The sequence below is a fragment of the Aythya ferina genome, assembly GCF_964211825.1.
Source record: "Aythya ferina genome assembly, chromosome: 5".
In the NCBI taxonomy this organism is placed as follows: Eukaryota; Metazoa; Chordata; class Aves; order Anseriformes; family Anatidae; genus Aythya; species Aythya ferina.
The window spans coordinates 60,071,617-60,215,795 of NC_140301.1; the positions used below are offsets into that span (position 1 = coordinate 60,071,617).

General features: G+C 46.9%; 1 protein-coding gene and 2 long non-coding RNA genes across 7 annotated transcripts in view; 1 reads left to right on the plus strand and 2 right to left on the minus strand.

The window, feature by feature from the left end:
- The first annotated feature begins 6,749 nt into the window (after positions 1-6,749).
- LOC311438254 lies at positions 6,750-9,013 on the plus strand. Its single transcript, XR_014694030.1, has 2 exons — positions 6,750-7,259; positions 7,703-9,013. It is a non-coding gene; the product is annotated as an uncharacterized lncRNA (long non-coding RNA).
- A 20,767-nt stretch (positions 9,014-29,780) lies between these two features.
- LOC311437830 lies at positions 29,781-111,186 on the minus strand. Of its 2 annotated transcripts, XR_014693746.1 has the most exons (4): positions 110,861-111,186; positions 33,793-33,901; positions 32,967-33,484; positions 29,781-32,701 (listed from the first exon to the last, which is right to left on the minus strand). It is a non-coding gene; the product is annotated as an uncharacterized lncRNA (long non-coding RNA). The 2 variants fall into 2 exon arrangements; XR_014693747.1 differs by having other exon boundaries at positions 29,781-33,484.
- A 28,877-nt stretch (positions 111,187-140,063) lies between these two features.
- Positions 140,064-144,179, minus strand: part of DACT1 (dishevelled binding antagonist of beta catenin 1) — a 9,627-nt gene continuing 5,511 nt past the window's right edge. For 2 of the 4 annotated variants that reach the window (XM_084520672.1, XM_084520671.1), the window contains exon 4: positions 140,064-142,837. In XM_084520672.1, the coding sequence (XP_084376798.1) occupies positions 141,093-142,837 (1,745 nt within the window). In that variant the 3' untranslated portion in view covers positions 140,064-141,092. Of the gene's footprint in view, positions 142,952-144,179 lie in introns of all 4 variants that reach the window. The other 2 variants (XM_084520670.1, XM_084520669.1) reach the window with 1 other exon arrangement.

Here is a 144,179-nt window from a genome sequence, read left to right on the forward strand (position 1 = left end):
AATGGCATCAGACATTCACTGGAAATCAAGGATGAAACTTCAGCAGGGACCTGTTTATTCTCAACTTCAGAAGTCCAGGCATTTGTCTCAATATATAATACATGCGGCCTCAGAAAGGGAAAGCTGTGGGAAGCCAAGTACAGGCACCTTCCTCAGTTTCTCCTGCTAGATGGCAATTTCCCCCATTCAAGAAGTTTGCCTCTTCACAAAATAGAGATGCTGTTGTGCAAGTCTGTTGCAACACAAATGCTGGAGTTGGAGCATATATGTTGTCCATATATGTTGTCCAAAAGTAAATAGAAATTGATAAAAGCTGAAATGTCCACCTCTGCTGAACTTGAAAAGTTTCCCAATTGCCAATATAAAATTCTAATAAATTAATTAACTTTTAATAGGTCTATTTCTTTCTCTCTTTTTTTCCTTCTGGCCATCAAGTTGGGGATGGGATGAAGAGTGGATGAAGCAGAGCTCACCACAGTTCCTGAAATGTGTGGGCAGCTCCTAGAGAAGCCTTGCCTAGTAGCTAGGTCTCCTGTGAGAGGTGAGTGCAACAGCAATGGTGGTAGCACGATCTGGTGATGCTAAATGGCTAGAAAAAAAAAAAAAAAAAAAGAAAAAAAAAAAAAAAGAAAAAAAAAAAAAAAAGGAAATGGGAAAACAAAAAGAGATGTTCCCAAAAGTTGTAAAATTGTAAAAGTACATCCTTGCTCACAGTAGGTCTCTGAGCAAAAACTGGAATGAATACAAGCTGCCTGGGCTCTGGGCTCAAACATGGCTCATTTGTAGGGCTGGTGTCTGGCAATGACACCTCCTCGGCATCACCCCATGGCCCTCTGGGGGGCTCAGCCAGCAAAGGTGGAAAACCTCCTCTTGGGAGGCAGCTGCTCACACTAAGGGAGAAACACAATTTCTGGTGCATGGCAGTTTGCATACCGGTATTTGTAGTAATAAGCAGAGATAAACCATACCGAAGTGGGCAGGGCTTTGGTGTCATGGCCAGAGTGCCTTTCAGCTACATTTCTGGGAATTTAAAAACATGACTGGAAATTTCCATATGAAAAGCCTTGCCTTGGCACACAGTTTTCTCAATTAAGTCAGATCATGGGTAAAAGCAGACAAAGGCAACTTCACACTAAAAACCCTCAGAGATACCAAGAACCAGAGAAGTGAGTTGCAGAAATGTTGTCACCCCACCACCAGGCCCATCCATCACACCTGGTGACAGCGTGGCACAGGGAGGTGGCACGGGAGAAGGAAAAGCAGAACACTCTTCCATATGGGATTATGGATATGGGCTCATTTTGGGGGTCAGCACTGTAAGACAGCCTGCACTGTAGGTGAACTTCCCCTGTGGACATCAGCAATGCTCCAAATATCTGTCAGCTGAAACGGTAAATCCATTTTCCATCATCTGCAATCCTGCCTTGGTTTTCCCTGACTCTTTAACTGGGTCAGATCAATATTTCCCTTGCATCCAGACCTGCTCTATTCGAGTCTGGGCTCGTGTTTGCTGTCCAGGTCACGAGCAGATGTTACTAATGCAGGGAACTGGTATAAACATGCTAAACACTACCCAAATCAGCAACGGGACTTCAGCAAGTATATCCAGGTGATTAGGAATGCTCTGGGGTCAAATCACCCTCACACAGCAGGATAGCTAAGTGGTTCTTCTTACATGGCATGACCATGAAAATGAGCAAAATGCTGGGTGGACATAACTGCACACAGCCATAGAGATGTGCAAAAAGCCATAAATATGTGTGCGCACACTGCTGCGACACAGCCTCCAGATGTCAGCATCAACCCAAGCAAGAGAGAGGCACAACGTTAACAGTGCAGAAAACTCACTTGCAGGCTTTGACTTCCAGAAACTCTCCTGCAGTCCCTGCTCTCCTGCCTCGGACAGACAGACACTCAGGAAGGTTTCTGATTTACCTGCAAAAAGTGCTCGATTTACACACACACACACAGACAAAAAAAAAAAAAAAAAAAAAAAAAAAGTTTGTAGCCATGCATGCGAGCATTTTACATGCACTTTATATTGATGTAGAGCATGTTGTGTGCTTGTGTGCATATAGATGCATGCTCATCATATTTATATGTTTATATATTTATATAATTTTTATATATGTATGTGTATGTACATATAAAACATCTGTTGGTCTTGGTCTTTTTCAGCGTATAAGAATAAAACGTTCTTTGCCAACAACTGTACCTGAAGGCAAAAACAAGGCACACCCCCTAGCCCCTTTTCCACCAATATGTATATTCATTTCTGCAGTGCACATCGCTGTGTGCCATATACCTGGGGAGCTGAGGAACACACCAGTCAGCCCTGGGTGAGGGATCTCAGCACATAGGCCCTGACCAGACACCCGAGTTTTCAGTCTGTGTGGTAAGGTCAGTGTTATCTGATGAAAAAATTCATCTTCTCTTCTATTGCCCTTGGTCTGGCAAGTTCATTTTCTGCCATCCTTTTAGCAATCTATATTTACCTAGTAGGAAATAAAAAAGGTTTTAAAAATCCCAACTCTGTCTCTTCTTCCCCTTAACTCTGCCCCCTCCTTACAGCCCACAATATTTAAATGCATCCAGAAGGTATTGGGAAAGAAAAAAGGCCCTAAATTCCATACAAAACAGGCCTTTGCATCATCCCTGTCAGGGAACAAAGACAGAACAAAGTCACCAGCACTGCAGCTCTGTCTCGATGCTGAGCCCTGGCTGGTCACCCCGGGCAGGCTATAGAGGTGCCAGGTTCCTCAGCTCTTGTGGCCACCTCTTTTTCATGGTGTTTCGACACAAAAAGATACTCGAGATCCTCCCTCACCCAAGTGTTCATTCTGACAAGTGCACAGAGAAAAGCTGGAGCAGGGCAGGGGTGCTTGGTGTCCGCAACACAGAAAATAAATGGATCTCTTCCAGTTGAAGGTTGTCAGTCCAGCCAAGCACTGCTAACGCGGGCTGCTGTCCTGAGACCTCTGTTAGCACAATGACGAAGCTTTTTTAAAGTCCTCTGTGTAAAAGGCATAATCCTCATATGCCAATGGATCATATCCTGGAGATCCCTGGAGAGCGGGGCAAATGTGGAAAGAAAGGGAAAGGAAATCCCTTATTTCATAATGGTGCAAACAGACGTGTCAGGAGAATTACATCAACATGCAGCACATGTGAAATTTAATACTCCTCCTAATGCATTTAGATGAGGCAAAATGCAAAGTCTATACTGCCTCTGGGAATAATTCTGGTAGGAAGCTTTCACCACGAGGAACCAAGGACTTTCTACTTACTCTGGAATTTGAGCTTTTGTTTTCAAAGCCTTCCTGAGAGACTCCAAAATCAAGTTTGTTAAGTGTACATTACCCTTTGAAGATCTGTCTTCCAGAATGAAACACCAGCACACTTCCCAGCAAAGCTGGTGTAAGTCAAGAGCTCTATGCTTGAAAATAAGCAAACATTCGCAGACAGTTTGCAATAGAGAGCCTGATCTTTGCATCTCAGAAAGCCAAGACATGCAAACAGATTCATCCCATATCGCCTGCCTAGTGTCAGCTGGCACTGCTGCAGGGGTGCATCAGAGCTCTGTGGATCTCCACCAGGTTTGACTGTGGCCCATGGGGTTGTCAGAGGCTGACAAACCCAAGCACTATTTCCTTCGGAGTCTTTTACAGCCAGGAGGAGCCTGAGATCTTCTGCTTGTTGTTCTCCCCCCCTATGTCGGACCATAGAGAGAAGATTTAGCAAAGGATATAGCTCAGATGTGGCTTGAATTCAGACAAGTGACTTGAAGTGATGATTTTTCCCCCCACCATGCTGCAGATGATCAATGTATTATGCATGAAAATTGTGCCAGGCACAGATGGGGTGGGAGTAGAAGGTGTGAGCTGATAATGACAGCAGCCAAGCTCTGCTAGAAAAGGCTCTACAACACACGAGCATACTAGGCAGAAAAAGGATGCAACACACATGAGAGACCAGCCATGGCTTAAAGGGCCAAACAGTTTAATTATCACCAAAACTGAGGTTTATGCAAGGATTTAGGTGGCATGGTTGCCAGAGGGAGAAGGGGATTGGCCTCAAGGATATGGGGAAGTGTCCTCCCTTCCAGTGTTCTTGAATAACCATAGGGAGATGAGTGAAATACTGGTTTCTGGGTTTTAAAAGCTGAAGACAGGGAATCCAAAGTGGTGACATGGTGCTGCATCAGATATTGCCTCCAGCAGGTTCCTGGCTCATACTCAGCACAGTGCTGAGAACCTGGCACCAGATCCAAAGCTGAAACCATCAGGAATTTCTCCATGGACTTGCCTGGGGTTTAAATCCAAGCCCTTGAAGACCAGCCTAATCCTGAAGAAACATTGGCGGTTTGTATGGGTGGCATGTCGCTGACTTGGGACCAGGGGGGTACGGACTTCATTGGGAGGATGAGCCTGGAGAGCTCCAGCAAAAGGCCCTGGCACTGCGAGAAAAGAGCTTAGCAAGTGTGCCAACCATCAAGGCCCATGCAGAAGCAGTGGTGGTCCAAAGAAAATCCCATGACTTCCCTACTCAGCCTTGTAGCACTCTGGAGATCCTTGGGGTTCACACCTGACAGCAAGGCAAGACAGCCTTGTCTTTTCCAAATCTGACTGCAGCCGCTTCCTGATGCAATAAAATGTTGAATCACCAGGGGCTGAGGATGCCTTGCCTGGAGGATCATTGGCCAAAGGCAGCTTAGATGAGCTGGCAAATTGTGACACTATTGTCTTCCACTACCAGGCTCTGTGGAGGTATGACCTTCCACAAAAAGATCCTTGCATGAGGCCACTCTTTGCTCTGCTCATGGCACCAGTGACTTAAAAGTTACAGGCAATCTTCATCTGAGGGATGTGAGCTGCCCATCCATAGACACACAGCAATCCTTGCAATGCTGGGACAGAGTAATGTCTTGGGAAGTCAGGCCAGGAGATGCATATTTGGCATAGCTTAAGGGGCCAGAATGAGCCCTATGAAATATAGCTGTTTCTCTGTGCAGAAACTCTATGTACACCAGTCGGGGCAAATTTCTTCTGAACAGGGCTCAGGTGCTCAAATTTGTCTGTGGGAATAAGCATTTCTGACAGCACTGCCCAACTTAAGCTCACAAAGAAATGTCCCATAGAAGGAACATTACAGGGAATAAGGTTTCAATTCACATATTTCCCATAGCCCAAAGGGTTGCAACCCACTCAGGGCCGGTAACTCACCTAAAACCAAGAGCAAATGTGTGATAGAAAGGCTGCAGTGGGGTTAGGAGACCGGAGGGTCCAGTTGTCATGATGGCTCATGACAGGATATATTGCATCTGGTGGCATGGGGCTGGGATCCATGTCACTGAAGCTGTCTCTGCTCCTTCTCCACCTCCCACTTCAGTGAACCATCTCCAGAGGTGTTACCTCATATAGATCCTGAGACACCTTGAAACAAACATCCCTGTCCCACAGCCGAGCACAGTCTCCCTAAATAGTAGGAGGACCTCAAGGACTTCAGTAGAGCCACATTCACATGAGCCTTCATTAGCTTCACAACCAGCCAAGACCACCAAAGACCAGCAAAAGCCCCCCTCATTCCCACTCAAGGTAACTTTAAAGTCACATTTTGTGGTTCCAGCACCTTCAAGACCTGTGCCTCCGTCACGATCTGTCCCCATCTATCAAGGTGGCATCAAGGTGGCTGCATCAAGGTGGCTGCCCTTGTCTCATGCATTTTCAAGGAGCTCAGCAGCAATTTATAGATCAAAGCAAATCAACAATACCAGAGCCCTTTCACCATATTGCTTTCACTAAATTACTGCATCCTTTAAAAAAAAAAAAAGGATATCGTAGCAGACCGCAGTACAATGCCAGACAGACTGTCACTACCAAATTATGTTTATTTATTCTCTCTCTGGCTCTTGGCTGGCCCCATTACCAGCATATCTTAGTGTCTCTCAGTCATCAGCATATTTGCCTTCCCTCCCTCCCCCTACCCCGCGGTACACGTCTCCTCTCAAGTACAAAGCGGACTGACACGGCAAGTTTTTGAGCCTATTTAACACCAGCTTTATCTGAGGAGAACTAGATCCAGTGACAGAGCCTCCGAATTAATTACATGAAGGTGAATTGCTGTCACAGAGCCCGGCGCGGTGTCGCAGCAAACACTGTAACAGCCAGGCCCTGGCGTTCGGCTGCTGTTGTGCAGTGTCAAGCAATGTTTTGTGCCTCCTTGGCTTGGAGGTGCTTCAACAGAGCAAGAATGGGCAAGGAGGGCACAGCAAAGGGTCTGTGGTCCATCCCTGTGTACATCTGTGATGTTGTGCTCGCGGCCTTCAGGGCTGTGACTGCAGGTATTGGTGCAAGATGAAGGCAGCAAATGCTCTCTGGCAGATGAGATGCAGCCAGGCTTTGTGATTTGACTAGAAGCAGAAAGGGAACTTGAGACTGAAGAGGTGAAGTTGTAAGTCCAGGTCTCAATCCCCAGAGCATCCTCGCTGAGCCCCACCAGCTGGGAGCAAACTGGAGACCAAAGCCTCTCCCACCTCCCTCTCGTCAAGTTTCTTCTGCCCCTTCTACCTCCCCTGCTTTTCTGCAAATGCTCTTTGTCACATCTGATAACAATAATCTGATAACGTTGCTCAGCTGCAACGTGCAGTGTTCCTTCATCTTCCTCAGCTGCTACCAGCTCCTGGGCAAGGAGAGAGGGATGGAGGTTGGGTGTGGTGGAGAACAAAAGGGGCTGATGTGGCACTAAGGGATAGATAGGACTTAGATGGGGCTCAGTAGGTCACGTTGGTGGTTGGACTTGGTGAACTTGAAGGCCTTTCCCAAGCTAGTTAATTCTGTGATTCTGGGCAGGGAACAAGCCATCATGATGATGTCTCTGCCTTTCCTGGAGGAAAAGAGCTGTCCTTTTAGGAAATATTAGAGGCAGATCAAATTTGCCCAGGGGCTTCGCGGTTTGATCAGAGCTCCTGGACCTCCAAGAGTTGACTGCCAGCTGTGGAGGCTGCCAGGGTCACCTGGAGAAGAAGTGCTGAAGAGACCAAGCTGCCCCCGGGCAGAAAGTCCTGTAGGCTGGCGTGCAGTGGGATGAGCTGTTTGCCAGAGGGGCTCAGGAGATCCCCGAGGGAGGAAGTTTTCCAGCAGATCATCAGGAAAAAAGGGCAATTCTTTGTGAACATTGTCGCGGAGCAAAAACAAAGTCCTTCCTCATCAGGGAAGAATTTGACAGGCCTCACTTGTAGCCAGTGCCGTGGCACGCAAAAGGTCAATTCTCTCTCTGGAAGCTTTTCCTCCTTTTCTGCCAGCAGGAAAAATCATTTTTAAAAAAATCCCCCAAAGAAGTCCTCCTCCCCCTCCCTCCCTCCTAGCTAAATACAAAAAGATCTCAGATGATTTTTGAATACAAAAATCATCTCAGTCTGAGGAAGGGTGCTGTGGTGGGGACGGCCAACGTCCCTGCCCGGCCTGCTGGCCCAAAGATCCCTTTGCATCTGACAGCCTCGTCACTAAAAGGCCACATCTAATTAGGAGGGGGAGAAACGATGGGTTCATCCTATTCCCATGTCAAGTTGCAGAGATCTATACGTCTATGGAGACCCAAGCCAACCTTAACCATCGCTGTGGGGCTGGTTGCACATGCGGCTGGTTGCACATGGGACTTTGTTAGGGGAAGTTCAGCCTCGTTAGTTGTCCCTTTGTTTCTGCAGTTGGCCTGTACCAACCCCAGAGGTCCATTCACCTCCTGCAATGGGCTTCAGGCTCTCATCTTGTGGTGCACGTGGAAGAAACCAACTCTGGCAGGCACGGCCATCTCAGCATGAAGGGTTTGCACCTTCACGACCTGTCACCATCACCTACTTCTACTTTCTGTAGCTTCAGAAGAATCAGGTTCACCCAGACCCACAGAGGACCATCATCATGTCCCATAACACAGCACATCTGAATCTTTCTTGAAACTGTTTTGTGCCCTTGACTCATGGGAAAACTGACTCTTGTCTACTGTAACCTTTCCGTGCCAGCTCCATTTGCCTCTCAAATTGTTTCTGAATATGAATTATCCTTCTGCAATCAGGGCTAACTGTTTGCTTAAGATAATTTATTGTTACCCTGAACTCACAAAGTACTTATATGGATTTTCAGATGGACTTGTAGAGAGTAGCGGTCACACATCGTCCAAAACTTAGGACCCAAACCGAGTTTTGTTTCAGCTATCATCAGCTGCAGAGGTCACAGTTAAGTAAAATCGGCTTAAACTGGGATTGGAAAACTGTCTGCTACATTAGCAGAGAGATCAGATGACAGATTTGGTCTGGCCTCATTATCTAGCCATAAAAATGTAAGGGCCTGAAGTATTTGGGGAATGGGAATGCAGAGAGCAGGAGGGATTTCTGGAGGATCTCCATGCAGTATTTGCTGTCTGAGGAAAGGAGCCCAAAGGACCCTTCCCCCTCAGACTGTCTGATTTGAGCTCTTATCTCCAATGACAAACTGAAACCAGGAGAATCAGTCTCTTCCTTTTGCAAACAGTTGGGGGAACAGGGGCTCCTGTGTGTCTACAACATCTCACATTTATTTTTAGCTTCTTCTATTTGGTTAGTGAGGTCACTGGAGCCCAGGCTTAAACATGTTTTAAGCAAATGTTACCCTGACCTTCCAGAGCTCTGAATTTCCTGTAGCTATACATACCCGAAAGAAACGGAGCTAATGGTGCAAGGGAATGTTATATTAGCATTTTAGGCTACAGTTCAAATTACTATGCATCCTCATTTATTGCAACACTTTTTGGGGATATGAAAAGTGTAAAATACATTTTGAGAGGTTTTGATCCAAAATACATTTGGTGAAGCTGTTTCCTGGCTGAAGTAGCCTCTGTGCTTTTTCCAGTAATTCTGCATTTAGGATTTTATTTACACAGTTCAGGGATTAAATCACAATTTCCACTCCTTAGTGTAAAAACAAACAAACAAACAAACAAAAAAACAACCCAACAAGCCTCCTTCCTGCCGGAGCTGGAACCATTACCCAAATCACTGCAAGGAAACAAATATCAGGGTACCCAGAGCCACCAGCTCCCATCCAGCCACATGCAAACTAGAAAAGGGGTTTTGGGAGAAAACCTTCTCATGGAGCTGCAGAGAGATTAGCAAACAAATGCTTTTTTGTAATGAGAGCTTGTTCTGCAAATGTAATAAGCTCCTGATGGAGTCTGCCAGCCCAGTGCTGGAAGCAGGCCAGCACAGAGGTGCAGGGAGCAGGCAACGTTCATCGCTGTTCCAGATGTGAGACGAGGCTGAGGAGGCTGTGGGAAGCTCGGCGGGTGTTAGGTGAGCTAGCATGGTCCTGGATATTGCAGGGGGAACGCTTGTCCTAACAGGCTTTTGGGCTGCTCAGCTGGGAATCACGAGGGTGCTGGTGGAAACCCAGCTTCTGGTCAGGCTGGAGACACTGCCCAAAGAAAGATGTCCCCCAAGAAGAAAACAAAACAAAACAAAACAACAACAACAACAAAAAACCTTCAGAAGTCTGAATCTATCCTTATTTTTAGTCTTCAAGATGAGTCATTCAGGAAAAAGTCCTGTTCTGAATGCTGATATAGCCTTCTCTTCCCTAGGGATATATTCATGTAGCTGCAGGTGACCAAATTAGGGAAGCTCAGCAAAAGTTACTGCTAACGAAGTAAGTGATGGTGACTGCTCATGTGCAGACTTTTAGCCTCCTGTGAATGCAAAGCAAAATATCCCTGCAGGGTGACTGGAACTAATACGCTTTACTTTACATTTGCAATTGGCTCAGAGATGCACATGGCTCCTCGCCGAGGCTCAAGTGATAATGAATTGAGCTCCTGTAACTCAATTGCTTGCAAGCACTTGCTGTGTCGCTGGTGGAAAAACACTGTAGAAAAATCACATCCCTCGCTTATACATACCAGAAAATGTTACAGCCTTGGTTCAGCTCTCCTGGCCAGTCAGCATGTCTGAAGTTCACACATCGAGACCAAATCCCTGTTTTTCTATTAACAGAATACTGAATATTTTCTGCAAGCAGTGTAGTTGAACTAGGGAAGCCCCGGTTGCTGCAGTAGCAGCCTATACGAGTTCTAGAAATTTATATATTAATGGATTTGCTAGAGAATCTAGACAAGCATTTGTGAGCTAAAAATAAAAAAAAAAAAAATCAGAAAATCCCCTGATAATTCATCTGCGGAGGGTAATTTCCTAGGTCTAATCAGAGCAAACATCTCTATGGCTGGAATGTTGAAATAAATTAAATACAAAGCCTTCAAGGTCATAGTTTCTAATAATGCAGCCCTGCTGCAGTCAGGTGGATATGCTCAGGGCAAACCCCTTGTGCTTCGCTGTGAGAAATCTTTATCACTTGGAAGTAGCGGGAGTATTACAAGCAGCAATTAGGCCTGCCTGAAAGAAAATGGAGTAAGTAGGGGCTACAGAGGATTCTAACTTCAAACAAGGCACCTTGACATTCAAAGCAGGATAGATGCTCAGAGTGGAAAGACAATGTGGGTAAAGAGGCATTTGTACTGGGGGGATGTGGGAGCAAGGAGTGTTTGGAGGGTGTCGCTAGCAAGACACAAGCTGGGAGAAGCAAACCTTGCTGTCCTCAGCCTTTTCTCTGCCTCCTGAAGAAATCTGGCTGCAGAAACAACCATCACCACCTTAACATTGAATACATCCCCTCCAAAGAGCAGCCACACAACCATGGATGAGGCAGGAGTGGAGGCAAACAGGAAATTCTGCAGACCCCGGACACTGCAGAGAGCAGTGTATGTCCCATGCAGGAGATGCCCTAATATTTCATTGCTACGATAGGTTATTTTTGTGCTGCTCTGATGACTTTCCTGACAGCACAGTATCTTTTCATAGCAGGATTAGAAATTTCCCCGTTTATTTAATTTAATTTAATTTAGTTTAGTTTTCCTAAATAAACATTTCACAGTCACCCTCAACTCCTTCGCACTCCTTGCAAGAGATTTTGCTGTGAATCTTGCTATTAAAAATGCCTTCCAGCACCCTAGCTGTTAATTTAAGATTAGATCCTGTACATATACATACACATGTGCCCGCTTTGATTTAGCCTCCTCTGTTTATGCTATAATATGGTCTAGAAAGACATGATCCTAGACCTATCCCCCTGCCCTCCATCAGTCCCTGCGTTGCTCCCTGCATAGCGATCCACATCCCTAGAGGAGGTTGTTGATGCCTATTTCTCTCCCTGCTCATCAAACAGCCTCTTGTTCTCATTCACTTGCATATCTGTGAAGTGCTCTCCCCTGGAGCCTGAAAACCTCGCCAGCACTAATGGATGCGTCTTCTTGAGCCCTGTGCCACAAAATGACACTATTATCCCCATTTTCAGAGACGAGGAACAGAATTGCAGAGATAGGAAGGTCAACGTTGTTAAAAGCATCTGCTAATTTGAGATATCACAAGGCTTGATTTTTCGGAGTACTTATTTCCATAGCACTTTGTGTGGTCACAGCACAAGTCCCCTTTGACTGCTTTTGCAGCCGTGAGAGCTTCGCCCTCGTGTCTGGCAGAAGCGAGCAACAGCCCATAATTAGTGCCCATCGCTGAGGAGTCTGACCTGACCAGAGACACACACGAAAATTCCTGTCTGAAGCAGGCTGGGCTGGAAAAGCTCTAAAAGCCTCAATGCTGGGTCTCTTCGTGGTAAATGTCACCTCTAGCTATCAGCTTTAGCCTAACAGCTTTCAGCTGGTGGCCCGTCCTGCAGGCCTACAGAGAGCTCCTGGTGGCTCCACCAAAAACAAGCAATGTTTTTCTGTGAATTCAGGCCTATAGAAAGATGTTTGGGTTGCTGTAAAGGCATTCATGGCTCCACCAGAAAAACCTGAGTGTGAAAACCAAGGCCGTGGGAAACACCAGATTTGGCACAGATGCTACAACAGGGAGCAGCTCGATGACGAAGAGCGAGCACGGTGCCTGATGTTCAGACAGCAAACAGTGGTCTGCGTTTTCAGCTGGAAAGGAGATATTTAGCCTCCCTCTACAAAAAAATCAACCTCTTTCCCCTGTACATGGATTTTACCTGTGTGCAAGAGATCTTCCTGCCTTGTTCAGAGGGGTGGGAATGTTTTCTTCACCCTGAGTTTTGGCATGGCTTGGGTTGAGGTCCTACGTGGTGGGGACACCATTCCTTCTTCTCCTCCTCTGCTCTTTATACCAGCATCCAGCCAGCAAATCCATCAGCTTAGGCTCAGTTGTGGTTATCCTCAGCATCTGGATGCCCCAACAGAAAAGCCTGAGTTGTCCTTTATGTTCGAGGAAAGTGTTAAGAACAAATTGATTCAAAATCCACGAGCTGGGAGGGCAACTTTTGCCCTCTGCTTCCCATAGTCCCTAAAATCCAAGCATTTTTAGAAAAGGTCCATATTTTTCTGCCAAAATTCCAGTTGTTTCTTTAAGCTGGGGTAAAATTCCAGCCTTGTGTGTGTGTGCATTTCTTTTGTGCCTATACTTGGCAATAATTGCACCCATGCATGTTTCAGCTGGTGTTAGCCCAAACTGCCATCTGATGAGATTTATGATCCAGGGCTGTTAAACAAAACTAGTCTCATCAGGCTCCATGCTTGATAAGGGCACGTGCTCGCACAAATCCGAGACCCTGTTGAAGAATTTCATTTGCAGGCTTTCCAGCTGGTTGCCATTCTGCACAAATCCAGCGGGGACCGAACAGAATCCACAGAAAGCAAACTGGCTTTAGTATTTCCTAAGACCCATGCTTCTCACTTGGAAAATATGGATTTTTCTCCCCCAGCTCGAAACAAGTGGAACAGGTTGCAATTAAACAGCCCACGAATGACACAGAGTCCTGGTTCTGGGCCAGGTGCTTCCTGCACTTGCTCCCTTTGGGGCAGTGGTTTCCCCTGCATGATGCTGAGCCTTTGGGGACACATTCCTGCACTGCAGATATTTTTTGGCAAGGTGTCAGCCACAATTCTTGCCTTCATTTGCTTGGTGTTGCCTGTTTTCAAAGCCCAGCAGAACCAACTGGAGAGCTCTTATTAATCTGAGGTGCTGTACACGTAGATGCCAGTTTATAAAGCCGTGGTGGAGAAGAGAGGTGCTAAAGGAGGTGAGGGGAGAGATCTGGTCTGGTACTCCAATGTGGAGTAAAGTGCAGGAAATTAAGGAAAATGTCTCCAAAAGCACCAACTTAGGTCAAAAAGGATGGGCGATGTAGCTGCACCCACTGGGAGCCACCCCAGCACTACGGGGCTTGGAGATGCAGGTTCTGGTAGCTCCTCTGGGTGGGAAACCAAGCAGATCTCAGTGAGAAGTCTCTCCTACCAGCACAAGGGGGTCTCTACCCATGTTTCACTGACCCTTGACAAGGTCTGGCAAGCACAGCAGGATGACCAGTTCTGCCCAGCCTGCTCATTCCAGCAACCAACGCTAGTCCGGTCCCAAAGAAAGAGATCTGGGGGGGCAGTGAGCTGGAACTGACAACAAAAAATCTGTATTTAAGCAACTGATGAGAAAAACACCTACCTGGCTTTGGCACACGCATTGCTTAAGCCACCAGAAAAGAGTAAGGACTTTGTTCCACCCTCATCATCACTCATATCTAGTAAACTGGCAAGCAGTTAGAGTGCTGCCAGTATTTCCACACATGCAAAGAAAAAAACCACGCCAAACCTCCAAAAAAATAAAAAAATAAAAAACCCACGGTCTATTACTCACATCCCTAGAGAAATCACAATAAGAGACACAGAGTTTACCACCTCCAAGCAGGAAATAGCTGCCTTTCTAATGCTTGCTAATTGCTTCACTTAAAACTGGTTTGATTACTTGGCACCGAGACAGTATTTTAAAGCTGAATTATTGCTTGGAACTTTTCCTTTCACCTACCAAGAGCCCAGGTCATTAAAAATGTGTAGCAAAGGTCTCCCCGAGAGGTGCGGGATTGCGTGTTAACTCTTTTATGAAGCATAAGAGATGTTTGCTTCTGGGACAGCTTCTTGCTGTCTTGCCATTCATGCCATGAAACGCAAGATGTTATTTATTAATACCACAGCAGGCAGACCCACGAGAGCATGTGGAGAAACCCAGATTACCGAAGCAAGTAATGCTGTGGAGCTATCAGAAATATTCCTGGGGCAGGATCATATTTTCACTTTCCGAAACCCATAGGCCAAATCTGTCACTCTAGGGTTCAGGTGAAAACAAATTATTTCTTCACTTGGCTTGACTTCCCAAAGAAGAAATTGCAGGGCTGTTTGGGGGGTGGAGGACATCAGGACAGCAGCAGTGGGAGAGGAGTTGTCCACTGCAGGAGCAGACTGGTTTTGGGCTTGGCTCTGCCAAACATTGGCATTAAAACTGCCTTTGTCACAGCAGTTCTTTAGGATCAGAAATTAGCTTGCATTTTGTACTTGACAGGAAGTTATTAAGAGATCTCCGCAGCTACAGTAAAACTGATGATTAAATTGCAATCTTTCAAAAAGAATTTGAATCTGAATACGAAGCATCAATAAGGTAAGCAGCAGCTATGCAGTTGGCACATCCCTGACGTGTCTGTTCCTGAAGCTCTCGCACCAGACGAGGCTCAGGTCTGGGGACAAGCCATGTTTCATGGCTGAGGATACACAGGACACAGCAATCTGCCTCCCTGAACCCTACAAGAAGAGCCATAGGGGGGATTTTCAGCCATCTCCCACACCAATCATGTTTTCCATCAAATCCACTATGGTCTTTCTTTATCGAGTTTTCACCAGCATGCAGGAGCTGTCCCATGGGATGGAGAACAGTTGGGGGTTTCTCCTTGTCCACAGCACACAGGATCTGTGATGTTGGATATATTCTCTGATGTATCCCCAAGGAGCTTGGCAGTTCACAGCCTCACTTCAGAAAGCCAGCAAAATAAAACAGAGGAGAAAATGCTGGTGTGAAATACAGCCGGAGTCTAGCACAGGATGTTTTGAGGCAATTAGTCAAAACATGTGGAAGAGGGTGGGCTTTGCTATCGTGCCATCACTTTTATTTTTTTAAGCAGCAGGCATCCAGAATAAAATTTACACATGAAGAAGTCTGAAGTGCCGCTCAGACACAGAGAAAAGGCTTCCAGTTTTTGGGGGTTGTCTATACCCAGCAGAGCTTTACAAAAACACCCAGGTCTAACTTCTGCACAGGGACATAGCCTGTGCACCCACACTCCGTGGGGCTAGGACTGTGCTGCCTGTTTGTGCTCTTGCCAGGGCATTTATTGGAGTAAATTAGAGAATTTCTAGTGGCCAGGGAAACATGCTGGAAACAGTCACGATCTAAAATGTCAGTCTATTGATCAGGAGGGAGGGAATCAGGTCAAAAGGAACAAGAGAATGTGGGTCTATGTGCAATGGGAGAAAAATAACACTTATTTTCATCTTAGGAAGCTGCTTGCAAAGCTTCCCATGCTTTTTATTTTTTTTTTCCTTTTCCATGTCAAAGCAGACAGATGGAATACGCAGATTTACACAGAAGAAATGCTTAGTGCTATCAGCTGAGCAATGGCTCAGAAGGTGTCTTTGCAGCTGGTGTTTTTAACCATCTGTGTCAGTCAGGGAAAAATGAAGCCATGGGCCAGTTTTTCAGCGGATGCAGGTGACCAAATATTATTGATATCGGAGACTCCCAGCTAAGCATTTTTGCGTTACTCCCACCAAAACTGAGGGCAGGAATTGAAGATTAGCACCAGATAATCCCCTTTCTGAGATGATGGTCCCACAAACCCCTGGAAAAAGAAGATTTTGTTATGACTGCCCTTGGTTCAGACCACAGGACGGCAGAGAGAGGGACATGAGACACCGGCCGCTGGTGTCCCACCAACCCCTTCCTGCTCCAACCCCAGCAGTGCTCAGCATGCTGCAGGGCATGGAGGTGGAGGAGCTCCCATGCTCTGAATACACCTTTCTGCGTGCCTCAAACCCTGAAAAATGCTATCTGCTGCTGAACAGTGGGGCAGATTTGACAGAAATCGTCCTGTAAAAGGGAAATATCACAGATAAATAAATAAATAAATAAATAAATACACTATGTAATTTAATAAAAGCAAGGCAACATCTAGTAAAATATCAGGACAGGCTTCTAACAAGAAAATCTCTGTCACTGGACATATGGGCTGCAAAATGTCTTATCTGATCTCCAGCACCAACACTGCTTTGGTAAAAAAGGATACCAGTTGGGCAGAAGGTGATACGAGTGCCACTGCTGACACCGACATGCCTGGAAAGCCCATGTTCCAGCTTCCCAAAGATTAGTTTTGGCACCCACCCTGACCATAACATGCAGGATTGGTTGAGTACACCAGGCTGCAAGAGGAGCCATTTGCTTGTCAGTGTAAAAAGCCACCCCATGCCTCTCGGGTAAACATTTGTGGTTTTACGATCTTTTCTCCTCTTCAGTCCACTTCCTGCCTCCTTTACCAGTCCCCCAAACTCCTGATGAAAGACATATAAAGATCATGGCAGGAACTGAAACTTAACATTTTTGTTTTCAAGCTTCAAAAATATTTCCCAACCATCTCTTATTCCTCTACAGGAAATCCCTTTAAAAACATTCTCCAGTGAGCAGTTAAGTAGTTGAACCGACTCACATACCATCTCAGGTTTCTGCTGGTGATTAATAAACCAACTGAATATCTGACAGGATGGTAACTTTTATCATTTCTAGATAAATGTTAATGCGTCTGGTTATTTCCAGACCTTCACTGATGTGATCGGAAAAGCAAATTAGACAGTGTTGTAGCAGTCTGCTTAACATTCCTTCTTTTGTGCTATTACTGCTAATTTATTCCTTTAAGCCAATTTTTGCAATGTCACTACTGTGAAGGTTTTCTCAACATTTTAATTATAAAAAAGAACCCTCCAACATTAAATTGCTACAGGATAAAAATCAATATTTAAAGTGTCAGCTTAAAAGCAGCTCATATCTTTTGTGTGTGTGAGGGAGAACGTGTGCACACACCCATCAAGCCTATCTGAACATATAAATTTATAAACTTTCCTTTCCCCCCCCCCCCTTTTTTTTTTGGTAAGAAAAACATTTGCCTTGATGCTCTATAGTTCTTAGAACTGAATGTTTCTAAGTTAATTGAATAAACATTTCTGCATTGCAGAAAATAAAGAGAAGCTATTATCCCTTAAAAATCCCATACATCTGAGGAGGTCCAAGACTTTCTGAGAACCCAACATTTTATAAAGAATTTTGAGCATGCATAATTTTTTTTACCCATAAATGCCACCCACTCAGAAACAAAGGAACTAAAGTAGGCTGTAATTACTTCCCTACACAATAGATTCCAATTGCTCCTATCAAGAAATATTACATAATTATTATAACTTAGGGCTGTGATTACATATTTGCTCAAAAGAGAATCATACATAATAGAATGCAGTAGGACTCATGGCTCTTCGTCTATTGTGTCAACTCACACATTGAAATTATTTGATTGGAAAACTAAATAAAGACCTTCAGTCCTAAACAACACTTCCACATCAGCTGTCAGGAGTGAAGGAAGTAATAAATGAAGGGGCATGCATGTTTCTATAAAAAAAATACTGGAGAAGAGTGAGAATAGGTGTGAGGGTAAGTTGTATGTCTGCTTGTGTCCATCCATCCATCCACAGGATGCTTGCTCATCCTCCCTGTGTACATCTCACGAAGAGTTTGCAAGTTGATGATAAAAAAGATCTTCTCTCCATAGAAGATGAAGACAAAGGTCAGCCCATGGAAGATGTCAAGAAAAATCAGCTCCTCCTCATTTTCTTCATGTTCCTGGAGGTTCACCCTCTCCCCTCCCTCACTCCGGTTGGATTCCCAACTATTTGAACAATTTTCCATCAGCGCAGGGGCTGCATGCACTGGGATGTGGGAGGACGACGAGGAGGAAAGGCTTCACAAGGGCTTACCACATTTCTTGACAGTTTTGCACGTCTGATTTTAAATCAACAGTTTTTCATGCTCACAACTCATGCCTCAGATAACCTGCTCATCTTTGATGCTGCCAGCACTTAGAATAAGTCATCCTGCTTTGTATCCTTAGATAACCTGCACAAAACAAGGTGCAGATGGCTATCAAAACCAGAACAAACCATTAGCTAGAGGCTCTGAACACCAGATGTAGGACTTTTGCTGGAGAAAATTCTAGAAGATGACTTTCCCCTTGCTTTACCCTCAGAGAAACACAGTCCCCTTAGTTCTTAACAGCAATTCTCTAAACAGGCACCTGGGCTTTGCTCTTACAGTGACATTTTCAGTCTCTGAAAAGCAAGAATTACAATTTAAAAAAGAAAGGATTTTTGGATGGTGGTCTGCAAAATGCCACACCATGTCCCATGGGGGACATTAATTCAATTTTTGGCTTGGGGTCCGGCCATCGTTGTGAGTAGACGGGTTCCAGCGATGCGGAGAGCGGCATGGCGACTGCAGCCGCGCCTGTGACTGCTGGCTGGCGCCGAGCCAGGGCGACTTCAAAGAGAAACGCCACAAGAAGCTGATTTTTCACGTGTGTGCTCTTTTATTAGGAATTTTTATATTTCTGCCTAGTAATAGCAGAAGTAATATCCCGATTTCCCAAAGTGTAACAAATCTAATGTGTCGTACATATTGGATGGAAGTAATTTAACATGAGCGCTCTTTAATTTCACAGATTTCTATTGCAAGCAGTTCCTGTGTAATGATAGGGGTTTTGCTGTTTTGCCTTTTTAAAGTTAAATATTTTTAAGTCCAGATGGAGAGGGTTTTTTACAGCTGTGCAGAACAGAGACACTAATACATGCTGAACTCTGCAGGCGGTATTAAAATTCTGACATCTACTTTAAAAGGATTTTTGAAAGTCATTTTAAAGGGACATCATCAATGTGAAAATCACTTTGGATCTCATAATATTACAAGTAATATTTCAGATTAGCATACAAAGCCAGATGGCAGGGGGAGAAATAAATGTTCCATTCCACCCCACCAATAAGCCTGTTCACTTTGCATTTTGACAACTTTTTACATTGGATCTTTCAAAGCATTCAAAGCTGCAGCCCCATGAGTTGTCCTCATTGCTACCAGCTGGCCAGGGAGCACCAGCACTGGTAAAGGCTCTTGCACCAAGCCCAGTGCCTCCGGCAGCAGCTGAGAACAGGGATTGGGTGCTCCTGTGCTGCTGGGGAACTTTTTGACATCAGCCAGAATGGGCAGAAATGCCACTGCTGATTTTTCTTAAAATTCAACAGATTTTCAGAAAAAACAGCAAATGCAAAAATGTATTTAGGCACGACACATTTGTTATGTGAACCCCCATGCAGAAGCAGTGAAATGAAGTCATTTTTTCAGGAATTCCTGCTTGGGGAAAGAAAGCAACTCTCCTTCTTCAGATCCTCTAGAAATTTCTAGTTTACAGTGACTGAGCATTTCCATTTTACATCTTTTCTCATTGGAAGGCAATTCAAATGTATCCAAAGCCCTTTCTCCTCCCATTTGCAAGAGCACTGATTTCTCCACCTTGTGCATGCACATGCAAGGGTGAACAAGGGGCATTTTCAGGTCTTGCTTTGCAGCAAAACCAAACTTCAGCACCTGCAGAAGAGAAACACTGCATGCCAGGGAGAAATGGACATTTCTGATCCCCCTTCCCTGGGCGTCGGACATGCTGGAGGACCACAGCCCCACACCCACCAACTGCAGCTGTTTCTTCCCTCTGGTTGTGGCACAGGTAGGAGAGCATTGTCCTTTGCAGTGCTCCTCAGTGTTAAGGGAGCATGTAAAGCCTTCTGGTTCCAGCTGCTTTTTCTTCCACTGTGACCTCTTTCAGTTTTTATTAAATCCTGGGTAGGCATGCTCATTGTTCAACCTACAGACCTACAGTTTACACGGGGCTGGGACTGCACTTCATCCTCAGGGAACAAAAACACTTCAGAAAGGGAAAGTTCTTCCCACCAGAGCAACTTCTGGAGTGGAAACAATGACCAAATAGCCTGTAAAGGAAAAACCCAAAGCAGAGAAATGCAAGCCAGGTTGTGGCCTAGAAAAGGGCTGAAGAAACTTTGCGACTGAAGGTGTATTTTAAGGCAGCGAGAGTCAACATAATTTAAGCTCCTTTTCACAATTACTTCACCTGCTGAGTTTCATTTCCAAGCTCAGCAGTTTTATGAGATGAATCCTTCTCATCCATCTCTCCTAATTCTCACATCAGCTTGCAGGAAGAATGAGGCACCTCTGGGCATCAATGGGATGGATGCCGTTCTCCCTTGGCATTCTCCCTGCAACTCAGCCCCTAGAGGTATGAACCTTGCAATATCTTCTCTTCACTATATACACTCTGATATATATATATTTATTTATTATTATTTTTTCTCTGATTATATATATATTCTCAAGGAGGATGGGCTTGAGCTAACTCTGTCTCAGTTCCCTTTTACATTCACTGTGGATATTCCTACAGAAGCATGGAAAGGTCCTAGAGGAGACCAAATTGTGAAGCTGACACTATTTCAATTTGTGGCAATTATTTTTTTTTTTCCCCATTAAGAAATGCCAAACCAGGGTGGCCCTGACAACAAGAAGCACTGGCAGAAGAACTGAAGCATGGTTGCCTACAGATGTGGGGTTGTTGAGGTTTCTCAAATCATCTGCTGCAAACAAATGTCAACAAAATCCCCAAAGTGCCTCATTTTCTTCTAATTCAGATGCACACAGGAATGGCCAATGTGTCCTCCTCAAATATTGGGGTCAGATTTACAGGGATCTAAGCCAGGGAAGGAACTTCAAGCCTACAACCAGCACACTGGGCTGTGCCCTTGGCCCCCTTCATAGCAGCTGGCCCCTCAGGAGATCATGAGGCCAAATTAATTAGGAGACTCAGGAATTAATGTGATGGTGAAAATCCCAAATTATCGTTTACTGCTCTGTTCTGTTATGTCTGGCATGAGGTTTGATATTTACTGATCAGCTGCATCCTAGAGGCTGATAGCCAGTTCTCAGTATCTATTTCTTTAGGATCTCTTTGTAGCATACATTTTAAAAATATTCTTATATGCATTGAAGTCTTTTTACATGAATTTCAATAGGTGGATTTCATGCATTTAGTCAAAATTGTTCTTCAAGACACATCCCATTCAGCGTTAGAGATACATGTGTTAAAAACTTCCATCAACTTCTTACAAAAATCTCTCCCAGTACACCACAAGCACGGAGAGGGCCACAGGATCAATGTTTTGTGCTGAGCTGGGGAAAGGGATCCCCCAGCACGGACTAAGCCCGGCTTCTGTGCTGGCTCCAGGGGAAAGTCCCCCAGAGGCCTTCACTAGAGCAGGTGGGGATGGGGATGGGTGCTAACGCACAAGCCAAAACAGCCTGGGAGGGACTGAGGGTGTTGGGATGGAAGCTGTGAGCAGAAGAAGGGCTGTGGGGTCAGAGCTCCCCCTCCTGATAGCTCAGCACCGGGCCCTTTTGGGACTGAGGCCTCTGCTTTTGCCCTCCCGGTGGATTCGAAATGGTGGGAGCAGGAGCAGGCCTCCTCCATGTCCCTCAGCGCTCTGGGAAGCACCTGGCTTCACATCCAAGCTCCTCTCTGGTCAAGCAGCAATAAAACAACCATAAAGCCGTTACACAATTCTTTAATTAAATTCAACATAGCCCCGGTGTTGCCCGATCTGTCGAAAATAGCCTAACGTTGCTATTTCCCCGACGGCTGGGATTTCATGCCAGCCTGGCCGGGCGATACACTGCAGCCCTTCATTCGGGGAATGGCAGACTTTCTGCCTCTTTTCCTTGCGCTGGCGATCCCTGTTTAATTTCATTTAGTGACGCTGCTGTGCTGGGCTGGCTCGAAGGGAAAATCCTCGCACGTACAGGGCTGATCCGGAGAAGTGGTTCCTGAGGAGCAGCCAGACATCTCCTCCAGCATCTTGGCATATTAAGGCTTTCTAATTTGGCTTTACATTTCCTAGCAGTTTTGTGAGCAAAACGTGTGTGTCAGTGGGGCCACAGCCCCGGAGGGAGCACCCAGCTTGTCACCATTTATTTTATCCTCTGATTTCATTTGGATTTCAATTAGACTCATCGTGGGGGTAAAGAAACAAACCAAAAAATCCCACTCAGTAACAAAGGCCATAGATGCATTCTAGAGCCATTGCATTTTGCAATCTAATTACTTTAACATGTCGGGACGGTGGGGGAGGAGGTTATTACTTACAACACCGGAAAGCTTTCATGAAATAACACAGAATTATTAAACTTTTCAGAAAAAAATCCAGTTTGCAGTTCCCACTGCACATATACCTGGGCGATTTTCCCTTTTCCTGTGGCCGAGAATCACTTTGTATTACACTTTCCCGTCTGTAAAAGCAGCCCTTGTTCACAGCTGCCCTGCGGTGCTCGTAATGTTATTGGTTCTGTGTGGAGAAGCTGGGGTTGCTGTGAATTCCTGCCTTGTGGCTCTCTGCTTCACAAAAGTAAATACATTTGCTGAGCTAGCTAGGCCTCACGGTGCCCGAAATCCCGTGGGGAATGAAGCGTCCTATCGAAGGAAGCTTTGAAACCCTAGTTGCTCTAAAACACTTTTCTCAGGCAGAACGCACAAAGCACGCTTCTGTGCCATATTTACTGCTTTTTGTGGATCCTGTGCATAAGACTTGTATTGAGCCTTTGCAGAGCTCTCCCCTCAGAAACGTGCAGGATGCAATGGGAAAAAAATCAGTGATTTTGCTCTGTGCTGCCTCCCTTTTCCTCCACATGCAGGTAGCTGCCTGAGAATCAGAAAATGCTCATGGGTGAAGAGGGAAGAGCCAAAACAGTAACTTTTCTGGCTCAGACAGACTTGGTGAAGAATAAATGTCCCCACCAGCAGCACTGTTCAATGGCTGAGTGCTCTGGGCACTTGCCACAATGCTTATAGCAGGATGCGCTGCAGAGGCAGGACACAGCCTGCGCGTCCACTGCGTCAGCTTTCTGCAGTGAGTGCCAATAGGGAAAAGTGCCTTCGAGAAATGCCTGTTGCTGACATTGCCTCCCCAGTGGGTTCTGTTGGTTTTCTTCCAGCACTAATTAGAGCCAGGTGAGAGGAGGTGGAGCCTGGTTTGGGGTTTGGGGTGGGGGTGCGGGGGTGCTCAGGCAGAACGAACAAGATAAGTGCCCATTTATTTAGCTTGGGAGGTGTTTAAAAACCATCATCAGTTTGACATTTTTGTTCCGCTCTCTCTCTCTCTCTCTTTTTTTTTTTCTTTTTTTTTTTTTTTAAGCCCTTTCCCTGTGCACAACACACATGACAACCTCCTGGGGTGGAAAACAGCAGAGGGGACGCTGATTCCTAGAGACATAGACAAGGTGACAGCATCCTAAATTGTAAGCTGGTACGCCAAAGGCTGGACTGTCCTTTCCTTCCTTGCATGACAGTAACTGTGGGGAGCAGCACATACAGCTGGCATTGGACTCTCCTGGGGACAAAGGCCTTACTAGTGCCATTTTCATGCCATCCCTGCTGTGGGAAAGCAGCACCACACCTGACAGCTCACCTTCATCCCTGCAGTCCTGCTTGTGGTCAGGACACATCCCTGCTGCTCATCATTTCTGATCGTGGAGCATCGTCAGTTTTGCTTGTGCACTTGCACACACAAAGCACATGCAAGCAGGCAGCATAAGCAGCACACTGTTTCCTCACTTATAATGAAAAGTCCATGCTGCCTCAGGGTCCTTAATCTGAAATTAAATTCTGAATCATCTGCAGCCCAGAGCATGGCATGGGGTGGCTGCAGAGCAAATCCAAGCTCAGCAATCCAGACACTTGTGCTCACTCCCAGTGCCCATGTCATGTTGCCATCAGACACATTCCAGAAGTCCTCATTTTCTAGGCATGAAAACATTTAACAATAAACAGAAATTCTTCCGATTACATGGTTATGTTGGGCTGCTGAAAACAGACTCTTATTAAGCTAGGCAGAGAGCAATTAATGTCATGTAGAGAGCAGTCTTCCACATGGCAAAAAGCTGGACTAATATATCTTTCCCACCTCCAGCAGCTGGGACCATGAGTTAAGGCTCCAAGTTTTCAAAAGCTTATTAAGACGCTTGGTGTAAGCGTGTGAGCAGCTCCACTAAATTTGGAGCCTGGTAAAAATGTGGCTGCAATGAGATCCATGATGGTTTTGGCGCTGAATGTAGTGGGAACAGCATTTTATGTCTGAGTTACATTTCCAGAGGATTTTATCTTCCTTTCAGACCTTCACACCACTAGCTACCCTGACGGATGTTTCTTCATTGCCACTCTGGACACTGACATAATATAGGACTGGATTTCAAACCTGATTGTAGCTGGAAGATCTTCACAAACTGAAATCTTTGAAGTTCCTTATTTCTGCCCTTTTCCAAAGGAGTCCTGAGGCTGATTTCATATATTATAGGTCTGCAGCATGCTGCAGCTCCTAAAGTAATTAAAAACAACATAATGAAACTAAGCCATAAATTGCTTCCCAATTATTTTTTACCACCTAATTTGGTGCACAAGGCTGGAGACTTGCTCTCTGAGTACTGCAGTCCTGCCACAAACTCAGGAGCAGCCAAAAGGCCGCAGAACAGATGAGATATTCATTATCATCTCTCTTGTGCTGCAGCTGTGACAGAGGCCCTGGAGAATTTGCCAAGCACGATATTTGCAAATGCCTGCTTGCCTCTGTGTTAGCTCAAGCAGAGAACTGCTGCTGGGGATGACGTTCCTCCTACCACCCTGCTCCCAGCGAGAACAGCCGTGCCACCTGGAGAGTGCAATCTGGACCGACTTGCACTGGCCCCTCCATCCAGGCTTGCTGATGGTACACCTGAGACGTGAAGCAATGATCCCACTGCTCGGGCTGGAGTCACTCACCCTCAGCAAATCAAAGGCTCAGGATGTTTCAGCATTTATAGATTTTTTATTTTTTTTTCACAGAGAATTATGGTGCTCACTGATGAGACAGGGAAGTTACAGTGAAACCACTAACTCCACAATGAAAGGGCTTTTATACGCTCTGCTGCAGTGGTGGTTATGGCTGCCAATTTTGCACAATTCACTTTCAAGCACAAGAGCAGCACAAACTGGTTTAAGACGATTTCTGAATGATGAATGCTGACTTGAAAGGTTTCCAGTACGACATAATTACTCTGCATTAATGTGCAATACACAATGGTCTATATGTATCTCAATGGGAATCTCAGTGGGGCTTCGTGGGCTCCGTTCCAAGCAACCTCCGCCGGGAGTCACGCTCAGAGTCCCACAGGCTGAAATGCAAATAGATCCCATATTCATTCCTGAATTATTCCTGTGCAGAATCAGATGCAAGAGATCCAGGGCCATATTCACTGGTGTGTGGCAACACACAATTGTACTCAGCTGTAGTGAATACAGCCCATTTTATTTCCTCTCCTTGGCCTGGTGTGTTTTGCTTTGGCTAATGCACGCACACCTTAATCTTTAGTTGCATAGGGGCAGGCACCTCTAATGAACTCCCCATGACTTTAAACAAAGAGACATTTTCAGTAAGTGAGGTCGGGGCGAGGGGATTCAACCACTTGTCAGGAGCAAAGGCCAAACTGAATGAAGAATTCATTTACTTCCAGCTAAGCACCACTCACTTGGAGATGAATTGCGGTCCTCCGTAATGACTGTCCTTCTGCAAAGGCACTGCTGATCATTGGGTGGATAATAAAACACTCAGGTTCAACATCACATCATCCTGATCAGCTTTTGAATACCAAAACGTTTAGCACATATTGCTTTTGTCACTGCTGGAGGACTTCGGGGTGCCTGGGTACCCTGGTGATGAGGAGAGGACACATATATTCAGGAAAACAAAACAAAACAAAACAAAACAAAACAAAACAAAAACTTTCCTACTCAGTTCTTGGTGTGGAGTTAAAACTTCTCTCCAAAGCTCAGAGCTACTTGGAGCAGAGCTTTTCACCTGGGCTCATTTCCAGCCTGTAGTGGAGTAGCTGTTCTCATTTTGTTCTGCCATGCTGCTCTGCGCTCTGGGTCGTGGCAGCTCCCCTCGTGGGAAAGCGAGCTGCTGGGACACCAGGCGAACAAAAGCAGCCCTCGTTGCAGCCAGCAAGGCCTCCTTCCAGAGCCAGTGACTCCAGCCGATGGGATGGAAGGGGAATATTTTATTAACGTTACAGGCATCTCTGCTTCCCTGTTTGGTATCGCAATGCCAAATGCCTGGGGTGGAGGCAAAGGCAGATGTGAAGGGGCTGTTAAAAGGACCTGGAGGAGTAAAGACAGTGGTGCAGAGAAGCGCGCTGCAGTCAGGCAGCTTCAAAGGCAAGAAGATAACAATGGCTGGACATATCCCAGGTGGAGCGAGTTATTCTTCCCAGAGCTAAGCCTTGGATCAAAGGAGACCTCCAACCTCCAAGACCCTGGAAGGCAGAGCAGGTTTGGGTGGGTGGTGGTGAGGGACAGGGAAAAAGAGGTGGAGAAAGAGGAAGATTCCCTTTGACACAGTCAGGGCAGGACATGAACAGAGGAGTTCGTTACTTGCTCCAAGCAAATAGCTGCCTGGGAGATGGCAAAGGAAGGTTAAGTTTATGCAGAAGGTGTAGGACCCATTTTTAGCTCAGGAAGCAAAGTTTATATGAGGATAAGGCCTGTGGGTTCCTCTCCACCCTCAAACTTTTGATCCAGCTTGCCAATTTAAACCACATTCAGAAGAGGGGTAGATGCCTCCAAGATAACGCTCCTGCTGATTTGTTTCTCATGAACAGACAAAGAAAAATTCATCACCTGCATAAAGAGGAGGCAAACCCAAGCAAGCACCTCTGAAAGGGAGAAAGAGGAGGAATGTCTTTATCTGCTCCTGTTGGCCCATGTCTGGCTGCTGGCTCAGCACGCCCTTATCTCCCACCTGGCCAGCACTCATAAGGGCAGAGAGCTATGAGCCATAGATGTTTCTGAGTCACTTTTCATCAGTTAGTGCCCTAGGCTTCAATGCAAATCTTTTTCCCAAATTCACACCAAGGGGAACACAACAGAGTCGGTACCCTGGGCTTGTGAGTAGGTGAGGAACTGGGACTGAAGGAGGGAATGTTTGAACCTAAATACCAGGGGATAGCTCTAAGAGAGACCTTAAAGATGGTTCACCCTATAATGAGGTAGAAAACCACTTAAAATAAATAAATAAAATGCTGTAAGTAATTGATAGAGCTGAACAGTTTGGCTCCTGCAGCAGTCCTTCTGCTTCCTGCTGAAGGAAACTCAAGGACACTCCAGCAATTAGGACATTGAGTTGGAGATTAGGACACCCACATTCAGCCTCTCTGCCACAAATTTCCTTGGTGGCAAACCTGTGCAAGCTTTCTGTCTTCTGCCAGCTTTCCATTCATCCAACACCCCATCCCCAAAACTATCAATAAACCATTACATTCCCTACTGATCTGATCATGCTCAAGGTCTTCGGGTTGTTTCTCTTAGGGCAACAAAGCTGGCAATGCAGTCACCGATGCAGTGGTGCTTTTACCAAAACCAGGCAGCCGTGCAGCTGTGATCCCAGGACCAAAGCACTCCTTGCCCAGCAGCACCAGCTTCCTCCAGCACTCTCAGCCCGCAGCACTCTCTCCCTTGGCTGTTTTTCAGAGCTCTGGAGCCGGTGCTCTTTCATCTTCATCCCTGGCTTCCTGATGTGCCTCCGTATCTGTTTTCAGGGTGTTTTTTTTTTCAATTGCTCCTTCCTTATCTACCCTGTCCCCAGTGGTCCTACGTAACCGTGCTGTCACCAGAACTCTATTTAAGCAAACAGCACCTGGTGAAAGCCCTTCTCATGAGCACGGTACATTCGGGGAGAGGTCAGGACTGTCTCAAAACCCCTGTCCTTTGGGGAATAGTTACCATTTCCAGGCCAGATCTATAGGAAGGGATAACATCAGTGTGGAGCAACTGATACAATTTGAAAGACTTCGATCTTTGTCTCAGGAACAAACCCTTCCTCAGGCTTGAAATATTAGCATTGCAAACCACAACAGCTGAGCACTTTGTGATTTTTCCACTGACGGGGAGACTGGCTGGGAAAGCAAGAGCTAAGGTCCCATCTCCCTATCACGCTTAAAGTCAGAGACAGATATTTTGGTGTTCAGCCCAGTTTCTCAGCGCTGGGTGTGGTGAAGGGCTGCAGCCCCAGCAACCCTCTAAGAATTTGCAAAAGAAGCAGCATCGCACAGCCCCGCTTGCAGAGGGCAGGATGGGGGTGAGCCTCCCCTCCAGACCCGCTCAGGAGCACAGCAGCATTGGTGCCAAATCCTAATTCTGAGATGCCTGAGGACCCCGCTAATTGGGCAGAATTGTTTGCTCAGACAAGCAGGAAGTAGCCTTTGGCCAGGAAGAGGAATTATTGCGGCTCCCCAAGGACCTCTGCAGTGTGGTTTCTGGCCTGTCTCCACTCTGCTTTTTGTTTAAAATAGTCTTCATCGGCACTTGCCTTCCGTCCTCCTGTCGAGCCCCGCAGACAGCACGCGTAGACGTGCTAACGGCCCTGTCAGCAACCCCGTCCCAACCCCTCTGAATGCAGAGCAAAGCAGCAAAACCCCACATGCACTTGCTTTAAAATGAAGCCACTCAGCCAGAATAATGCAAAACCATTGGTAATGCCACCATCCTTCTGGATCTGTCAGAATTCAATAGCCTGGCAGTGGACTTCAAGTCCTCCAGCTCCAGGATGGGATCCATCCACCTGAGAACTTCCCCAGGGCAACGTGATGAATTGAGCAGGAAGGGCTTGTTGGTCCCATGTGTGCTCTCCCAAATATATTTCTCCTGAAGTTTCTCACAGGAATTAAAGTTCAAATTCTGACAGTGCACACAAAAGATGAGGTTTTGCCAGATCTCCAAAGACCTGCCTCCGCTACTGCAAGACAATTATATTTCTTGTTCCTGGAGGGTGACAGTAAATGGCCGGCAGCTCTTTGGAGATAAACAACGAAGCCGAGACAGAGTTTTATGGTAAGTAACCTCACCAAGGTCAGGGCACAGCACTGAAGCTGACCCCTGCACATTTACCTCACAGGGCACTTCAGTTTTGCTGTCTCGTTTATACTTTTCCCTCAGGATATTGGATGAGCCCTGGTTCCCCTGGGGCTGAGAAAAAGATAAAAAATGTTAGCGGTAAGGACAAGACCAAACAATCCTCTTCAAGGGGAAGATACCTCTGTAGGGGCTAAAACAGCTGTTCTTTGTATAGTTGACCAACACAGATGTATATTCTTCTCCCCACTGGCAGAAGATAGTGTAAACCATGGAGACAGGCCTGCGCCTTGCAGGAAATGCTGTCACCAGAAAAACTGTGTCACTAGGAAAGTGTGTTAGGCTCATGTAAATCTACCGAGTCCTTTCACAGCAAAACTATGGAGGAGGAAATGCTTATAATGCCAGCAAGTTAACAACATGTTTATAGGAGACATTCTACTGCTGGTAAAAGCCCAAGTACAAAAACACAGCTCAGAGTTTGGGGCCAGTAAATTTAATGTGAAATCAGAAACAAACAAACCAAACAAATCCCAAACCCAAAGTGCTTGCAGAAATATGTTGTGCTTTATTATGGATGATTATACAAGGAGATATTCTTTTTTTTTTTTTTCTTTTTCTTTTTCTTTTTCTTTTTCTTTTTCTTTTTCTTTTTCTTTTTCTTTTTCTTTTTCTTTTTCTTTTTCTTTTTCTTTTTCTTTTTCTTTTTCTTTTTCTTTTTCTTTTTCTTTTTCTTTTTCTTTTTCTTTTTCTTTTTCTTTTTCTTTCTTTTCTTTTTTTTTTTTTTTTTTAAGAAGCCCATCTCCAGAACAAAAATGTTTAAATCATTAACCATTACATCTGAAAAAGCGCGGCTGAAAAGTGAACTGAAACACATTTTGCATTCTGCCATGCACATGCAAAACCAAAAGCTACAGCTGAAATGAGGGAGTTGTTGGATACTTCCCAAAGCAGTTGTGGAGATTTTGGCCAACCAGTATTTCAGGACAGACCCTGAAGGGATGCAGATGTCCAGCCTGTGAGCCCCAGTGTTTCGAAATACAGTCGATGAGGTCTGTGGAAGACCTGGTAGGGTTTTTCTCTGCCACCATCCTTACACCTCCCCTTCAAATGAGACAAACAAGAAGTTTAGATAATGGCTTCTTTTACCTACTGTCTGTTGAATTTTTCATCAGGAGACTTCCAACGTTACACACTGTATTAACTTCATCCGAGCAAAAGAAGTTAGAGTTAAGGAGAGCAGAGAACTCCCAGCAGTTTTCTCTCTCCCTGTTTTTTCTTGTATTATTTTTTTTTCTTTATTTCAGGGAGATTTTCAAGCAACAGAGTACTACAAACACAACTTGAATCTCTGATGTAGGTGGGGCAGGAACTTATATTATCTTCAGCTAATATAAGTGAGCATGAAATAACAGCAGTCTTTGGATTTACATAGCTACATATCTACCCTCTGACCATCCGTGCCCTCCTCTCTTTCTGCAAAATCCCCTCGGGCTTTGAATATACATTATGAAGAAACAGAGAAGACGGCACAAGCCCATTATTTCAGCTTGCGTGTCACTTAAGGAATGAGGATATTTTCTTTAATAGGGTGTTTGCTGGCTGTTTACTGAAGGAATCGTCTCTTGCTGGAGGTCATTGTCAACTGCACCGTGAGATTTGCTTTACCAAAGCAGGAGGCTGCTAAGTGCAACAAAAGCAGTGTCTGGAAGGCCTGAAGAATCAACTTTCCAAAGTGTGTTTTTTTTTTCTTTTTTTTTTTTTTTTTCCTTTTTTATTGTATTTTATTTTTTTCACAGAGGATGTTGCTTTAACCTAGATATCTACTTGGAAAATATATTTTCTGTTCCTAGGTTGTTTGACTTTAGGAGAACAATAAATTCCCAAGAGTTCTTACAAAGATCAGTCATGCCTCGTTGTTTTAATGGCATATTTTGAAGTTTTGCCTCCAGAATATTGATAAGAATCAAAGTAACTTTTGATATATGGTGTTAGATATGCTCCAGGAATAAGATCCCTCTCAAGTCAGACTGTCTGCAGACAACTCAGACCACCCACTTCCAGCTTAAGCGCAGCCTGTTCAAAGTCTGCAGCAATTCAGATCAGAGCAGTAGCTGTCTGCTCAAACTGTGGGATCTTGGCATTCATCAGACATGTCCAGCGCACATCTGATAACACAGCCTAAACTGCCCAGGGCCATTTGAAGGCAGGTGAGGGAGAGCTAGGAAATATCAAAGTTGGAAACAGCCTAATCTTCAACTCAGCGCACTGCAGATTTTGAATTTCACACGCATTCCTCAAAATTCCCCAAGTCCCAAAAGCTTTAATCCAGTCACTTTGCAACATATGTGTGTTTTATTTAAAAATAAATTATTCAGTATTACTTTTCCTTTCTTGTATCCAGCTGGCAACATTTTCGGTTAGTTCTACAGGAGCCAACATAACCTCCTATTAGTTACAGCATTGTCCGTTTGTCTACATATTCAACTAATTTTCTGCAAAGCCTCTGGACAATGCATGCAGTGGACTTTTCAGGCAGTTACCCCAGTGCTCCGGGGACTTCCCTGATGCTGCCGTGACTTTTGCCATGCGTCTCCTAGGCTCTTTGCCAACAATATGTAGAGATGGGCACATAACCTAGAGGGATCAAGTTGCCTACAGCGGCTCCGAGCTACCACTCAGCAGCTGATCTGGGGGCTCAGACTGTGGGAGAGGCTGTTCTGAAAGATGAAAGAAATACCTTCGAGTCAGTATGAGCTAATGCAACGGGTGTGGGCTCGGATCAGACACACAAGGTAGCTGCTGAAGTGCCATTTAGGGATGGTAACTTCCTATTCAGCGGTAGATCAGTCGAATCCCTGTAAAATCTACATTAAACTAACGTGTAAGTGACACCACAAAGGGAAACAGGCAACTACATCAGACAGTGCTATGGAAACGTCAGTGCTGAGCTTGGTTGCTGTCAGAAAACCCCGTGCAAGGAGAATGCTAAGAAACATTTGATCAGGAGCAGAGAGTCAGCCAGCAAGCCTCACCAGACAGCTACATGAGACTACGACAGGCTCCACCTTGAATAGTGCGTTCGTTCATCTTTCACCAGCTCAGTAAGGTGACAGTGAACCAGGCACGGCACAGACAAGGGTGGCCAAGAGATTTGCAGGTACAGGACCTGCTCAATATGAGGTGACTGAGCGTTGTTAACCTCAGAAGAAGGAGAAAAGGGATAAAATGAAGCTCACGAATGACCCAAGGGAGGTGACTGGGAGGTTTTACTCAAGACCCCCCATTTAGCAAAACCTGAGGGGCAGCTTGGGGAATTGTCAGTGGCAGGTTGAAACAACACCAGCAAGTAGCCACAAAAAAGAGTTGCTTCATTGTGCACCATGGGTTTAACCACGGTTCTCCTCACCCCAAGGCACAAAAATGGCTGGAATATGACTCCTTGCTTATGCAATCTTTGGGCCATATTCATAGGAGAAATGTCCTTCAAGGGACTGTTAAAGACAAGAAAAAGACAAGACAAGACAAGAAAAGAAAGCACTACATATTAGAAAAAAACTGGAAGAGAGGGAGTAAAGGTACTTCAGGTAATGACATCTCCCCTTGCTTGATGTCTCCTCCCGTGGCCTTCTCATGAAGGATCTGCTCTCCTGCAGCTGACCACATGCTGAACCAAGGTGCTTTGGAGCAGGATTAGCTCTCCCCTCTGCTGTACCCTGCAAGGAGAAGTGTGTTTGAGGAATGATCCCCCCCCCCATTTCACGTACTTCGGCTTCCCTGCAATGCACTGCACATCCTGGCTGCCCAGGGCTCCTTTCTCGTGCTTGCTGTGTATGTAAATGTGAGGGGACGACGGCAGCGTGCGGTGATGAAATGGTTGTTTCAAGAGGCCAGCAGTGGCTCTGAGAGTTATTGCAGCTCTCCCCCATTTATTTTCTCCAGCTTCACATATTTTCAATAGCTGCTCAGCCACATCCTTACCTATAACACAGGGCTCCTTTCAGCAGTGCTCAGGGGAGGGAGGGGTTGCAAATCAGATGTTGCTTCTGAGGGAGCTCTCTTTGCTCCAGGGTGACACGGCTTTTACTTCTAGCAGCTTTTCTAAGAGGGTTTCCATCTGTGCACATCAGGAGCCCTGGATCCCAATGGCCTCTGGTGGCTGGCACACACTGACAGCCATGTGTCCTTCTCCACCAAGTCCAGTGGCCACCACGGTCTGGAGGCTCCAGTTTGCCACCATGAGCTGAGGACATCGTCTGGTGAAGGATAAGCTGCAGGACCACAGCAGCATGGGGATGTGGAGGGAAAAGCTCCACAGGGTCTTGCTCCCAGATTTCCCCATTCAGTCCCATGACAGCATCTGAGAGGCTCCCTCCCCATTTTATCTCTGGTCTTGGAGGTGTTGGTGAAGGTAAACAGGAGTCCTGGTGGCCAGAGCACAGCAAACGGGAGGTGACGTCGCTTTTTGCCGGGAAGAAACAGTTCTGTCTCTCTGCATTCTGGAGAAAAACACCACAAAAACACTGAAAACTAAACGGAGAGAAACACATCCTGGCTGCAATTTTGACCATTTGCCCCAGCAATCCACGTTTTGGGAGTTATTTTTCATATGTGACAGGAGTGCCAGCTGGAACATAGGCCCGAACTGGAAGGTGACTGGTGGCAAGGTGGAGGGACACCACAGGGAGCTCGGGGCCCCTGGGGCTACAGCTTGCTCCAGCAGTGATCCCATACTGGGGTTTGCTGCTTGTCCTCACCTCCCACAGTGAACCCCATCCCTCCTCACACCGGTGTCTCCTCTGCTCACCATCACTTTGTTCTCCCTGGTGTAGAGCAGTGGAGATCTTCACAGAATTGCTGTTTTTCCATAGGATGTCACGGCGGAAAATATCCCTGTGCTGGATTTCAGGGTCGAGCTGAAATTACAGAAATATCCAGCACCAATGTTAAGCAGATGATTAAATATGAAAATGAGAGTTTAAAAAGAGTATTATTGATCTCACATAATGGAAAGCAGTTTCCGTGTTCTAGCTGAAAAAAAAAAAAATCCAAATTAGACAGCCCCTTATTAAAAAACTTCCACTCTATTTCTTGGTCTAGTGAAATTCCCAAGTGCAATTTTTATTCTGCTCTCTTAAATGATCATCTCCTTTTAATCATCAGAAAGAAAATTAACCTGCTGAACAAAGACACTTTCAGCATTTTCATATTCAGCAGCATAAGAAGAAGACAAACTTAACGTTCAAACATCAAAATTGCTGTGAAACAAAAAGAGAGACAAAGACACTCCGGGGGAGGGGGGAAAAAATGTTTCTCCAAAACACAGCAATGCACAAAACTTCCCTGGATGCCCACCTGCACAGCCTGTCGCTTGTCACATCCCGTCCCCACCCTAACCAGAACAGCAATTTATCACCACGTCGCTTCATTGCTTTATTATCCGTAAACACGGCAAAGGCCCACGCCTGTAAAAAAGCAGGTTTAAGGGGGTAATTAAAGCAGAATAATTGACCAGCTTGAGGCTGCAGCAGGGAGCGCAGTGCCAATCTGGTATTTTTATTAACACGAGCGCGCCGTGACAAATGAAGGCAACAGTGGGTTGGGGCGGGGGGTGCTCGGTGCAAAACCACTGCAGAGCTGAATTCGGGAGGCTGAGCTCTTTAATCTCCCCCTGCTTGGCTGGGAAGGTCCCCAGAGAGGCTGGGTGTTTGTAGATTAATCAGAGGCATCTATTTGCTCCCGAGCGAAAGGGCTCCCTTCTTCGCACGTCCGAGCAAGGTCATCACTCGGTGCCGGGAGCTCTCGAACGCGCCGCGGCGCCCTCCGCTTGCTCATTAGTATTCCACACCTCACATGGGTTAAATTTGCCATTTCATTTAGAAGGCTCCTGTTTGCATTTTTCTTCCGTATCGTAGGCCTCATCAGAAGAAACAGGTGCTACTGGTAAAGATCCAATAAGCATTTATACATATTTATAGCAAACGCCGGACACGGCCTTTTGCTTAAAATTCTGAATATTCAGCGAGTGGCTCGTTCTGTGCATTAGAAAAGAAAGAAAGGGGAAAGAAAGGCTAATTTGGAATTAGTGCTGTAAATATTTGCAGAAAATGAGGCGGTAAAAATCACAGTAGAAAAGATTTGTGCTGCATGCATTGGCTAGAGAGAGAGGCACAGATACACAGAGCCATAGCCAGCCTGGACCTGGAGCAAGCTCTGGTTCAACTGGGTGAACCTGAAGCCCAGTTCTTACCATTATATATTCCAAATAAATAATAAATCAAGGTACTAATGGGTTAATGCTGATGTCCAGTGCTGTTCAGAGCAGCCCATAAGAAGCTGCTTGCTTCCTGCCACAGCTTCTGCTCCATAAACCCAAGGCGCAGACCCAGCCACCGCCACGATGGAGAAAACCCACCCTGATTCCTGCAGTGCAGGAACTGGCCACAACTCATCCTCTTTTTTTTTTTTTTTTTTAAGTAATAATAATTACAAAGGTCTTTCTTGCCGACATCTGTTTCTAGGTCTAATTCATTCCGAACCCAGTCCTGTGCCATCAAGGCCATCAGCCGTTTTTGCTTTTAATTGCCTATTCCGAGCATTAATGTGTGCCCATGTTCTTAGGGAGGCTGTTAAAAGGTAAACTCTTAAAATTCCCAGGCTCTCGTAATAACACAGAAAATGTCATTCTTAACACCAGCTAGACTGGTGCCACAATTACCCATTGACTGGCTTGGCTTTAACGTTATATCGCTTCCTGGCATTTGAAATATTCAGTAAAAAACATATATAAATAAATAAAAAATCTGCTCTCACCAGGAAACAGAGAGAGAGAAAGTCCCAGAGCCTCTAAGCGCTCCTTACAAAGAGTCTCTTAAAATCCTTCCATGAAAAAAAAAAAAAGAAAAAAAGAAAAAAAAAAGAAAATAAAGGAAACCCAGCTAATAACACTTTTCCACATAAATAATGTAGTTTGTAACTGGCCTTTGGAGAAAGCTGAGCCCAACAGAGGTCCCTTTGTAAGGTCGAGCACTGATTGCCTGCTGCTGGGTGCTTTCATGATGATAGCTTTTCATGCAGCGGCATTGCAGCGCACTAAAAATTAATAAGCCAGGCTGCCTCCTCCCGGCAGCCCTGAGCTGAGATGGATGTAACCCCGGCAGATGTCAAGCACAAGGACCACAGTCTTTCCCCAGTGGCTTTTTGGGGGGCTTGCAGGCTGCCCCTGCCCACACAAGCTCAGGTCCCCACTGATTTGCCTCTGCCCTCCTGCAGTAATAAGGAGCAAAGGACACGGCTACCTGCAATGGCAGGAGAGGGGATTTGATGACCCCTCATGTTGCCTTTCTCCTGTCCTTAATGAAGCACTGATATAAGCCCTAATGCACGTGTGTCCTCGGAGAGGAGGCTGCTATTAAAGTCCCAGGGGTGGCTGGGCCAGGCTGCACTGCCAAGCTGCAGAGGCATTTAGAAGAGATTCCCCCCTCCCAGAAAAATAGTGCCCACCATTCTCCCTCCCCCCACATTAATGCTTGCAAAAATAACCATTAAATCCTTCTTTTCCAGTTCCCAACACGAAGGTGTGGATGCCAAGTGACACCTCTCAGCCCTGGTGGGCACCCAAACCTCCTCTGCTGCACCTCCTGGTCTTGTGATGCTGTTTTTGGGGTGCTGGGGACTCTCTAGGATCTTGTGGGAGTTCGAGACAGCCAGCGTAGCTGGGTGGTACCCCACACTCACAAGCTTCAGGGAGCAATTAATACTGGTGCTTGCCCAGGACAAGGCCAGGGAAGCTGATGGAGGCAGGATTCACCAAAGGCAGGCAAGGGGGAAATTGCACCTGCAGCCCCTCCTAACAAGAGGTGTTTCCCTGGTCTTCAAGTCTGCGATGCTCAGCTTTAGGTTCACCCTCTGTGAGGCACATTGCTCCTCCTGGCTCACTGAACAGCGTGGTGGCAAAGGTCACAGCTCCTTAGAGCACATGAGGAACCCCAAGAACACCAAGTTTCGTGGCCTAAATGGAAAAGCAGAATGCCTAAAGCAGAAATCAGGGGCTGAAAGGCAACCGAGTGCCCAGCTTGAGTGCTAGGCTTACAGCTCCATTTTCAGAGGGAATGAATGAAAATGTGCATGTTATTTGGTATCTCGTCTTTCTTAGCAAGAAATCCTTGGCAAAAAATCATTGTAGTCTGCAAGCAGAGACAGATCTGGCTCTTAGATGCATGTTGAATGTGTAAGTGATAGGTTAGAGTCATGAAGAAGCTTCAAATCTAAGAGCTGAGAATATCTCTCTTTTAAATGCGAGCACGAACCTTGACACCAAGCGCAATATTGCTTCCCTGAGAAAACCTCCGCAGAAGAGCTCTATTTTCTGACAGCCAACATCCGAAATTAAACAGCTTCCACGTGTGTCAATAAAAGGAATTGGCTTCATTATTTGCAGTCCCTCAGTGATCATTTCTGGTCCCCTTTGGTAAATGTCATTACGCTTCCAGACAGCCATCTGCACCGTGGGCAACCGTGCTGGTGGGGGAGGGAGCCAGAGGGACAGGAGATGGAGACAGTCCTGTCCCCCAGGCGAGGGCAGGAGGTGTGGGCAGCCTCTGGTGGATTCCCATCATCTTAGATGGTGTTTAGAGCCTGCTAGATCAGCACAGGGTGCTGAGTGAAACCAGGCTCTGGTGTATTAATACAGCCCGGTCCAATGTCCACTGCAGCTAGAGAGGCTGCAGGTTCCTGGTTCCAGTTCTGCCTCCTGTTCACTCCCCCAAGCAGTTTCTGCACCTTTTCCTTACTCTTTTCACAACCTGCTGAGCCTTGCACAGAGCTCTTCCCTTTTATTCCCCACCAAGCTGAAGGTTATCGATGGCAAACCCAGGGAATTGCTCAGCCAGCGCAGGAGGCGGGCAGCAGCAGGGTGAGCTGTGCCCAGCATGGTGCAGCTGCAAGCACGCATCGGGCCCTACCCTAACTCCAAAATGAGCTCCCAAATGCAGCCTCTCAAGGAAAAAAAAAACCCCTTGGCTATATCTTGGGGTTCTTCTAGTGGGGCTGGACCTGCGGCTCTGGTAAACACCAGCAACCACGCAAACCATGCGTGAGGGGAGGGTCGTGCTCCATGCACTCATCTCTGAAATGTCACGGCCCTTTTCCTGCTTGTGCCCTGGCACACGACCTTGTTCACAGCACTGTGCAGTAGCTACCCAAAAAAAGGTGTGAGGCAGGACTGGAGGAACGTCTGATCTTGGCCCAGGTCTGCTGGCAAGCCTTCCGCCGTACATTATGAATGCATATTGAATTGGACAGACCCTTGCTGGGGCCTCCCTCCCATTCAAACAGCCTCGCACGCAGTAAATCTACCTGGATAGTGAGTTAAAAAAAAAAAAAAAAAAAAAAAAAAAAAAGTATTTAGTTCCTTTTCCATAATGACAAATGTTGGTTTAAAAACATTAATTGCTAGTCAGTTTGTTGGGGTTGCTAATTGGCAGCAGAGCTGTTGCTAACCGAGAGCAGCATGAGGAAAGGGACAAGAGAAGAGGTAGGACCAGCTCCAATCCCTCTCTCTCCCCTGGCCCAGGACTGCTTCCCAATTCCCTCTCCATAACTAACAGCAAAAGCAGGCACAGCATTTTCTGTAGCAAAACTGTCTGTGCATTGAAAAATTAGCAGCTAAACTTTGCTTTCCAGCAAATGCCAAACTGCTTCTCATTCACTCCAGCACTGCAGCTTTTCGTAGTTTATTATTTATGCCTCCTCTCAGAGTTTCCCACCTGCACCACCTCTATCAATGGGCATGAAATAGAAATCAATAGCAGCTGTGGGTCCAGCAGTGCTGGTGTTAGACCCCAGCCAGGAAGCAGTGGATGATGCTGCTGAGAAAACAGGAGGGCTTTGTGCATGCCTGGAGGTGAGCTGGGCTCACTCCCCTGCTTAGGGTCACAGGCAGCTGGTCCTGGCCATCCCCTCGCCCTGGTGCACATCTGCCTCACCCATTCCCTTCAGAGATCTGGTCTTCCAAACTGTCAGCAACAGAGGTTTTTACAGGCAAAACGTGAGTGTTTTGTTATCCACCTTATGAAAAAGTTGTTCCTCAACTCATGGTTCAGAGCATGCAAGCTCTCCCTGTTGGCATCCTGAGGGTCGGTCCAGCACAGCACAGAGAAGCTACGCTTGGAGATGGATGGCTAAGTCTGTGTGAAATAACGGTTCGACTTTGCAGAAGTATTTCTGCCATCAATTGGCTCATAAAATTTATATATAAGACAGAAAGAGTGATCCTAGGTCTTCAAAAGGAAAGGGGATGCGTGATGCAGTATCCAACTCATCTCCAGGAAAAAGGCAAGGGTTTGTCTCTCTATGCATCTGAATTTTAGACCCAACAGCTTCACCTCTTCTCCCTTAGTAGATTTAAGAGCAATCCAATGTTTCTGCCATGGGTCCACCAGCTGGCCGTAGAGCAGGACTGGAGGTGGGTTGTACTTTTGGGGTACTTCCATGGGGTTATGCAGCATTCCCCACTGCATGACTCTGCAGGGAGCAGCTTGCTGAAACCTGGTGCCTCCAGGATTAATGGTGAGGTCCCATCGGGTTGCTCTGAAAACACAGTGGAAGGAGGGTGGTTCCTGACAGCTGCCGGGCTCCTGCCACCCAGTACCCCCATTGCTAGCAGCATTCCTGCTCCCTGTTGTCACACCTCATCCCCGGCTGCTGAGGACGTGCCCACAGCTCACCGTGTTTCTTTGATGCTTGGTGGTGCAAACAGGCTGGGAAGGGCACTGCTGAGAGGCAGCAAAAGAGCTGTAAGGATGGAAAAACTAATAGGGGAGAGAGAGAGAGAGAGAGAGAGAGCTGCTGGAAGTACTCATGCATGGCTTCAGGCTTTTGTGCCAGCCCATGGGCACTGAGAGTCCTGGGGCTGCACAGGCTCTGCCCCACACCTGGCACGGAGAAATGCAGGCGAAAATAGAGGATGGAAAGCACGGAAGACCTGAGACTGCATTAAATTGTATCTAAATGCAAATAACTCCTCTGTGTCAGAAAGGAATGCTGAGAGCGAAGGCTCCTGAGCTGCATCCTTGAGGCTGCACGTGTCCTCAGCCTCCTACATATGGAAAACTTTGTGTATCCTGCTCTGAGCCGTAGGGCTGGGAGGAAACGAGGCTCCTCCGGGCCTCTCCGCCAGTTCCCACCCCAGGGCAGGAACTGGAGGTGCGAGTGCTGGGAGGGTTGCTGAGTGTGGATCAAATTGCTCTGCAAACAGCCAAGGGGAAGAGCTTCCCTCCTCGTCAGGGAGAAACTGGGCTCAGGCAAGAGAAACATAGCCCACGGGTGCCTGATGCTGAAAGCACATCCTTCCCCCAGCAGGTATTTAGAGCGCTGGTAATTAATCTACCAGACATTATCCTCCCTTCTCTTCTGTTTAGCAGTGAAACAGAAGAGTCTGTACAAACCTCAGGTTCAGGCGGGATGCATTGGCCTGAAACCATCCAGGTTTGAAAGGCGATGGCCTGACAGCCTGTATCGATGGCTGCAGGAATTTCTCTGTGGTAGGAAAAGGAAACCAACACCTCTGAAAGGGGCAAGGAAAGCATCCAGAGACACACTCATGAAATGTGAGAGAGCAGCAGAGGCACACATCCATCCCTGGGGGTCTCACCCCCAAAAGCAGCATCCCCTCTCTAACTTGGAGAGCTGATTTAGCAACAGCAGGCTCAGGCTTTTTTGACTTATGAGCCATAAGCATCCCCAAGAATTAAAAATATGTATATTAAAAAAGCCTCATGTCTTATAAGGCAAATGAATAGTACAGCTGGGATCTGTTTCTCATTCCTTGCATAGAGCGCTCCTGCACTGTGCTGTTTCCACATTTAGGATAGATAAACCTGTGCTGTATTTGCAAGAATCCCTCTGCCATCACAAGGGAGAGAGAAAGGGAAGACTTGTAACAAAATCTCACAAATTACACACACACAGCACCCTCCTAAATGCTGGAGCTTAGTGGGAGAGATCGCAGCTCCGGAGCCTCCCAGCCCCTGTTCCTGAGCTCCCAGCCTGTTTCCAGAGTCTCCACACTTGGGGTAAGGTGTACAGGGGAAGTTCTTACCTCACCCCAAATGTTTATGCCTGGAGCATACCCAGAAGCACCTCCCTAACTCTAGGGCACTGAAAACCAATGTCAGGAGCAGGTCCTCAGCCCTGGTCTCGGGAGAGCCCCAGGAAGGCAGCAGGGTGGGCAGCAGCTAGGTGGGAGCATAGCAGTGACACAGCCAGCTACATGGCACAGCTGGTGAGGAGATTGTAAATCAGGAATAAAATATGAAGCACACATGAATGCAGGCCCTGCTGCCAATAATTTCCACTCTTGGCTCGATTACCATTGCTCTTTTTGCAGCTGCACACATGCAGTCATTACAGAGCATTTTGGCTAAACACATTTTGTCTTCTTTTTATGTCTGCCAGCTGAATCAAAGGTCTTCATGCAAGTAGTGTGCTCCATGACATAATCCATGACACTTTCCTGGGGAGCTCTGGTTCCCATACAGCAATAAATTGATTACAGCATGAGAAGACATGCAAGATCCTCATCTGCCTCCAAGGAAACAGAGGCACAAATGTTGTCCTCAGCAAAGGCTACACTACTTTATTTCAAAGGGAAAGCAGGGATGAACTGGGATGTGGTTAACTTGGTGAACTAGTGTCACAGATAAAAACTACCTTCCCTCTGTGGGAATTTTCTGGCAATGCTATCTGAGCACACACCTCACACCTTTTTCCTGGTATGTGCCACACACGAGGTCATGCAGCAGGGTTGTTTGTTTCTGAACCCCATACACTGAGTGCAGCAAGGCGAGGAGAGAGGCACAGCAAGGGACCTCTGCTGCCCCCAAAGCCGGAGTGTGGGCAGAGGATTACAGCATGGCAAACCACCAGAGTGGCCATATCCGTCAGTCTAACCCATGTCATGCCTCCAGGGATGACAAAGAGGGGATGGCTAGGAGGAAGTCTAAGCTCAGGGAAGCAGCGACCAATATTGCCCCAGCTTCTAGTCATTTTCACTACAGGGGCTTCCCAAGACAGTTGTGGTATCTGAAAGCCAGAAACATTACCTGAAAGCCAGACCTGAAGTCCAAATCAAGAAGAAAAAAAAAAAAAAAAAAAAGAAAACAAACAAACAAACAAAAAAAAACAACACAGACACATACACACACATAAAAAATTCTGCTCAGCCTGCATGGCACACAGAGCACTCGTGAGGTTTGTGGTCCAAGCTCTTCCTTCTCCCGTTAAGTCCTCCAAAGTCAATGTCTGAGGTTACCCGGCTAATAGAGCTAGAAGACATGATTGTCCTGACACTGATAAGCACATCTGTAACCCCAAATCTAATTGTTCCGCGACCCCTGTGATATTTAGTCATGGGAAGGCTTGCTGTTTTAGAGTTCCCTCAGGTAAAACCATGCCAGACTGCTGCTGAATTGCTGCCAGCTTGTATTAAGGCCTTCCAAATGGACTTCTGTGTTGCCAAAAATACATCCAATTAATCTCAAAATAAATCTTGAAAATCTCAGATGGAAGAATTCAGTCAAAATCTTAGTCCATTTACCACTGAGAAACCAAGGTATTTGTAACCTTTTCAAACAGAAAACTCCCAAACTGCCCGTCAGTCTTGAAACAAACTTTGGCCTCTCATCTTCACCCCCTGACTCTCAAATACCAGGTAGAGCTGGTGACTGGCTAGGGACCCATGGATTTAGACATGTGAAATCCTTTCAGGTGCCGGACCAACCTCAAACAAAGCCAGAGCAATGTGACTCCCTGATGAGAGCTGCAGCGTGCAGTGCATGGAGAGTGACCCTCAGCCCCTGAGCTGGCGTGAGCTGCAGGACACCCCACAAGTGAGACTCTGGCCTCACATGTGCTTGGCTCTGCACCTACAGATGCAGAAAAACAAAAATGATGCAGGAAAAAGTCAGTCCAGAAACCTTTCTGTACACACCAGAGGTCACACATCAATATGCAACTCTTTTCCCATGAAGCCAAGAAGGCTTCGAAGAGCTGTTTGATGGAAACAGGGAGAGCATGCCAGAGGAAGGCTCCCTTTCTCATCCAAACTTGGTCTTATGGAAAGGTTTTGGGATGTCTGCTGTTGCAAGACCCACTTGCAGAAGTATCTTGATTCTCAGAGCTGAATTCACGCTTGGCCTGTTCTAAATTCGGCTATAAAAGCAAGGTGTCCAGACGCAGGCTTGGAGACTTTCTTGAAATATCTTTGCTACAAAAGTGTTCTGGAAAGTGACTTAGTGGAGGAAAAGAGGATGACCTTACCAAATCATCAAGTGTTATTTTTTCAAGTTAGTCCCCCAGTGATTTTCATTTACCTCCTGGTAAATAAAACTACATGTATGTTACCTCTCAGGACAGAGTCTAGCCCACAATTTTCTTTTGCCTGTTCACAGTCAAAAGAAATGTTCCAGCCACAATGGCAAAGGTTTTAAATGTGTATTCTTGTGTTTGTCAAACTTATCCAGCATTACCCTGATCACTGCTAAGCAGTTTCAAGGGGACTTTTACACCAAAAATGTAACCCAGCCCGTTACGAAACAGGAGGGAACCAACATGCAGGAGAGCTCCTCTGCAGGTGAGCACTGAGATGGCCCTGCAAGGATGCCCAAGCAGGGCCAAGTGCTCTCAGGTGTGCAGATCAGCATGCGCTGGTAACAGCAGCTCCCTGGTGCCTGTGCTACATTCATTTTGGCTTGCATTGGCTCTCTGGGAGGTGTTCTGTTTTTTCTTAGCTTTCTCCCGCCTTCTACAATGACACATTTCATCTTTGGGTCTTTCTTAGGAAATGTTGTGCCGCTTCCAGGGACTTCCACTGACCAATATCCCAGTTCCTTGTTGTGCTCCCTTTATCTTCTGCCTCCTCATCCCCTTTCCAAGACTACAGACAGACTGTTGCAAGGAAATCATATTCTTCCTGATTGTTCAGAGAGCAGCTAGTCTCAAGGTCACTCTTGTGCATAAATTGCAGGTATCAGCATATTAGCACCACTACTCAGGCATTCAAAAACAAATCTTAACAGAAGAGCTCATCAGTTTAGCTGTCTCATGGCTAAACCTCACCTTTATGCATGGCTTCCTTTCCTTACTGATTAGAGCACAGTAGATTCATTATTATTATTTTTAATTTGGTTAAATACAACTACACGGTGTCTTTTAATTGCCTTTTTTTTTTTTTTTTTTTTTTTTTTTCCAGTCGAGCTGCCAAGGGATGTAAGCAAATTATATGGCTTTACAATTCTGCCCGCTGCAGACAGACTTGTGTGGCCAGCGTACCAAAGACACTGTGAAAACACTACCTTTTACTGGAAGTGTAAACTCAATAAACCCCCAGGAGAGCAATAAAAATGCAGTAGCCAGCAGATTTAACAAGGACATGCTCAGTGCACAGTGTAATCTTATTATGTGCTTAATGCCCAGTGGAATTACAGGAATTTGATTTAGCAACATCAGATTTCGGTTTCTCAAATTATACTGACTGCTTATAAATTAAGACTGCGATTTGGGATAATTGCTTTTCATTTGCATTGGCAAAGCCCATCTATTATATTTATTCTCACCACACTGTTTATATTTTGGAAGTGTCATGGAGCATTGCCTTTGGGACATAAACTGGGGTGATGGAGGGCTTTCCTTTGCATCAGTGACACTCACGCTCCTTCCCCATTAAGCTGGAGTAAACGTTCTACCCTAGTGATCTTTATATGCTTGAAAGGCCTATTTTACGGTTTCCCAAACCTGACTGAACACAGTGAGAGATGAGTGAGTTTCTGCTGAAGGACCCTGTCTTCTTCTCCATCAATTTTGGGCTGGGACAGCATCGTTGGACAGCCCATGAACTGCAGGTGTGCAGAGCAACGGCGTCCTCACAGCCATTCCAGCATCATGCTCTGGAGTGGTTTCACTTCACATGATCCGTCTTGGCGCTCTGCCACTGCTGTGTGTAAATGAACTGGAGAGAATTAGGCAGTGAGTGATTAATTACCTCTGGGGAGGAGGCGTGCAGCCGCTGAGCTAGCAGGTAACAGCAGTGCTCACAGGGCTGTGAGGCAGATCAATGAGTGGCCATCGAGCTGCGTGAGGGCACGATGAGCACTTGAGCTCTGGGACAAAGCATTCCATCTCTAGAGGACTGAGAGACATAATTAAATGTAATGGAATGAGCAAAGGGCACAGGAATACCTCTAGAAGAAGACAGGAAATACCTTTGCTGCAGACTTTGGCTCCCATGTCTAAGACATCCGTATAATCTTCAATGACTCTCTGTGCGAACCACGGCGTGCAGTAGCATTACTTGATTTACTGAGGATCATTCAGACCAGCTCACACAGCTGTAATTCCCTGGGATATTAACATATTCTGGGCTGGAAAACCTTTTCTGCTCCAAAGTCATTAATAGATCCTAATGAGTTGATTAAAAAATTAACAAGGTAACAATTCAATTAGGTATTGCACCATTGGGCCATGCATGCAGCTGCAATTGGCAAGCACATCAACAGCCTGCTAAATGAGAAGTGCCTCTGTATGCTTCCTGCATGACAGTGAATCCTATGGCTCTCGCCCATGGCTGGGGCGGAAAGTGGCCTTTATGCATTTTCTGAGTGATATTTGCTGCGATACGCAAATATCATTCTTGTTTTGATGAAGTAAAACTGAACCAGCAAGCCTTTCAGCCTGTGATCGAGGCATTAGGTGGCAAGTCAGCTGGAGATAACTCACAGACAGCTACAGAATTTCCATGACTCCACACTCATTTGGAAATTTAACTCATTCCTTAACAATATTATCTAAAATGAGGTCCTCTAGCATTTGCCCTGTCTTCAGCTCATACTTGCTGAGTGAACAAAAGCATTTGAGCGCTAACCCAGCAGCTGCTGCAGCAAGGCTCACATGGGGCTTTCCTGCAATGCTGGGAGCCCTTTCCAAGACATGAATATGAGGTCTGAACTCCATTTCTGCAGCCCTGAGCTCCTCCACAGGTGCTGTGGGATGGCTCACTGGTGGCTAGCAGTAGCCCCAGTGCCATCACATAGTCCATTCAGAGGTCTAAGGCAGGGATTCCTCCAGGCATAGGGCTTCTGCAGGGATGGAAAGGGCTTGCTGTGGCCATGCAGAGCCCCACGGACCCCATAAAGCCCTTGAGAGCCTAACAAGGCACATTCAGGGAGATACCTGCTCTGGAGCTGGTCTTTCAAAGCACAGAAGGGTCCACCCAGCATCAGCAAGAGAGAGACCCAAAACACCATGCTGCTGCTCAGCACTCCCCAGCAGCTGAAGCCATGGAGAGCTGTTATGGCCCCTTTTAACATCTCTCCAGCTCTGCTTCCCAGAAGGATTATGTTCCGAGCTGTGCTCCTGGCACCATTTTGCCTGCACTTTTAATCTGCCCCTTCTGCACTTCAGGAGGTGCAGCTCAGTCACCGTTCCCAGCGTCACGCCTGGCAGATTTGTGTGTGTCAGCTCTGCGTGACCGTGCTGCACCGTGCTGTTAACCTTCATTAAGACATTTTAATAATTGAGCATATGATGCACCAGACATGTAGCCAAATCTTAGAGTGTAACAAAACAGAGGACAATGACATTAGCTGCAGCCTTGGAATAAATACCACCATAAATATCACTAAGCAGGTATCACACGAAAACACCTGCCCTTGACATTAAAAAACAAGCTCAACCACACTGAGAGGGGAAAACAATGCATAATACATTACATCTTATCTGCATCTCAATACCATTAAATGAGCATGGTTAATGCTTTAATAATCTGCCAGGGAACACTGTGGGCTCTGCATCTGAGCTAACCCAAGAGAGAGGAAACGCTCTCATCTGTTGCCTTGAGCAAGAAGAAATACCCCAGGCCACCCTTGGCAAAGAGGGATCTTTGTGAGCAGTGGCGCAGAGAGGGGTTCAGGAGGAGCCAGTTCTGGCATTGGCAATACTTCAAAGAGTGGAATCACACGAGGGAAGGAGGATGGACTCACAGAAGGGCCTATTTCTCACCATGAGAGGAGGATAAGGATGCCCAGAGGAAGCAGAGTGGTGTCTCACAATTTCCCACTGATTGTCTTTGGCCTTTACACCTTCAGGGTGCAGCAAAGGCTCCTTCTGCTGTAAAGGAACGCTTCCTTGGGACTCTGCACCACCCTGATTTGGGGACGGCTGGGTTTTAGCAGGGAGCAGTGCTCCACACATTGCCACATCCCTTTCCCAACCCTCCACCGTTTGTAGCAGATATTATGCTGTCAATCAGCAGAAGTAAATCCATCAAAGGCATTCAGCGCCTCCTTGCTTGCACACATCCAGATCTAGGGTGGGATGAGTAAAAGAGACATTTTGAGCTGGGGTGACCAGCAGGACAGGGCAGGAGGACATTCAGCCTGCCAGAGTTCCCAAGGCAGGTTGGAGACTAGTTTTCCAGCTTTTAATTTATCCCTCTCACCCAGGAGTTCAGTGTTTTCCCTTTTTAAAATAAATATTTTTTCTTCAGCTTATAATTCCTGTGTTGTAATAAAACAGCTTCAGAGATCAAAAGCTCTTGGGGGGTCTTTCGGCACCTTCAAGGAATTATAAAAAAAAAAGAAAAAGTGTTGGGTTAGAGGGGGCAGCCCTGCTTCCTAGCAGCTTGCACACACACGTGTTTCCAACTGATACTTTCATTTTGAAAGAAAGCTAGGAAACGGAGTTGAAAGTCAGTATTTTTCTAATTTTCTTCTGTAGGGAAGGAAAAAAAAATCTCCAATGAGGAATTGCAATTGAAGGATTTGGGGAGGCAAAATCCAGGGCTGAGGCCAGGTAAGAAGCTTTCTTCATTTGCATTTGCACCTGCTAGCAATCAGACTGGAATTTACTGATATCTAACGCTTCCTGATCCCAGTCTATTTGCTGTAAAAGACATTCCAGATGTAGGCACTAAACAAATTCTTTACCTGTCCCTGTTGGCAGCAAGGTTTTGGGACCATTTCTCTTTATTTGCACATTACTGGGGCTACTGGTCCCATGAAAGGAATTCAGCAAAAGCCAGCAGAAACCAGCTGAAAGAATGAGCTGAAAAGAGAAAATAAAAAATATAAAAATCAGGGTCCCTTTGGGAAAAGAAAACTGCTGGTGCCATTGAAACCCACATCAAAACTTGCAGTGAGTTTAATGAGGGCACGTTTAGGCTCCGTGCCCAGTTTTGCTGGCAAAGGAGCATTATCAGTAAAACACTAAAGGCCCTCAGTGGGGCCTGATTTCAGAAAGAAATGAATATGCAAGGGTCCCCATCCTAGCTAATTTTGGGTACTGTGGTGTGTGATCCTGATCCAAGCCGGGAAGAGAACTCCAGAAGTCCAAAACCCATTTTGCTCCATGTTTAGAAAGAACCTGGCATGGCTGCAGTGTAGATTAAGACCGAGCTGTGCTTACCCAAAGGAGTTTTCTGCCTTTTACAAGCTCCAGCAGTGTTTCTGCTGGGACAGAGTTGCTTTCTGCGCTATCGTTGGCCAACTTGGGAAGCCAAAACCCCGCTGGTGTTTCCAGCTCTGAGAAGGGCCAGTCCCGGTCCAGCTTTGGCTCTGAGTGGATGCTTTTTAATGTGCCTAAATTTCTGTATTTCATGCCTTCCCATGCCATTCCTTCACTCATTATTTATCATTTGGCAACCAGGATGAGCATCCTGCTGGCTTTCTCCTTCAGCCGAAAGGACAGACAGGCTGGACATATTGCTGAGGGCTGGAGCAGGAGGTGCAGCATGATTGTAGAAGGCAGAGGAGGACTGCTGCCTCCTGGTCCCACGGGCTTTCCCTGTCTCCTGGGGGCTTGACGTGAGGATGGGATTAAGCAAACCATGTAATGAAACGTCCTACATCTCCATGAACAGGGATCATAGAAACAATCAGGAAGGACGAAGCGTGGGGTCATGTTTCACGCCCCAGCACTGTTCCTCTCTCTCACCCCCACCAGTTTAGGATTGCCAGGGCTTCTAAAATAATCCAGGGTTGAGCATCTTCTAATGGATTTAAAAGTAAAATTCCAGGTGAGAACAGGCCCTTTGATTCTGCTGATTCTGCAAGCTATCATCCTTCAGGAACCCTTCTTGAAGGATGCTGCATCTTCTACCTGGGCCAGCCCCTCCAAAAAGCTTTGCTTTTCTAAACCTGCATGTTTTCTAGAGCAAAGCTAGAGAGCCTTTTTAAAGTAAAGAAGACTCAGCAGAAGAAAGGTTAAAATGAGACTCTGCAGACCTCCCGCTGCCATGCAAGAGGGTGGCAGCCTTTAGGGTGCCCCTGTTCCTGCTGCATCTCCCTCCACCTGAAACACAAAGATCTGCCTACACGCACACCAGGAACAAGCAGGATTAAGCAGAATTTAGCAAATACCATCTGCCACCTCTACTGTGAGCAGCCAGGAAATGTGCCTCTCAGTGCCAACACCGACAGAGAGGGTGAAACGTCAGGAGGTTCAGCGAGACAGAATTCAGTCCACAAGCTCTAATGTCATCACAGCTGTGCCAGGCAGCTGCAGAGCCTTGCTGGGCCAGGGAAGATGCAGTTCCCTATAATAAGTCCTTCCAGAAACGCAGATTTTCAATATTTTAACTGGTGGGGCTGAAGTTCCCGCAGAAGGTCATTGGATTAAGGCAGCGGTGATTTTAGGGAGACAGTTGAGAAAATCGACGTGAAACTTATCTAGTCAAGTCTGGGAATGAGCTGGGGATTAAAACATTATTTAGCCCATGACAGTAGTTCATAAAATTGTAAATTTCCACAGAATTTTAAATGAGAAGAATGGTTTAAGCAACAACCTCAGATGTCACTTCCTGACTCCCAAGTGTTCAGACATACTGCAACCCCTGTCTCACAGATAGGACACACGCAGGACTTGGATAGATGAGTGATGACCTGAAGAGCAGTTCAGACATCAAGTGGCCACACAGCCCCATCTTCCCTGAGAAAAAAATGAGCAGGCCCTCCAAAGGCAAAGGAGCATGGACAGTTTGTAGAAGAGCAACAGTTTTATTCGTGGTTCCCAAGCAGGTTGCCAAGTGAGAGCCAGATATCTCACTTCTGCTGAAAAACAAAAATCCCTTAGATATCCAGAGGAACCCTTGTCTTCACATGGTCGCTTCTCCCATTCTCTTTAATGGAGTTTCACTTTGCCCAGGCAAGGGCAGGAGGTTCAGTATTTGGCCTGCCATGCCCTAAGCTCTGCAGATTTTGGATCCAAGCATTTAGCAGGACAATCTTCCAGCCCTACTGGACTTCATAGGTTTCCATTTTCACTGCAAACACAAACACACCCAAGCACAACAACATTATTCCCTGGGCCTGCCTCTTTCTGGCTGCCAAAACCCGAGGGGAAGGCAGGATCCAGTGTGGCAAGCGGCTCCTTTTAACCACTCGATGCCGCATTTCCTAAGGCATCGGCGGTGCTGTTACCCATCAGTAGCAGATCTGTTCAGCTGGGGTTACAGGAAGGTGCCGGCTTTCAGGGTACAAGGGCCCTTCTGCTTTCCAGCCAAATAGCTGCAGCTAACAAAAACACTGCCGGTAAACCGTGTGCGAGCAACATATTCCTGATATAATCCAACTAAATTTATTGTTGGCAGCATGAAGATTTCAGCAAGGCTCGGTGGGATTTATTTTTTTTAAAGACCACACCTAATTAGCTGTATTTAAAATAATGTTCATTAGTCCTTTTTCCACAGCAGAAACTAAACAAACATGCACACTGAGCAAGCAGAATTGATTTTTTTTTTCCTTGATTGCCTTTTGTATCCAGGCAGCTGAGTTTTGCCTTTTGCTGTGGATGAGTTGACTTTATGCAGGCTGTATCCTCTTTGACTTCACCTCCCCTCTGAAAGCTCTCTGTGCAGAAGCTCTCTACTGTTTCCTTAGGGAACTCTTCCTAATATCAACATGCAAATGCTGAGATCACAAGCCTAATACTCAACCCACATAAAGAGAACATGGAAGGAAAGCATCCTCGGCATCCTACCCCTCCGTATCTGTCCCACTACATCAGAGTTAGCACCTCGTAGGAAAGAAAGCTGTTGTTATCTGCCCTGCTTGCAATCTGCAGAGCCAGTGCTTTTATTGCTAGGGAGCTGTATCTCCGAGCACAGCTTCTCTCCAGCACATCCTATGTTGCAGCTTGGTAGGAAAAGCTACATCTGGGTGCTTTTGTCACTTCACTAGAAGCACGAGCTTGCAGAGATGATTTATTTAGTCCCAGATAACAAACAGACACCCCACTGCTAACATCTCTAATAACACTTTCATCCTTCGGTATGTTACCAAGAAAACACTTGTACACCACTGCTTCCGTCTAAATCTCCTCATTTGGTAGCACCATTGCTCTTTCTCCTAAAAAGCCCCCAGGGCTCTTTAAAATGCTAATTAATCTGTAAATGACTTTTTTTTTTTTTTCTTAAACATCAAACCACCATATATTTGTTCTTCTTATTCTCCTATAAATAAGAGAAAGCTCTGCTCCCAACAGATAAATAGAAAAGACCTCCAAAGTGTGGCCTTCCCACGTATCTGTCCTATCCATTCTCCACTTCGGTGATGCACTGAGATGTGCACACAGGACCTGCACACTTGGCTGCTTTGCTGGGCAGCCCCACGGCCAAGCCACCAGCCTCACCGAAGGCTGTGGGGATCATGAGAGCCCTCACAGCACTAATTCGGTGGAGGTCCCACGGGCAGGAAGCACAGCAGTGTAATTGCAGCTATTCAGATGCAATGCAGATGTTTGTAACCATGTGGGATGCTGATTGCCGTGACTCAGTGCAAGGTCCTCAGCCAACTGATAGCATCACGGCACAAAGGAGGATAATCATTCCTGATTGCTACAAGGTACTGTAACAAAAGCTGTCTCAGGACTCCTGCTCCATTTTGGCGTCTGCTCCACGCAACATTACTCATCATCTACAGAGACCTCGTGGTCTATTAACTGAGGAAGTTGAAGACCATCTCTTCTAATCTGTACCACCTCTGAGGCTTGAGGAATGAACACTCAGCCCAGCTCCCCTGTCCCCACCCAGCCTGTCCTTCCCTCCCCAGGCCGAATCCATAGCTATGCCAGAAAATATTTGTGTGCATCAAATTCAGTGGGGGCCAGAATCCAAGCCCCTAAATTAGAAAAACAAAAGAAAGAAAAAAAAAAAAAAAAAAAAAAAAAAAAAAAAAAAACAGAACAAAAATGTACATTAAACAATAGAGACAATCAAACGTTCTGCAGCTTGGAGCCATGTAGCATTCTCTCATTAAAATTTAAACATCAAATAAATTAATTATATATCACAACATTAGGAACTAAACCTGGTATGTGTTTTAAAGGCAACCTAATTGAAACCAGACCTGGGCTTGCACTTCCTTTGTGGTCCAGGTGGACGCTCGTTGTCCTATGAACGTAATGAGGGTGCAACAAAGGCTTTTCCCCAGCCCTGCAGCCCCTGCTCAAGATCACAGCAGCTTGCTCAGTTTGAGAGCTTTCTTCCTCTTGTTATACAATGCAGGGAGAGGAAGCAGGGGTTGTTATTGCTGCAGTGAGCTTGGGCTTTTGATAATATTAAACTGTTTAGGTTGGATGTGAAACCTGACTTTGTCGAGAACCATATGGTGCTTAAAGGATGCTGCTGCCTTGCAAGTCTGTGGAGTGGAAAAAAGGGCCAGATCCCACAGTATCTGTAAATTACCAAAGCTGTGAATTTAATGAAGAAGGAAGAAAGATTAAGGAAGTTCTGTCTTTGATGGCAAAAATATGAGCAGGGGAATACCCAAAGGGGAGAGAAGAGGCTACTCGCAACAAATTACAGTGCGCCTAGGTGTGGATTTACCCATCAGCATTAAGGAAGGATACTTCGAGGAGCTCAGAGCCTGCTAGCTTTAAACAGACACATTCTTCTATTGCAGACTACAGGGAACATCACCATTAATCTTTCTACATCGATAATGATGCCCTGCGATATTTTAAAGCTTCCTTGTGCATGCATTTACTGCATCCTTGGTAGGTGACACTCCATCCAGAGAGTGCACGGCACTGCAGGGGGCTCAGCTGGGGCTCTGTGGGACCAGCACACAAACAAGATGATGTCTTGGAGCACTCACTTCTTTCTGCCTCTTCAGCAGCACTGTACGTAGTTGATGAAGTGCTCCAGCATCCTTCAGGATGAAAAGTGTCGTATAAGTGTAAAATAATACTGTTTAAGCTGAGAGGAAAATATGCACTTGTAGCCTGGAAGCAACGGCAGGAATCATCAATCCAGACTTCCTGAGATGCAATGAGAACCATGGGAGTGTTTTTTTCCCAATGTGCCCCAAATTATATGTTACTTCTCTGCCACATCAAGGACTTTAAAAAAAAAAAAAAAAAAAAAAGGGGGAGAGAGAGAAAAAGAGAGATTTTTTTTAAAGGCTCTTTAAAAATTCTCTTTTAATTTATTCTATTCATCTCAGGAAAGGCAGAAGTACTGGAAGATACACCTTTGAAGTAAGGAAGTCTCTACAACAAAAAGGGCTGGCAGATGAATTCATTGCCTTCCATGCTTGGATCATGGAGAAAGCCCTCAAGAGCTGTTACCATAGGACAGGGGTGACTTCTTAAGGCCTAAGCCTTCCAAGAGGTAGCTTAAAAATCAAACTTGATATCTGTTCAGATAGTCTTATAGCATCAGCATCCAGCCCTGGCAATAAGGCTGCTGAAGGCAATGTCTCTAGCAGGATGCACCAGCTCCTGTCAAGCCACCTCGTTCATCTTTTGCTGCTGCAGGAATTAATTTAATATAACCCTGTGGCAAAGGCCTACCTAAAACCAGCCCAGTATTTTGTTCTGTCAGATGACAGTTTCAGTTCTCTAAAGGTTAAAAGTCATCTCCTAATGTTCAGCCTAAATTACTGGTGATCTATTTGTATATACTTGTTCCTCACGTCCAGCAGATTCAATATTCACATCATGCTGGTGTTCAAGCCCAGATACGTTCACAGAATGAGTCCGTACCTCCTCAGTCACTGCTCAGCAACACCAATTGAGGAGAGCGGAGTGCTTTTAGGCTGCTTCCCGTAGGTTGTCTCCCCAGCTCCTGCTGTCCATGGTGTCACAGCTTACAGATCATTAACCAGAGCTTGTTCAAGGGCAACACTTGAGCGACTTCCCCAGAAATTTCTTCCCACCCCCACGTTCTCCTTTCAGCAAAATCCACTAGTTCTTTCATTCAGACATTTTTATATCCCCTCCCACTCCAATTCTTGTATTATTCTCCCTGTCAGCTCACCTAGTCATTTTTCACGAGGCACTATAACAATTACTTGACTGAATCCAGCTAGGAAATGCCATAGATCTAATCTATGTCTAGAAAAAAATCCATTATTTTATCAAAGACATCAGATTCGTACAACACAATCTGCTTTTGCTAAATCCAGGCTGAATTCTCTCCAATTTCCTGTTTATCACCACGCTTTATTTTTCTCCTTGAACATCCATTAATATCCACATAATAGGGGTCAGACTGATGGGCTCCAACCCTTCCCTCTCCCTTTCTCTCACAGCAATATGCCTTTCCCAGTACCTTCTCCATAGCCTGCTTCCCCCAGTTTGATCCACTCAAGAGCCACCATTGCCACTGGATTTGTGATCCAGTATTTTCTGTGCTGTGGTCTGGAGATTTTCTGCCGTGTTTCTATCCAGTCTGAGTGCACTCAAGTCTGAAATTGGCTCCTCTCCTGGACGCGGTGATTTCTGTACCCGCAGCCTCATTATCGCTCTCCCACCTGGTTTTGCCTTAATAACATTCTCTGCCTTACTCGCAACTGGGGCGAGCAAACTGATTTGCTTTCAGGCCACATCTCAGGTTATCTTTAATATCAGCCTCAAGCTCATGACATAGGAAACCACTCCCATTTAAAATAGGGATGTGGAACTGTATTTGCTTAAGTTTTCTCAATGAGCTTTGTGCTGTCACCTTGCTAGCAATGCCTGCTCATTTTGCCCAGAGCCTCAGCACACAGGCTGCTTTGCTGATGAGTATTACCTCCAGGAGAGGGCCAGGTTGTCATTTACTTCTAGACATCTCCTGCAAAGGGACACAAATGGAAGATGGCTTTAATATCCAGCTCTATCCAGAGCTTAAGTCAAGCCCCATCCACCCAGCCTTTGGGACACTTTCCCTCCTTGTTATAATCGCAGAACCACTAATTTCTATTTCCAATTTCTACTTCTAAATCCAATTTATAACTACAAAGCCCTGAGGAGCACCACAGTGAGTAGAATAGCAAGTAAGGAGAAGCAGCCAGAAAAGGACAAATAAAGGGGGGATGGCTCAAAATGGCTCTGTAGGGAAAGGCTTGGGGATCCCTCGAGCAACCAAAGAGAGGTGGGCACAACCCATCTGCCCATGCCCCAGGCACTGCTCTTGTAAATGTGTGGGCTCCCCAAATATACAAGGTCATCAGAACCAGCAGCTCAGCCCTTCGGTGGTGCCTGTCATGTTGTAAGGCAGGGGGGAGAGAAAAAACCAGGAGTGCTTCCACAAGCACCGAAGGGGTTTGCCAAGGAAAGAAACAACTGCTGGCAGCCTAAACTCCTGAACATGTTAAAATGAGCGTTCAAATCTTGTCAGAAAGACAAATTAATGTCCAGATGGGCTAAATCTGGTCCATCCAAATGAATGGAGCTGTTACTGATTGATACCAGTTATGAATATGGCCCACTGCCTAGGACTTGAGAAAGCATGGGCATTCACAGTTCCTACAAACCGTACACTACAAGATGAGTAATCTGGAAAATCTCCTTCAGTTTCAGAGCTGTTACATTTTTATTTCTGTCTGATGAGGACACAAGTTGAGTATTCTCCCCACTCCCTATTAGCTGCTGACAAAGGCATGGAAGCAGTGTTGTTTTTTTTTCCACATGTAGACCTAACACTTTGCTTTGGCATGTGTAATGCTGGAGTGCAGTTATTTTGCCCTGGGCATTTTCAGCCTATCTTTAGGTCCTTTTAAAGTCAGATGGTCAGAGCTGTGTCTGACAGCAGCTTTGGGCAGTGCTAACGCTCACTCCTCTACAAACTCATCAAGCTCAAGCAAGTAAACAAGCAAGGAGCAGCCCTGATCCTCTCTAGTCCATCCCCCAAGAGATCCCAAGTGCTACTTGGGGTTCTGATAGAGTCAGGGAAGATCACAGTGACTTGGTTGTCATTCGAGATCTCTTTGCAATATAATAGTGTAAAGGTACTTACATGGCTTCTAGCATCAGAGCCATGTTATTATTTGGGGGTTCACAGGATACAGACCCACGTTGGGAAGCAGGACTTGTGCTTCTGGTTGACTCCACTCTCTGCCTTTCACATGAGCCAGTTCTCCCATCCTGTTCATCTGGGCTCTTTCCTTTATATGGGAAATTATTTCTCTTGCAAAAGCCAAAATCAAAGCAGCAACATTTCTGAAAGCATACAGGAGGCGCTTAAGTGGGGATCTATAATCCTAACTTTGGTTGGTCTCATTTGAAATGACACTGCATGGCGTGAAAGACATCAGAGGGAAACGTGAAGCCCCGTCTCTGGCTTCTGAAGTCACCTATGTGCTGCGGAAAAGTGGATTAATTTCATGCTGAAACCACAAAAGCTGAACCTCCACACTTCTTGCAGGGAAGAAACTACCAGCAGGGCTTCATACTGAGCATCTCCAGCCCACCCCAATTCCCTGTCAGCTGAAACATCCCTGATAGTGACAGCAAGACCGGTTTTTATCAGCCTTATTCACTGCTTCCCCATTGTTCCTAAAGACTTGTAAATTCTGGGGAAATTTCCAGCATTTCAATTTGACCACAAGCCTTCACTAAAGAGACTCTCGCACAGTTCATTATGAGTCTGTTTTATGAAATGAATGTGATGGCTGTCTAATTAATGTCTTGCAGGAATTAAATTAGAGCGACTTCTAGTGTTGCTGCCTCCCCGGCTGGCCAGCTCCTCCAGCCCTCTGTGCAGCAGTCAGAACTGAGCAGCAGAACCTGAGGCTAAAATCTGACCAGAAGATGCACCACACCGAGACCTCGGTTTGGATGGCAGAGGAAAGGCTGCTTCTGTGGGAAGGAGATGTTGAGAGGACAAACGAGTGGCCCTCCCAAAGGCTTTTCTGCAAGTTTTGTTCAGCTGAACATGTGGAACTTCTGCTGGCTAATTTCACATCAGGCAGCTTTAAGCTAACAGAGCAGAAAGTAGATGGGAGTACAGAGAGTTAAGTAGCAGCTATTAAAAGAAAAAAAAACAAATCCAGTCTTTCATACCTCCTTTTAATTTTTTCATACCTTTTTTTTTTTTTTTTCTCCTCCATTTTTTGGCAGGTGAATTTGATGTGTTTTATCCATCTCTACTGCAATTACACCAAGTTAACATCTGTATATCAGAGGAAGAGCAAGTTCTGATGGTAAAACTCCAGCTGCAGGCCATAAAGGTGTTAGGTATTCTTCTGTCCTGCTGACATGTATTGGGTGAAGACCTGCTTAGGAAAGTGGATAAAAACAGTGAAATGAGAGTCTAAATAGGCATTTACCCTATGGAAATCAAGATGATTTCTCTAAATAACTCTTCCTGCACCTATTGAAAAGCATCTTTTTTCTTTACGAGGAAACAGCATCAAAGCAGTATCTTCCGAACAAAACTTATGCAAAACACCATTGCAGCTGATTAGAGGAGCGCACAATTTTGATTTCAGTTCTGCTCAAAGTTTGCTCTAAGTCCCTGACCTTTTTAACACATGACGATATTCATATAAACAGAACTCTGCTCCTAATGGGTACCTGTGAGACTGATTAACCAACAGTAAGAGTGTGCGTTAGGACTGAGCTAAACTCACTTTGCATAGAAATAGCTTGCAGAGTGTCAGAGGATTTGGCCAGGAATACAAACAACAGCATGTGGATGAGGAAAAAGTCAAAGCTCTAACAGTAAATAACAAATATGCCACCAGCTGCATGGTTGTGAGGGGTATTCGGCACCTCAGAAGCTGCTCCTTGCATAATTTCTAATAATAAATACAGCCATAAAAAATTCTGATTGAGTTAGAGTTGATTCAAACTAACTTGTACTTACTGCAAAGTCTCAGGTGGGATCTACACAAGGAGAAAAACACATTACTGGAAACACTGGAGGTTACATTAAAATATCAGACACTATTTCAGGTACAACTCTTCTCCTTCATTAACCTATGCTAAGGTGTCTGTGGATATGTTTTCATAGTGCAACGATTGTTTCACCAAAAGAGGATCCAGCTCCAAATCTCATCAGGCACTGAAACTGCAGTGGTTTCAGAAACACCCCAATGGAGGGCTGGATCCCACACGGTGCTTTCCTTACTCCAAGCACGCACTTGGGTGGATTATTTTCTTTGCACTCCCCCCTCTGCTCCCTCTCTTTGGGCCTCCAGCCCCGTAAGGGCCATGTCACGTCTCCTGGCTGGCAGGGTGCTATTTCTGGAAGCACAGCGCCTTGCGGAAAGCCGTGGCGTGGAAGTTATGATTCATACATTTCGTAGGCGCAGAGGTGTTGGTGAGCTGGGGCAGGTGGCGAGGTGGCACCGTGAGCACGGGGCGGCATGGCAGATGTCAGCAGGCAGGGGGGACATGCTCCAGAGGTGCCAGGCGTGAAGAGCTACAAGCCCCCGGGGAGCTGCATCAAAGCCACAGATCCCCCCCTTACACCAGGCCTGGGGAGCTGGGCACCGTAAACACGCCGACATTTAGTGCTTGGCCTGCTGCTTTTGCAGCTTATGTTACCAGAAACTGCTGCATTCCCACCGTTTTCTGTGCCTGAAACCTCTCCCTTCTCGGCTCCTGCTTGCCTCTGCTCTCTGCCATCACCACCTCTCTCCCTTTTTCCCATACCATGGCTCTGTGGGACCAAGGCCTTACACTATTTCTGTCACAGCCTTCCCCCTCGTCATGGGGCCATCTCCCAGGATGTCCCTCATGCCTGGCACTTTGTACTGTCCCTCCTACCAGCACCATTGCCCTCTTGAATTCAGCTCCTTCCCCAGCAATGCTGCTTTCTTCAGCTACAGCTCCAGTTTGGGTCATTTTTGACCAATTTAATGTAAAGATGCTTAACTAGGCAGTCACAGCACAATAGCAGCAAGAAATACTTTGCAACTCTGCTCGGTGTTTCCAAGGCATTTCAAATCTGAACTATTTTCTTAAGTGATAAGCTCCTCAGCAGCCCTTTCCAGCCCTTGTATTACAAGTTGTTGAGGTCCATAATAAATCACAGCTTCCACTAAAGCCAGAGCATGGCCCAACTCCACGGCCCCTTTCCAAAGCATCCATCTTCACCTCGTACTTTGTGCTGCAAGCAGGATTTCCAAACCTCTTTCACACTGCTATAAAAGGTCTCTCTCATTCTGAGAAATAGTCGTAATAGGGAACTTTTCATATACGGTGGAAAGAATGGGTGCTCCTCTGAGGGCCAGGGGAAAGAAAATAGCTCCTCTTACAGCAATAACCCCCCGCCCAAGACTCCTGACCGCACAAGGAGAGGGAGCTCAGAGAAAGAGGAAGGGGAGGCTGGCAGGAATTTGGTGGTACAAAGAGGGGCAGTAAACCCACAAGAAAAACCCAGCACTGGAGGGAGAGCAGCCACAAAAAAATCTGTGAACACCCCTCTTAAGAAGAGTGCAGTGGATTGCATTTACAGACTACAGTGCCCAACAACAAAATAAGGCAGCACTGGAGGATGCTGAGCACCGCTCTCTCTCCCTGCCATGTCTCAGGCATGGTGTGATTGAGAGCTCCAGGGTTTTGAGGGCCAGCTGGACCCCATTTTCTGACGACAATCCACAAATCCTTCCCCTTCACACGTGTAAGCCCATTCATCTCACCGTTCTTCACAGCGCTGGCTGTCTCTCGTATAAACACCGCATAGTGTGTGTGGCGCGCTGCGATACTTTAAGGACATTGGAATGCACTTTATCAGCACTTTTAAACACTGCAGCTTTATGAGGGGAGTCTGAAAATGTATTTACCATTCCAGACTGTGCACAGATGTGCTTTTAATATAACATCCTGATGTTTTTCTTCTCTTCTCATGACCCCTTGCTGTCCAGGCAAGGGTGCTCGCCCTCCTTCGTGCCACCAGATGCTCCAGGAGCTCACCAACCACCAGGGGTTTCCATCGCTTAGAGCAGCTCCCTCTGGGGCTCCTCGGTTGGTGCTGTGAGGTTGCTTTGTGGGGAACCTCCCTAACCACATGCACTTGCCACATGGCTGTTTCTTGGCTGATGTCACCAGCATTTGCATCTCCCCAGGGATCTGCTTCCTCTGCACCAACCACATGCACAGAGGCATTGATTGCTCAGCATCCAGCATGAGAGGACATACAAATTGCCACGAACAGACTGACAAGCTGTGGCTCTTCTGGCCTCCTCCCAAGAGGCTAGAAAATACAGATATTGAGGCCTAAGGGGAAATGCCTTCCAGCTGAAGGGGTGTAGAAACACCTCCTGTGGTGCCCAAGCCACCAAGTGCTTCAAGGCAGAGCCTCAGGGAGGCTCTCCTGGTCTCAGGAGCACATTCAGCCCCAGCCCTGCAACAGGGAAAGGTAGACAAAGAAAAATTCTTCTTGGCCACTGATTGCCACACAGTTCACAGGAAATAAACCATTCCCAGCTGAGGGATAAAAAAGCACAACTTCTAAAATAAAAGAAAACAGGAGGAAGCAGGAAGGAAAAAAAAAAAAATGCAAGGACTTCCCTAAGGAAAAGTGAGAAACCACTTTCTTTAATCAGAGCTCCTGCTTTTACATCTCCATTTGACACGAGTCATTTCCCAGCTATGTTCTCCCACATCTGAGATCTATCTCTTTGATCTTTTTACTTGCATAGAGCCTTCTGGATGTTACACCAGGAGGGATGCCAGGCCCAGTGCAGGCAGAAAATCCCCAGTCCCTCTCATGGCAAGCTGCTCACAGAGAAGTGGTTGCTTCCAGCCAGGATCTTCTGCAACACACACACAAAAAAGCATCACCTCATTCACAGGTTGGCATCTTTCCCCTCTGTTTTAGGAGAAGAGCTCACACACATCCTCACAACGGTTGCAGCTGGTGGCACACGAGCTCAGCACAGACTTGGGGATGCAGCCAGCGGCAGGATGAGGCCTGGTGTGACCACTGGAGCTGATCATGGGTAGCATAGCACAGGACAACACATGAAACCCACAAGGCTGATAAATGACAAGAACTTAAAATAAATTCAGCTGGTACTGGCTCAACAAGGGCATAATCTTTACCCACATGAAGATCCACCTGAGCCCCCTATGCGATTTGAGCCCTGGAGCTGAGGCCAGCTCCCATTTATGTCAAGTGAAGATTTTCCATTTGCTTTAATGGACCTGGAACAGGCCCAAGCAGAGCTGTACAATAAGCAATGGTTTTATTCAACAAGAGAAATAGCCTTCTCCCCAGTTCCCTCCTACTCCCTTGCACCAGCTGCAGGTCAGGCCAGGAGCTCCGGCTCTTCAAGCTGTGTCTTCCACTGGAGAGCTGGGTGGCATTTTCTTGGCCAACCAGCGTGGCATTTTCAGTGGAAAAAGACTGGAAAAAGACTTGTTCCATTGCCAAGAGCAACAGCTTCAGATGATGAGCTGGACTGTGCCTGACTCAAACATACACTCATTTTCAAAGGACACCATGTTGATTTTATACCCCCCTTTGTTTCTAAACTGGGAGCATCATACCTCTTGCTGTGGTTACATTTTCCTTCAGAAATATATTTTATCTTAGAGTGGTAGCAGGAGCCCAGAGAAATACACAAGTTGAAAAGACAACAGAAACATTTTTTTTGCCAAGGAAGGATGGATGTGAGTGAACCTGCCTCTGATAACCATGGAAACAAAACACGCTTGGTACAAAAATGATTCAAGCTGTTTGGAGGACTGCTCTGGAAGGCAATAACTTACAGCCTTTGAGGCAGCATAGCGAAACACCTCAACCAAAAAGCCACAAGAGATGGGTCAACTTGCCCTTATTCCTCCCAGGACCTATATCAGATCCCAGGAACTCATGCTTAGGTCGTACCCCTAAAGCCACCACCACCTCACAGCTAACCTGTTAAGCTTTTCCAGAAAGATAGTGCATTAAATAGACATTATGCCATGCCTGGAGCGCTTCTGTTGTCCCACAACACCATCAGACCATCATACCCAGAGCTGCTCCCTTACACCATGCATACGTAGGACTCCTCTGCCCTCCCCATGCCTGACACTAACTCCCAACCCACCCACCAAACAGAAACCCCACGTACCCCCTGGCATAAAGCACAGTGCCTGAAACATGACGGGAGCATTTAATCCTCCTGGCAGCACATTACAGCAGCTTTCAGACTCCAAACGAGCTCCACGCCGCCACAGCCCTCCTTGTAAAATTATTTATCATGGGCTGGTTTATGGAGTCTTTTATTAGCTTCATATTGGCTAATAATGGCCTGGAGGTCTTGCGTCCATTGGCTTGATGGATTCTGGGTTTACGAGGCAGGGAGCTGGGCTCCTGGAGGAGATTTGGAGCCTGGAGCCACACTGTCTGCAGGACATGGATTCAGGCAGCAAGCTGCGATGGGGCATGCATGGTGCTGAGATCTTGCTCCAGTGGGGACTCCTCACCAGGCATAAATCAGAGATGTGTTTTCATCCCATATTGCCCCCAGATGAAGCTGGGTTGCAAGATTTTGTGGATTGGTGTTTTCTTAATCTTAAGGTATCAACCACCCCTTTGGAAATTACTGGGGGTTTTCAGGAGTCATCCATTTTGATCCATCCTGGATTCCCAGCCCCACAAACACCCCTTACTCTCTATCACCCGTGAACCTTGCAGGTACACAACGCTTCCTTCAAATCCCTAGGATGAGGGGATAAAACCAAGCCAAAGAAAAAATGGTTTGTTTATTATAGCAGCCAGCTCACAACAGATATTAACAGATGGGAAGCAATGCAGAATACAAATGTTCTTGTCAGGTAACAGGCTGGTGGCTTTTCTCTCAGTGACCTGAAATATAGGCATGTTTATGATATTAGAGTCAATATTCTGGGATTTGGGGCTTATAAAATAATACTCAGCTACAAATTACACAGTAGCTGTAAGATGAAAAGTCCAGAGATGCAGGTAATGGCTTCGTTAGAGGCTTCCTGAGTGCATGCGTTTGTACAAGCTTATATATAAATGTAAAATAAACACAGAATTGAAGAGGAGAAAGCTTTTCTACAATTTCATTTTTTATTGACCTTAATAGGGAAGAGCCATAAGGGAAAAGGTAAAAGCTTTTGTTTTGGAAAATGACTGCTGGCTTTGGAGAGATGTGGCTGGCAGGCACCAGCTGACTGCTAAGTGTATTAAAAGAAGCTCCTGTTTCCAACTAAATCTTCAAAAAAGAAAATAAATAAATAAATAAAAGAAGCAAAGAGGCACTCCACGAGAGTGCTATTTGTCCTTCTATTTATTTTTTTAATAGTGAGCTTTCTCTGGGCAGCACTGACAGGAGACTAAATCCTTTCTCTCTATTCAGTGTCCAAAAACATCTGTACTGGGAACGGGCAGCCACAGCAGTGACCTGAACACAGTGATGTCTGTTCTAGTGCTGGAGGCAACATCCAGTGCCTCTGGACTTGATCCAGGGGACAGCAAGCAGCTGGCCAGCTCCTCATCAAAGAGCAAGGGGATGCAAATACAGGTATAGGCAACTGAGCTCAGCCATGACTCAGGACCAGCAAAGTCTGTGATATGTACAAGGCCTGTGGGTCAGCCCTGGTAGCCCAGAACATCTGTTTTGGTCTCCAGAGGGCCTGGCTCTGGTGTCTGCTTTTTGGGTTACCTGCCCACCTGAGACACGACACCCTCCTTGTGCTTGCCACCTGCCTGGTCCCAGTTGCCAAACGAAGTCGCTGACACGAGGCAGGTGCCATGGAGGTTTTGCAGCCCCCCCTTCTCCCCTCCCTGTTTTTGTTACCAGCAGCAGCATTTCTCGTGAGCCACAGAAACCAGATGGCCCCAACATGAAGTCAGAGCACGGCAACCTCTGTGCTTTCCATTTTCCAAACTTTCCCTTGAATCCATTATTCACACAGGTCATTCTCTGGCAAGGTTAAATGCAAACCTCAGCACGCTCCCTACCTGCCAGATAAAATTAGAGCTCTCATTGCGCAGCATTCAGACACCCTTCCCTTTCTCCATGGGAAGTCACAAAACTATCACCAAGCTGCTTAAGTGTGACAGCAGAGAGGATTTAAAAGAGATGCCTAGGAGCAGGAGAGCAAGATGTGCTTACAGGCAGCTCGTTTCAATGAGAAAAAGTAAGATTTTAAGTTGCTGTGTAGGAAATACTGGTTTAACAGCATAACCACCAGGTGAGGGGATGGCATTTTCTAGGAGCCTGAAAAATGTCTGGGGCCAAGGTCACTCTAGGAGATTTAGAGACTCTGAAACTACTTCTTGGCTTAAGTCTCCTCTTTTTTGGCAGCCAGACTGCACTGAAGGCTGCACTTCTAAAACGGTGGGAGATCTGGAGGATGCAAGAGACCATCAGGTAAAAGAGCTCTTCATTTTGTATAATCTCTGAGTACACAGAGGACTTATCTAAGTGCAATGCTCTGACACTGGTCTCCTTTGAATTCAGTATCTAGTGCCATGTCTTTCCTCTAATATCCATTAGTGCTCCATGTGCTTTCAATTTCCACAGACAGCATTTCTCCAGGTTGCAAGCACTTCAAACACCAATCCCAGGTTCCAGCTTTGGGATTGCTGGCCAAGTGCTTAGGGAAGTGTCCTGGCACTCCCCATCATGGTCCATGGGCAGAGGAGGTAGCTAGGACTGAAGCCTCCTTATCACATATTTACATGAAAGTCAGTCCTGAACCAAACCTCTGTCATGTACCATTCCCCCTTCTGCCTTATGGGCAGCTCCTTCAGCTCTCTTCTTTGACTGCAGATCCCAAGAGAGATGCTCTTGGCTACCTTCCCTTTGCCCACCTTTTCTGTGCAAACTACAAGTGCTGAAGTTATTTTCTTCCAAAGCTCCCAATTATATGGAGGAGCACAAAAGAAGCTGCAATCAGTCATCTTCTGACTATCAGCCAAAGTGAGACACAAAACCAGAGTTGCTGCTCCCAGATATCCCAGAGCTGGAGTTTGCTGGAGGCATTGCCAGGTCTGATGTTTGTGTATGGGTGGTGCTGTGCCAACACAGCACAAACAGCTATTTGCATTTAAGGCATAATGAAGAATTTAATCAGAATCCTTAAGCTAATGGCTGCAAAAGGCTAAGTATGAGACGACAAAGATTAAGTGATGTGTTACCTGTATTTCTGCAGGATTTACATGGACTTCTCTCTGCTCTATCTCAATAGACAGCTTTTGCTGGCTGGAAATAGTGCAGCAGTGCGAGGTACATAACAATCACTGGCTTGGGCAGGAAAGAGAGAGGAGCAGAAGGAAATCCCCAGCCACCACACATGGAGCAAGCCCACCAAGGCAGGACAGCACTACTGCTTCCAAGTAGGCTGAACTTGCAAAGGGAAACCCAAGGGCAGAAGGGCAGGCTGATGTAGACACAAGACTCCTGTTCAAATACTTCGGGCATGACCACAGTATGTTGGTTTTTTGTCTTGTGTTGGCTGTCCAGGACTGGAAACATACCTGGAAGCCAGCAAGAGCCAAGCCTTAGTGTCCATCTTTTTGCCAGCTTTCCAAGAAAACTTTACTTCTGATTTCAGAAGCAAATGGGAGCAAATTCCAACACAAAACAGTTGATACTTACATGGGAGTGTTATCCTAGAAGGAAGGAGAAAAACTTTGCCCCCAAGCCTCACCTCCTTCAGCCACCACTTCCATCATCATAGACCTGTACTGGCATGCTGAAAGTCAGATCCATCCTCCAGGGACACAGCAATGCATGGTGAGGAGAGCTGGGGTGTGCAGGGATCTCCCCAGCACTCACAGAGCCCCAACCCTGCAGTGAGACGCCAGCTATCACACAGATGGATTTCAGACACCATTTCTTGCAGAGATTTAAGAGCTACAAGTGAATCAGCTGGCTGCTGGGTGAGACGTTACCATGCAACAGCAGTCTGCCTGCTCCCGGTCCCCCACCGATAAAAGAGAAGAGGCCAATTACTCTCCTGTCACAAGCCATGGATATCACACAGAGGCTTTCTGGAGTTCACCTTCCTGAGAAGAAGAGGCTTTTTAGCAGTCTGCACTATAACGAGTTGTCTGAGAAAGGGGCACACCTGGAAGAGCAGCTAGAATTCAGATATAGTTCTGATTAAAAATATGACAGATGTTTCAAATTAAGGCAATTAAATATTTGTCTCATGCAGAAGGGAAAGAGGTGAATCTTTTGGGAATCTTCAGAAGAAGATGAGTTATTTTCTGGAGGATGGGCAATAGACATACTAATTTTCAGCGTGAGCCCAGTGACCAGGAGGTGACTTCCCCTCCAGGCAGATATTTTTAACAACAGGATCTCCTGTCTCTTGCACATACATAAATAAGTTTTTAATATCTACAACATCAGAAACTTCTTGGGGATTTGGAGTGCCTGTTCCAATGTACATGTATGATTGCCATTAAGGTGAAAGAAATCCGTAATATCAAACCACAGTTACCTTTGTTGAAGCTGGTGCCAATAGGAAGCAAGCTGGAAGCTGGGACATACTGGGGACGACCCCCGAGGTGAGGAGCATCATCCCAAGCCCAGCTCGGTTTGCTGAATGGTGCCAGCTCCCTCCCGGGCCCTTTCTGCTGATGGCAGCAAGCTGCTGTGTGGTCTGCACGGAGAGGCTGCAGCCTGCCAACGCCTTGCTCTTTTCAGCTGCTTTAATTATTCCCTCATAATAACTCTTCCCCTTTTTTCTATGAAGAACAGATGATGGACACGGATCGCAGGGTGTCTCAAGTGCTGCTGTGTATATTGAGGGAATGATTTCCAGCCACCTTCCCCAGATCTGCAGGGGCTGAGCTCGCTCCGCTGACTCCAGAGCCCTAACTTCAACAGTGACAGCATTGCCAGTGCTGATATTAAAGTAAATGCTTTCCATCTTGGGGCACAAGTAACAATAGTCAATATTTTGGTGAGGCTGAATTACAGGCAACAGTTGCAACAGCTGCCTTCAGTTTTGGCTCTAAGGCCCTGCTCCCCAGTGAGGTACAGCACACCATCTGATGGATTCCACACTCTGTTCTTCAGTTACAGTTTATTAAAAGATGGATTAAAACATTGGCACAACAGTGGCCACAAGAATATTTTTCCAGCAACATCATCCCATAAGGCTCTGGAGACGCAGAATTGTGTCTAATTTGGGACATCATTTTGGACACCAGTTTGAGCTGGTGCTCTGCAAGCCAACGTTCATTGTTAAAGTAATATTCTGTTACTGAAAACAAAAGCATAAAACCCAAAACACTATGTCCTCATTTGACTTAAGGAACGCATGTTATTATATTAAGTCTGGGAAGCACCTTTTGAGCTTCGAAGTCAAAGCAAATAAACCAGCCAGGCAGAGGGGAGTGAGCAGCAAGACTTGCACCAAGCTCAGCAAGTTGCTCTTCCCACTGTGCTGCCCCGATCCAGAATTTAATGCAAGATGTGCCGCAGGGTCATCAGCTTCTTCCTGGCTTTCAGAGAAAAGAAGTGACACTCTAACTGCAATCCAGGCCCTAACTTCATGGAAAAATCATCATGGGTAATTGAGTTAGTTGGCTCAATGCCATAACAAGTTATAATTCAGGAGGAGGCAGGGAAGTGGTGGGAGCTGAAATCAGCACAAGCCAAGAAGCAGCAACAGACCCCTGCATGAGCTGAATTTCCCCATGTTCACCCCCTTGCTTTTCTTGCCAAGCATGCAAAATTGTCCAGAAAAGCTTAGCCAACCCCTCTGGTGTGAATGAAGATGCAGGACAGGGAGCAAACCTTTGGAGCAGTGAGTTTGATCTCTGCTGCACTGGGGAAGCTGAGTTCAGCAGTCTCCTTCTGTGCCAAGCCAATAATCTGACCATGATCAAAGAGGTGAGAGAAAACACCAGTCCTGCTCAGCTCAGCATTTCCCTGCAGCTGGGATGCCCCATCCTTCAAACCATGCCAGCAGAGTGCTGGCAGACACATTCCCATACCAGCTTTCACCAGCATCAGCTCCCTCCTTTTACAGGGAACCATATTTAGCCCCAGTCAGAGTTAAACATCACCCCAAGTATATGACAGGTTTCAAATTAACTGGTCAGTGTGAGACGGAACCTGAGTTCCCACATGCCTTTAAAATATTAATATATTGCCCAATAGTTTGTCCACCAGCATCAGGCACCCCCGGAGGACTGCACAGAGGCACCGCAAGGTGTCAGCCCGTGTGCTCTGGCCAGATCTCCTGGAACATTCCCTGTTTGTTTTTTCCTAGGTATGACTCCCTGCTTCACTCTGAGAAAGACACCTAAAACATTTCTCAGAATTACACCGAGACAGAGAGATGGTGAGGAGATGCATCAAAACTGTGGGGTTGCCATTTGCTGGCACCCACCAGGAAAGTGCTATGGTCAGCCACAAATCCAGTGGGCACTAATTACATGATAGCAACAATAAGGAGGCTTGCAGAGCCCTGCGTGTGCTTCAGGGACAGGCATCCAGCAGATGTGGTTCAGATGTTCCCTTTAGGGGCTCACTGCTTTGTCCACAAAACCCTGGGAGGTGCCTTCACCAACCCACCCCTTCACTAAAGGAAAGATGTAAGGCATCTCCCTGGCACCTCTTACCTTCCCACTCCTACTTTCCATTTTCTTTAATATACAGACGTGTGCTAACACCCTGTCCTTCGGGGAGCTGGCCTGGATTTTCCAAAGTCTGTCCTCCCACCAGAGCTTGTCAGAAACCACAGGCAGATGTGTGGAGGAGCAGGAGGGGAGGGAAAACTACCCCACATTTCATCTTCCTTTGTGCAGCAAATGAAAATTTGCTATCAGGTCACGCAAGCTGGGTTCAGTCCCCTTGAGATATCATTCTTAATGTGAGATTAAAAAAAAAAAAAAAAAAAGTAGTATTTCTTTTTACACGTACTTGGTTTCACACATGCTCCCAACCCACCCTAAGAAGTCAGCTCCTGAATTTCTTTGAAGAGCAGCTTGCACGCAGGGGATTTTACCTGTGAAGCAGTGCATGTTGTGCCCCAAAGCTGGGTTGACAGAAGGATGCTGCCTTCAGGAGTAAATGTTTTTCTCTGAATGGGTACCACGGGAGTCCTCTTTGCCTCCCATCCCCAAACCAGACAGATGTGCCTACAGCTGCTCAGTACCAGCACTCACAAAATGCAGATTTTCAGGAGTGGCTGTTCAATGCTGAAGACAAGCGATAAATAAATGAAGGTAAAAACACTAACAGCATCCACAATACTGACCCCATCCTATGGAAGCCAGCCCCATGTTGTATCCATCTTTTCCTGCCACCAGACCAGCCCACCAGCAGGCTCGGTGTGCTGAAATCAAAGGCTGCTGGAGCCCAGGCTCCTCTTGGGGAGCAGAGCGAGGGCACAGGCATCCCTCCCACCTGAAATAACACCTCTTCCCTACACATGCACCCCGCCCAGACTTCCAGATGTGTCAAGCAGAGCTCCACCATACGAGCTTCCTGCAATGGGAACAAGAGCTTGTCATTACTGCGAGGGGAGAAGTAATTTGCTGTGCTTGCAGCTTCAGCCAAATTGGGCCACACAGGCAGGAGTTTGGGGTTTACATTAGCATAGCTCCAATGGCTTTTGCCAGACCATAACAGCTGTCCCCCATGTCTATGGCAGGTTGAATTAAAGTTGAGCCCCCAAAATAGCACAGATCTCTCGCAGTCAGAAGACAAAACTTAACTCTTCCTGTCTCGTTCCCATATGTTCCCTTTGGTGCATAGCATCTTGCAGTAGAGGGAAAAAAAAAAAAAAAAAAAAACCTTACACACTGACAGAAGCACTCATTACAAACATTTCAAGCCTGTCAGTCAACACTCCTTTCATCTCACCACTTCAGGGAGCTGTCATCTGCACAGAGGACCTCGCTCAGCGTGATGCGAGTGTGGGGCCATCAGTGAAAAGCCACCTGCGAGCGTTCACACCTTAATGCACACTTCTCAGAAACCGGAGCATATCTTTAAAGCTACAACCACTGAGATCTACTGGAGACTTTCCAAAGAAGGGGAAGCTCAGGGGAAGAGCAGTTTCCACCTTACATACCCCACACATCAACACCGGAGATCACCATTTTTTTTCCAGGGGAAGAATTCCCATCAGTGTTTTATGGTACCTATCCAACCTCAATGACATTTCTCTAGTTTGAAGGTTTGGGGGATTTTTCCCATTTTTTTATTTTTTTTTTTCATTTCCCAGACATACCCCATCCCAACATTAGGCCCCAGCTGCACAAATCACTGCACAGCAGCAGAGCCAAGCCCAGAAACATCCCATCACCCTTAGCTGCCAGTAAATACCTGGAAACGTGTCCTTTCACCTTGACAAAAATCTCAAATCATCACAGTTCATGTTCACCACAAGCAAGGGGAATGTGAATGGGCTATGTAATTAGCAAAGTACATTATTTCCTGATGAGCCATTGACAGCCACTCCATTTTTCAAACTCAGTCATGACTCAGAAGGATTGTGCCAAGCCAGTGGAAGCAGCCTTTACCTGGTGTCCTGCCTCTGACTCAAATTGTTATTGTAGAGAAAAGCTAAGAAATGAAAGATCAGCAGGGTAAATTCCTCACTTAGAAGTTGTTATCTAATCTCCAAAAAGCTTGGAGATTTATAGATTGGAAATCACTGAGTCAACCAAACCCATTCCCATGCATTTTATGGTCTGTAATTTAACCATCCTCAGATCCATTGAAAGCATATGGCAAGACATTCCCTTACAGCAGCAGTGATGCCAATGGCAAGGACAGGATCACCAAGCCAGGTGATTCCCCCACCACAACTCTCTGAGCTTCTAGCAGCAAGGTGACCTCAGTCCCCACCTGGACTCCCCTGCAGCTGGCTTTTCCCTGATGTTACCAAAAAGCGACCCACTCCATCAACATTTTTGGCCACTCTCAGCCCCAGATTTCTAACACATCCATTAACAAAGCCCAAGAGGAAGAGACACTCACAGGCTCTTAACCATAGCCCACATCTTTCAGCTTCCCAGTGTATCTCCAGGGTCACCATGCAGCAGCTCCATCCCTTTCCAAGGGGGTTCTCGTTCCAGGGCCAGCACAAAGTTTGCTGACCACACCCCAAACACATCACACATGGCCTGAAAACCCCTCATTCTTTCACCACACCTTCCCCCAAAAGGGTCATTCTCACCAAAGATGCCGTGACAAGCGAATTTGCCAAGAGGTGACATGGTTTCCCTGGCAACTGGAGCAGCGTGCAAGCAAGTGGGAGTCCTCTGCTGTACCAGCCCCAGCACGTACTGCAGCGCTGATTACAGCCACAGCAAGGAGGGAACTGGGCTATAATGCATACCCTCTAACAAGTCAAGGCAAATGCACACCACAGCATCCCTGCTGAATAGTTTTAAATACAATCAGGGCTGGATTTCTGCCAAGGCCCTGCTCAGCTGACACTGATTTGTGATGAGAAATGAGGCTCAGCTTTATTTTAAGTGGTGGAACTGCATCCCCTGGGTTGTGGAGGATTTTTTTTTTGATTTTTTTTTTTTTGTCAGTGGTACCATTTAAACTGAGACTGGAGTTCATAGAGCACAAAAGACACGAGAATGGATTAGACAATCACTTTTTAGCTATATAAACTGGTACCTCTGAGGTACTGAGGGCTCTTGCAAAAGGCCCTCATGTGATAAGAGCAGAATCTTATTTTCTAGGAGTACTTTCCCAGAGGAGACTAGATAGCAAGGTGTGCAAGAGATTCATCCCTCCTTTGGGTCACCAGGGGATTTCAGCTGTCCCCACGTCCCAGCACCGTGTAACGGTGCCTCTGGGGCTTTTGCCCACCTGCACCTGGTGGGACTCTGTGGGTGTTAGTGGAGAGCTTTGCACACCCACACCCGTAAGCTGGGACCTGGCCATGCCAGGGAGGATGGTGAGGGTGTCTGGAGGTGGAGCACCTCCTCATCTCTCCGGGGCTCCTTCCTGACTCTTCAGGGGTAGGTTCCAAGCCCCTCTTCTCCAACAGGACCTGGTTGAAGGCTGGTACTCAACCAGCCTGTCATCAGGAACTCATCTGTAGACCATGGAAACATTAATTACAGCAAAGCCAAGACCTCACTGCTCCCGCTGGGAGACTGAACCCATGTTATCTGTGCTATTTCTTTGTCTCCTGACCAAGGCATCTTGGTCATGATGCAGGCAATGACCCCCAAAGGTACGGCTCCAATAACCTGAGCTCAGTGACATGCCACCACTCCACCAAGGACCCAAGCCAGAGATGCTGGAGGAGGCAGAGCCTGGCCTCAATCCCAGTTGAGGCCACGATTTAGCAAGCACATATCTAGAAGAGGTCACTCAAGTGCCTCCCCCTTAATATTTAAAAGCTGTTTCTCTTTTCAGCCCTAGGTCTCTGGAGTGCTCGTGTCTCGCAGCGTGACCAGCCACACTCACATTTTTCAGATGCGTATAAACGTTAAAAATAAATCCGCTGGGTTTCTCCTCAAGCAGGGATGAGATCAAGCCCTTGAATAGCCCATCGCAGCTCCGTGTCAATTTGCAGTGATCCTTGAGGGAGAAGGGAAGGGCAGGGGGAAGAGGGAAAAGTATTTTATAATGGAAAAGTGATGAAACCACCCATCCCCTCCTCACCACGCAGTGGGAGAGGAAAGCCTGCAGTCCTGGGGAATTAAAAAGGAGTGGGAAAGAGGAAGAAGATGTTCCTGCTGCTTAAAGAGACTCCAGGGAAGGGCGTTCCTGGTGCATGGGGTTAATTACAGCTCTATCTGTGCACTTGGTCAGCCTTTAGAAAGACAAAGGGGTGCATGAAGCAGGCACAGAATTGTGGTAGGAGATGGAGAGAGCTGAGATGTCTTTGAGAAGGTGACACTGGGCACACTGCCCTGGGTTGGGGTGGCAACACGGGCTCAGCACACACCCTTGGGGCAAGGTGGAAGGGTTATAACCTGCTTGATAACCTGCAGGGGTATTAAAGCTGCATTTCTTGGAGTCACATTTTGTTGTATTGTCTGGATAACTGAAGGAAGGAACGGCTGCTGGCCCTCCTGGTATCTAGGGGTTTGCTGGTGGGTTTCTGGAAGACAAAATGTGTTCAAGAAGAGGGATTATTGACTGGGCTGGGAAAGATTTTGAGGGGAGCTCACCTTTCGCAGTTTCCACACCCGTGTTTGCTCAATGAGCCTCATTGCCAGCTGGATCGGGCTGTAAGATACCAGACAAAAGCCTGGATGCATTTCTGCCTCAGATGCTGACTCCAGGGTGATGCGAGAAAGGGGAGAAAAGGCAGGGCAATGCCGAAGGGACTCATGCAACCAACAGAAAAAGTGGAGGGGGGTGCATTTCATGGAGTCACCCCATGCTGGTACCAGCACAATCTGCCCCAGAGCCCCTCCACGACTCAGTGTCCTTTGCTCCCTGTTGCCAGTCTCAAAGGGCTCGCACAGGGCTGGTGGGGCAGCACCATGGAGGCAGGACCAGCCGAGGGTGAATTCAGGATTCCAGCAGGAACCAAGGTGGGGCCATATCTGGAGCCCCCATACAGCCCCACACAACCTCTTTGTTCTCTTGGGCTCATGTCACTGAGCTCGCCAAGGGAAAGCTGAGAGGGAGTTTGCTTTGTAGTGGCCAAGAGGAAAGGAGAATTTGTGGAGGATCTAGAAAGAGCCAGAAAGAGACAGGAAGCTTTGTGTTTTGTTTATCTTCCCTTTTTCTTTTCCTTTTTTTTTTTTTTTTAATCCTGAGAACTTATTTTTCTTTGATTTTGGCCTGCTAAATATCCCCTCTCCTCCCACTCCTGGATGCACAGAGCAGGAGCAAAGGACAGCAGACACATGGGAGAAGGAAACCACCTCATAACAAAAGAGAGGGGCAGGTCAGGTCCAGACATCTCAGAAGAGCAAAAATGCCCCTTGATCCAGACAGGAACCATCCTTCTCTCCCCACCACCACCCCACTCCTCAGCAATCCCTGCCCCAAAATGTGACAGGCTGGTGGGGGGCTTGCACCATTCAGAAGTGAGCAGGGTGCAGGCAGATGCATCTGATGCTGCTTGTGCACCCCTTTCCCCCATCTCCTCTTCCTCAGATCTCATCAAGGTGAAGCTGCCAGGCTTTTCATCTCCTTCCCTTTGTGCTCCATCCTTCCCTGCCTGACCAGACACCATCTCTCTTTCCTCTCTCACTTGCTCTCCACCAACAATCACTGCTCCCTCTACTCCAGCTCCCACCCTGAGTTTGCTCCAGCCCAGCTCCCACCCTGCAGTCCCCTCTCCCAGAGCCTGTTCCCTGCCTTGCTAGCTCCCAGGACCACTTTTCCAGCTGCATCCTTCTGGTCACTCCGGAATGACCAGCTGTGCTCTGTGTTTTCAAGTCTATGCTCCTTTGGCCTCATGACTCAGATCTCTCCATGCTTTTTTTTCAGCTTCTTAGTCACTCCTTGTGCTTCCAGCAGCCTTGAAAATTACTCTGTGAGCAGTGTCAGCTCCCTTCTGAAGCTGTCCTTTACCAGGCTGCCTGCAAGAAGGCATGAATAAGGCTAGTCATGTGCTAAGACCTCTGGCCACTCAATACTTTCTCATTATTTCATCGCACTCCTCACTCCGTCTGTCATCGTCTGAGGGCTCTTGTCTTGAGCTGTGATGGTGCTGCTTTCTGGCACACAGATATCCTTTCATTTGGAGCATCCCGTGATGGGGCCTCTTCAGTGCTAGAAAAAATTGTATATAAATAGCTCACAATGCACCTCACCCTTGTGATCACTGCAGGAACACAGCTAGTGAACAAGCCCATGGCACACAAAAGTGCATTCAGACTGTGAATATCACCACCATTTCGAAAAAAAAATATATATATATGTGTATATATATATATATATATATTCTGTGTTATCCTAGCACCATAGCCATGACTGGTGGGATTTACCTTCTCAGGCTCTTTCCAGCAGCACTGTTCATGGCTCTCCAAACAGCCACCAGCCACTTATGATACTCTCGGTTGCTATTACAGAGGACAATTTAGGCAGTAATTTTGATGGATGTGGAACAATATAGGTTAATTAAAGAAAGAGATATAGGGGGAAAAAAACAAAAAAAATCAAGGTTTATCAACTGCTCATCTCCCCAGTGAGAGAACGTTTGGCATTAGTTCTCCCTGCCCCATGGCCATCTACAAAGGAGGCAGATCAGAGCCTCTTTCCTAAAACTGCTGAACTGCCATGCACAAGACTTATCAGAGTCAGGATCAGAGCAAGCGCAAATTATTGCACACTGCAAAATATTTAACATTTTATTCTAGGGAGAGGGGTCAGCCTCCCATTGCTTGATGAACCATCAAGTGCGTCCTGCCAGCAGCTGGAGAGCTAATTACAGCCCCACGCCTGCCTCACGGGACCTCATTCCTCTTCCCAGGAATGGGGAGAGAGGTCCCTGCTCACACCAGTCTCCCTGCTTAAGAATTGGGCTTGATTGGGTTCTTTTCTGTTCTTCATATACACAAATAGAGAGCTAAAACCTGGGAGCCCATCTGCCAAAAATAATAATAATGATGATAATAAAAGTTGGAAGGGGTCTCTCTGCATAAACTCTTTTAAAATTTTAGTATAAATTTGTGTTGCCTCTTTCTTAGTTTCTTTCCAGTTTTGTGTTTTTAACTGTTTTTCTCCTATTATTAAAATCTTGATCTCTAGGACAAACTTAAGGATAGAGGAACCCCAGTTAGGCAGGTTAAAATGGTGTCTCAGGAACATTAAATATCAGGTGCCAGAGAGCCAGGCAAGAAGAAGGAGTAGGTTTTAGAATAAAAGATTTTGAGATCCAGGGAGGATGTGAGACCTTCATCTGAGGGGTCTCAGACATAGCCTTGTAGGCCAGCAAATGATAAGGCTGGGGTTCCTTCAGAGGTCTCCACCTTGACAAAAAAAATATGGCTGGTTTCTATGGCAGGATAATTGCTTCTCTCTTGTGCTGAGTACAAAGATTAGAGCTCCTGGGATTTCAGATGGGGACCAGCAATTTGCTCTGTTTGGCTTAACCACCCTTCAATGCCATCTCCCTGCAATTCTGGTGCTCTGTACCAGCACACGGGGTTTTATTTGTGTTAGGTGGCTGAAAGTGAGCCCACCGCACAGTCGGGATTGTTAATGTTATTGTTCTGCCTCAGCAGCGTGAGATTGAATTTCTACCCCTCTGTTTCTCTAAATGCTGCCCGTGCTCAGAGGCAGGGAGGCCTTTTCCCGTATGCATTAGGCACACTCGTGGCCGCAATCAGAGCAGGTTAAAAGCAATCCCAGCCCTGCTTTGCCAAGCTTGTGCTTTAGGAATCAGAAAGTGTTTATCATTGGCCTCAATGGCTATTTCACACCAACACCAGCAGCTCACATAGTAGCTATTGATAAAATATTCTGTTGGCACTACAGGGAGCTTTCTCTGATGGCCCAGCTGCGAGAACATTTGCCAATGTTACACACTGCATGCCTATTAGGAATAGATGTGCTTGCTGAATTCTCAAAGAGCTGGCTTAACAAAATCAGCATTAAATGGAGAGATGCCAACGTGACACAACTACTGCATCGTTATTTAGCATTTTGAGCACGTCAGATTAAAAGCATAGGCACTGCTCATCCACGTTTATGGAAGCGATGAGATTCAATTCACATCACTCATTCTGAGAGCCTAAAATCAGGATACTCTTGGATCACCTGATTGCATCTCTTTATATTTCCTCCTGGTCTCACTGTGAGCCCAGTCCCTGATGTTCACATTTTCCTTGGATGTTTGTTCCAGTGGCTAATCACTTTACCGTGACAAATGTGCAGCTTAATTCTGGCTCGTGCCTGTCTGCCATCAGCCACAGGTCCTTGCTCTGTCCTTCCTGTCAGGTACGCAGGGATTTCCCCCCAGGGAGATGCTGCTAGATGGTAATCAGATCACCTCACTGTCTCCTTTCTATGAAAACAGCAAAAATGAAATAACTCAAGATCTCTGTCTTGCAGTGCAAAGCATCTTGTCCAGTCCTCAAGTCACTTCTGTGTCTCCTTTCTCCAGGGTTTGATGGCTCAAGGTGACTTTGCAGGACAGTGAAAAAGGAACTGTGATTCCTGCTTCACAGCCTGGTCCAGCCCGTCTGTGCTGCATGGCCATCTCTCACCATCCCCATGTCCTGGATCGTGATCTCGGTGTCTTCAGGGGGTGATGACCTATCCGACATGAGTGATGTCTGCTTCTCTCTGGATCTGGAACAAGATGTTCAAATACACATTGCATGAACAGGCCTGGCTTTCCAAGCAGTCTGGGTCACTGCTATTATCTTAACTACCTCTTGTCTAACCCCACATTCCTCTCCCTACCCAGAAAGATGCTTTGAATGTCACAGATCAGATGGGGTAAGGCATCGGGGTTACAGCTTTAAAGACACATCCAGAAGATATTCACATGCAATTCATCTCCCCCCTTTATCTCCCTTTGCCACTGCCATTCATCAGCTCCCACAGCCTCTCAGATCTTTCTTGACAGAAAAATAAAGAAGAGAAGGAGGGCTGGGTGAGAAATGCTGGGGATATCCAGCATCCACCTGTGTTGTAGATGGCTGAGCACCCGCAGTGCTGCCACGCTGCTCCGTGCGCACAGGCACGCTCTGTCGGAGGTGCAAGAGAGGGTGTCCTTTCAGCCCTTCTGCTTCAAAGGGGAGGGATGTTTTTCTGCCAGACTGCCACGGGGACTTTTAAACAGGCTTCCCATTCATCCAGAGGTCAATTAACGTAGGCACCTTTGGTGGTATTTTCAGAAGCCCCCAGATACCGGAGGGCTTTGAAACGCTGCCTGCAAGCACAGAGCCAGGCTCTGTGAATACCTGGACCCACACAGCAGCGCTGAAAGCCAACCAGCTTACAAGCCCCAGGTTTTGACAAACACTCATTTTGCTCTACCCTCCGTGTACCACCACCCTGAGAGAAAGAAGGGCTGGTGTAATTGGGGTGCCCTAATTTGCTCTATTACCCACATGCAAAAAAAAAAAAAAACTCCAGGCTGTTTTTTTTTCTTTTTTTTCTCACAGCCATGGAGTTGAAAGAGCAACTCTGTGCGAGAGAGCGGCCGTGGCTGGAGGAGACAAGGACACACTGTAATGTTAAACCTATGTTTTCTTGCAGCCCAGCCCCATTCCTCTGCCCTTTAAAACATCCTTGCTCTGAGTGCCAGAGAGATAACATCAGAAAAAAACAACTGTCACTTGAATCTCCCGGAGAAAAAGGCCAAACCTCCCGCACCCTCCGTACAGTTTACATAGGGGAAAAAATAAAATAAAATGAAACAAAAACACAACTTGACTTGGCAGGTCTGCTCCTGGGAGCCCAGAAGGATGTTTGACCTTCTCCAGACAAGCACAGCAGTCGCCCTGTGCTTCCAGAGAAAACCTCTGCAGTTCTGGGAAGTCTGGGGAGGGATTCGGCGAGGGCGCTGAGCTCTCTCATCAAGCTAAAAGGAGGGCAGGCTGGAAAACCCTTCCCTCAAGAGGAGCCTCGATGGGGAGAAATGAAATAAGATGTTTTTCTCACACTGGGACCAACTCCAGCTATCGGTGTTTCCCGACAAAAGCTTGTTTGGGCAATTGGTTGGGTTATGTCAGGAAAAGAAGGAAGAGCAACTGAATCATTAACACTTCCCTCTCACAGTGCTGGTCCCTTGGAAAATGCTCCCCATGGAGGCTTAGCAGCAAGCTACCAGGACGCTGAATGAAAGGGACATTTAGAGCGGGCTTAGACACCGGACAAACGATGCTAACGATAAATCCATCCCCCGACGATGGACGGACACGGATGTCCACAGCTAAAACAAACAAACGGTCTGGGTGAGCTGGCAGGCTTGTTTAGATTCTGCTTGGGATAAATCACAGTGCCCTTTGATCCCGTGATGTTTTTGGCGCCTGTGTTGCTGTCTAGCAGCAGGGTATATTTTTCTATCCCGAGGAGCAAGTGGATTCAGCTGCCTATAGCTGATTTATAGTAGGAAGTGATTCACGGGAAATCAAAGCTTCTCACACAGTAAAAATTGCTGCCTTTTCACCTCCACTATTGGTGCAATGATTAGAGCTCTAGGGACTTTGGTTAGGAAGATCAGCAAAGTGTTTTGTGCTTAGCATAAATCACTTTCTGCCATGACTCACAAAGGATGCTCACAGCAGGCTGCACCTGTCTGTATGCCCTGATGCATGGGCATCGACAGCATTTTCATTCAGACCCATTCCAGAGATATGAAAGTCACTTTTCTGTGCTCACTGCAGCAATGCAGGGCTGGTTCTGGATTTGGATTCCCTCTGTTAATCATATCATTGCTGGGGATTCGGGTCTCTTGCAAGCTCAGAGTGGGTGTGCATGCTGCTGGGGATCATCCCCGGAAACACACCCCTGTGAACTGTGTCAGGCCAGGCTGTCTTTTGTCAAATGCCTGAAGCATGTAGTAAAATGAAGGCTACATGTAAGAATACTAGACCTTCCAAAACGTGCTTATCACTAGCAGTGGCTCTGCATTACCAGACAGGTGATTTAGAAGCTGGTTACTGCTCACAGTTTCTGATAACCACTTGCATCAGTCTCAGGAGCTGATGAAGCACGTGTTTATTACTGCAAAAACTCGAGACCCCATGGGACATTCAGGAAATATATCCATGTTTCTAAGATTTGGCTCCCACTGCATCCACTGTGAGCACAAAGCTGAGTTAAATGAGGCTGGTTTGCCATCAGCATAATCAGAAACACGGTGAAAGGGAAGGATAGGATTAAGACTTGGCTGCTGGTAAGCACATGTCACTTCAATTAATTGCATGGAAATTTCTCTGCTCAAGATAGTGATAAAAATCAAATAAAAGAAGTGTGAAAACTCAGCTTTGGTGTAAATGCCTGGCTAGTTAAATATAGAGGTGTATGTACACATACAGATAGGTCTGTGTTGAATGATTATTAATATAAATAAAAGTCTGAGTCTTAGCTAGTGAGCATCAGGGTCCCCAGTGATGTTAGAAAAGCCAGTTACAGCCCCCAGCTCCTCCTTTTCTCCCCAAGATCAGGCTCCCCGGGTGAGTTTTCAGCCACTCTGACATCTCCACACTCCCCGAGCTTGAACAGGGCCAGTCCTCAGGCATTTATCTCCATTAACCCATGACCCTGCACAGCTCACATCTGCACAGCATGCCCCATGCACAGCGGCAGAGTGGCAGATCTGCTGTTCTCAAATCATTCTGGGTATTTATTTCCCTCTGTTTCATCCTCCTGGCATAGGCTGCTGCTAAAAGTGGTATCTAAAAGCATGGGAGAAACTACATTTTGTGTACTTATTCCTGAAAACTGCTTTCTAGGTAGGGAGCTGGAGCTCTAGACTAGATTGTTCCCATAGGAGACACCACAGGAGGGACTTAGAGGAGCTGGGAGGAAGCAATACTCTCTTACCATGAAGAGAAAGGACAGAGTAGGGAATAAGAACGTCAAGCCTGCAGATGCACCCTTATGGGCATGGGACCACACACAGAGTAAGGGCCATTTATAACCATCTCCCTGGCTCAGCCTTGACACCACGAAGACGCAGGAATTTACCTAGCTGGCGAAGCCACACCACCAATTTCGTTCTGTGGATCGAGGGTAAGCAAAATCTCATCCAGCAGGAGCTGGAGAAAGACCACAGTGTCCTCAGGGCCCAGAACACGGCCCAGTCACTACAGTTGTATGGGCAGAATGGGTCACACCACACAGCAGTCTACTGGTCCCTACCCATCGGTCCCACATGCAGACCCCCAAAGGCACCCTGTATATTTGGGGGAAGAATCCAGTGATTCAATCACAGGAAAACAACAGTGGCTAGTTTGGTCTTTTTGCAGAGAAGACTGTGCCTACCTGAGAGCAGCAGAGGCTGTGGGAAGCGCAAAGAACTAGAATGTGCTCTGTCCCCGAAGCACTTAGTGGTTTGCTCTAATCAAGGCAGCAAACCTTTCTCTTTTATTTTTGCAAACCAGTTTCTTTGTAGTGGATATTTGGTCAGGGAAACTTTTTCGTAATCATTGCAATAAGTTACATTCATTGGCATCAGTATCAAAGATTCGAACCAGCTCAGCAAACCAGGATATTTCTCCAGCACAATGATGACAGGGATTTGAGAAATCTTGCCCCTGTTCTTTTTCTTTCATCAACGTGAGACCAAAGGTCTTTCAGTGTGGGATAATTCCAGAAGAGAAAATTGCAGCAGAAAGCCTTTTTACATGTTTTGCAAGAGTTGTCTGTGAAAAAATACACTTGCCCTTTCCCATTGGGAAGCCTCCCTGTTCAGGGTGGTTACCAGCAGGTCTTTCCTCTAGGAAGACCGGTCAGTCTTTTTTCTCAAACTACCCTCCTCCTGCTGGCAATGTTGTCTTTCAAAACATGCATTATGTTTATTTGATATTTCTGTATTTTAATTTGAAATTCGATTCCTTTCATGATTGGGTGGGATGCATGTAATTAACCAAAAAAAAATAACCCCCCAAAAAACACCTCATTCATCTTCATGGCTTTGTAAACAGTGTTGTAGTGATAGGTAGATACAAGCCCTCTCCATATTTGATGAGGCCAAAGAAGGAGGAGAATATTCATGTCTTTAGAGCAGGAAAAAAAAAAAAAAAGTATGGATTTTGTTTTTATAGACCAACACATATTTCTCTGCTGAAATATATGGCACACTTGCCAGCATGAGGCTAGGACGGGGATAGGAAATGAACAATCAACTGCTCTTCCAGGATTCTTCTGGCCCTGTTCTGATCAGCAGATCTGGGTCCCTTCAGCCTCTTCGGCAAAGCTCCAAAAGTAAAGAGAACAGCAGAACTGCAAACCATAGCCCTGGAACTCCATCCAGTTCTCACAAACACACCCAAATACATGCATTTAGTGAGCAACAGTTCAAGCACTCTGGTTGTATTTTATATCTCTCTTCCATGCCAGTCCTGCAGCAGACAACGCGTGTCAGTTCAGCTTTCAAAGGAAGAACTCTCTAAAACCTAACCAAGTCACAAAAGATGGGATCCCTCTTGAGATTAGGTGAAGTAAATTTAGGTGCCTATATGTGAGCTAGGTGTCTAAACTCCTGTTATCACATCTTAAATATTAGAAAACCTAGATTTGCTATAGACCAACAGATATTAAATATCAGGTAACATTGCCAAGTGAGACAAGGATGAGGACAGAAAGTCATCTATCAGCATCTCCAAATGGTGGAAGAACATCAAGTTAAACAAGAATTTAAAAAAAAAAAATCAGGACAGGGCACCAAAGGATAACTGGAGACTGTTGAGCTAAACAGAGTTCACCTACTATTTTGAGAAGTTTTAATTCACATTTCAAAAACAAAAACAAAAATAAATTTAAAAACAAACAAACAACAACAACAAAGAACTTCCAACATCTGGAAGATTGTAAGGGACCTTGTATTCCAACAAGAAATCCTTCAGCTGTACCTAAGAGACACAACTGTTGGAGAGGTTAAGTTCTTGGTAAGTAAAGTTCTTAGCAAGCAATCTTTTCCCACTGAGTTGGCCTCTTAAAGTTTCTATTTGTGCTGCTAATGAGGTTCCCACAATCTCCAGGAAGCTGGTCTGAGTTCTAATTAAACAAGACTCAAGGAACTGTTCTGCCAAAGTAAGCGCTGGATCTGCCCACCCCATTGACTGAGTAATGCAGGCTGGATACATGCAGGCTGGAAATGTAAATCATGTATTGACATGGAGAGTTATACTCTCCAGTGAGGGCGCTTTCTACAGCTGCAGCATTTATTAAACCTTTGCCATCATCCAAAAACAACACTCATAACTTGAACAGTCCCCAAGGCTGGAGAGTCTTCCAGGACTCTTCTGGCTATGTTCTGATCAAGAGATCTGGGCTCCTTTGACCTCTTGAACATGGTCCCAGGCATTAAGGAACAAGACCCTGGAAAATACAGCCCATGGACTCCATCCAGTCTTTTACATAAAATACATGTGCACATACATTACTGGTATTACTTAGAATATCCTCGTGGAGCTGCAGTATTCCAGAAAAAGCCATGGCATAAACATGAGGACTGCAAATGCCAGTGCCTTAGGCACAACACGTCTCCATGAATTTTCCAGTTCTATTTAATACTTATTATTGCTTGTTATCTAAACTTTTAATAATAATCATTCTGAATCAAAATACCAAGATATCCACTCAATGAATATTGCAATTATGTCCACACCATGAGTGTCACTGTAAGAAAAGGGGTTGACTGAAAAACACAAAATTGACTTCTGTAACATTCCCATAGCACACAGGTTCTTTGTAGTGTGTTATGCCAGGTCCTGATGAGTGCCAGCAAAGAGCAGAGAGAGGTGCAACTCTCCAAGGATGCAGCAGAGATGATATTAGCGGCTGTCCATCCCTAGTCAATCTGCAAGTACTCGGGTATGTGACAGTGTGTGCAGACCCTGACCAGACAACAAAGGTTTTCCAGCCAGAGCTATGAGAACAAGACTAGAGAATATGTCTTATGAGGAGGGCTGAGGGAGCTGGATTTGTTTAGCTTGTAGAAAATAAGGCTCAGGGGAGACCTCATTTTACTCTACAACTACCCTAAAGGAGGTTGTAGTGAGGTGCAGGTCAGGGTCTTCTCCCAGGCACCAAGTGATGAGGGGAAATGGTCTCAAGTTGCATCAGGAGAGGGTTAGGTTGGTTATTAGGATGCATTTCTTTATAGAAAGGGTTGTGTGGCAGTGGAACAGGATGCCCAGGGAAGTAGTTGAGTCACCATCCCTGGAGGTCTTCAAGAAACATTTAGACGTAGAACTTAGTGGCATGGTTTAGTGGTGGACTTGGCAGTGCTAGGTTAAAGGTTGGACTAGGTGATCTTAGAGGTCTTCTCCAACCTGAATGATTCTGTGATTCTGTGAGACAATCTGTCACCAGCCACTCTATCCAGACTGAGGATCAATCTTCACACAGTCTGCAGGACATAAGGAAAACAGCCTGTGCACGTATGTTGAAGGAAGATATTTTTACTTAGGGCAGTGACAGAGAAGGTTGCGTTCCGTAGGTGGCTTGTGCTTGTGTAGGGCTGCATGAGCTGATCTCTGGACAGCACCCTCAGGATCAAACCATCAGGTGACATATACACTGCAGTGAAACTGGAAATCTTCCTTCTCCCAGTGAAATATTTTAAAGGCTGTCTGGTGATAAAGCAGTGTTATCACAGGAGCTGAGTGCCTGAGAGGATGTATTACCAGCGTATATGGTCAGATAAGCAGGAAGGTGTGAGCAAGGAGCTGCCACACTACACAGCTCGATGGTTGCTCCTGCTGCACATCAAAGCAGCTGCACGGAGAGGGACCAGGGAGACAAATGTAAGGAATTGGTGGCAAATGTTAGCAAGACAGCTCTAGAAATGTCCCGCCCCAAACCAGCAGCAATCAGGGAGCCGAGGGGCACAAAGCTGAACAGGGATAAAGGCAGGATGTTCAACCCAGTTGCTCCACGGCCTTCATAGTCCCAGTCCAGGGTCTGCTGGCATCAGTGATGGATTCCCATCGACTTCACCAGGGCTTGAATCAGGCCCTTTAGGAACTGAGACAAAAGAGCAAGTGCTTGACTTTAATTGATGATTCATCCGTCACCACAGCCCAAACTCCTCTTGACAAGTAGAGGGAAAAACCCACAAATTAAGTGACCAGCGCCTGCCTGCCCCTTTCTTGCTGTTTGTAAAGGAGAACTTTTGACCTTTCTGCCTCATCCATCACGGCTTGGCAGGAGCTGGCCGCTCACCCTGGCTGAACTGTGCCATGCATGTAGCCCCATACAAGTGGTTCTTTTCACGTGCTAAATGATCCTTCCCCTGCTCCTTTGCTCTGCCTCAGCCCTGTAGGGACAGACAATGGCACAGCGCCACTGCCAACGGAGGAGGCTCTCATTAGGGATGAAAGACTGGCGGGATCATCCTGCTGTCATTTGTGCTTCGTGCTGGTTTTCAGAAGAGTCTGGTGGGGAAGCATGTCTTATCCTGAAGGGTTTTTTCCTTCCAAGTAAGATGACCAGCAGCATATGCTCTTGCACAGGGCATGGTTAGGATACAGACAGTGGGGCCTGAGGACAACGTGGGGATCCAACAGGGTCCTTCAGACAGGTCAGGAATTTGGGGAGCTCTTCAAGGATTCAAGACAGGTCTAGGCTTGCCTGGAGTTAATTTTACACAGGATAACCCCCCTGCAAAGCTCCCCAGCATCATGAAGGGTAGTAACGTCTGGGTAATGGTGCTTGGTCTGTGAGCCACTGGGTGCCTTTGGGATACGTTCATGGGGGCACGGCTTCTTGACACAGGAACAGGCTCTTCCTCCAGAAGTGTCCATGTCTAAAACAATGTCAGTCTGCCATCAACAGAAGAAGGCACCCAGTGAAACAGATATGATGACACAGGGAGATGGCAATTACCAGGGAAGGCAAAAATACACAGCCAGCTGACTGTAAAGCAGGTCATTTGCCATAAAATCATTTCTCCAGCCCTACACCAAAACGTTATTCAAAGGTGGCATTTCTTGTGCAGCTACATGCCCCATTGCCCCATGAGGAACAGATAAATTGCTGAGCACAGGCTGCCAGTCATGTGTGCTTATTGTGTAAGGGAAGCCTGGCCTGGTTTGAATTTAGGGAAGAACCACTGGAGGAACAAACCCCATCACCAAAACAAAAACAAAAACAACCCACAGATTTAACACTACCATGAGTAGTTACCATAGTAGCATCACCATGATGCCTTGGTGTGGTTCAGAGACTGTCTTGCAGACAAGGAGCCAAATCTGATAGAAGAAGCCGCAAGTGATGTTGAAAAGGGATTTAAGCTACTCTACAGGGTGCATGTTTCAGTTCTCACTAAGCCAAGTGCCCTGGGCCATGCTCCTGCCTTGGAGACTGGAGCTGCTGCCAAGTCCTTGCTCTTGAAAAATGTCGACTGACCATCCCTCCTGCACAGAAGAATAACCCACCACCAAAGGCTGGATGTGAGCAGAAACCCTGGGGTGCTTTCTCTCACCAGCCCATTCTCTGGCCATTTCACCATCTGAGTCATGCTGGATTATGTTGTAAGAGTGCAGGGCTCTGCTCCCTGGGTGAAAGCCTCTGTCAGATCTGTTCATGCATTTCTTTGGTTGTTTGGAGCAAGCCTGAAAACACAAGGGAAGCAGACAGTTGCTTGTATGCCCTGTGCTTTCCCGAAACAAACACTTTAAGCACTTTAAGCATTAAAGGCAGTGGGGAACAGAATAACATCCCTGAGCATGGTGAGGAAATTCAGTATCGCTGGATTTCCCCTGAAACTTCATCCAGAAGGCAGCATGCTCTGAGCGGGAGCCCATCCAACACTCCCAACCAGAGCCACCAGGACGGGAGATGTGGGGTCAAATCTGGGAAAGGGAAGGGAGCTGTGGGGAAGGGGAGCCCATGGGCACCTTGTTGGGGGCAGCCAGTGCTCTCACAGCCACCTGGGTCCACAAAAGAGCTTTACTGGTTCCTAATTTTCTAACTGACAAAGTTTGGTTTCTGTCCTGATCTACAGGCATGTGCTGAACACCATGGCCAAATCCTGCATTTTGCCCCATCCAGACCCACTGGGTTAACCCTCAGCTCCGTATTTCCAAAGCCAGCCCAAACCATCAGCACCTGACAAGGAAGCATTTGCTCCATGGCTGGATGGGTCCCAGTCCTTAACCTGCAAGTGATCCATGAAGTAAAATCTGTCTGTCTACACATTGCTTTTTGCAAGCATTTTCACTGGAGCTATCACCAAAAGAAAATAATATAATAAGCAAAGTAAAGCAATCTCAAATCCAGTGTTGCTGGCTGACATAGGTTAAACAAGTTTTAATCTCAATCATATGTGAAAGAAGCTAAGGCACGCTTGTATCAGACACTTCAGACCATCTCAAATCCTTGTGTGAGGCCAATATGGAACAGTATCAAGGATGATGAAAAAAATGGGAATAGAACAGATTGCCTGTAACTAAACAGAAACCTGGAGAAACTGGAAAAGCAGGCAAATGCCCTCATGTCTCAGATGTTCAGAGCCCACGGTGGGATCCTGCTGCCTGTTTAACAGCTGGCATGGGGACACATTTGAAGACGAGAAGCCATGGGGAGCTGGTGGCACTGCTGGAGCATCACCACTGGGAAGCTCCCACAGGACCAAACCTCCCACCTGTAACCCCAGGGCTGAGACAGCCACATTTTCAGCCTGGCAAAGAGGTTTGAATAAACACACTGTGCCCTCTTCCCAGGGACTGTTTCAGCCCCCAGTTTGATGAATGTGGGGAGGGAGAAGCAGAGATGTTGCCCTCCAGCTGCAGGCTCCTAAAGGTCTTTTCAAATCCACGGCTGCTGGGCTAAGCCCATATCAATCACTGCTGGTTTATGCAGGTTAAATGCAGCCACTGAGGCCAAATCCCTGGTCTGCAGCAGATTTGCATGCTGAAAACCAATGCAATCATGAATGAAAAGGAGAAAGAAGGCTTAGTGAAAAGCTGAGGGCTTGAGGGAGCAGGGGATGTGTATTTGTTGGTGTGTGCAGAAAAGACAGGACTCAGCAGAGAAATGGCCGGCGGGATCCCCTAAGCTTAGTGCAAATAATTGTTCCTGTCATCTTCTAACAAGACACCTGAGGGTGTGGAAGGAAAGCAGACTGGAGTGTCACTGGGGCTGGTGTGCAGGGATGGTGGAGCTGTTTCCACTGCGGGGAGTTTGGCTCTTGGTCCTTACGAGGGGGAGACAATCACTCTCTATATGGGATCAGAAAGATGCATGAAATTTCACACACATACACCAATAGAAAGAATTGCCTGAGCAGTTCTGCCCTTTGTGTTTTTGGACGTGTTATTGCTGCAGCACAAAACAAGGTAAATAAAATAAAGTCTTGCATTACTGCATTCATGTCCTTCTTCAAGAGAATTGCCAGGGGTTAGGATTTACCAGCAGCTCACCACCGTGATCAAGAAAAACAGCTTCCAGCATTGATTTGAAAATCCTGAGAGTATTTGATAACTTCTCCAAGGCTCCCCCTGGCTTTCTGCACACCCTGAAATAGAAACATCTGCTCCTTGGGACTTTCACCCCTTGTCATATGGTCCCCGCTAAGTGCCTGTCCCCAAGCACAGCCGGGGTCCCGTGCTGATAAAAAGGAGAGGGGTGGGAGCCCAGCTGGGGCAGCAAGCCTGCCTGGACACCAGGATGGGAGAGATGAAAGGCACATGTATTTTCCCAGGTGATCCCAATAGCATCTCAAAGCCCCGGCTTTCTCGCTCCGGCTTTAGCCCCAATCCAAACAAACCGGTGCCGGTTTGAATACGCCGAGGGCTGGCTGATTTGCACCTCTTGTTGTGTTTTCACAGTCAGCAGCCGACTGGAATTCAAAGAGGAAAGGAAAAGAAAATAGTCAGAGCGGATTGATAAGGTTCCTGATGGGAAACATGGGGCTTGGGTCCCAGCCAGGCCCGGGGAGGCAGGGCTCAAGAACATCAAAGTGAAGAGCGAGGGGAGCAGCCCCAGCAGGAGCCAGCGAGATAGCTGCTCTCTCGTCCTTTCCTCCTGTGAATAAGGGCACATTTGGGGACATTGGGACCCCTGGGGCTGAAGGATCATCCCACAGCCCCCAGGTCAGCAGCAAAAGGGGCTGTGCCAGCAAGCCCGAGGTCAGGAGGAGCTTCCCACGCTGCTCCCTGTGCACCCATGAGGGCATTTCTTCTGCTTGCCCGCAGGGTGCTGAGCACTGGAGAAAAGGGACATGGGGACACCTGCTGTGCCCTTTATGTTGTTTTCAGCTGTGTGGATGGGAGACTGTGTCCATGAGCTCCAGGAGCTGCTCTCCCCATCACGTGAGTGAAACCCAGCAGCCTCCCCAGCCCACTCCACAGCTGGGTGATTAGTTTTTCTGTGTCAGATGTAAGGAAAGGCTTATGTGCTCAAAAATTTGTCTCATCCCCCACCCCCCTACACACAGTTATATGATCTGAGCAAAATCCAGGCTTCGGTGGCAAAGCTCACCTCAATCACAGCCTGCAGGAGAGGGATCAAAGAGGGATTAAGCAGGGGAGAGCGGCCGCAGGATGCTGGGGGCAGCGGTGCTCAGGCACCCAGTGGGTGCCTGGGGAGGACAGGAGACTAGGACAGACACACAGATGGACAGAAAAGGGACAGGGAGCGGGATAATGCTCTCTGAAGTCAGCTACCTATGATAGCCCTGCTGCATTTCCCATCCCTGCGGTGCCACATCCCATGCTGGCTGCAGGGATGGGGGGCAACTGATCCATGGGGTTAGTGCCTGGAAATCCCTGTGGGGGTTTCGACTGATGGCATTCACTCTGATAAAGTGCAAAGAAAGGGACCTGCTGGGCAAATGGGATGTTACCCTCTCCTGCCCTGGCTGCAAGTTGAACCAGCCTCGGCAGCATCTGTAGGATGGGAATTTCTGCTCGTGTCCTTGCTCGTCCCTGTCTGACCTAGACAGACCTGGTTTGGGCAGGAGAGGGATTGAAAGCACAGCTTAAGTCTCTTAATCCTAGAGTTACATGAGTTGCTAATGGAAGAATGTTCTCAGAAAATTGGAAAAGCTGAACCAAATCTACCTCAGGGGGCTAAAAACAGAGGGGAGCAAAAAGCTTCCATGCTAAAACCAAAAGCATTGTGTGGTTCTTAAACCCAGCTCTGTTTCTGTGGGATGTTGTAGGGCTGCAGTCCCATGCACAGGTCTGGCACTGCAGCTGTACCCACAGGGAGCAGCCTCTCGCTATCCAGACAGTGGCTGTGCCCAGCTGATAACAAGTCTGAGCCCTGCAGACCCACGAGCTCTGTATGGGAATGGCTGAGAATCAGCAGCTTTATTCTAAATAGGAAGGGAAAATGGGCACGAGGCTGCAGGCTCACAGGCAACAGGGCTGCTTCAACCTAAACCCCAGCCCCTGCCCACCGCAGGGCATCAGGTCATGCAGCTCTGTGCAGGGAACGATGTTGTTTGGGGAGAAAACGTCAATGAGAAAAAATAAATAAATAAATAAAATAAAAATAAATAAAAATAAATAAAAATAAATAAAAAGCAGGGTTTGGTCATCTGGGTGATCTCTGCAATCCGCTAGCAAGACAGAAAGGTCAGGAGCCGCAGCTGGAAAGGCAGTCTTTAGGAGTGTTAATATAGCTGTGAAACCGCAGCCTAAGGGGAAGCGTGCTTTCATCACAGCTCATTGTCCACCAAGAACCGGGGACATCTCTGCTCGGCACTGGTGAGGGTGGAGGTTTCTGGCATGTCCTCACGAGGCAGCCTGTCCCCAGCCCAATCCCCCGTCCGTCTGCACGGAGACAGCCAGGGTCGCGTGCCACCCACGGCAAAGCAGTGTGTTTCAGATCATGCCCTATTAACAAGATCAGCAGTACAACGTGGAAAACAATTAAAAAATGACAATGACAGATGAGTTCATTCCACCCTGGCTGGAAACGCCGCTCGCCCTTCCCAGGGCCAGTGTCTTCCCTGGGGACCTGGCCTCCCGTTCCCAACCCACTCCTGCTGTTCTCCCTTGTCCATCCCATAACCCCAACTGGGACGCCAAGCCTGTGCTCAGGAGCCACCAGCATGGGCTGTCAGCACGGGGAAAAGTTGCTTTGACTTTATTCAAGGGGAGCACAAATGTCGTCTGTGCATGCAGCCACCCAGAAAAGTGTCCCCCTTTGTTTCCTAAAAATCAGCATCCTCCTGAACCCAGTCCCATTGCAAGCATCGTTCCAAATCACGAGCCATCCCAGAGCTAGCCATTTGCAACAAAATAAATCCTCTCCCTTTCCCTGCCCTGTAAATATTCCCGATATGTTGTTTCGGTGTCAAACTTCCCAGAGCCACTGCCCTCCCCAGCACCAGACTCAGTGGCGACGTGCAGGGCAGCCCGAGCCAGAGCCTCCTGCCACAGTCAGCAAACGAGCATGTTTTATATTAGGCACATTAGGAGGGAACAGTCCTATTGCAAGGAATATTAAATTAAAGGAAAACAGCCAGGAGAAGGATTCAGCCCTGGCTATGCACAGAGGAACAGAGGACCAACCCTACATTTGAAGCATGTGGCAGCCCATTGTAATTTCCTCGGTCTATTTGAGCTGTCTAAAGTTACAGACACAGTTATGGTTGTGCTTCATAACTCCAGGGACAGACGGCAAATTCACTCCTCTGTTATCTCCTCCACCACTCGGGGCAGTCGTGCTATGTCATAAAGCCCTTTACCCCGTGATGGTAAGAAGGAAAACCCTCTGTGCTCCCAGACAGAGCTCAAAGGAGCAGCACAGCTGCCGAGGGCTGCGGGGTTTCTTGCCTGTGGCACAGAATCAGGATTGCAAACCTTGTTCCCACACCCCAATAAATCAACAAATAAAATGAACCTGCCCTGCCTCCTCACCTGGGCAGACCCTGTGAGCATCACAGCCACTCTTCTGCCCCAGCTAATCTCCCCCAGCCTCACAGACCTCTCCCCAGGATGCATGCACATTTTTTTCCTCCCCTCCAGGTCCTTCCAACCTCCTGTCTGCCCAGAGCACTTGAAAAAAATATGAGATTCCCCAGCCAGGATTTACAAATACCAACACAAAATGCAAAACCACCAGCCCTTCTGCCACCTTGCCTTGCCCTGTGGGATGGATCAGCCACAAGCAGTGCTCAGGGCTTGTGCAGAGCCTCTCAGGGTGTGAGGGGCAAGACCCCTGGCAGCAATGAGGAAAGCAAAAAGCTAAAAGTGGGAAAAATGAGGAGAAAAATATTTTCAGCATGGCACAAAACTGAGCCCATGGAAGGAGCAGAGTCTCTGGCGGAACAAGCTGCACAAGAGATATTGCTCACCGCATCCAGCATGCAGGTTTCCAGGTGAAAACTTCCAGGGTTCACAGTGCCTACAGGCAAACACCATGGGTATTTAATGGACAGAGTAAAGAACATATTGTAAATTATTAAAATTGCTCTTTAACACTTCCTAAATCCTGCCAGCTGACACAGGGAAGGGGGTGGTGGTAAGGTGGGCAGTGCCTGGATCCTCTCGGTGCATAGCTGGGGTGAGCTTTAGTGGTGCAGCAGGAGCAACCTCAGGAGATGCTGCCCTGCGGCCAAGCACCAGTAGTGGTCCTCTGCTCATGAGTTCCTGCCTATAAAATTGAATGAATTTGTGACAGCAGCTTAAACAAAGGTGCTTTACTTGTGCACGGGACAGGAGAAACACAGTTACCACCAATCAGCTGAAGGATGGTGGCTGGTGAAGATATGGCAATACAGCAGGACTTGACCAAGTGGCCATTCCCCAAATGCAGCATCCCCTAAAGCAGACTCTAACACTGCTGGAGCCCTTCTGCCTGCTTCTGTCTGTGTATGGACCTTTTAGGTTCATTCTGTAAATGTAACCTAGGTCTGTACACTAGGCCCCATAGCTTTGTTTATCCCAGGATGACTCTGCAGAGCCTACAAGAGCTGAGGTCAAGGAAAGCTCTGTACAGCTTTTGTGCTGCATATTCGCAGAGGACAGAGAGCAGAAGGACTCATCTGGAGCCTGTCCGGGTTCAAGGTGGGCCCAGGGCTGCAGCAGCTGGACCGAAACCCCAACAACTGCAAGGCTTAGCAACACTGGACAGAGTTTGTCTCCTTGTAAAGCGAGAGCCAGAGGGAAACTTCAGATCCTCCTCCAAATCTGAAATTTTCCAACACTCAAACATGCTCAGATCCAAGGGGCTGGCTTGGCCTTTCCTCTGCTGCTAACAACATTCAGCGTGAAATGTACAGCATGCCGGAGAGCACTAATGCCTTGCAGACCTGTGTTGTGTCATTCCAGTGTTATTTATGCAAAACTATTTAAAAACACGGGGTAAAATTTGCAGAAGCGTCTATGCGGAAGATTCATTTTATCTAATTTTAGCCACCTATAAACTGCATGCCTTAAACTAGACACCCAACCTAAGGATGGCTGTAGTCCTCAAGGCTCTTCTGCAGTCAAAAAGCAAGACCAACACCACTAGGAGGTAATGTGTCCCTCATAACCAGGACACCCATCCTGGGAAGAGGAAAACCCCCTTTTGGAGGTGCATCTCTCTCCACCAGCCACACAAAATTGCTTTTGCTGAACACTTGGCTGTTAGCTAGGTAGATCAGGTAAGACGGATTGTGCTGGTATGACTAAAGAACCTAATTCCCATTTTCAGCACTGACCTAGGCACCCCCAGCCAGGTTGTTACATACCTAAAAATGCTGGCAATGATTTGTAGAAGTGCCCACAGGCTGTGGCACTCAATGATACTTCTGAAGGCTTCTCCCCCCCCCCTTTTTTTTTTCAGGAAAGATTTGCACACAAGCCTGCATGTCGCTCCTTCACCCACAGCAAGAATTAAGCTCTTTGGGGCAGGGCCATTGGTCTTATTTATCTGAGCAATGCAGGACACACCATCTCCCACGTCTGGACTTTGAACAATACCGTAATGCCAAGAACAGGAAAGAAAGCACAAGCCTCCCAGCTGGGAATTGAGACCTCAGTGCTGTGCATTTGTCGCTCCCTTTTCAGTCACATCTCCCCTTATCTGTACATGCCTGAGGAAATTCTTGGCTGGGAGCAGGCAGGTCCCTGGTTCTTGACTTGTCTCCAGGTCTTCATGCCTGCTGCAGAAGCTTTCATGGAGTTCCTCACCCCCGCAGGACGAGCAGTGCTGCCCTTGGCAGAAACAAGTTGAAAATACCCTGTAGGCAGCAAACCAGGCAAATGCCACAATGGGTGCGATGCCACACAGCTCCTAATACCTGGCCTCGTTAGCACCGAAGACCACAGGCTCTGAGGCAGATCGTCTGCCTTTCATTAGGTCTGGGATTATGCTGAGAGAGCCTTGTTAGATCTCCAGCATTGCCAGATTGAGCCGGCCAGCCCGCAGCAGCGAAAGTGTCCTCTCCATCTGCAGGACTGCTGCGCGAGCCAGAGAGGCTGTGTGGGATCCACGGTGGCCTGACAGTAGTTTCCTCTGTCAGCAAAATCCCAAGAAAAAAAAAAAAAAAAAAAGGAAAAAGAAAATAAGAAGAAAGCTGCAGGGGGAGCAAACACAGCAACAAGCAGGATAATCAGCTGCAATTCAAAGCAGGGAGGATATCTGCTTATTCCCCTGATTTACCCGCTGCAGCTCAAAGCTTTCCGCTTTGCAACTCCCACCCCAGTGCTCAACGGGTAAATAAATGCTCCCAGAAATGAGCTGAAAAAAAATTAGTCACCGCTAAACGCTCTTGTTTTCTGTGAGCTCTTTTAAATCACAGCAAAAGCTGAAATTACCGTTATTGAGATAATTGCCTCGCTGTAGACTGTTTAGTCTGTCATCTGCAAAATGAAGAATGGCCGAAGGAGCCGAATCTGCTCCCTGCCCCACCTGTGTGCTGGGTGGGAGCCCTCCTGGCCGTGTGGCTTCCCAAAAAAGCTGGTGATGTCCCTACAAGAGGCTGCTCTCAGCACTGCCCTGCTGCTCCCTCCAGTCCCAAAGGAAGTACGAAGCGTGAATTATCACAGACCAAAGAAAAATCTCATTTTAAAGGCAACACATTTGGGGATAAGGGAGAGAAATAACAATCAAGGGGCGCAGCTTGAAAATGGTTTTGAAAGGCCAGGGTGCTTGGGAGAGCAGAACATTTCTGCCTCCCCGTCGGGGCAGGGAGGGAGGGAGCAGCCGAAGGTCAGCGCTGAGCTGAGGAGCAGCCGCAGCCAGAGCACTTTGTACTTGAAACAAGGCTTGGCAAACCTTTGGGAAATCAAGATTTTTGTCAGGCTTTGCAAACTATTTTTGTCTCTGTAGTTGCTGGGTATTTGGAGACCAAATAATAGAGGCCGAGGGGAGAGGGGCTGCTGTAATTTAACCTCAGGACCTACGTCCTCTCCGAGGCTCGGATGGATGGATGACCTGCAGATATTGCTTGCTGGCTCGTACACTGTGTGACACAGCGTCCACTGCTTCCCATTTCCTCTCTGCTTTTTGTTTGTTTTTAAGATGGTCTCCCTAGGCTGTGTTTTCACTCTTTTTCCTCTATTTCAAAGGTTTTCACTCTGTTGGATTATTTCTCTCTGCTCCTAAGAGCTGTAACTGTGCTGAGAAGGAGATGAACGCACAGGAGCTGTCTGAGCCATCTGAAGCAATCTGGAAATCTTCCCATCTAGACATGCTGCTTTCAGATGTCTGCTCCTCAGGCTTGTCCCACACTTGTTCTGCACCCATCCTGTGGGGCAGTGCAGCTTGTGCCACCGTCCCCAGTCCCACTGCAGTCACAGCAAGGCAGGATGGATTAAATATTTTGAAGACCTGGTGGTTGTAACCTTAGAGGAGATAGGTACCAAGTGGCTGTGCATGTGGCACCAGCATGAGCCTGATGTCTTCTCCGACTGCTTCAAGGGCTGGTGGCATTGCTCAAAAATACCCTTGTGTTTCACGCTTGCAGTTCTACAAGCTCTGATCTCCTAGGACCAGGTAGGAGGGGTTTCACCTGGTGCCACTTGTCCCTTTTTCTGCCCTTATGCCTGAGGACACTGAGTAGGGGCAGGCAGCAGTGAACAGGGAGGTGCTGAGCTCCTGCAGACCCTGGAATAAAAATAAAGGCAACCAGGAGATCTTGCTACAGTGTGCATCCACTTCTTCTAGACCATCTCCTCTGCTGGCTTGGCATTCCCCACAAGAGCTGCTCATCATTAACCAGAGATGGATAACCAGTCCCTTTTTTTTCCTCATTCCTTTTTAATGCATTGCACAAGCATGATCTGGAGAACATTTTCTGCAGCTGCCTGTGTGTCACACATCTATTTTCTTGGGGCCCTGTAAAACAATGGGGGCTGGTGTTTGCTGTCGGAGGCCAGGGCGCAGCTCTCCACGCCATCTGCTCGGGGCTGTGGGACAGTCATGCTCTCCTCCTCCTGCCTGGCACTAGCTCGCTGGCTCAGAAAGCAGAGCCAAAAGGGGTGGCTGTGAGTTCCCTGTGATGGGCAGGGGGTTAAGAGCTCCTTCCAGACCCCCATGCAAAGGGGAGGTGGCCCACGGGTGTCTCCTGGGAAGCTGTGATAGATGCCTTGGAGGTGGCCAGGACGTGCCAGCACCCACTGGGGTCTATTTTCCAAAGCACAGACAGCCAACACGAGGATTCATCAGGAAGCTAATAAAATAATCAATGCTGGGGAGAACGCCCTTAAGTAATTGATAACAAGGGTCCTCCAGGTGACAGCTGGCCCTGACAAGTAATAATCGCCTGGCCGAGAGAAAATTGCCGCAGTGCAGCTCACTGTCAAAGATGTCTGCTGTGTGTGATGGATATCACTGGTACGTCTCTCTCCATCTCCTGCTTCCCCAACAGGGAGCACATCCACTCTATTGGAAACCCTGCCTGCTCCCCAATTACATCCACGGCAACTAGATAATTTCAGAGATTGCTCCCCAGCCACTACCTACCCTGAGCTCTGCAAACAAAAGTAATGATCTCCGCTCCTTGTTTTATTACGGGTCTGCTGAGCTCAGAGACCTCAAAATGCCACCTTGCAAATATCAATTCGCGATGCTTCACGTTTCCTCTGGTGTCAAGGAAACATTCACTGCCATTTGCAGCTGATCATAAAAACAGAGGCTGTTCTTCACTATTGTTCTCATAAAAAGTGCTTAGAGAAAAAAAAAAAAAAAAAAAAAAAAAAAGTTGGCTAGGTCACATGCTGCATTCATTGTAAATGTTGTCTTTATTTTGTAAAAATGTAACCATTCCCTCATATTTTCATGCCCACTATAAATCAGCTCTGTTTGAAAACTAGACAAAAACCATCACGTTGGTTTCGCCTCTGGGCTTTTCTTTTGTTTATCCACAGGTCTAGATAAACCACTGATGGCAATGAAGGTTAAACACAACAAACCAGAGCAAAGTAGCTCACCTGTTTAAATTAATTTACCCCCGAATGTTGTTTGTGGCTCCCACAGCTGCAGGGCACCCCTGCACAGTAACTTTCAGTCTCTGCACTGCACCTGCCTATATCCAACACCTTGGCCGACCCTGACCCTAAAGATTTAACCCAAATTGCGAGGGCAAAGGGGGCAATTTCGCCCTTAGCAGAAACATCTGGAATGCATCAAGCTGCCAGCGGTCCCCTCGCACACTTAGCCCCAAGTGCTACACGTGATCACGGAGTTAGGGACCGGCTCAAAAAAAAAAGCACCTAAACTTCAGCTTGATTTTAAGTTAACTTTGTGTCAAATATTGTGCCAAGGAGGGGTGGGTGCTTGCATGCCCTGCTAATAAAAACCACGTGTGTGCAGGCAGTCAGACGGGCCCATGACTTTCTTATTTTTCTGGCCTCTTGTCAGTCATGTGTTCCTCCCTCTGCAAATTCCCCAGTGGCAAAGCCAGCACCCAAAACACACTCACGTCCTCCAGCCACTTATTTACGGCGCTAAGGCTCTAAATTGGTACTTCGTAAATCTCCTTTGCAAGGGAGCTGGGTTAGCATTGCCAATATCATCATACAGCCTAATCATTTATCAGTTCTCCCCTTCACACTATTATTCCTCGTCTAACAGCTCTGGCTTTTGGCACTGAATACTAATGCCACGGGCTCATCAGTATGCTGGAGGGCTGTGCGTGCATCTCAGCCACGCACGCTGATAGCATGAAATCCATGGAGGGAGTAATGAAAATTCACACGCAGCTCCATAGCCCCATTATCACGCTGCATGGCCTTTTACCTATCGCTGGCATAAATTGCTGGCCCCAGATGTCCTGTGGATTTGGCCCTGCTACGCTCATCGCCACAGACACAGCCAAATCTCCTTTGTGAAACGCAAGGGAGCTGCCCTGGAAAAAGATGTCCTTCCCAAGCTGCCTCTACCTTTGCTGTTTTTTATGCAAACCTTTAACTTACACGGTTTCTGCTGCTGTAGCACCAAAAGCGTGACCTTGAGCAGAAATGCTTTGCTATTCTGAAGGGACCTAGCAAGCTCCTGAAAGCACAGAAAGCCACGGAGGGAACTGTGGGAGATCTGCAGCTCTCAGGGGATGTGGGTGGGATACAAAGCATGGCAGCAACCACCAGTGGGATCCACCACTCACTCCTCCAAGAATGGAATTTGTCTCAGTTGCGTGTTTTTTATTTCTGTGTTGCCATACCTTGTGGCATCTCCAGCAGAAGGGCTGTGCTGTGGATGGGGCAGAAGGTGACACCCATCAGGGTGTCAGGTCCAGCCAGGAGCTCTGGAGCTGGCAGGGTGGAGAGGCAGCCTCGGGTCTGTAAAAAAGGACACTTGCAAGTCTCATCCCAAGCGAGAAAAGCTGAGGGGAAACAAAGTCCTTGAAAGAGGAAAAGATGTGCCTAAAATCACCCAGCAAGGTAGCAGAGGCACAGAGAACAGGTCCAGCTCCCAGCCCTGGGCTCAGCACCCTCCTGATCTGCCAGTTTCACCTCTCATTTCAAGGGCATTCAGAAAAGAAACCAAATGTGTGTTGGTGTCAGAAATCAAACACATGAGAGGAGTTAGCCGTCTCCTTAATATATTGCTCTGTAATAAGGGTCTGCTCCAGAGTTGGGGCTCTCTCTTTTCATCCATCCAGACAATGTACCCACTGTTATTCCCTCTGACTCCCAAGTTGCATGACCCAACGATGAAAAATGGTTCTGATTCATTTACATTAAAGATGTGGATATTTTAAGGAGCATAGAAGACCTTCTCTCATGATTGTTAAATGTCCGCAGTGAAGCACACAGAATATAAGCCACTGGGTCATGAAATTTAGCATTTCTTTCATTCTTATCTCCTTTTTCCAGCTTGCCAGAACACTGCAAGCCATCATATTGATATATAAGCAGTAAAATCTCCCTCACAGAATGGAGAAAAATATCCACCTTTAAACAATATTGGCCTTTGCCAGTGAAATGCACAGCTACAACTGCAGGACACACAACACAGGTTATTACAAATGTTAAATACGAGCAACCAAAGGCTAACAAGAAAGCACAGCCACAAGCATCATCTCAATAATTTGCAGCAAACTGTGTGCTGCCATAGGGAAGTGAGTGTAGCAGGCACGTGGATGCAGAGATCTAAGTTTTCCGGGCAAGCTGAAATAAAATCAAATAGGAGGCATAAAACAGGTTGTTCTGCTACCAGACTTCAGACTCAGTTCCTCAATTAGCTTTCTGATGAAGCATTGCCTTTACTTTGAACCCACTCCTGGGGGAACCAGCATACAACTGATGTATTTGATGTGCAGACTGCTCTCACATGCTAGAAATGCCTATTTACACACAGGGCACATCAGAGGAAAATAATTACAGTCTCAGCCCCCTGCTCCCATCCTACCAGCTCTCCCCTGCCTCTCATTCACTGTTCAAAGCCCTTGCCCCACTTTTCCTGCAATAAGCACAAGTACAGTGTGGACTGAGGGATTGCTCCCCTCCAACCGATTGCATATCCCACAGAAAACAGCAAAAACAGACATCTGGTCTTGAAAATCAATGGCAGGCACTGACGTGCCCTTCAGGACATGTTTCCGGCTGGTGGCAGAGCCTGCGGCTGCAGGAGGCACAGCAAATCACAGCAGCCCAGGGAGCTGCCCCCAGCCTGGGACATAAGGGACCTCAGGGACCCATTACTGAGACCTATTAGATATAATATCCATGCACGGAGTGATCAGTCATGTGCACTGCCAGCCATCACACACTGCAGTCTATCTTTATAAATTAGCCTCTATTTCCCCTTTTGTAAGGGAAGAGGAGGAGGTGAAGAGTCCCTAGCCCATTCCCACAACTCAGAGAAGAAATCCTGTATTATTAATACGGTAATTTGTCATGCTGCCTGCTCTGCAAGAAATGCACTCCTTTTAACACAGAAATCCATCCCTTCCTATGGAAAGGAAACAAATGTAATCACTGCTAAGTATCGCTAGTCCTTCTTGGCTTTTGTATCTGGGGCCCTGCACGTCTTGATATTCTTCATGGATTTTCAGTGCTGACCAAAAGTTCAACTCACTGCAAGTGAAATTTCTGGAGGAAGCAGGGAGTGTCCCATCTGAAAGCTATAAAGAGCTCCATGAAAAACAACAGAAAACACTCATACGTCTGCAACAGATTTATTTGTTGGATTAAGAAAGTCTTCCCTAAAGTTGCATTTTATGTCCCAAACTCAGGAAAGCATCCCCAATCAGGCTATCACTCAAACACATGATTAATTTTAGAGCAGACACGCCAAACACACGGTCTGTTGGCCAGACCCAACCTGCACAATACATTCACCATGCGCTCTGCGTCATATTCAGATTCTCCAGAACTATATTTGCATCCTATAAATCATTGTTCTTGTATTCCTGATGCAACCAGTGCAGCAGCATCTGTCTGGCTGTGTGGACAACCAGCAATGACTCTAAAGGGCAAATACCAAAGACCGCTTCCTTCAGATGGAAGTGAGAAGTCATTCTTCCCATGCTATGCAGTGAATCTAAATCAGGGCTCCCAAATTCCTGCTTTGACCCTGGTTATCCTCTCCAGACCTGCATCCTTTGGAGGGGGGATCTTGCTCCTACCAGTCACTCTGGGCTTGTCAGAGAGGGTCCTGCAAGCACCCCAGTCCATACACCATGTTCACAGGGGAGTTTGATTGGAAATGCTCCATCTGCAGCATAGCTCAAAATTCGTTCCTGAAAGAAGACCTCCCCCACCAAAAAAAAAAGAATTTAACCAGCTATCTAAAGAAAGGGGAGAGGAATGCCGAGAATGAATCCACCAAGATGAAAACCCAGGAAGCTGCCTTTTAGCCACCAAGAGAATCTCTCTGATAGACTTGATTTTTCTCACCCCAGCCGGGAGTAATGTTTTCTTTCCTTTTTTTTTTTCCTTTTTTTTTTTTTTCCCCATTTGCTGAATGTGTTCATTCTATGGAGCAATTTTTTTTTTTTTTAATAAGACAACAGACATTCATGGCTCCCAGCTGTCAAAAGCCACAAAATGCCTGAGGCTGTCTGTCTTCTTGCAAATGCTGAAGCCGTTTTCCTGTAGACTATGTTCTCATTAATCAAGCTTCAGACTCAGCTTAGTCTATATCATTGCCCATAAGCCAAGGGAGACACTTTAGGGTCATACTGAAATGCAGAATTGCTGAACCTACCACAGGATTGTCAAAAGCAAATGTATCAGCTTGGCTCTTCTCCCACTGAAATCAGTAGAGTTTTTTCTTTTGATGTGGCTCAATTCAAAGGCAGCATCAAAGATCTAGGAATAGAGGTAATCACTGCAAATTGGTGGACTGTATCCTTGAACATCACCCAAAAAAAAAGCATAGCTCCAGACCCAAAATTAAGTAGCATTTAATTTCCACTGGAGCATTAGTTGTGGGCCTGGCTGGTGACTGGTGGTGACCCCCAAGCTGCTGTTTCTGGAGTCCAGAGATCAAGAAGGGCCCCAAGATGTGGGTGTCTGCAGGGTGGCAGGAGGAATAATGGCACATTCACCGTTTGCTGCTGGAAAAACATGCTCATGCCTGGGGTTCTCACTTCAAAAAGAAAGTTGAAAAACTGTAAACAGTTCAGGAAACAGTTCTAATAGGGGGGGAAACTTATCCTGAGTGACAGATTAGAGAGTTGCTCTGTTCCACTGAATCAAGGCACAGTTCAATGGTGCCAATGCTGAGGTCTATAAGAATTGCATTTCCAGTATCAGAGCAGCAAAGGCACCGTGTGGGTGCAGGCTTGGGCTAAAGATGTTCAACCTGGAAATAAGGAGCTGCATCAACTGAACAGCAGCCCCTGCAGCAGGTGGAAGGGCCTGGCAGGCATAGCTGTGCTCTGCAGAGCCAGGCAGAGGTGGTGCAGCTCGGCCGTGCGCCATGCCCACAAAACCTCCATCTTGCTCCTGGCTACGGGGATTTAACAAGTTAAAACTGAGGCCAGAGGAGAGCAAGCGGTGACGTGACCCGCTGGCTCCACAACATCACCCCCGGGCCCAACTTGGCCGAGGCGGGCTGGAGCAATTGGGCGTAATTGCCCCTTTTTGGCGTTCTCGCCTCGGGAGAAGCCGCAGCGGGGCCTCCCAGGCCTCCGGCAGCAGTGGCCCTGCCTTCGCAGGCTGCTCATGAGGCCCGTCCTGGCCTGCGTGAAGGCTTTGCCTTTGCTCGGGTAATGAGATATTTCACGTCTCGTGCTTCTCTCCTCTGAGCCAGGCCGAGTGCCGTGGCGGGATGGCCTCATAGCAAAGCGTTTGCCACGCATCGATATTCAATTAATGGCTGTGAAAGTGGCCGTCAGGGGCTGAGCAACGTGAAGGTCACCACAGGGAGACAGGAAAAGGAAGAAGCAAGAAGTACAAGCAGAGTCACCAGGGACACCAGTGCTTTCAGCCCTTTTAAGCTCTAACTCAGTGATATTTCTGTCATTCAATCCTTTGATTTTTGCCTTTTTATCTCGTTTCCTAATACTGTGCAGAGATTTCTCATCTCCAAGCCAGTCTGAAGACAGCTTCTTTCATTTTCCACATGCAATGTCAGGCAGGCAGCCCATTCCCTATATCCTCAAGTAAGCTTGGAGACCACTCACCACACTCCTGGTGGCATATTTGGCTGCCTGGGCACTGGCATCAGTCTGGAAATATCTGTGTCTCCTCTCAGTGACTGGCAGAACAGAGAATGATGGGAAGAAAAACAGACTGGGAAAAAAACAAGAACTTTCTCCATCTCATCTCATTCAGAAAAAAATTTTGCTTAGAACGTTGTATCTTATCTTATCGTTCAGGTCATCTTTTAACTGCTGATAATTTTAATTCTAGCAGGCACTTAATGTGCTAATCAAACCTGATGGCTTCTCGGCAGGATAGAAAATCCCAAACATAGATGTGGTTATTGGGCTTCTAGAGTGAAATGCTGGCATGTAAAGAAAAAAACATATTTGTAGAGGGATTATTTACTGCTGTCTTCACTCTAAGTGCTAATTCACCCACATTTTTCTGTTTTACACTTGGTTTATCCAGGCACACGTTACTTCATCTGTTCCATCCTACAGTGGAGGAAGGATGTAGCACAGGTGTGAATGGTAATAACTCCCCTTTTCTTGTGCTATTAACCACAGCTTTTCTGCTACTCAGAAGTTCACAGCTAGACCAAAACACAACATCTGCAAGCCAAATAGGTTTCCATGAGGCCTGTACACCTATTCTCTGCAGCAGCAGGACTTAAATGTGGGTGAGGGTGCAGATGTGGCCTGGAGGTTCAGGGAGATGCAGGCACCTTGGGCACAAATTTCCTTTCCTCGGATTCCCATACCAGCACAGGGGAAGCCCAACTGAAGAGACACCTTTGGCATGAGATGCAGCTCCCCTGCTCCTGCCCTGCTGCTGGTTCCTGTGGGTGGCCTCAAAACTAGGGAGAAAAGAAACTTCTCCTTCCCTTCCTCTGACTCGGGCTGGTAAAATACAGCCTCTCCGAGACCAGCACACTAATAAATCCTAATCTGCCAGGGTGATGCATGGATGCACAATACGATCAGTCCCGGAGGGAGGCAATCTCTGCCTGACAAGAGCAAACTGATGTGCTGCAGCAGGTGGGAAGGACGTCGATGCTCCCCAGCAATGGCCCAAGTGTGCTGCCCATGCTCCCTGAGCAGGCTAATGTTCAACAGAGAGGGCTGAAGCAACGGGTGCAACCCACTCACTCAAAGCAAAGGAGACTTCTCCAGACAGGAGCTCACATCTGAAAGCCAAACAACTTCAGTGTAATCAGGAGGAGCATCCCAAAAATAGGCAAAAAAAAAAAAAAAAGACATCCCAAGCACCACACAGTCCTGCAACATTGACCACCTCATTACACTGGTGAACACATAAAGGCACAAACCTGTCCTTACAGCCAACTTCTTTCTCCTGCAGTGCAGCGTTCCTGCCTGCTTAGCCTCAGATCTGCTCTAAGCCATCCTCAGAAGGGTCCACCATTTCCCTCTGAGATAATTTTCATGGAGATATGAAGAGAAAGAAAAACATTTCTGTAGCATTTTCTTCCTTTCTCTCTGACTGCAAAGAGAAAATTGGGAACTCAGTGCTCAGGCAAAGGTACACAAGGGCATATGAGGTATAAGTGAGTTTTGAGATGCTCAGCTGGCAAATTCTTTGTTAAAATAGTACAATTCATTATCAGTGTAGTTTCTCTTGTGTTTTGACTTTCAAATAAAACCATGTAACCTATTTCTCTTTGTACTTCGTACTTCTAACATCAATAAAGAGTATCACCTGGAAGACTTTTTATAGGCACAATAAATGCCATGACAACTGCAAAGATATTTCCAAGAAATCCCAGCTGTAGCTTTCAGACCGTAAATCTGGGAGACATTTCCCACATCATAATTTCTCCCTTTCAGTATCCTCTGTTCATAGGGAAGTACTGACTAAGTGTTAAGCCTCCAGACTGAATTTCTGATTCCACCCCTCAAAAGAGCAAGAACCTATCATTTCAATTTATCTGGAAACGCTTGTACAGAAATGCTGATCACTGTGATTAATTGTCACATCTGCGGGAGCATCCTGTTCAGGGAAAATTTAGACTCAATTCTACATGGGTTATTTACGAGCCAGCTGCTCCAGCCATTAAAACCGCCCTAAATATCTGCTTTCCCTACTACAGTTTGAACAAGCAGATTAGTCCCTGAAATCACAAACCCCCATGTTTTCCAGCTCAGTACAGCTCACCGCAAAATAAAGACCTCAATAAATAGCACTGTTAAGGGCACTCCTGCTGGAACGAGCCTTCCCTAGTAATGTTTCAACTCCGGAAAGAGCTTGTTCTGAGCCCCAAAGAAATCCACCGGAAATAACCTTGGAATTTGTATGTTTATCTCTGTGTAGCTGTGGAAACACTGTGAGAGAGGGTTGTTTTTGTTTTGCGAGGCAAATAGAAAATCTATGATATTCTTCGATATTCCAAGGCCTCCCTCCCCTCCTGCTGCAAGCAAAGGGCTCTTGTCCAAGACGTTTTTATTTTTTATCAGCGCCTCCCCTGCCCCAGCATAGAGCAATCCAGTGTGGAGCACATTCCTTGGCATCCTCACCCCTAATTGCTCTCAGGCTGTTGCAACACTACTCGTGTTCCCGGCTCAACCCAAAGGCTGACTTGGCTTTGGAGGAGGCTGGGCTGACCCCTGGGCCTGCTGAATCCACACTCCTGGTGGGGTGGCTGGGAGACACGCAAGGAGCCTGCTTGAGAGATGAATCACCTGTTGCTGGGGATGAGGGACGGTCTCTGCTCTACAGCTTGCAGGAGATCCTGCTGAGACTGGCCAGAAAGCACGTTACAGAGCATCTGGGATGAGGATATTCATTCCAACTAGTGCCCCTAGACAGTCCACAAGAATAACTTGGCTTATCTTTTCCATTTCCACTGGTTCCCCATCTTCTCCTCACTTCTGCTCTGCTCCCCACCTCCTCTGCAGCCCCTGCTGGGGAGGCTGCCTGCTGCCCCATTCTATTTGATCCCCATTCAATCCTGAAGCCCAGCTTCAGAGCGGTGAAGCCTGAGATGTGTTGACTGAGCCATTTGCCCAACAATCACCCTACTTGTTCTCCTGCTGAAAAGATCTCCCCCTACCAGTGCAAGTCCCCTCAGTATTTCTGCTTTCTCCCTCTTGCCCTCCCCACTGAGGAGAGCCAGGACCCTTGCCATGGGAGCAGAGACACTGTGCTGCTGCCAACTCAAGCATTCATTGTTAAAAAATCCCTTGAGCCAAATCTCTGCACGACAGTGACAGGCTCACAGACAGCCACACCACAAGACCCTCACAAAACCTTGCTGTAAACCACTTACTGCTTACATCACATCAACACTTCTTTCCAAAGCACCTACACAGTGCCACACATACCAATTCAGGTGGAGCCTCGAGCAATGTTGTAATATTAGTAATAAAATAGGGTAGTTCAGTTGGCAGGGACCTACAAAGATCCTCAAGTCCAACTGCAATACTAATAGGCACAACCTCTGAGTGCAACCTAGCCACTGCACGTTGCCACACGCACACGACTGCCATTCATGATGCCTGCGTGCACGAGGTGTTATTCCCTGCAGAAACCCCAAGGGAACGGTGTGTCCTGGGGGCAACACGGTGCATTAGTCCACGGGAGGGTTAAGCAGCTAATGACAAACTATCACCGCCATAACCGAAACCTACGCATGCAGGCAGAGCCAGATGTATACAGCATCCTGCAAACAAAGGCTCCAGGCCAGCACAGAGCGACGTGTGAGCCAAAGGGTTTTCCCAGAATAAGGCTGGGTCTGGCATTAGGCTTGGGAAGGGAAGAAGGAGTCCAGCTCCTTGTTGCTGGACTGTCCTCCGTGCAAGTGTGTGGGGCACCACTGGGAAAGGGGCCTGGGTCTGGCACCTTGCTCCAGTGGTAACGCAGGAGCAGAGGCTCTCTGCATGAAAATGCTTGCATTGTGGGGTGGAGAGGTTGCTCCATTGAAGGGGATTTTCCACAGCATCAGTCATAGCCCCACAATCAGCCTCACCCAGGATGGAGGCAGGCCTGGGGCTGGAGGCTTCCTGCTGCTGATGTGGAGGAAAAGTGTCACAAAGTGCTGGTCAGTGATCAAGGAGGTGCCCACGGAGAGCCTTCCCTGCCATGATCCCACCACACTGGGGTTCTGGATTGCTGCCACGGCCACCTGGCACAGGGCCCTCTGTGGTTAGACACCAGACCTGGTGCTCACCAGGACAACTTGTATCTATAACCTTTACAAAGCCAGAACATGGGCATCACTGAGATAATCTGTGCCACGCGTGGAGCTGGGGCATTATGGTGCTGATCCATAAGGCTGTCAGGCACCTCCAAGTCACAAGCCCTGCTTGCACGTGCCCTGAAGCCCTGTAGCTGTTTTGGCTGGTTGGCCCTGCATGGGGCATCTGCTTGAGAAAAGGATGAAAATTGTGGGTTATTGCAGGCAATGATTCACCTTCTTCATACACAGGATTGGAAAACCTGGCTGGTGTGGCCCATCTGAAAGCGCTCTGGTGGGCTTTACTTTGGTTTTCCTCAGTGCAGGGTGCAAGGACTGGGAAATGAGTAAACTTCTACGGCAGGAATCCATGGCCTTCTGCCCAAATGTGATGGCCATTTTATTTGTGCTCAGGAGACCATAAGCATAAGGAGGAAAGGAAAACCTGAACTTGGGAAGGGTTCAGTGACAGGACCTGGCGAGGAAACCATGAACAGGAGACAGGCAGACCAATGGGAAAAGCATGGACAAAGGGATAAAATTTGGGCTGCTCAAGCAAACTCACTTTTTGTCCTCCCCATCTTTGTGGTGCTTGGCTTGCCTTGTCAAACCTGTCATCTTGTGCACAAGAGCCTCGAAAATGGGGGGCCTGGGAGCTTCTCTGCAAGGAGATGTTTGGAGCAGGACATCAGGGTGGGGATCAGGAGTCAGCCAGACCACATAAATCGTCAGGATTTCAGAGCCTGATCTGATGGCTTTTGGAGGGACTTATGTGCTGCTTGCAGATGTGGGACCCACCCTGAGTCAGACCCCTTGCTCAGTTCAGGGCCAGTAGCTTTTCCTTGATGCATAATAAATTGATTAATTCTTGCAAAGAGTAGAAATAATATGATATTGATGTTCCTAGGTCTGGGTACCTTCACGAACTTTTAACTTACACCTTCCTTTCTACATTTAAATAAAAATTTAAAAAACGCAATTTCAGAAAATCTCTTACAGAACCACAAGACCAGCTCCCTGGACAATACACCCCTTTGCAGTCAAGCATTTCCTCCCCCTTCCCAGCTCCGGCCTGTAAACTATTTGAGTGCTGATGGTTTTTAAATAGCTCCCAATGAGGATTTTGCAAACGGGGAATGGCACAGCAAAATAAATAAATAAGTAAATTCTGTGGGTTGGGGATTTATGTAAACACAAATTCCCTGCAACAGCAAGTTCCTCGCTGCATGTCGCTCTTTTTACACAAACACACCATCAGATAAAGGAATGAACATGATTCATTCACTGCCCTCAGATGTGGTGGAGCCCTTGAGTGAAATGTTTAAACTATTCTGCTAGATTATGCTGCTTGAAATCAGATTCATAGGACTTGCAGGCTGAGGCGGTGTGGCAAGAGGCAGGCTGGGTTTCCAGCAGACACAGGGTTGTGCAGAACGGATTGCTCCACGGGTGCTAAAAACTCTCATGGGGGCTAGAAAAGAGGTTTTGTTTAGCTGCATTGAGCTGTCGGTGTGTGGAGACGAGGAAATCATATTTAGATCTGCTGGCCTGCTCTGGAAGCTGTTACAGGCTCAACTTTCCTTGCCAGTGGATGCTTTATCTTCCCATGCTTGTGCTAGAAATATCATGGGACCACAATGATGGCAGGCTGCTAGATAGTGAATTCATTATTAGACTAAAATAGACGGTGCCTGTCATTCAATAGTGCTGCTGATGCGACTAAGTTTTCAGTCACATGTGCTTCTTTTTTTTTTTCCTTTTTTTTTTAATCCCAGGAAATGGTCCAGAACTGGTAACGCTGTTAAAGCATTTCACGTGAGAGCTGTGGACACGCTTCGTGGAGGGTCGGGGGGAGCCCACACAGCTCCCTGAGACTGAGATGAAAAGCACTTTGGTGGCCAAGACCCAGGACTGTCTGATTGAGAGCTGGCATTTTCTGTCAGCATCTCAGGCATGCTACGTGACGTGCTAGTCCCCACGACATCCCCGTCCCAAGGAAACCTGTGGCACTTGCCCAGGCCAGACAGGTCGGTCCTACTGTGGCACCTGAACCCTTCCTGGTCCGTAATGATTCCTGTTATCCTTGTCCTGGTGAGATGGGGAAGCCCTGTAGCCCTCAGAGGGGAAATATAAAGACCTGTAGCCCCTCAGAGGGACTATTTGAAGCCCTGTTAGAGTTGCTCCCAGTCCCACAGGAAGCTTATGTCTGGGCTTCAGCCCCATCTCCAGATACCATCCACCCTATCCCACCAGCTGTGGTGCACCGAAGGTCCTGCTGCGGCAAATGAAGAAAGAATTTGGCATCCGAGCCCTCCAGCCTCTCCTTGCGACAGTCTGCATTGTCTCAGTGGTTACTCATGCTCGTGAAACAGGAAGGGTTTCAAGCTAGAGCCCACAATCCTGTTTTTTTCCAAGAAGCCTGTGTAGAAAATGTGGACAGCTGCCCAGTCCCTCCTTCACAACACCAGCAGCTCCATTATGTGTGCACCAGGGAGCTTGTCTCACATCAAGAGATCTCAGTTTCTATTTGTTTTCCAGGTGATAAAACACCAGGTAGAGCTTGTGCAGAGAAAGAAAACCACAGCCCAGTCCACCCTTGAAAAAACTTTCTCCTTCCCAAAACCCAGCCCAGCTCTTCTGGCTGCAGCAGCCTTCAGGCACCAGCTGAACCCAATCCCTCTGCTGCATTTTGGCCATTTTAGGCGAAGGCAACCTCCAAGCTCAGGACTGAGGATTTTGGGTGACGGTGGTGGGCAGAGCTGCTCTGGAGAGGCTGAGGCTGGTGCACAAGGCAGATGAACCCTCCTGCATGATCCTCCTTTGAGCATGGGGGATCATTCCCCTGGACAAAGGGACATGCCTCCTAGGGCAGCACTTGGTGACATCTCCCCGGGGTTCCTACTAGCAGGTAACTCCAGGATGCATTACTCCAGCAACACTGGGAAGCTGGTTGGGAGCAGAGCAAAGCTGTGCTCTTCAAGCAGTTGCCAAGGTAGCTGTAAACCAGACACTTCAGAAGAAAAATAAGAAAAGAAAAAAACGTTGTTTAAAAGGTTCTGAGTGCTGGCACTGCCTCCACAAGCCATCTGTTGAAAGCACCCTCTCCTTTCCTACGGGGTCTGTTATTCCCAGGACCAGAGAGGAAATTCCTATTTCCACAGGGCTTGAGAGGAAATTCCCCAGTTTGGGCACAACAGTCCCCTGTTTGTATAGGGTATCCCGCAACCTTGGAGTTTTCCTACAGAAACCTGCCCCCATTTTTCTCCTGACCACAAAGCATTTGCTTTGCATTCAGCAGGAACAACCAGTTTCGTGGTTGAACGAACGATCGGTGTTAATTAGTAGCATTCAAAATTAAAATAAAGGTCAAAAGAGGGTAGGCACTATCAAAGAGCCTTGTTTGCTCAAAGTAAACATGAATGACACTTGTTCAGTGCTTCAAGATAAACTTGTTCAGGCACCAAGTTAATGAAGAAATAAATCCTCCTCTCCGAGGAACGTCACAGCTCTTCAAACACCAACCACACGTCTTTCATCTCAAGGTGTGCCGTGCCCTATCTCTCATCTCTCCTCCTTGTTTCGTTCCTCCTCGCTCCCGAGATGCCAGCTCGAGGTGAGATGGGCAAAGGCATCTCCCTGCCCTCTTGCCAGATCTCCTTCACCATGGAGCAAAGGACGAGGGGGCTTCACAGGGTGTGGGTGCACGTGGAGTGCAGGGTGGCTGATTTTAGGACTTTGGCTGGCCGCAGAGGGCTGGAGGAGTTGGCAAGTGGTGAGCTGGACCCCATGGGCACTGTGGACCCTCTGAGCCCAAAACCACAAGGAAACACGAGGGCAGACAGACGTGGGGTGCAACGAAATCCCTGTCTGCTGCTCTCCCCGGTACCATCATCCTGCCTGCGGGCACCCGGCTGGTGCAGAATTAGCCAGAAGGCAATTAAGGGAATCGCTCACCTGAGCTGGGTCACCTTCTGCAGGTGCTTCGCTCCATCGACAACAGAGGGAGCCCGAGGATGTCTGTGCTCCACACTCAGGCATCTCAGGCAAATTTAGGGTGGGATGAACCCAGGGCGAAACATGTTGCCACGCATTCAGAAGCCGGCAGTAGCAGGCACTAGAACATATTTATATGTACACGAAGAGGGAGGGAAGGCGCGTGTGCACCCTTTGGCTCCCCCATGACCCCCAAAACACCATAAATCACCCTCCTCGGCACAGCAGGATGCAGCAGAACATAGCTCCTGCCCTGGCTGTTCTGCTCCTGGCCACGAGCAGCGAGCGAAGATGTGGGTGCTGGGGGGTCTCGGCAGCAGCTCTCCAGCTCCAGCTCCTGCTGCTGAAATCTCCGGAGGGGAGGAAGATGGTATTTCCATCTTTTGGAAACCGAGCACTGGGAATACGCCCACGCAGGCTTTGTCACAATCTCCCGAATTCGGTTAGAAGTAAAGAAGAGGCAGAGGTCAAAGTTTTCCTGGCTTAACCAAGATGCTATCAAAATTTAACCTCTTCCCTGCTACCAGCAGGCAGCTCTCCCGTTCCCCCCCAAAACAAATGTTGCACAGCATCCAGGAACACAACAAACACGTGCTTGTCTTTGCAGCAGCAGCATTTCTCTTCTCCCCCTGCCCTGCATGCACAGCCAGCAATGTTTCCGACACCGGAAGGCTGAGTAGAATATATTGCACGACAGCCGTCTGCGGAGCGATGCAGTCCTGCATGCAGCATCCCCTCCGGCTGCTTCGCCCCATCTCACATGCTGGAGGAGATGAGGCATGAAAGATGGGCTTCCAGGGGAGCAGATGGGCACCTGTCAGCAGCCATACATCAAGAGATTGTTGCTTTGGATTGTGCATTTAAAATAAAAAATAAAAAAAATAAAAAAACTTCTGCAAGATTTTCAAACACATGATTCTCAGCACTGTGAAAAAAAAATAATAATAATAATTTAAATTTAAAAATTGGCAGCTCTATTCTGTTTCTCTGAGTGAGCAACAGTGACAGTGAAACAGGCCAGCATCCCACCCTTATCACTGCACCCCCCAGGAAAAACAGCAAAGAGGGATCCATTTTCTGAGCTATTGTCCCCTGGCTGCACACGGATGGATGACCTGGAGAGCAGGAGCAGCAAAGTGATGAAAGATTGCACTCTGCATCTCAGCTCTGTCAATTCCCAAAGGGCTGGAGTTCATTCTGGTCCGCTGGTTGGTGGCCACAGAGATCCTGAGTCCCAGAAATCAATAGTGGGCTGCAAATATGACATGTTAGCGGCAGGGTGAGGATGCTCAAGTAACTTTATCCTGCCCAGCAGACCTCCGGGTGGCCTCAAGGCTGTTTGCTTCAGCCCAGCTGTCTCAGAGCCATACGGCTGGTAGGGCATCAGAGAGGGAGATCAAATTTGGAGGCTGCAAAGCACGTGGTTGTTAGCTTCCCGTGTCCCAGCTCAACTTTTGGCCTCTTCCTCTCATAATGAATTTCTCAGAGGTTCTCAGCGCTGCTTGCTCTTTCACAGAGTGCACTTCCAGCTACAAAAATAGCACAGACACTAAAACAATCTTCAGGAATCAGATAAGAGCTCCTCCCAGGAGGAAGAAAAAAGATCCCTTTCTTCCCTTTTCTTTTTTTTGTTCTCTCTATTTAAGAAGGCTGCTATGTTACGACTGTAGGCTGTGATTTCCATCCTGAGGTGCTTCGCAAGAGCTCCCCAGCACCCTCCAGCTGAGCTGGCCACCCAGCTCCTCCCTACTCTGGTCCTGATGCTCACTATCCCCTTCCCCAAGCAGCAGCAGCTCTTTCTGGCTGGCATTCTCGCATCCTTAGGAGTTCAATCAGCCCTCAGAGGGGTCCTGCTGGTCCTGGAGCCATGGTGAGAAAAGCCCTGGGAGAATGAGGAGGGGAGAGGGGAGCAGAGGGAGCGTGGGACTTTGTGCAGTCCTTCTTCCCCCTCGCAGCTTCTCAAGGAAACATGTTTCAAACCATTCCCTTCTCTAAAATGGGTACTTTATAACTCCCTTATCTGCATATACTGACAGATAAGCACCCTGATATATGTCTGGTCACACTGTGAACTCCCTGCCCCTTGCTCCGTGTGTAAGTGTACGCACAGAAACAGACACCCACGAGCCAAAAAAAAAAAAAAAAGAAGAGCCTTTAAATCTTACATAAGTACAAGTAATTAACTAAAACACAGCAAATGGTGCTGTGCAGCACCTTGAGTGGTCTCCCCGTTCATCCCCCAGCGCAGGGTCAAGTTACAGCTTATTGCCCGGGTCTGTGCTAAAAATACCCACTGGCTGAAATTCTGGTCTTCCTGGGCAACTGCTTCCCTTGACTCTCTCCTTTTCACCCTTCAAAGCTTTTCCTGGACTTGCATGTCCCTCACTGCTGTCGAAGCCCAGGGAACAGCTCATTCCCAGCCCACTCACGGCACACATCTGGAGATGGTTACGTCTCCCACTCCGGCTCTGTTACGTTTGCATCTCTTTTCTAGGCAGGCAGTGGCAGTCTGGGGAAAAAAAGGAAATAAAAAATAAAACAGTGGGGACAATGTTGGAGGAAGCAAAGGAGGGGTCAGACGGAGAGATTATAAAAACAGATGAAGAATATACTGGACCAAAATCCTGCACTGCATCAGCCTGAAAACACAACCTGAATATGGCATTTGTTGCCATCCCCATGCAACACACCCACCTCCGACAGAGAGCGTGGCCTCTGCACAGGGCAGCACCTTGTGGCGTGACTCACCTCCACCAAGCAAAGCACATTTTCCACCCACGTAGCTGCAGCTCCTCTGCTGGAGGTGACCACGGCAGCTGCGGACAGGAGCATGCATCCGCCCCGCAGCACAGACCTGCCCCACCAGACGTTTGTACCAACACCTCTCCTCCACAGAGCACCTAAAATGCAAGGGAAGAGCAAAAGTAAGCAAGAAGCCATGCAGTGGGGATGGCAGAAGACAAAATACGCTGCCTGGATTCCTGGGTGTGCTGCACTGATGCCCGCTTTTCCCTTTAACACCAGCAACAACTCATTGAGCCTTGAGAGTGAAGCTGAATTTACCAATACGTGAAAAATTCTTGTGTCCTAACTGGAAGGAAAACGCTGCCCACTGGAAAACCTCCAGTTTAGCCTGCTTGTCCCTTACAACAAACCCTGCATGAGTTTTGCCCGGCTCCATGTAAGAGAGCTGATGCAATCCCATCTCAAGGTGTCAGGGCCCCAGGTCAGTCCAAACACTTCTGGGAGCATCCCGAGCCCTTTTCCCTCCCCCAGCCTCAGAGACACTGCTCCACATTTTTGCCTTACTATTTTCCTTGGCAGCTGTTTTCTTTCAAGCCGAGCTATGGCTGCGTTGCTTTTAGGTACTTGAATTCATATTCTTGATTCATTCCTTCCCTAATCACTTGGGATGCTGCGTTTTACAAAAGGGAGTGTAATTAATCTTCCAGGTTTGTGCATGTGTGATGAAAAAGATGTGATCCATGACAATTTAATGCCCCAGCTAGCTGCTAGACAATGGAAATCTCTGAGTTATACCCAAAAAAAGCCACACCCAGACTCGCAAAGACTGCAGCAGCTGACAAGCATCTTTTGCAAACTCTTAAAAAGGAACATTTTTGGAGTTTTTTTTGTTGTTGTTGCTGTCATTTTAAACTTGGCCCCAAAAATTGGTTGCAAAAGAGCAAAGCTGGTGATTTATTCAATGGATAAATGAGCTGCAGAAGCTGCTGAATTTCTCACAACATTATCAGTCATCTGGGAGAGCCACTGAGGTGCCTGTTGTAGGGCGATTGCACTCCTGCTCCCCTCTTACATGCATTCCTTGCAGCTTTGGTGGCGGTCCCACAGTCATCGTTGGCATCGCTCACAAACAGCTCCATCCCATCTCAATCACTCTCTTAGATGTTAACAGCCCTCTGATGTCCAACATCGATATTGGCTGCCCATAACAAAGCTGTTAGAGTGACATTTTGGTAGGAAATGGTGGGAAATCTGCAGCAATCAGACAGAGCTATAAAAGGTTAATGAAGATGAAAGGACAGTAAATGCAGAGGGAAAGCGCAGGCAGCCAGAGAGATTTTTGGCAAGATTTGCTAAGCTGCTGCCTGGCCACATGTTAATACATTTCCTGCATTTCCCAATCAAGCTGCTCGTTTCCAGTAGCCTCAGCAAATCTGTATCTCTGGGTGAATCAGGAGAAACGCAGAGCTACTGTGGGGATGGCTGCATTTGCAGCAGCTCTAGCCCATTAAAGAGTAAAAAGCTCAAGTTTCCAAATAGAGTTTGTGAAGAAAATTTATTTCATGTGGGTACTGTGCCACTGGGGAAGCTAAATTCACAAATGCTCCAGCCTGGAAACTCCCTTGGAACTGAAATATTAACTGTGGTGCTCACCTAGGGGCAATCTCTTCCCGAGTCACCTCTGTGTTTTTGGAAGGAAGATGTTTCACTCAGCTTTATCAGGGGGCTGCTAAGAACAAGCGATGCTCTGGCACCACCGGGCAGGACAGGACAGGGCAGGACACATTCAAAGCAGAGAGGAGGAAACTACTTAATTAGTCTCAATCCTCATCATGGGACAATTCTCATCATGGGATGCTATGCTTGCACTGCAATGCCCAGATTTCACTATGGGACTTCAGTCACTGCCTTGGGAAAGCTGTTTAATGCTCTAATAGATGTCCTCATTACAATTTTCACTTGCCACCCTATTGTGTTCTTCACTCTCGCTCACCACCTAAAATACCCCTCCTTCCTCACCAGCACTTCAGGCTTTCAGAGGACCGCGTGCTCTTACCTAATCTCTCCTACCCTCATCCCATGTCGAGAGGGGTGCTTAGCTAAGCCATGCACATAGCTCGCTGTCAGCATCGCCACATAAATCAGCCTCTGCAGCCCCAGCACGCCGCCGGTGCTATTCCCTGAATTCCTGCCACTCATCACCAGCGCCCTGCAGGCAGGTGCTGAGGAGGGGACAGGGTCCTGCTGGGTGGGATCGGACAAGCTGGGGACTCACAGCCTCTGTTCTCCCCAGCCCTGGGCACCTTGCACGTGCAACCCTGCCCTCCACCCAGCGGTTGTGCTGCCATCTCCTTGAACTCATCCTTCCTACGACTGTTCGCGAGAATTTCTCCACGCTTTTTCCAGCTTCCCCATCTCATTAAGGAGACGGTTATTTTTAGCTGTGTTTACTCAGCTTAAGCATTTCCATAGCAAGCCTTGCTTTCTTCTGTTGCTCATTTCTCTCGGTTCCTCCCAGTTCCATAGCGACTGCAGGTTTGGCTACGCCGCATTTAGCACTGAGATCACTTAGGAAGGCAGCGCGTTGGGCCAGCTCTGCCACTAGCACCGTCTGTCACCCGGGAGACACCTCTTTCATCCCAACCACACGTCCTCCTGCAATTACCGCTGTCAATACTGATGTCAAGGGTACGTGTCGGCAAACAGACTTTGCTCACTGCTCACTCGGACCCGACACGGCTTGCCCTTTGGAGAATTTGGGCAATTGCTGCCACCTTTCCTATCTTCCATGTCGGCGGGAGTCTGCATGGCAAGACACTGGGGCCACCCAGAGCCTGGGCTGCACAGCCCCGGTGCACAGCAATCCCCACCCCACCCTGACACCAGCCTTGGCCTCGCCAGCCTCGGGATTTTTGTGGCCGTGACAAACTTTGAGCTGGCTTTCAATTTATGCAAGCTGCCGTGTCCGTGTCACTTTGAACTGGCTCCATGAGCAAGCCACCCCGACAAGGCAGCGTTCGTGGGGCTTTCAGTCAGTCATGCTGCATCCCATGACAGATTTAATTGCAGATTAGAAATTCCATAGCAGAAATATTACAGGAGACTTCAGATTCCAATTGTTTCCCAAATAAAGTAGGAGCTGAATTTTATTTTTAAACTCCCAGGTGCTGACAGCCAATGTTTTGGTGTGAAAAAAAAAAAAAAAAAAAAAAAGCTGAAGAAGCAACTGCTGCCTCACTGTGAACAGGTAACAACTTCCAGAGTTTAATCTTACACCTTAATTTGTTCTTAATATTCGCATCGCGGCAGCAGCCAGGAGGCATTATCAAGCTAAGTGCTCCTTTGTGTCAATACACAGCAGCAGAAAAACTCCCCGCCCAAACGAGCTGTGAGTGTTGTATCTGCTGGAAGAAAGCCACACTCGCTCTTGTGCCATATTAACGCACTTTTAGCGACAGAACTGATTAGGATTACTGGTTTGGATTTGCTCAGATCGAGCTCGGTTGGGTTTTTAATCTTTGGGATAAGCTGTGGATAGAGAATTGGCTGTTTAGGTGCAAGGGCATTGCTGAGAAACAGTTCACCAGCAAAATGACTTCGGTGCCTGCCCTGGCGGGTGGCAGCTGATAATGAAGTGCTAATCAAGGGGGCAGGGGGGGATTTTTGGCTTTCAAGGAGCATCAGACATCTTTGCCTGATTTTGTCCCCACTAGATCAGAAATTAAGAGAGAGCTGAAGAATGTGCACTAAGAGTGAAAATAAGCACCCTCCACTCTTCTCAGATTCAAGACGATGCTTGATAGAGTAATTACAGAGCCATCGCTGGCAAGCCAAGACACAGGGAGCATCGCTCGGGCTGTCTGAAGCTCACAGCTCTCCCGTGCTGTATTTTGATACGGCAGCCTAATGAAGTCTGGCAGGCCACGCACCCCTTCCATCTCAGCGGGGCTGGCAGGCGGCATCATGCTGTGGCTCTGGGTCCAGCACGACAGCAAGCTGCTCCCATCGAGCTGCTCTCATCTGATTCCACAGCCCCTGATGAAGGGAAATCCTCCCCGACGTGCCACAGGGGACTCTGCTGCTGCACCCCACCACTGCACCACACTGGGACCCCAATTCCTCACCCTCACCACCCCGCTTTCCTTAGGGCCGCCCTCAAACCTGGGACGCAGACTGCAGCTGAAGGATGTCAGAGCCGCAATCACTGGCCACTCTCAGCCTCAAGTCGACGTCCTTTCTAATTCTCATGGACGTCAGAAAGATTTATCTGGAGAGATCTTATTTTACAGCCCGTGCCCTCTGGTGTGTTTGCTTTTTCTGAGCTCTGGGTTCACAAGCCGCTCAACCCTCCCCAAACCCTCTCCCGACCAAGCTGGGTGGCTATAAATTATAATGGACTGCAATGCACTCAGCTACGGTCCTGTCCATCATCTGTGTGCGGTATTAACCCTGTGAAACTTGGTCACCCAGATCTGTGTTTCCCCAGCTTTGAATCCTTATCCACTGCTAAAACCCTTCAGACAGCCGAAGAATGAAATGTGCGCAGCAGCAGGCATTTCTAAAGAAAACTTGATGGCTTTCTGACACCCGACACATGCAATTCCCAACAGAGTTAATTGAAGCTAATTCCTCAAAGGCTGAGATGAGAATATCCCCATAAATTATGTTCTTGCTTCATTCCAGACAAGAACGGCATGAATGCATTACACGCAATCCCTCAATTTACAGTATTAAAACTGGCAAGTCAATCAAGGAGACAGCATAAAGTCGCTTGAAAGCTGAAATTCATTTTCAGCCTCACTCCATCTATACTGTAACCTGAAGGGCTGATTTTTTAAGGGCATTTTTCATATTTCCACACACAGTGGGACCCTTTTGAAATAAAAGAGCCTTCCCTATGAGTTTCCAGTGTGCAGAGCTCTTGCTTGGGGGACTTTTCTGGGGTGCTGGGTTTTCAGGGCTTTGTACAGAGGCATCCTTCAAAGATATCCCCAGAGACCTTTGGGTTTCCAAGCCAAGGAGAAAACAAGGCAGGATGGGCAGCACTACGTCTCTTCTTCAGCTGCAGAAAAGCCAGGGCTGATGGTCGGGGAGGGCAGGCACAGACACATGCATAGGCTCCAACCTATAGCACTGCTACTGCCAATCTGCTCTCATTAGCAGAGTTATTTTTAAATCCTGTGTTTTTTGGACACACTCCTAATGACAAGTTATTTTTAAATGGCAGTCCAAAGAAATAAGCACATTTTGTGTGCCATTCATGTCGCTCTTGTAGGGACTGAAATATCACTGAATTCTACTGGGGGGATTATGCAAATGAAATCCAGATTCCACAAAAACTGCCCGGCTTCTCTGTTGCTCAGAATCAGAAGCTTTGAAAATAAATTTCTGTGAACTTCTACTACCTTGCAGGATCTCTGGGGATGCAAAGGTTGCAAATGCTTTCAGGTGTGGTCTGTAGATGGTTGGTATCTGTTGCAAGACACCTGGGTACTTCATGTTGGATACTGGAAAAATAAATACCCACACGGAGCAAAGGTGAAAGCTTAGCTCAGATCAAACAGAAAGCCTGTGACAGAACTAGGATCTTCTGAGTCCCACCACGGCTGAACCTCAAAGCCATGCTCTAACTTGATATAAACTAATGAATCAGATTTTGGCATCATATGCCACAGGATAAATGACCCATAGGGCAACATTACTGTCTCCTTTTTTCATTTATAAGGCATCTTTGACATGTGTTATTTGGCAATTAATGTTTGCCCCAAGTTCAAGGCCGGCCATGGTGACCTTGTAATAATTCTTGCTGGAATTCATAGACTTTAGGATCCAGAGAGGCCTTAACGACTTTTGTCCTGACCTTCTGCATAGCAAATAACCCAATTCCTGCCTCGAGCCCATAACTCCTGACTGAGCTATGACCCATCCTCCGGGAGATATGCAGACTCAACACAAAGACTTGGATGATGGAAAACCCAACTTGTCCTTGGAACACTGTTGGCAAGGTTAGCTGCCTTCCAACAGTCCTCCAGCTCTAATTAAGCTGACTCTCATTTCCATTGTAACTTATTCTGCTAGAATGAAACATTGACTCCTATTAGAAACATCTCCCATACGCAGGTGCTCCACGACCACAGCCAAGTCATCTCTTAACCTCTCTGATCAGCTAAACCAGAGGGTTAGCATCTAATCCTGTATTCACCACTGTAGGTCTGCACACGCCGTGATGCTGCTGCTCTTTAATGAGCTGCTCTTCAACGAGCAGCAGTTGCCACAGGTCAGCTGAGGTTCAGTAAATGTCCACATGAATGCCCTTCACCCAGAGCTAATGCAGGATTATCGTCGTGTCTATAGCCCAGCTCAGGAACAGCAATGAACTGATGTGTTTTCTTTCACTTTTGTCTGTTTTGGATAGAACAATTCATGAATTAAATATTCAGCTCAAGAAGCGTTAAATGCATTGACACAGCAGCCCAAATATATTTAAATATAGCAATACCTACCTATAAAAATAATGGTGACGTAAACACAGTTTTTAACAATTAAATGGAAAAAGCTGTGTTACCAGCTCAAACTCAGAGAAAAGAACCCACTTTAGGGAACCCCTTACATTTTTACAAATGAAAGGTTGAAAAAATATTGAGCATCAGTGATACATGAGCAATATCATGTTCTGTTCCTCTATTCTACCCAAGAGATAACTTTAATCCTTTGATTTATTCACAGTGCCTTAACTAATACTGTAATAAATGGTATTGACAATTGAACTCACTTCTGTAAGAAATTCATTGTACTTGCAGCACATACAGTAAGAAATGCCTTCACACGCCTGTCAGGAGATCTAAATAAAATTAAAGAGCTGAGAACAAAGGCAAATCAGATAGGCATAGCTGATTAGGAAATGTGACTTGCTTATACTGGGATAATTTTTCTGTACATTTAATGCAGCAACCTGCATGTAAAGATACCATTCTTCACATCTTCTTCAGTTCTTCAGCTTAAACACGTGAAACTTCAGTTCTTTGTTTCCCAGTGTAGAGATGGCTGAGCTACTGACCACCATAGAGCACTGGCTTTGAGAAGACAGGCAAAGAACTGAATCGATTTAATCTTATTAAAATACAGAGCAGTTTAACTATATTATCCCCAGTGACTTACTGATGGCTCAATTGCTGCTACAATCTATGCAAGGTTTCAAGTGATGAAACTGTATTTGTTCCTGCCTTGTCTCTCCTTTTCAAAACGGTCTCAGAGGTTACTGCTATCACTGGCTAATCAGCACTCAAAGGAAATAGTTTCAGAAGCAGAACTAGAAATGTCTCCTCCTGCATTACCAGTATATAATTAGGGGAAAGCTGCATTCCTTTCTGCTATATACACAAAGTCACACAAAGCAGTTTCTAGAAATGGCCTTAGCTAGGGTCAGACAACAATGATCATCTATAACTCAACCAAGAGCAGTCAAAAGAATTAATACCGATTACAGGTTATGAGCTAATTCAGTCATTCCTCTTAAAAATAAATAAAAAATAAATAAAATAAACCCACCACCGTTGTTAAATGTTAAAAACAGAGCACTTGGCAAAACCGAGCGCTGCCAGCCTGCCACAAAGAGCCGTCTATTAGGCCCCTGTGGTGTGTGTGCAGCAAATCCACAGAATCAGCAGTCGCTCAGGATGGGGCACCAGCCCAGAACCGAGTTCATGCAATTTGAACACCGACCTATGATTATTCTCAGGGAATGGTGGCAAAAAGCAGCCCAAGGTTCCAAGGTTTGATTACAAAAAGAGCATAATGTTACATGAGTGCATGGCAATAACTATGAAAGTCCCAAACTGCTACAGCTATGGCATTTTCCCTCCAAGGTACATGCTTTAGGCAGCGAGGAGGCATGGGCTGTCTCCAAAAGGATGAAATCCTCTCCTCCATGGGGCAAGAGGGAGAGGTGCTTGTGGCTGCTGTGCAGCTGCCTTTCTCTCCATCCAGCCACACCTAGCACACGCGCTGGCAGCTCAGCTTGTTCAATCAGCAAGATAAATCATCAGCCTGAATGCTTTTGAAGTGTGTCCCAGGCAAACCACCTCGTGACGAACCTGCGCCCGCTCTCTGCTAAGCTCCCAGTGCCGCTCAATGGGACCTCCAGGAGCTAGATCACAGCCGACGGTCGTGGTGGAGGCTCAGCTTTTCAAAGCCCTTTGTTCAGCTGCCTTTCAGCAACCGCTAAGCAATTTGTGTTTGCACCCTGCTATTTGTTAAAGCTGGTTCAGGAAGGAAGAGGATTCAGTGCCTGTTTCAGATCAATCCCCTTAGAAATGGTCACTTAGCCCATGATGAAAATGAAGGATTCCCAGTTCTGGGAGGGCACAGCTCAAGTCAGAGCAATCCCTTTGAAATATCCCTGTGAGGTGATGAAAGAATGGGAGTTTTTCTGAGCAGAGGGGGATTACCAGTGCAGTCAGCGTCTCTGCTTTGTGCAAGCTGTTTGAGTCTGCGAGGAGAGGCTGAGCACAGGCAGCAAGATGCAGAGCTCCCAGCACAGCATGACAGTGTCTGAAAAACACACAAGGGGAGGTCATAAAATGTCTGTACAGAAAACATTAATATTTTAGTGTATGGCAGAAACAAAATGCAAGACGCAATGTTTACAAATGAAGAGTTGCCCAAAGCATTTTGGTCTTTCAGTTTTGTTTTAAAAGGGCTGGGGTGCTGGGGGAGGAGTGGTGCTGTTTCCAGGGAATGCTACCCATTCTGCACCGTGTAAATCAAAATTTAGAAGAGGAATGCTGGAGTATTTCAGCCACCCATGGGGTTTCTCTCACAAGCAATTCCCAAAGCTCAACAATGAGGCTTTCTTTCCTGAACTTTAAAATTAGTCTTGTTAAAGGCAGCGACGGAGCAAATGTGGACAGAGAAACTGGGGACACACTTTATCAGGAAAGGCAAGCACGAGAAGCATATGGTGGGGAAGTGGATGGCACGAGGTGTGAAAGACATCTCTGTGAAGCTAAGGACCTCTGTACAGGGGCCCATTGATCACTCTGGAGGATGTGACACTCACCAGTGAGAGGAAATGGCAGGAAATTAAGCCCAGAAAGTGTCCTGGCCATGCCACTGTCACCTCCACAGTCAGAGCACGATCAGATCTAGATGTGGGAGTCACCTTGGGATGACGCCACAAGTTACCAGCAGTATACAGCGGCAGATAAAAGCAAAACCATTCCTGAAGCTTGTGCCATTAAAAAGAGGGGCTGAGGAGAGGAGGGAGGTTAAAGGGAGGGCTTAGGAGGACATACAGGGTATTGTGCTTTGAGTAGATACAAGCTTTGTGGAACTTCAGAAACAGGGGTCTTTCTCTATAACAACTTCACTATACTCCTCTCCCCTTTCTCCAGACCTTGACTCACCTTCACTTATTTTAATTCACATCTCAGGGCCAGAACCAGCCTGCTACAGTCCTCTGGTGCACTAGTCACACCTCCCACTCTTCCATGCCTACAGCCACCGTGCTTCCTTCTTCTGGGAAGGGGCTAGTGTTGCAGCCAGCCGTTCTGACTGCTTTACAGCTCCTGACAAGATTTAGATCGTTCCCTGCTTTACCTCCGTGATGAAGTGGCAGGCTGTGCCAAGAGGAAATCTTCAAAGGACTTTGTGTAATGTCATAGCTGAAGTGCTGTAACAAGCCAGATCTGGGCTCAGGATCTCCCCCGTGAGCTCTGCCTTGCGGACAGCCCTGCTTATTCCTCCCTTCTGCTGGCTGCCCAGGGAAGGCCTTCTACTCTTTTTCCATACTATTTTTGCAGCAGAAGAGTGCTTAAATAAACCGAGCCGTTGGGTGCCCCGACCTCCAACCTCCTCCTTCCATGCCTTCCACAAAAATCTGGAATTTCCAGATGCGCTGCGAAGCTGCTGCAGCATCCTTTTCCAAGATGAGCGCACGAACTCAAATCTGAGGCAGATCAAGGAATCGCTGTGCATAGATGCCTCTTTCCAAATACCCGGTGCTATCGTCCAAGTCTTTTAACTGAGTCCAGCGTCCTCTTGGTGATTACCCAAGGCTTTGTTAGACATGCAAATGAGACACTCATCTAGGATCTTCTTAGATGAGGACTTCATGATGTGTTGCCTACCTCACGATGACAACGGAAGAGGGTTTTTTTTGCTTCTATTAGAGACTGCTGAGTGTGCACGGCAGAGCAAGCCCTCAGAAACCAAGGTTTCGAGGAGCTGACAGCATTCCCGACTGACAGCACTCCAGTTCGCCTGTTCAGCGAAACCACCGTGAATGGCAGCGAGGAGCAGGCAGGCAGCCAACGGAGATCACTGCCTTCTGTGCTTGCCTTCACCTTCTCTTTGTCCTGCAACCTCACCACCCTTCTAATCGAGCTGTCTGCTTTGGGACTGCCTGCCTGTTTGTATGTTATTACTCTGGCCTCCTAAAAAGGGGCTCTGGACACTAGCACAGAGTAAGAAGGAAGGTGCAGACTCCATTTCAGAATCAGCATCTACCACACCCAGCGGCATCTGAAACACCAGCTTTTCCCAGCACTCACACTAAGAACTAGTTTTCCAGCTAACTGCTGAGAAATGTTGACATTTTGAAACATGTCCCTGATGGATTACTGCAATCAAGTTATGGGCATGGCACTATTTAGTAGTGTTTATTAGATGCTGCAATTTGGAATAGTTTAAACATTATCAATGAATGAAGCAAGCAGTTATTAGGTAACCTGGACATGGTAAATATTCAGTCTCTCCTGTTATTCATTCCCCCACCCCAAATCTTTGTGATTTTAAAGCACTTTGTTAGGATGAGAGTATTCTGCTGCTGTAGTGATAGAAAGAGCAGTGATCGGGAGATGGAGGAGTTGGTAGGAAGGGAGGAGTAAGAGCTTGGGGTAACTCATGAGCAACTGGCAGCTCAAAGGCTGAAACTGCCAGACCCATTTTGGAAGCGAAATTTTGCAAAACCTAGGACTGTACCCTCGGAAAGGTGAACTGGAGGATCCACTGGTCTGCTGGCATCAAGGCAATCCAGTTCTGGCCTTGGGTGATAAAGGAGCCTGAAATCCCAAATGCTCTGCATGGACAGCAAGATCCACATACCCAGCACTGTGTAGAGCTGTCCCCCAATGCTGCACAGCCTGGCCAGCACAGTGCTACACCCACACCAATAAACCTTGCCCCATGCAGCTGTATTCTACTCATCCCAGAGCCATCTTCAGCTCCCCACCGCACAGCATCAGCTTGCTTCAAAAGGCCAAGACTTCAATGCCAATTCTCATGTTTCTGGAGTCAAAGATGGGCTCCCCCATATTGCACTGGAGCATTATTTCCACATGCTGCTGTGTTTTGCCAAGCCATTCTGCTCATTTCTAGGAGGATCCCACAGGGTTAAGGAATTAGCCTGGGGCATGGGAAAGTTGAGCTTCATTCCTTGATCTGCCACAGAAACCCCAAGTGCCACTGGGCATATCACTCAGCGCCTGCACTCGGGTCTCCTAACTGTAAAATAGGGATAGGAACCCTGCAAGGGTGTTGGCAAGAAGATAAACGTATTACCATCTGGGAGGTGCAGTGATGCTGAGATAAGAAGGGCCATGGAAGAAACTTAGATAAACAGTTTCAAAACCCTCAGCTTTTTGGTGCCTTCTCTTCTACACATGACGTAGTCATTGATTTCACATGGCCAGCTTCAGTCTTGCTTGTTCATAACTTCCAAAGCGTTAGAGGTTTCCAGCCCAAGTAACAGGTCTTCCCTCAAATTTCAAAATATTGTGATCTTTACAATGGCAGGGTTCACCCTACATTTTAAAGGAAGCAAGCAGAAACCTCCAGAACACTTTGAGGCCAGCAGACCTATGGCTTTGGGCTGTGAATACAAGAACATCTGTGTCTTTTCCCAATGCTACCTCAGCAACCTCAGCGTTTTCCCTTGGAGCACATCAAGTGAAGCCTCTTGCAGAAATGCTATATCTCTAATGACTGCAAGATTTGTTTTGCCCATCAGCACTTTTTAGGAGCAGGAGGAAGAATTATAGAAAAGTCATTCCCCAGAAACCCAAGAAAAAGAAATCCAATTCTGCAAATACTTTCTAGGATCAGTGGTTTAAGGTTTCATAGACTCTGAAGAACTACGAGATGACATGAAGTCACTGCAGGAAGATGTAAACAACCCATGAAAAAAACATTGCATTTCAAAAGATAGGGTACTTCTGAGGCTTCAGCATTCTAAACAGAATTATCTGATGCCAGCACTGTTTATTTGGTGTCTGAGGTCTCACATGCAGGGCAGCCACAGCTTATCAGAGAAGAGTTGTTACCCATTTAGAGAGAAGCTTTAAGCTAACAAATTCCTGAACTCTGGAGATACTGACCACATGTGAGAACGGGGATGGTCGGGTTCATTTTCTACTAGGGAAACAGCAGCTGGCACCACTACCTCTTCTCTCACGATTAGCCCCAACTAAACAACACAAGGAAGGAATAGGTGAGTCAAGCTGGAGTCCTAACACCATTATTCCAATTATCCAATGTGAATATGTATAAATAAACAGCTAAACACCGAATAGATTCCTTAACTTCAAAGCTTCACATTACCCAGCTGATTTATCCTACTTCCACCCTAGTAGAAGATGCTTAAGAGAATAAGAAGCTTTCAGTCACGTTCAGCAAGACAGTTTTCATGCACATTCATGTACATTGCACCTCAATCCAGCAAGAAAATGGAGTAAACTTTTTTTTTTTTTCAGCTTCTGAAATGACTTTGCTGATGGGCCAGGGTCATTCTGCAGGTTCATACAATATCAAATACCCTTTTGTCCTTTTGTAAACCCAAGAATTACAGCTAAATAAGCCCTAGTAGCTTGTTCCTTGACATTAACTATGGAATTGTGTTGACATATGAACAGCCGACTCATGTTGTGTTGCTCAGCGTTTACCCTGTGCCAGCCCGGAGCATGCTTGGATAATTCCATCTAAGTAGTTACAAAAACAGCAGAACTCAGGAGAAAAGGCTCCTGTGAAATCTGGCACCATTCCAGTTCGCTAGCTAAATGCTTCCATCTGATATTCAAAACAGGCAGGTGGAAAATTATCCAGAGACACACCATCATGTTCCGCCTGAACAAATGCAAGAGGGACAAAAATACCACGTTGGGCAGTAAGTCAATTTAAATCTAACAGCTTTCCCATTGATCCTCCAGTTTTTTTCTGGAAGATACGTTGATTTTTCTTCTGTGGAAGAGACCTGCATATTTGAGGATTTTGGGGTTGTAATGTACGTTATTTTTTAGTGTGTTGTAATGTACATTTTCCTCCTCACTTGGTAGGATTCAATGGGAATCCAGCTTCCTTCCCCATGTCAGCCCATCGCTTTATTCCACCAGGACTCCTATGCAAATAAAATCACCTAGTGGGTTTGTAAGGTCTGCTAACAACCGTGCTAGAACTAATTAGCGATGAAAGCCAAGGTGATGCTAAGCAGAGGATGCTCAGAACTGCATCTCACCTGCCGTCCAAAAAACTATTGCCCATTACAAACGCCAATCCCCAAGGTCAGCTCCTCTCGCAACAAGGTGTGCTTTGTTCTCACCTAGCAGGAGACACATCTGATGTAGCTCTTACATGGTGTGACCTTCACACTCAGTGCACCACCAGCCTCACAGGTTGCAGAGTCAGCAGTCATGTCAGTGCTCCTGACATCGCAATGTCCATTAGAAAGATGTATTAGGCTTTATTATAAACAAACAGGCTTTGGTACAAGGAGCCGTATTTCAATTACTTAAGCCCTAATGCCAAACTTGGTCTGTTTCAGAGGCGAGATAATACAGCGCTCACATAGTGTGTTATCCTTGCTTTTCAGTAGCTACAGATAAGTATCATTATGTCACTGTGAAAAAATGCACTCAATTATCCTACGTTGTTATTACTTAATCTGCGTTTCAAAAAAAGCTTTAGACTGAAAAGATGGTAGATAAAGACTAAGTATTGCAGATAAAGGCACTGCTTCATTGAATATATGCTGTAAAAGCATGAGCTGTGGTTGCACACATTTGAATGAACCAGGCTCCTCTCAGCGTGTTCCCATCTTGGCAGAACCGCAGCCGCAGCAGGCTGCTTGCACAAGACGGAGGTTGGAGTGCTAAAAGCAAAATGCAGAGGTAGACAGGGGGAGAAGGATGTTTCACGTAGGTGAGAGGCTTTGCAAAGGTTTCCATAATGCCTGGCTGCATTTCTCCTCCCTCTTAAGGTCTGTCCAGGTATCACATGTATGGCCAAGCTGCCCAGGGCATAGCTGGAGGTGACAATCTGAGGCTTTCTCAGATGGGAAGAGGAGCTGCATGCAGCAGACTAGGACCACCAGGTTCCCGTTCTCTAGTGAGAGGTAGCAGGACTCTTACTGTGGATACCCATGTCTGGATTACAGCCACAGCCCTGCACAAGTGTTGTGTACTTTAATGGCCCCATAAAATGGGTCTGGCACTCCGAATCGACGACAAATTGATTGAATCCAGATGTTGTGAAAAATGGCTTTTCCAAGTTCAACTGCACATGAATGGTCTTAGCATGCCCCCGGATAATCTGACTTCTGTGCCTCAGTCTGCTGCAATAAACTAATTGGAAGGATAATATGTTGTCTCTGTGTTGTGAACTCCTCGGGGAAAAGGGCTTTTTAATTGCGTGCACAGCCCATGACCTGGTAGGCTCTAAATCTCGCTGGATGATGTGCAAAGTTATAGTGGGACCTCAGCTGAACACCCCGAGCTCATGTTACTGTCTGGATTAGCAAAACTTCAGACTATTAAATTGTCTGTATTCTCCAGGCATTGCTGGGAGTTTGGTTTCCTCACCAAAGTAAGCTTTTATTTGTCACAGTCAAGACTAGCAACACAACATAGGTACAAAAGAACATAAGTAAAAGCAGCATTGAGCTGGTTTTTGGCTAAACCAGCAGAATATTGGCTTTGTAGGAGAGCAGAGATGGCCAGAGCCTGCACAGTCAGGCTTCATCACTTTGCAGAGCCCACCAAAACAGATATATTTACACTGCCTCCACCTAATTAATACACCCTGCCAGACCCAACCTTGCAGTCTTCAGCCTGCACATGCAAAGCAAGACCCCAATTTGGTCAGCTTGTACAAATCAAGGCAGATAAAAATGACCTCAAAAGCCAAGCTTGGTTCATGGACTGCCTTTAGAACATCCCTGGGAGGATGACTGATTGGTCATGTTTACCTTTGGCACTGCAAAGCACTTAACATCAGTTTGGGAGAATCGCAGCTTTGTAGTTGTTATTCTAATGGGCTTCAAGACAGGAGTATTTGTTTAGGAGCACGATAAGAGTTTTCAGACCACTGGCTTCCTGGGCAAGTCTCTGAAAATCTAGCACAACACACTCAAAGTCATGGTGTTAAATTTGTTCTGCAGAGCATTACTTCTCCATCAAATTAAAAACAAAAAAACAAAAATAAAAAAATAAAAGAATCCTACAGTGTTTAGCCCACAGCTGTCCCAAAACTGCCAAACTGGAGGAAGAAGCCTGCAGCTAAGGTACGGAAGAGAAAAGGTTGAGAGCAGACTCTTCTGGTGACTAATGCGGCTGAGATAAACATCTCGATGCTCGCTAAAACATACAGTATCACACGCAGATTAAAGGCTCGTTCAGAGATTTTGCAAGCAGCCAGTGACTCCTACCCAGCCATCTGCCCAGAAAGGGCCTCTGAGTTGTCAACCAATCCATTTCCCCAGTGCCACAGGCTGGGCGATACCGATCTCTGCTGTGTTTTGTTAGCAGAGCTTTGAAGTAGGAGTCTCTACCGCGGCAGCAGCCCCCTTTAGGGAACAAAGCCGCGGTCTAGCCAGGCTCTTCACCAGTTGGCCAGGTATTAGGTTCTTTTTCCCAGCTTCGGGGCAGCCCTGTCACTAACCTTTTCCTCTGACCTTTTGCAGGGAGCCTTCTGCTCGTGGCCATCTGCGTCCTTTTCTTGTAAAGCCTTCACCTGAGCGTTTGCAGCAAGCAACTGCACACACACACTGGTTTGCATCAGTCACAAAGGCTGTAAGCCTCCAATTAACCACCTCATGCCTTTTAATGATACAACGCTCAACAAGGAAGAGAATTAGAGGGAACATCCTCAGAAGTGGTTTGCAGCAGGACAGAGCTGTCTTTATTACTGTTTATATTAGGGAAGCACATAGGAAACTCAGCTAGAGGCTGTGAAAACAAATAGAGAACTTGGGGAATTAATTTAATATGGAGAATTTATAGTCTATAGGACAAGACAGAGTAGGTGGATGAGGTGTAGGGTAATGAGGAGAACACAATGATTTTCTAAGGATCAGAATAGCCTGCCAGCATCCTCCGCTCACCTCTGCCAAGTTCCTATGTTCTCCTTCCTCAACACCACTTCAGGAGTGTGAATGCTGGCGGAGGCCTCAGGAGCAAAGGCAAGCACTTCTCTGACACCCAGAAGACCCATGCAGCACAGTGCAGAGGAACGCATTGTCTTCATCTTCAAAAGATAGCTGGAGATACTGCACCTGCTCAGAAGGTTTCAGGCAAAACAGCATTTCAGAGGAATTCACCAATTCAGCAAAATCTTAACAAGGTGAGTCAATTTTGCCCAGGTTCCCATGAAACTTGCACAGGGCTCCAAACATCAGAAACCTGCTGAGTTTCCTGCCTGGTCACCCATCTGGTTCCTCCACCGTTCAGGTTTCCAGGGCCCTAGGGCAGCCTGCTGCAATGCAGGCTGCTTCGCAAGAGGGGACTTCAGTGCTCCCACACCTCTCCATTTGGGTGTCCCAGGTGTTAGACTACCTCAGGGGCAAACACGAGAGCATCCACAAGTGGAAAGTCCATGAAACCAACCTGAGAGGCTCAGTGCTCCAAGAGATCAGCCCACAGTGAAAGGTGATGCACGGTTTCCTTCTGTGGAATTGCTACCTGGTTGTGTTTTGCTCCAGTTTGGAAGGAATCAAGCCTACTCAACCCAAAAGCACCAATTTAAGCCCATTTCCAACAGCCTTGTCAGGGCAGCTGTAGCCTTTTCCCCCTCAACAACAGCCCTTGCGACTCAGGGAAGGTGTCAGAGGCAGGGATGAAACACAGCAGGGATGTACAAATCAGTCAAATCTGAATTGCCTGATCTGGAGGGCAGATGATTAAAACCACCTTACAGTCCCACGAGCTCCCCAAGGCAGCAGAACAAGGTGAAATCTGAATTTTCTCCATCATCTTCCAATGGAAATACTTTGTCCGTGGAGGAGTGCACATCTGATGTTAGGAGTGACCACGGGGCCCTGGGTCTGATCCCAGGGCTCACACCAGCTCATCAGACTCACAGACAGAGGAAAAAGGGGGAAAATAAAAGATTCACTGAGAAAAATAACTGGGTAGATAGTTTTTTTTCTATGATTTGCAAGAAAACATGGGGAAAGAGGGCAGATTTTTGAAAGACTGAGATGAGATGGTACCAAGACAAAAAGGATTGAAGTTTACTTAAGATGTCTGAAATGTTTCTTGTTCTGCTTCATGTGGTGCTGGACATTTCTCCCTGGTCATGAACCAAGAGATAGCAGCAGCTGCCCTGCACAGGCTCCTTTGCTTACCCTGTTCAACCACCATCAGGCTCCACCAGGAGCTCAATTTTATCAGTGCCATGAGAAAAACATCTCCGGACATCTGTGTTGTTCCTAAAGACATCCTGCGATGTGTCAAGCAAGCGCCAGGGCTCCTCCTGGGGCTGCAGCCGGGCGTGCTGTGAAAGCTGAGAGCTCCTGAGCACGCCATGGGGACGTCCTCCTGGGAAACATCTGCGGGAGACACTGACACCAGCTGTGGGGTTACGCGGGGCTTGAGCAACAAACCATCTGTCAAGACCTGCTTATTAGGGTGTTTACTCACAAAATTGGCCTTTTCATCACTGCACCATAAGCGGTTTCTGAATGCAGCCCTGACCACCAAGAAAACGGTCCCACGGAGTCAGTCAACAATGAGAGGGGAGCCAGCGGCCAGAGGAATCATTTCTAGCACAAGGACCAGCTACGTTTTGCCCAGCTTCACAGCTCATACTTGTCCATTTTGCTACCCCCACTAATTGCAGGTCGGTAAATTATTTGGGGTTTTAGAGTAACATCAATGAGGATCCTTTGGCAGGAGGAAGGGCCTTTTGTTTCCTTCCCCATGTTAAAGTGTTGACTCTATGCTAAACTGTAGGGATTTATCTTATTTTTTTTTAAACTTACTTTGCTGTCTTTCCTGTCCACATCGTGATGCTTTTGTTAAGAAGATAAAAAAGGGTGGAGAAAACACATGAGAGAAGAATGAATCAATGAATTAATGAATAAATAAATAATCTGCTCATCTTTTTTCCAATACAAAATCCATTGATCATCTGTAATGAATCCGCAAAGTTCACCTAGACCACACAAGTGCTGTGCTCTGAAGTCATGAGGAACACTCCCTCAGCTGAGTGACTTCAGACAAGAGTGATGAGCACAGAGGAGGAAAGTTAAACAATCCTGCTTTTCTGGCAGAGGAGGGAAGGGAGGAAAGCTCAGAACACCTGCAGGACTGAGTGAGCCTGAGCGACCTACCTAGGGTGATGGTGGGCCTCTGTAACAGCCCAGGAGGCAGCCACATGCTTGGAATAAAGCATCAGTGATGCAGCAATAAAAGCCTCTCCCGTGGCTAAGACCATCCTTCAAGAGTTGAGTCAGAGATCAAGACAGGAAAAAGAAAGCAGTGGGGACCACAGCAGAGATCGCTATCTCCATGGCAGGACTAAAGGCAAGGGAGGGGAGGGGAAGGAACTTATCGTTTAACAGCAATAATAAAGATTTCTGAGTGTTTTTCCTCTCAAGGCTCCTGCGGTGCTTGGTCCCAGAGATGGTAAACCAGAACAGAGAAGTGGTGTCCTACAGGCTGCTCAGGCAGAGTGGCAGTAGATAGGGCTGAGCTGATGAAAGTCCTCTAAAAGCAAATTTGGGGTTTTCCACAGATGTGAATACAAATCTGAAGCCCTCTGCCTGCCCCATTAACCCGGGTGAAACATTTAACCTAAATCTCCCCTTTTTCAGTCTAACTGCACCCCCTGACACAGAGCCCCTCCCCAGCTGTCCTGCAACACCTTTTAGGCACTGGCAGGCCCCTGTAAGGTCTGCCTGGAGCCTTCTCTTCTCCAGGCTGAAAAACCCCAACTTTTCCAGCCTCTCTTCATAGAGGAGGTGCTCCAGCCCTCTGATTATCCTTGTGGTCCTCCTCCTCCCTGCTTGCACACATATAAGCAGGATTTAGCCCCAAATTCCATGGCTGAGTGCACAAATTATGGAGGGAAGAGAGAGGGAGCAGCTGGGCTCCACTGTCTCCAGCAGATCCCCTCCTGATCCTCCTGCTCCAGGCTCTCTCTCTGCCCATGAGCTTCTTTACCCCAGCACCTGCTGTCCTTGGGCAGCACCCAGGGCCTCCACAGCGGCGGGGAACAAATCACAGAGCTCAGACAGGACCAAAATGGGAACTGGTAATTAGGAAGAAGAGACAAGAAGAAGACAGGAGCCACCCAAGGTGCTTGGAAGCACCAGCCCCCATCATTTACTCTCCATGGAGAGGCAGCCTTTGAACAGCACTTGTGTTCCCCTTGCCAGTCTCAGCCATGACCACGAGTTCTCCTAGTAGGAGCATCTTCACCCTGAGTGCTCAATAGAAATAGTCATATCGAAAACTTCCAGTCTTGATATCCCCACCAGAAAATATCTGGGGTTATCTGGGGATTGTACAGCTAGAGGGTTGCTGTGTCCTGTGCAGCACCATAAGACAGCGGTGTGTTGACAAGATATCTTGTTCCATGCTTGGCTCTCAGAAGATGCCTGTAAAAAAAAAAAAAAAAAAAAAAAAAAGGACGTGATGCAGATGGGAAGGGGATGGTTTCCTTTTCTCCTGAGCAACTGAGCATCAAGGAAAACCCTATCATGAGCTGTTTGTCAGGAGAAACAAGCCAGAAATTCAGTTTCATACAGCGTTTGTGCCTTAATGCCAAGCCACAATTTATATCATTAAGAAGAAAAAGAAAAACAGCGAAGGAAACACTTACCAGCGTGAACGTGGTGTCTGCAGTAGCCTGGAGGCGTGAAGGTGGCGTAAGCACTAGCAGTGGTTGGGATATCCAGGTCAGTACCCGGCACTGCCCTTGACCTCATTGGCCACCAGGTGAGACGGCTGCTCGCGTGATGCAGGCAGGTGCAGCTCCCGGGGCTGGTGCCGTGGCCTCTGCAAGCTGCTCCGACTGGATTTACAGACTGCTCTCTTATCAAACCTGATGGATTTCCTCTCCCACTCCTTTCCCAGCCCTCGCCTCGCACTAGGAGACAGAGAGCATGACACAGCACAGAGGACTGGCCTTAGGTCTAGAAAGAGAAGGACTTCACTGAGCTTTTGCCTTCCAAGGCTCTGGATTTTCAGCAGACTCCTACTCTTTCCCGAGTTTGCCTTCCCAAGAGAAGAGCAACCTCTGGAAATGGTGTCAGTCAAGAAAACTGTAATGTGATACAGGTCTAACCCACTGAAACACTGGGAATGTCTCATTTTACAGTGGGCCCTTCCAAGAGGAAACCAACCCACTGTAAATAACGTGTCTGGGAAGAGAAGACAAACTTTTAACCCTTCCCTAACCTTTACTTTTTGCTCAGTCAAGGTGCAGCTTTCCTTGAAGCTGTGCTAAGTCAACCTCTCTATGCTTCCAGGCTCTGTTCTCCAGTCCAGGTAACCCTGACACCCCACTGTTTTGCTAATCCCACCACCCAAAACTGAGACTCAAGTAAGATTAGCCAGGTACAAGAACGAGTGGTGGGTCTCAGAAGGCTTCTGTGTGTGTGCCTGGACCTCTCTGCCCAGATCAATCTCCCACCTCCATCTGGACACCTAAGGGAAATGAGCACATGCAGAAAGGGTCATTCTGCCTCCTCCCCTAAATGCCATTCCCAGGGCTTACAGAAAGGGGCTACCAACACAGAGCACAAGCACGTTCCCTCTTACATATCTCTAAGTGGTTTAGCTCAGTCACCTCAAATACAAGAAATAACAAATGCATCTCTCCCTTTAAAAGACCTTCTATTCTATTATTGGTTAAAATACAGACTCAAGATACTGCTCCTCCTGCGTACAGGTGAATGGTTTGAATCAAGTTTCACCGTACAGGGTCTGGCTCTGAAGAGAGAGCAGGGACTCCACCAGGGAGACCCTCCAACATTATCCAAGAGAAGTCACCGGGACAGCCTGTACAAACAGATATGTTTCATCGGGATGCTTGTAAAGACAAGCTTAGAGACCTCGATCCACCAGCACGTGCTTAACTCACTCCTAACCGTGAAGTACCCTGAGCATGTGCTGAAATGCTTCGTTGAGTCAGAATGGGCTTAATCAGATGCTTAAACACTTACTGCATGAGTACTTCGGAAATTAAGATTGATTGGGTCCTTGTCCCCCCCGTACCTCAAGCTTCCCCTCCAGAAAAGCCCATTTCTTAAAACGTAAGGCTTACAGACTGCAAGGAGACCCAGGGAACATATTTTTCAACAGGTTGCAAGTTTTCCAGCTTCCTGCCCTTGACCACAGAAGACTTGAACCTTTCTGGGGGGAAAGCACTTAATCTGCTCGCAAAGCCATTACATCATGATGTAAGAGTCCAGATCATATACATTTTCCTTCAGTAATGTCATGAAAATCTTAGTTTTCAGGACTTCCAACTCCAACTCCTTTAAACAGAACAAAAGCCAGATTTTCAGAGCTTGGCTCAGTGACATGAAGTTATTAATGTTAGTATATTTTATTGATCTTAAAGGAATACAGCATGGAAACAAAGGCCATTAATAGAGAGAGGCTCTGCTTACATTAGCAAGGCATTCCACACAGAAGGAGCAGATCCAAACTGAGGGCCCCACAGGTACAATATATACAGTTCGTGTGTTTACTTCAGCCTAGATTTACTCTGCTCCCCAGTGTCACTTGGACCAAATTTGTCCACATCTTTTCACTAAATTTATCCACGTTTTTGGACTGGAAGCTGTTCTAGGGAGCCATCACTGGTTCAGACCCCATGCTCCTGCCCAGGTAGGAGCACATTTCCTGAGCCCCTGGAGTGGAGTGTCTAGGTTAGAGGCTCAAAGGCGTCTAGCATGCACCAAAACTGCTCTGCTGTCCAAACCAAAAAGGCACAGATGTAGATACAAACAGAGAAAGAGGAAAACTCTCCAAGGACAGCAAAATCCCAAGGCAAGGTGCACTAAATGCCCAGTGCTCTGCCACTACTACATTTTGTTTGGGTTGGAGGTCATCAGCTGGGGGTGGAAGAGCGCACATCCCTCCCTCCTTTCTGTAATACCTTGTCTATGCCCTTTGAACTTGCTGACATTATATGTGCTCTGCTATTCCCTGTGGCAGCACATTCCTTGCTGTGAAAAAAAAAAAAATGCACTTTCTGTTATACCATTTAACTGATCTCCCACTTGTTTCTGTACATCTCCCCTCATGACAGCACTGTGGGATTTTTAAAACCCAGAGCAATTGTTTCTTGCCAGAGTGATCCACCTATATTATTTTGCCAAATTAAAATAAATAAATAAATAAAAATCATGCCATGCAAGGAGCATCAACACAATTCCTTGGAGTTTCAGGAAAGTTCACGGGAAAAGTAGATTGGTCTGGATTTTGCAGATTGTTTCCACTGGTTTGCAGTCTCTGTATCCTCTCTGTACTGTGCACAGGAACTGTAAAATCAAGAATTACATTGGAAAGCTTTTTTTGTGCTAGCAGCTCAGTTATATGTATGTTATATGTATGATTGTTGGCTGCTCCAAAGGTACAGCTAAATGCTGAATTTAGCTATTAAATACATCTTTAGGCATTTCTGCTTCCTCACAATTTTCATGTCCTTGTTCCCTCCTGCAAGAAAAAGCACATTGAGGGAGAGCCATGCCCTGTGTTGTGAATCATCTGCCGAATGGCAATCACAGCTAATAAAAACCTTCTTTGCTCTTTGTGGCAGAAAGGGATGCAGGTCCCTCAGGGATGGCTTTGCTGGCTGCCACCTGAGGAGCTCCTGACCTTTCTCAGAGCCCACAAACAGATAGATTTGGGATTAATGAAGGTAAAGGACTCTGTTGGGGGAAATCAGTTGTCAGTCCTTATCCAGGATGAATCCCACGCCAGGAGAAAAACTAGAAAGCTTTTAAGAGATGGACGGATTCTTTCTGAAGGCCCAGAACAAGGAAAGTTGCAAAGGCTGTGAGCTGAAGCCTCTCTGCAAGAAAGAGTTGGGATATTAAAGGGAAAAAACAGACATGGGAGATTGGAGCTTATCACTTGTCCCAGTAAGGCTGTTGCAGGACTTGACCAGACAGTTAAAGCACCTCATCCACTGCCACTGCTGAAAGTGGCCTTAATCATTTCAAGAGCACTGAAAAAAATGAAGCACAGTCCCTCAGAGGATTCAGGCTAGCCCAGTCCATCTTACCAATCTCAGCATTAGACTGAAACACTTCCTTCTTCCAGCCTTTCCTGGAAATACAGATGAACCAGAATCAGACCACTGAGCTTAAGGGCTCTCTGTTGCCACCTTCCTTCAGCCCCTGCTGTTCCAAACCCTTGTGACACCAGTGGATTGAATCTCTCAGGACAAGAACAAGGTCCACACAAAGTCCTGCACAGTTGGGATGTCTAAGCAAAAAGCCCAGGCGTCTCTCTGACCCCACACACAGCAGGGCCAGCTTGCTTTGGGGTCCACTGACCCACAGCTGTGACTGGGCTTATGGTGCATAAGACAGACCTAAAAGCCTGCTGTGACACTCTCATATCCCGTGTGAATCACAGCACCTCGAAGTGTACATGATGCTGAACCCTGCACTAGAGGAGATGGTACTTCAGAGATGCACGGTGACACTCCAGGACCTAACTCAGACACACTCCAGCTACGTTCCTTATGTTAAGCGTGCGCTTCTGTCCTTTGCTGCACTCGGTTATACATGCAGCACAGGGATATAAACCCAAACGTCCTCACCATAACCTGTCCTCACCTTAAAATAGGCCCCAGTGCACTGAAGACAAACCTCGCAGCTTCAAACTTCCAGAGACTACCATAAACACTGTGGATAATTAAAACACGAACGTTATGAAAAGTACATTGGCAAGGACTCAAGGCTGTGGAGCTGGAAAGCCAGGTAGCTTAAAGAAGTGCCAGATATTTAACTGCTCTCCAAGTTTTGCAGATGTTTTTCAACCTAACATTGCAGAAACTTACTAACATAGATGTGTTTCCTAAATCAGAACCAGAGAAAAGAATGTGTGCTGTGTTTTGGGACAATATCAAGTACTTTTCCAGCACTGTAAGATTTTTATTAAAAAAAAAAAAAAAAAAAAAAAAAAACAGGGGGAGAGAAGGGAAAGGGGGAGATGTAGGCCTGTTTAAAGGATTCTGGATGCTCACCTAAATCATGTAGGAAAAGGAAAATTCCTTTTCCAAACTGAAATGACTCAGATGCAATTAAAACAGAGATAGCATCGGCACATTTCCCCATCTGGTATTAAGCTACCCTATGAGAGTGCTGCAGAATGCAGTGGTTGCAGCTGATGCAGTTTTAGTGATATTTAGATGGAGAATTTCTTGTTATTTTACTCAATTACCTAAACTGAAATTATTCAGCAACTCACTTCTGGAAACCAGCCTCCTGCACCCGCTAAGAGACAATATGCTATAGCACTGTAATTAAGAATTCATCTTTCCAAAGCCACTGGTCAGTTTTCTTCCCACCAGCAGCTCCTTTGTAGCCACAGAGACAGTGCACGTCTGCAGATCCTCTCTTTTACTCAACTACACCTTTGAGGAGATTTACAGGGATTTGCATGTGTTTTTCTCGCTCAAAGAGAGATTATGTGGCATGATTAAGAGAGATTTTAGGAAAGAAACCACGAGCTTTGACAAGCTTCTTGACATTCCCTTTGTTTGATATAACACCCGTCAGTTATTAACAGGGATGTGTTGAGCTGCTGATCAGCTTCAGTAATGCTGTGTTTTATAACAAACATTTCTTTTCTCCCCTCTCTGTAGCAGCAACCATTGTCCAGCAACTTCTGGAATAATTATTCTATATTAATATTTTTTATATGCACATAACATACAAAATGTATATACTTACATATACACACACAAGTTACCCTTCCATTTTAAAGCAACAGGAGAGTTGATTTAAAGCAGGAGATTGCTCCTGCTTTAACAGGAGCAACCAGCTAAGGTGAGTTACAGATTCTCCTGTATCATGGGAGATGGACATGTAAGGACTTTGTGGGTCACTGCATCTAGAAACTTATGACCATACTGCATGACCCCATACAGAAAGTGACGTTTTTCTACTAAAAAAATAATAATAATAATAATAATACGAGAGACATCAGAGATAGTTAGGGATTTAGTACACTCTGCAAATTACAGGATGAAATCCACCACTTGGACAAAAAGTGTTACCGCTGTCTCAGAAGCTGTTCCTAGAGACATTTAACTGTTGGTGGATCTCTCCCTCCCACACTTTCAATGCAAGGAAACCTGAGAAAGTACCATTCTGCTTTACAGGTGGGTGACAGCAGGAAGGACACAGAGGAACCACAAAGGAAGGCATCTGTCCAGCCAGGTTTACTATGGACCAGATGGGCTGCACACATATCCCTGAAATTCCTAACCATCACAGCATCCATGCTAGTCGTATGCCCACTGCTTCACAGATCCCAGAGCAGAAGATGAACCTGCAGAAAGCGGCCCATTCTCTGGCCCAGCTCCATCAGACATGCCTGCCATAAACCCCCAGCCATCCCACAGACAACATACAAAGTTGTTGCTGCAAAGGGAAGCAGTGTTGTCTGCGGTTAGCTCCTTTCTCCTTTGCTGGCAGAGACTCACCTCCAGTCCTATGGGAAGAAAGAAACTGAGCCAGAGTCCAGTGGGTGACACAACTGTCACTTCTTTCTCATAACCTTGTCAGGTTTGTGCCACAGCCAGTTTCCATGCCTAAAGAAGGCACCGGGGACACCAAGCCTACAGTCCTCTACCCAGCCCAGCACCTGAGCATGAAGCTTTTGGTGATTCGTTTACCGGCCACTTCAGAGGGACGCCCGTTGCATTACACAGATCCATTTGGTTACAGAAACCTACCATCTGCCCCTCAGTTGTACTAACCAAAGTCTGCAAGCACCCTGAAGCAAGGAGGATTAATATTACATTTCCATCTGCTCCGCAATGTGAGCTGCCCATAAGCAACAACCTGAAGACATCTCCGAGCTCCTCAATCCCATCCTGCCCTTAAAAAATGCAAGCTACTGCAAGAACAACAGGAGCCATGACAATCCAGTTCCCTCAAAGCACAAATCACATACACAGCAACATTTTAAACTTGCTCCATTTCCTGCATGACGAATTCCAGGGAATGTTAACAGGCCACATTAAAGAGACACCGAGGTGGTGACAACGCCAATACGAAACCATTGACTGGCACTGCCCCAACGTAACAAACTTTAAAAAAGTATTAAAACAGACTGTTTATTACAGCATATGATGTGTTATATTAATTTACACAATGATATATATATAAAAACAGCCATTGATGATGTACAGTAAATTGGACATCAACGGGAATATTAAAACTACTGATACTCATGCACGTGACATGCATATGTGTTTTTTTTTTCAAAAGCAGTTTTACACAATATACTGAAGCTACTAAGCCTTGGTCAGCTGCTCCAACAGTTTATTCTGAACACCACCACAGTCCACACTGGGACTCCCAGGAAATCAGAGCAGAGTGCACTCCAGAGAAGGCAACTTGACCTTGGAGATAGATTTAACAGGAGCCCTTTCCTCATGGAAGAAGGTTGGGGGAGGACAGAGGCCAGCTTCAAGAAGAGAATCAACAAGAAAAAAAAAAAAGGAAAAAAAAAAACAGGCTGGACTATCAGGAGGAACAAGTTCAAGATGTGGCAAGAGGAGCAGCAGAAAGGGAACAAGAAAAAACATGAAGACCACCCATACTCCCTCCCCCTCACCCCCTAAAACCTTATGACCTTAAGCTGTTGATATCCTGTATAAGACCCAGAACTGGAAAGAAAAAAATAGGCAAAGAAGATCCATTCCTGGAAACATTAGCCTTTTTTTCCAAAGCCTTCTGATACTATGCACTGGAGGCTGTTCACCACTGAAATGGCAGTGTTGTGTTTTGTTTTTTTTTAAACAAGTGTAATGTTTTTTATTTCCACTTAAAAGGCACTAGTATCCACCCAAGTTCTGAAGACAAGTGACATAATTTACCTTAAGTTTTAAATATTTGTATAAAAAAAAAAATCTGTGGAAATATGTACACAAAAGCACCTTGCTTCCGAAAGCAGAAACAGATACATTCCACCAAGTTCCTTCACTAGACGGTCGTCATGAGCTTCAGGGAGCCTGACCGAAAGCGCAGGATTTTCTTCTTGAGGTTGTGGGAGGCTTTGATTTTGACAAAGGCCTTTGCTGCATTTTCATGCAGCTCCGGAGCCGTGACCGTCTGGATGGGGAGCGTCTGGACAAACTGGGACCAAATGAGGCCCCCGCTTTCATCAGAGTCGCTGGTGGTGGTGCTCTCCCCGACGAACTCCACCTCGCTCAGGCTGGACTCGCTGTCTCCGAAGCAGTTCGTCGTGTAGTTGCTCTGCTCGTCCTCGCTCGTGTCCACCACGGTGGAGTGGAACAAAGACTCGCACTCCGCCGAGTACTCCGAGTCGCTGGCCACGTAGGCGTAGGGGCTGACATATGGCAGGGGAACTTGCGAGTAGACTCCTACGCCGTCCCGCCGGTTCCTCCTCGCCCTCCGCAGGGCCTCCTCATAGGAAATCTCCGCCGATGACTTCCACCGGCGGTAGTCGGCCCGCTTGTGTTTCGGTTTGGCCACCACCACCTCCCGGCCGTGTCCATGGGATCTGATTACCGATTTATGGAGGCCGGCCGGCCGGCCCTGGAGGCCAGACTCCGGCTGCAAGCCGCTGCTCCTCTTCCCCCTGGAGGAGGGCTTTTTCAGTTTCTTATTTGTATCCAATTCCTCAGGAAAGCGGCACTTCTTGCCGACCGGCTTGCCTTTCTCCCGCAACGTCTGCGCGCTGTTTTCCAGCCCGTTGGTGAGGTGCGGCCTGTGTTTCAGTGCCGAGCTTTTCAAAATCTTGACATTTCGGGTGCCTTTGTGGAGCTTAACACTTTGCTGCTGGGCCGGTATGTACTGGGCATTCACCAGCAGCCCATCGTCAAGGCTCTGAGAAGAGGAGCCCTCGCTTTTGAAATCCAGCGTGGGCCTTTCCTCCACAGGAGGCGAGGAGGCGTGAGCTGCCTGCAAGCTGCTCTTCAGCAGAACCTTTTTGGGAGGCTGGCTGACCCTGGTCTCTGGCTGCAGCACCACCGGCTTCCCTGGGCTCTCTTTGGGAGATGCAGCAAAGATCTGGCCGCTTTCCTTGGGAACATCCCCCGTGGTAGCCACCACGTGCCGGTTTAGCTCTGAAGGCGCTGGCTTGGCCCCGCGTGGCAGATGCTTGCTCTGAGCTTCACTTGCCGCACCAGGTGGAAAAGCTGGTGGCAAAGGCACCTTTCTACTCTCCACCTGCTCACCACCTGCCTCCCTCGGCCTCTGCTTGAGCGGGGAGGACACCACGGTGTCCAAAGCGGCAGTCCCACCGGGCGGCAAGCACACTTGCTTCGTGCTCTTCAGGTTCACGACGTTGCTGTGAGAAACCGCCCCAGCAGCCTGCCTGACACACATGCTGCCGTGTCGCAAGATCCCTTTGGTGGGATCAGCGTTGAGACTTGTCCTTGGTTTGTTAGTCCTTACAGAGTGAGTCTTTCTCTGCACCAGGCTTAAGATGTAGCCGTCTATCCTCTTGCTGGCGGATGGGCACGACGCAGGCCAGGAGCCCGGCGGGAGAAAGGCATCGGCTGCTTTTCCTGAGTCTATTTCAGATCCAGCGCAAACATCGGTAATATCGCAGCCGAGTCTCTCCTCTTCTCGTTGTGGGTTCTCAGTCACAGGGAGAAGAAACATGGGACTCTGCACAGCGACCGCGTGGAGAGGGCTGGGGTACCGGTAGACGTCACTCCCGTTTTTAGACACCAGATCGCACTGGTACTTTGGGTGGACATCTGCAACGACATCGAGGGAATTTGAGTGCGGTGTGGACAAAGAGCGACAGACAGAGCCTGCGGTCTGGTCCTCATGCTGGCCTTCCTTATTATAATCCATCCAGCCTATGAGATCTGAAAGGCATTTTAGAAGAGTTTAGAGAGCCTGCCAGTGACAGTCCTGCTGTTTTTCACATGCTGTCAGGGGCTCCGGTCTCATCTACACAAGCGGTGTAATGTTTTCAGTACGGCACTGCTGTTCAAACAGGAGAAATCTCTCTGTCAGGGATGCTGCTCAACAGCTATACAAGCAGCACTATTCTTCTACGGGTCTCTTCCCACCTGCAGCTAGGGAGGGTTTGCGTCAACATGACTAAAATTGTTGAAAAAATAAAAATCTCAGCCCTGATGAGAGTATTTACATTGATTTCAAACTTGTGCCTAGACTGCTAAGAGCTTCCTGTTTAATATCCAAGCCACCCAGAAGCCTGTAAGGGTCTCTCCTGTTTGTGTGTTACACTGTCACCTGTATAACTCACCGTGGGCCTCAGATGTATAACTCTGAATTTACTTTGCCCAAAGGGAAACAAAAAACATAGACAAGAGACCAACAAATTGCTTCTAGCTTACTGACAAATTTCACTTCCAGATTTTTCCAAGTATGTCTTGGGTCAAAAACTAAAATCCAGATTTAATTTTATTGTTGTTATTATTATAATTATAATTACTATTAGCATGATAACTATTTATAATTGCAAAATTGTAAATAATAGGTGTGCATTTTGAACAATAAGAGGTGAAAGAATGGGAAACAGGCTCATCTTTCCACACAAGTACAAGGATTGCAGGTCAATACAGCCGATAACCTAGCCTTGGCTCTGCAAAGAGAGTTGTGGAAGATAAATCCAGTGCGTTTCAAGATGCATGAGTCAGATTTAATGGCTAAGGCACTTAGGAGACAAGCAACCTTACAAGCAAGGCTTCAATCCAAGCACCTACGATTATTATTTTCTTAAGGTTTAGTTCATTTTGTCTTCCTGGGTAGGGGGACAACCTAAATGATCCTTGGAGATCACTGTCAGTTTTGTTTTCTACCCTTGGGCTAGAAACTTCAGCCAGGGTTCTCAAATTTGAATGCTCAGTGCTTGCCACTTATCTAAGGCTTATTTCAAAAGAGGTCTCACATACTTTGATGAAATTAGCTGATAGAGATGATGTTCCTGTGTGGGCAGGAGAGGGAGAACAGGGAAGGTAAGAACAGGCACTTCCTCCAGATCACCTCACAGTTTTCCCACATTTCCTAAATTCTATGTCAGAGTCAGGAAATGTTGCCAAAAAAACTTCTTTGAAACGTGCCAGTTTG